The sequence below is a fragment of the Adiantum capillus-veneris genome, chromosome 16 (genome assembly GCF_014529385.1).
Source record: "Adiantum capillus-veneris isolate H3 chromosome 16, ASM1452938v2, whole genome shotgun sequence".
NCBI lineage: Eukaryota > Viridiplantae > Streptophyta > Polypodiopsida > Polypodiales > Pteridaceae > Adiantum > Adiantum capillus-veneris.
In genome coordinates this window covers 18,901,430-19,045,608 of record NC_140946.1, presented here as the reverse complement: position 1 = coordinate 19,045,608, position 144,179 = coordinate 18,901,430, and the positions used below count along the sequence as shown (strand labels likewise).

Here is a 144,179-nt window from a genome sequence, read left to right as displayed (position 1 = left end):
TGTTACCTATTCATGCAGTGGTCAACTCTAGTGCGCGTTTGAATACAATTAGTTGGAATCTATACCAAAAAATGTCAAAGTTGTTCTTACAACTATTGAAAAGAACATTTACAAGATTTAATAAGAATGGGTGTGTGCAAGATAGAGCATACCCACTTCCCACAGTCCGTACCCAAGTGTGACCTCTGGAATGCGGCTAACTTGTTGAGTTACCCTAGTGCCCAAAGCAGGAACTTGCGACGCGGGGCAAACTGCTAAAACTTGGCAAGTTACTGGTAAGAAACTCCACGTAACTCACCAAGTGATGTGGTGATCCCACAATGCGATTGGTTATTCCCATGTAGATATGCACACGGCATTGCCATGTAACTTTCCGAGTAACATGGCAATGCCAACATAGGCAGGCCACGTAACTCGGCGAGTTACATGGTTGACATCCTGGAAGAACTATTGACAACAATGTGGCATACACATTAGCTATCCATGTAACTCGTCAAGTTATGTGGCTGCCACGTAACTTGGCAAGTTGCATGGACACATCTCCGACCGTTTGCATGCCGTGCAACTCAGCAAGTTCAATGGAACTTGCTGAGACTTGCAGAGATTATTGAACATGGACCCACATGCGTGCATAAACCTTTGCGACCAGAATCTTACTGAGTGTCTAACTTAGGGAATGTCTGGATCAAATCTCTCTCACTCCTTGTCTCTATTGAGACTCTTTTTCCCTCTCTTTGTCTCTCTCCCCATACAATGTATATAAGAGTCTCTCCACCACATGATAAATATCATATCATTTTTTGTAAAATTATATACAAATCCATATCCAAAAATGCATCTATTTCCAACCTTTGGGGGCATTGCCTCCGAACTCCCCTGCCAAGGGGGGGCTAAATAGCTTGTCGCCCCCCCTTGGATCCCCCTGGCGACAGAAATAAAGAGAGGACTATATGAATTCCCATGTAGATAGTCATAAAGACAACCATATTATAGATATTCATATGCTAATCTATATATATATGAAAATGTAGATGCCCATATAGAGGCCAATATAGATTTCCATAGAGCCACTATAAAGACAATCATCTCCTAATCCATCATAGAAAGATAAAAATGAAGATGACCCTATTGATGACATTAGCAAGTCATATTGATGATCCACGTAAACAACCGATCTTTACAAAGTTAGCCATGTATATGTCCATGCAGACAATTGTATAGATGACCATAGAGACAACATTGTAGATGCACTTGTAAAGGACCATATAAACACACATATAGAAACTATATAGACAAGCATGTCCTAATCCATTATAAAAGGATAGCAATGTGGATGACTATATAAAGGTCTACATATATGGCCATAAAGCTAAAGGTCCACATATATAAAGGATACCAATGTAGATGACCATATAAAGGTCCACATATATGGCCATAAATCTAATCATATAGTTGAAAATATAGACAACCAAAGAGCCAACAATACAAGATGATCATATCCTAATCCATGATAGAAGAGCTAAAATGGGTTATATAAGCTATTTGTCCCATTTTAGTACAAATTATGGCCCTTGACTACCCAAATGGTTTTCACACCCACTCGTGCAAAGTCTCGAAGCCATCTGATATGGTTTGGGTGGTCCTGACCCATCCTATGTACTAAAATGGGTTATGAGACATATGTCCTATTTTAGTGCATAGCATGGGCCTTGACTGCCTATATCATATTACATGGTTTTGCAGCTTTGTAGGGGTGGGGGAAAACCATATCAACCATATCAATGCACATAGTATACGCTAAAATAGGTTGTATGGCTCGTATGGACCATTTTAGCACATAATATGGCCCACATGTGCAAAGTCTAGTGGCCATCTGATATGGTATGGGCGATCTCAACCCATAATATGCGCTAAAATGGGTTGTATGAGCCATATCTCCCATTTTAGCACATAATATGGTCCTTGACCACCCAAACCATATTGGATGGCTATTAAACTTTGCAAGAGTGGGTGAATGATTCTCAAAACCACTCATGCAAAGACTCATAGACATCTGATATGGTATTGGTTGTTTCGACCCATACTATGCGCTAAAATGGGTTGTATGAGCCATATGTCCCACTGGTTGTGCAACATTACAATGGTGAATTAATGGTACTCACCTCCACCCGTAAAAATTCATGTGGCCATTGGATATGGTATGGGCCGTCCTAAACCATAATATGTGCTAAAATGAGTCGTATGGCTCATCTGGCCCATTTAGCACATATTATGGGCTTTGATTTCCCATACCATATTGGATAGTTGTGAAACTTTTTAGGATGGGAGAATAGATCTCACTCCCACCCGTTCAAATTCTTGTGTCCATCCAATATGGTTTGGGTGGTCTCGAACTATATTGTGAGTTAGAATGGGCCGTATGGCTCATACGGCCCATTTTAGCACCTAGTATGGGCCTTGACCACCCAAACCATATGGGATGGCTGTGATACTTTGCACAGGTGAGGAAATAGTACTCACCTCCACCCATGAAAATTCTTGTGGCCATTCAATATGGTTTTGGATGTCTCGACCCATACTATGCGCTAGAACTTGTATATGCTTTCACATACCTGTCGGCCCTCGTCGACATACTCGAAGCGTCATTCCAAACATCGATCTGCGCTATCCCATGAATGTGTCCATACCCTCGGTTTTCCTCCATCCACATAGTCAGACACGTCACGGTGGCTCCATCAAGCACTCGTCGACCCTCATCCACGCGCTGCGCTCCTTGCCCCACCACAGGCCACCACCCCATCGTCACATCAGGTGTCGTTAGTAGATGCATCATTCATGTCATCATTCATCTCATCCTCTCATGGAAAACCTTCTCTTGGCCTTCCCCTAGCAAGGGGGTTTCCCTATTTGCCGGCCCATGGGGTTGAAACGCACCATGGGGTTTCTCGAGATCGTGGGGTTCATGAGCGTCGTGGAGCTTTTTGGGACCGCGAGGTTCATGCCTGACCGTGGGGTTCAGGTGCCTTGGACCATGAGGTTGCCGTGGTGCTTAAGGGGTTTGCCGGCCTGCGCCAAATTGTGTGCAACTAAAAGGGTAGTGATGCTCGGTTGAGACAGGAATGGAGCAAACCATGGAGCGACGGACGGGTGAGGTGAGGCGATGAGTTTCCCACATCCCTCTTGTGACGTTGAGATGCAATCCCCTATCTCAAGCGAGTGCCAAGGCTACCTTCCGCCGAGGAGCTTGGCTACTTTCGAGCTGTTTTTCGAGTCTCGTGGGACTCAACACGCTTAGGGTGGCCGACGAGGCTCGGTAGGCGATGAGTGACGATAGACTGTGTCCGGGGTCGATGTGCCGACTACAGTGAGCTCCCGCCCGGTCCGCGGTGTGATCAAGGAACGCGGCAGGTGTTTTCCTCATCGCAAGCTACGTGCGGCTTACATTGAATGATTTTTCAAATACATAGAATTTTATTATTAATTTACACTTTTGAAAAAAAAATACATAAAAATAAAAAAAATTAGACTGTCATGTAGATAATTGATTAGATTGAGGTATCTTGATTTTTAATTTATTTATATTATTTTTAAAAAATTTTAATGACATAGCTATTGAGGTGGCCATGCATAAATGACATGGTCATCCATGTGGCAAGCTGATGTGAATAATTGATGACATGAAATGCATAGGAAGATGAGGTGGTGGATCGGACCCCTCATCTACCATGTCATATAATCACGTGTCAATATGGTGACATGTAATGATTAGGTGGCAAAAAAGGAGGTGATGAGTTGGCAAGGTGGTGATGTGGCATGCTTGGTGGCTCATGAGGTGGCGAGTGATGTGGCAAGACATGTGGATGAACACGGTGTGTATGGGTTGTAGGTGACATGCATGAAGTGTGATGGGTTTCTGGCACCTATGAGCAACTTTGTGTCTGCTTTTTTATTTTCAAAGCTTGTGATGATTGATGGAGTCATGCTTTGCCAAACTTGATGAAAATTGTCATGGTGGTTTAGATGAGCCATGTAAACAATTTTGTGTTGAATTTTGATGAGTCAGACCCCTCTGGGTTCAGTTCTATCTTAAGGGAACCTAAGATAGAATTATTTGGTTTTGGGTCATTTTGGGCTTTTGTCAACTTGATTGGCTTCACAGAGTGGAGACTTGGTGTTTGGTGAAGTTTGGGCTCAATTGACAAGACAAAAGTCAGTTATATCCACTTTTAGTGTCTTTTGAGCAATAAAGTGAACATGGGCTAATGTATGCATGAGAGAAGTGTAACATGGTGATGTAGGCTATGTGCCAGGTAAGGAAATCATGCTCATGTGAAGAATTGTACAAGAAGTGCTTAAAATATGGAAGATAGCGCGCCTAAGATAAAAAATTCATTTTATTGTTATTTATGCCCCTAACTTGCCCTATCTAGCTTCTACTATGTTAGTTATGGTGGGTGATGGCCTTGTTTGTGTATCTTGCACTTGTTTATAGTCCTCTTTTGAGGTGATCTTGACTTGGAGTCACTACTCAGTAGTTGTGTGCCCACTGAAGGTTAGTAAGGGTCAAGTGTAAGGTGTAGGCGGCCCTTGAGTTTGAGGCCAAACGGATCAAAAATTTGCTTTGAGGTGCAAAATGTATCTTTGCAGTGGAGATATGGTTATTTTGCCCTATCATGATGGGTTTGACTCTAATGCACTCCCAGTTCTCCACAGTTCCCCTACATGATGGCATCTACACATGTGTCAAGTTTGGTCCAAAACTTGGCTCTTTATCTTCGGCATGCCAAAGATGCTAGGTCAACTTTTCTGGTAGTTTTTCCACTTTTGAGCTTACCAATGTGTTCTTCTACTAGTAATGAGCCTATGGTTCAATTTTGGTGTGATTTGGATTTCCGGTGTGGTCAGTGTATCGTCTTTGTTCCTGAAAGTTCCCAGATTGCCCTATGTTGTCCTCTCCCTACAGCCTTGTGGTCAACAAATTCATAATTAAAATGCTTCTTGGTATAGTCAGGATCTTACCCCTCATAGCTGCATCACGTAAGAAATGATAGACAGTGTGTAGAAGCACGTAGAAGGTCGTCACTAGCTAGAGCTCTCTCTCAAAGGATTAGAATGGAATGAGAGATAAAATAGCCTAAAGGACTATAAATACCTAGACTTTCCTGACACCCCCCATCCTATACCTACCCATTCAGCCTAGTAGGCTTCACAATGTACTCTTGGATCATTTTTTTTTGAAAACCGATGTCCAAGGACCTTTCTATTGCAATTTGTCCCAGATGATTAGTGAGTCGGAGTGGCCAACAAGCTTTTTGATCGAAATTGCCCCAAAAATTATATGGCCTTTCTAATGAGCTTTGAGATTTGGCGTTTGAAGTTGAAATTCAATTCTAACATTCTTGCTTATTTATTTAATTATTTTGGCTTCTAGTAGCTTTTATTTTAAAAAATTGAAGAAAATTAACCAAAACACTCTAAAAAATTCCATTCCATTCAAAAATACTAAATCACTTCTAATGTTATTATTTGGACATATTTTGGTGGATTGCTCCATTTTGATCATGTTTTTGGCATGAAACACCAATAAAAATTGCACTTATTTTTTCTTTTTTGACATGTATGTACAATATATACATGCCTAGGGGTTACCATATTACATTTCTCCATTATTCTAGTTCCTAAGGCATTTCATCTAATTTTTCAAAAAAATTGCACAGTAACACACAATTACTCCAAGACATTGCCCTTTTCTCTTTAAGATTAATACGCTTGCATCCACATTCAGAATGTCTCTCCCCCTCCTTGCTTAAGTCCTCCAGGATGACAAAGTAACGTCCGGGTTGTGCCTTGCATGGGCGATAAAATCGTGTCTATGCATGGCCATGATTGGTCCAATCCATGGGGTGTCCACTAGGAAATATGTAAGATAGCACATGCAAACAAAATAAGGGATTTATAATTAGGTACATTTGCATAAAGAAGTACTTACATAAAGGGTTTTTTTTATGAGAAAGTAAAAATTTTAATACATAAGGGTTTTGTTTTTTACAAAAATGCATACATAAGGGGTATATATAATACTTGAAAATATATAAGGAAGGGATTATTTAAATACCTCTTGTTCGCACATATTATATGTGATTTTACATAGTGGAATCCTCGATGCCCCAATCATGCTATTGAGGTCAATGCATGTAAACCTCATGTAAACACACTATGTTGTGCAAGAGGTCGATCTTGAGTAGTGCACTCAAGGGTTCTCGATAGCAAGGACTCTTGTGTTGGAACTCTCTTGAAGAGTAAATCTTGTAGCAATTGAGCTCGTTCTTTGATTGTGTGATATGCATTGTCTGCAGCATGATGACTAAAATCCGTGGTCAGCATTGTGGACGATGGTTTAATTTTTGGTACCCATTGTACCTAATTGTGTCTGGCTTTGTCTTGACAACAAATTTGCAACATTCTCTCGTCTTGATTTTTGGTTTATGCTTAGGTTTCCAAACCCACTTCATTACAGTCTCCATTGTTGAGGTGATAGGATTGTTTCACAGTAGGTTTGTTGTTGTATGCAGTAGCCTCTTAGGCACCCAAATTTATTGAGGTTGGTTGATGAGCGGAATTTTAGGTATCCAAATGTGTCTGGTTCCCTGCATGTTATGATTGTAAGACGATATACTTGCAGAAGCAACAGTCGTAATTGTATTCGATGACTCTTGCTTTGTCGACTGGAAATCACCGAGAGCTTCTTTCCATTCTTCCTTGTCTACTACACTGTGGTGTCAGTGAAATTTGAAATAATGAGGCATGGGGTATGGCGGCTCTTTCTTTACATTAAGAGAAATTGTTCACATAATCATGAACGTCTTTCTTCATGGTAGGCGAGTAAACTCCCATATAAGTCAAAAAAATTAAGGTTTGATCTTATGCAAAAAGCAGACCTACTACCAACAATTGATATAAGGTGGATTACTCAATCAATCATGGTATAATAGGTATTGGTATTTGGGAATCTACTTGTGCTATCTTCATTAAGGATACAAGATCTTTTGACCATCTTGGAACCATTTCCACAGAGAAAAGATATGCATTGGGTAAATCATTATCTGCCCCTTTGGGTGCTTCCCCTGTGGTGAGTCTTGATAGATGATCTGCTCTTTGATGCGTGATGGCCTTTTTGACTACCACTGTGAAGTCAAATTTGAGTAAGATGATGAACCATCTCCCAATCCTTTCCTTATGGCAAGGCTTGTTCACCAAGTAAAGCAAGGCTTGATGGTCTACAAACAAGACAATTTTGTTAGCTAACAAGTAGTGTCAAAATTTTGTAACTGAATACACCATACCAAGACCTTCTCTTTCACTGGTTGTGTAGTCTTTTTTGCTAGGTTTAGTTGTTGTCAACTGGCATAGGAGATAGGAAAATCCATGGTTCCCTCTCCTGGCTGAACTAAGATGCAACCAATAGAAAAACCCAAAGCATCCACACGCACATGGAACACTTTGTTCCAATCTAGAGCTTTCAGTATCGATGATGTGGTCAAAGCTTGCTTAAGCTTCTGGAATGATTTCTCACATTCATCTAGCCATTCAAAATGAGTGATAAGGCTGTAAATAGGTTTAGCTATGACTGCATACATATAGATAAATCTACGATAATAACTGCAATGTCCCATAAATGCATGCACTTCTTTAATGTTGTTTGTCTTTTCATTTCAACAATCATTGCCACCTTCTCCATGTCTGTGGCTATACCATTTGACACAATATGTCTAAAAATTTAACCATATAAATGAATTTTTTAGGATTTAAGGAAATCCTATATAGATGGCATTTCTCAAAGACACACAGAAATGTTTGAAATGACTCTCTCTTTTTATGGAGTGCACACAAAGATCATCCATGTGTACTTCTAGAAAATTTTGTAGATATTCCTTAAAAGCATTTCTCATTAGCCTTTGGAATGTTTTTGGTGCATTGGTCAAACCAAAAGGCATGACCCAATAAGCCAAAATTCCCCATTCGAAAGTTGTTTTATGTTGATCTTTGGGATCTATGGTCAAGTGGTTGTAACCTGAGAACCCATCCAAGAAAATTTAATATTCCTTGCCCTCCGCTACTCGTTCTAGCACATGGTCTGTGATAGGAAGAGGATAGTTATCTCATATAGTGGCGACGTTCACCTTCTTGAGAGTTACACCCACTTTGACTTTACCATTATTTTTAAGCACCATGACAATAGGTGATACCCAATCAGTGTGTTCTATTTCTTAAGTGAATTTAGCCTCTTTGAGTTTTTCAATCTCTTCCTTGATCTTTTTGGCGAATGTCTCATTGTAGGTGTATAGTCTTTGTCTGCTCGGCTTAGCATTATCTCTCATAGGGATAGTATGCTAGCAGATGGCAAGATCCAACCCATTGAGATCTTTGTAAGACCATGCAAATACATACATATACTCCTTTAATGTACAAATGAGAAACTCTTCTTCTTATTGCGACAGATCCGTAGCTATATATGCGGATCTTGACTCTTCTCTAGGCTCTATAAGGTCAATTCGCTTGGCGTTCTAAGGCCCTTCATAGGATTTCCCTAGTTCTTTTGGTTGTCGCAAGGGTTGCTCAACAATGATCCTTTGATCTTGCAAAGTGTATTTTTTATAATGAGATGAAACACTGATTGCTCCTGGTTTGTCACTATCCGACTCTATCTCCATGGTCCGGGCTTCTTTCAATGTCCATTTCAATTCCTTGTATTTTGCTTTGCGTTCAGTTTTTGTCACCAGAGGTTCTTTTCCTTTGGTCTTATCGGCTTTCCGTGACTTTTGCTTCGTTTTGTTTTGTTGCTCTGAATATTTTTTGTTTGAATATCTCCCCATTATCTTGTCTTTTATCCAGTCCGTTGCATCTACTTTCATCAAAAATTGAGTTTTGTTTTCTATTGCATTTTTTGGTGCTTTCCTTTTCAAATTATTGTCCCATTTCCTGCCATATCATTCTTGGCATATTCAATGTTGGTTTGGAAATTCAACAAACCTTTCTTCTCCTCCCTTGAGTAGAAGTTTTTCTCTTGTGCTCTTTTTCCAAGTTTGATTCCTCCGTTGTAATGGGTTTCTTCTTCCAACTCATATGTGGCATCATACAAGTGATCAAAGAATACATGTTGCTCCTTGATCATTTCAATAAATACCATCTAGATTTGGAGTATATCATAGCTCTCTTTGTCACAAAAGTTTGTAGGTGTAGATTCATTAATTCACACCTCCATAGTGGCCAAAATCTGGGTCCACTCAAAAGGTTCAAACAAATGTTCAACAAATGGTTAGGGTATGTAATCTGCATCACTCACTTCTTTGTCTAATTCGCAGTCTTCCCATTGTAAACGTCCAGATTCAGAAGCCCCGCATACCCAAATTGGGGTGTCTTTGTGTATCCACAATGGCACTTTAGTCTCTACTGAGGTTTCAGAGTCCATTTAATGTAGAGATAATCATTCCCCAATCTTAGTTAATTGTATTTGTCTCGTGATGCATCTTCCCAAGATGATTTCATAATTGAGTTTCTTTGCATAACTACAATGACAAAAGTGTGTTGGTAGTCAATTCCATAGGAGTTGACTATCACATTCTCTAGTAAGCCCATAGGTTTCTCAATGTGTTCATCTACCAGTTGTTGTTTCATCCTTGTTTGCCTAATTGCTTATTTTCCTCAAGCTTCCCAGACAGCTTTCATTGCTATGGCTATGATAGTCCCACTGTTCAAAACAGCCATAGTGGTTAAATCATTGTACTGTAATGGACGGAATTGTGTTTCCCTCATTCCCCTCACAGTAGTCTCCTACTTTGTTCATGGGCACAGAGTTGACAAGTTTAGTATGTGTCTCATTTTGTAATTTTTCTAGGTTCATTTGAGATACTCCCTTTAATCCCATCTTTTCCATGGTAGTTTGTAAATCGTGGTTGTAGCTTCAATAGCTCAACTAATGTGATTGTGCATTGAATTGGGATTGACATAATGGATTGCAGGTTCACCACATCCAAGGTTTGTTTTGGTCCATTTATTTTTTTTGTTTTGCAAACTACTTATTTCTCTTCATTCTCACCTATAGAGTCCACAATGTTCCAGCTTTTGTTAGGCCTAAGTGCTCTGATTGCCAATCTCCATACAAAGAATGTCCATCTAATTCCATGGGTGACCGGGCTATCTAGCCATAAGTCTTCAATTGGAGCAGATTTCAGAGTCAAACTCCCATCTTTTGCTTCCCTAACTCGTTCCCACAGGTAGCTTGGCCAATCCTCTTCTACTATGGGCACTCCATCCCATCCTTCCTCACTATCAAGAACTATCAATTTAGGTGATTGTGTATCACTGTTCTCTAAAGTTTCCAACGCTCCCCTATTGTGTTTTTTCTTTGATGGTCTTAGTCTCAAATTTTGATGGTTTCCCTATGATTTCCAACTGAGGTTTCTGTTTTTCCACCATGGATTGCATGATTTGCACCAAGTTTTTTTATGCTTCAAATTTAGATGCTTCCATATTTGGTGCTGGATAGTTTTTCCATTGGAGTGGGATGGAGCTAGAAATAAGTGCTAAAGGAAATAGCAAAGCTATCATGACACAAAAACTTACAATGCACGATTAGTACTTACTTTATGAGAGAGAGAGAGAGAGAGAGAGAGATGAATGATAGAGAGAAATAAAATGAAATGAAATATATTAATAACATTGCTACAACCAAAAAGTTTTAGATCTAGAAGTGGTGACAGACCAAGATATGGATGCCTGCATGTGCAGCAAGAGTAGGTATAAGGATCTACGGTAGCAACAAGTATCCAAAAGTGTATGTTTTTGGTGGTTTGTTAAGCCAAGAAGATCTATTTTGGGACTATTAGGTATTTCTACTCAAGGTGTTTAAAAGTGTAGAGATAACATTGCAAAAGATGGTCTTCAAAGTGCTCGCCAAGCATTGGTCCAGACAGCTCATCAATCGGAGCTATAATGGTCAAGACATAGTAGGTACAAGGGAGAGTTGATTTGCAAATGCTCGTTGGGGTGGCAATGACTTAGGAGAGTATGTGAGTTGATATCATTGAAGCACTCAATTTATGGTGCATGCTGGTGTCTTAGATCTGCAATCGAAGTCCACATGTTCAAGTTATAGCAAAAGAAAATTTGTTGAGGTCACTTCTATAGTGATTTGACCGCTTTGGAAAGTGTGCGATCAATATTTTTCTTGAGCATGCGAGAGTTCTTAAAGGTATTACGTAGTATAAGGAGCACTTTGGAAGTTACACCATGCCAATTGGAGCTTTGCCACAGTGAGTTATGCCTAGTCAAATTTGGTAGGAGGCAATTGCACTCTCTGACCAAATGGTCTTTGTCATTTTTTTGAGCGATGGTTTGAGGCTTTGAGAATGTTAAAATGCAAGGGAAAAGCTAGAGTTTATAGCTAGCAATGTGGACTCTTGGTGGGCTCTTATTACAGGAGGCTCATCAGGCAGAGGAGATGGAATTTATGGGGGTCCATGTATAGACCAAAAAAAGGGTTTTTAATTGAAGTGTTGGTGATTTTTTTCCAACCCTAAATGGGTACCTCACCGTGGAGCTGCCACATGGTGCCACAATGAACCCATATGCAATGTTGAAAGTCAACAAGGTGGAGTATATAGCCCAAATCGGGTGCTCATTCTAGGCATCGAAGGGAAGTGAGAGAGCTTGAGGGGGCATCGGCTATGGTGGCCTCTTGTGCTTCCTTTTGGGGGCACTGTGGGGCATTGTTGTGGCAGAGCAATAGTGGCCATCATCCATCCGATAGTGCTTTGTGGTGCTAGCTTGCAGGCCTGTAGGGATCGTTTCCCATGGGGGGCCAAATGGTGCCCTCTTTTTGTGGAGTTAAAAGGTCCATTTCACATGTGGCTAAAAGAATTCAATGGCTAGCACCAACCAAGTGGTGATGCACACGCAAGGGCTACTAAAAAATTCGGACACGTGTGGTTCTTAAGAAAAAAACTAAAAGAGAACAAAAACCCACTTTTTACATACATCTTAGAATCTATGTAGAAGGCTTTTTGGGATTGCGTGAAGAGTAGGAGGAGCTCAATTTTTTTTTTTGTAAAAGACTCTATACAAGCTTTTGGAACAAGATAAAGCCATTCCCATTATTGCTTGGTGTTGATCCCCCCCCCCCCCCCCCCCCCCCCCTCCTTTTTGGCTATTCTCTTATGCTTGTGGTGCCAATTGAGTGTATGTGTGTGTGTGTGTGTGTGTGTGTGTGTGCTCACCTCTCTGACTATTGGTGTGTGCAAAGAGAGAGTGAGAGAGAGGTGTGTTGCTTGTAGTGGAAACCAAAGCATCGGTGTGTGGGTTAAGCTAATTTTGTCGAGCATGTGTGTGTTGGGTTATGCATAGGCAAAAGTTTGTTAGTAGATAGTGTTTTTTTTTAAAGTATTTTTTAGAGGATAGGGGTGTTGTGAACTCAATTATGAATACCGTGATCTATATAAAGGCATCTATGTGTATTTTGGGCGTTTTCTCCATTGCCCCTCTCGTCTTCAAGTGCCCCCACAAAGGATCACACTGATTGCTCTCTGGTCAAAGTGAAAGATTTGTTTTTCTTGAGCAAAACGGTAGTGACAAGCTATTGATGGATCTATACTAGCGAGGAGAATCCAGATGAGCAAATTGCAAACTTCAATTGGTATATGCTATCACTACGTATGCCAAATGAAGATAGCAAGATGTAGACCATTCCATTGGTGATGCGTGCCAAGGCCATGCAAAATTGAAGGCTCTCAAACAGGATGCAAATGAAAAATTCACAAAATTGGGAACAACGATAAATTGGTCAACTCTGAATCTTCAAACTGGACAAGTTTATGACATGCTTGCACATCAAGGTGCAAGAAAAGGTGGATTTTGAAAGTCTATTGTTCTCTCACCACAAGGATGACTTCTATTTTTCTATGACAGAGGATATGATCGCTATAGGAGCTGTTTTAGTACAAAAAGTGGGCATATATAACAAGTCCATCTATTTTGATAGTTGAATGATAAGTTCTAGGGAGATGAATTATAATGAGCAGTGGGTGATGACTTTGGTGTTTGCATGCAAAAAGTTTAAAGTGTATTTACATATTCACAAATTTTATGTGATCACATATAATATTATGCTACATGAAGTGGTACTTCATTTAAAGCCAGGGAGGCATATCATGTAGTGGGTGTTGAGGTTGCAGGAGTTCAAATTCAACTTTAAAATTGACTACAGTAGAAGGTCTCATTTGAAAAACATTTTGGTCAACAAAGGTGCCGATTTACAAGGGTGGTTCAAAAATAAGTTGGTGAAGAGCTTGACATGGAAGGGGATTTTGTGATGTGGTTTAACAAAGCATATAAGAGAGTGGTGCAAAAGGTAGGAGGATGAGTGGTGATATAGGTTCCACAATGTCAAGTTATCTTTTCTAAAGCTTATTATATTTTCACACAAACAATGAGGCCGAGTATTTGGCTCTCAATTTGGGTTTCAGGTAGTGTATAGAGTTTGGTATTTACATGCTCATAGTCAAAGGCAATGCACTCTTGGTCATCAAGTAACTTCTGGGATAGTGGTAGCACGTCAATGTTCATCAAATATGCCCAAGATACAAAAAAGGAGAATTGTTTAAAAATCTTGTAGGTTCACTTTGGCGGATAAAGATATAATGGGTTTTGGTCGTGATGGGATGCTAAAAAGAGTGCTTTACGAAGAGAAAGCTAGTATGGTTTTGGAGCAATTTCATAAATAAAGAAAATCAAGGGAAAGATCGAGTACTTTTTCTATTTTTAGATCTAGCCTTGGTGGCCTTCTATAGTGTACAATGTTTATTATTTTTTCAAGACCTGCCGTGAGTGTCAAACCATGGGAGAGAAGAGGCTCATAGTAGAGTCACAAGGAGCTATGTTAGCTCAAAATGCATTTAAAAAGTGGGGTTTGGATGCCATTGGTCCACTTCCCAAGTCACCAAGTGGTAAGAAGTATATCTTGGTGGCCATTGATTATCTTACCAGGTGGGTCGAGGAAAAAGTAGTTAAAGACGTAAATGCTCACATAATAGCTCATTTATTTTAATTGCATTTGTTTCCATTTTGGAGTGCCTTACTGTAATGAAATGGCCTATGCACTTTGAGAATAGCGGAATTAGGAGAATTAAAAAGAGCATTTTTGTGAGACGACTTTGAGAACATAGAGGGTGAACTTAATTAGCGGTAGCAACATAACCATATTACCTAATTAAATTGGCATGAACAATACTTTTGCAAGAGAGAGAATTTAAAGAACTTGACAACAATTGAGGGCCGGATTTATGTGGAGCCGGTCCCCCCTCCAATAGCCTTTTGTATTATAGATTCTACGATCAAGAGAGACTTTGTACAATACAATTGTTGTGTTCCTTGTGACCTATGTGATGCAATGAAGATGGAAAGCTTCATGCATCACAAGCATAACATAGACTTTATAAAAAGCATTAAACATCCTCGATCTCAGTCCCAAGGCCTCAAACACCTTCAAAGATGGAGAGAGCTAGCTGGGAATGAGGATAGGGAAGAGGAAGAAGAAACATTCATAGGAGAAAGAAATAGTTCTTCACTTATCATCACTCTTCTTGCTAACATACATAATAGCATAGTAATGAAGATGGAGAAGATGACAAGCTTAAGCATTGAAGCATGGCTCTTGGTTGGATTTGCATTCCATAGCCAAGAGTGTTGGTGTAGGCTCTCAACTTCTCAACAAGATTGGAGAAGGAGATGGAGTTCTTGCACTTTCACCAACTGAGAATGTTTGAAAACTGAGTGTGTAAGAGAGTGTATACCCCCAAGCACACCCTTGCTTGCTTTGGTCGACCCCTCCTTGTAGCTCAAGCTTGAAGCTCCTTGGACCCCTCTAAGCCTAGCCAATCACATCTACAATGCATTTCAAGCAACATTGGTAGTCTTTGAACAAGTGTCCTCTTTACCCCTTTGAGAGAGAGAGAGAGAGAGAGAGAGAGAGAGAGAGCTTGAAAATATCTAGATTTTTGTTGAATTGAACTAGAAGCTCATTGGACCCCTCTTTAGCCCAACCAATAGGATTCAAGCACACCATGTGGCTAAGCTTAGGGAGAGTCTGACATGTGTCCATGTGCCCCTTGAGAAAGGGGGTGCCCTTTGGGTGAGAGGGAGGTTAAGTCAAAGATTCCCCTAACTTTGGGGCTTTCTGCTCTTTTGTAGGGTCTCTTTTTTACTCAAGCACCTTGCCCCCCATGCATGAGAAGCTTCTCGAGCACCTTACTCATCAAGCATGGCAAGCACCTCAAGCACCTAAGTCACCAAGCATGGCAAGCACCTCAAGCTTGGGTCGGGTTCCCACCTCAAGCTTGGGTCGGGTTCCCACCTAGCTTGCCTAAGGTCAAAGGACGTTTAATACTAACCTTTGGAGGTCTTTAATGAAGCTAACCCTAAGGTCTTTAAGCTCCATTAGATGCATTGCTCTTTGATAGACTATCTCCTTTTGGACCACTATTGAGATGTAACCATCTCTCCTCTTGGTCCCCTGCTGAGATAGCACTTATTACACATTGCTCTTTTGGTAGACCATCTTCTTTTGGACCCCTATTGAGATGCAACCATCTCTCCTTTTGGTCCCCTACTGAGATAGGTCTAGAAGCACGTCTCTATTCTAACTCTTGTTCTCGTTTATTCTCCAAATGATCGGTTTAATATGAGAATCATTTGGGTTATATTAGATTTTATGACATGTATAGTTCAATGTTTATGTTTTTGTGAGCACTATCATGGAAAATTTCCACATTACCAACTCTCAACACTAAGCACATAAAATGCTTGTGTCGAGGATGCGTTGACGATGCTCATTGTGTTGGACCAAGCGATTGAGAGCAAAACAATATAGCATTGAGAGCCATAAACAACAAGCTTCTTGTAGGTTGTGACCACCTAGAAATAGACGGCTGTGTAGTTGAGTTTACTAGTGATTTTATGTCTGTTCAAAAAAAGCCATTCGATTGATACCCAAATGGTGTCAAGTGACAATTGATTTTGCCTAGGATGCAATTGAAGATTTTACGTGTCAAGCTACTTAATGATTGACTCACCACTACTCCCAATTTCTAGGCTTATTATCCTTGACTTTGAGATACTCATTGAGGAGAAATTCATAATCTTTGGACGATTTGTGAAGGTGACTGTTGCAAAAAACAAAAAACCTACGAAATTAACAAGTGATTTGGTGATGTGGAAGGATGTCATTCTATATGATGGCAACCACCTGACGTCATATATGGGCGGCAACATTTATAGCCAATTAGTACCCTTGATAACTTTATGGGAGGTCTATTGACTCCACTATTCATGGCTTCATTATGTTTAAGTCTCAAAGTTTGCAAACATAAATGGGATATCCAGAAGAGGGTACAAAAAGTTCCTAAGTCATATGTCAAAGCCCATACACAACATTTCAATTTTGGAAAAGATACCATCGAAGGATGCCATTCTATATGACGGCAACAACCTCACATCATATATGGACAACCAATTTAGTACCCTCCATAACCTTATGGAAGCTCTATTGAATGCATTATCCATGGCTTCACTATGTTTAAATTTCAAAGCTTGCAAAAACAAATCGGATATCTAGAAGAGGGTACACAAAGTTGCTAGGTCATATGTCAAAGCCCATCCCAACATTTCAATTTTGAAAAAGAAATCATAGAAGGATGCCATTCTATATGATGGCAAGAACCTCGCATCATATATCGATGACAACATTCATAGCCAATTTAGTACCCTTAATAACATAACTTTATGAGAGCTCCATCAACTCCAATATCCTTGGCTTCTCTATTTTTAAATTTCAAAGTTTGCGCCCTTGTGAAAGTAAGAATGTGATATATATGCTCTCTTTGAAGGACCGAAGTTGAGAATACATACGCACGAAAACAAGAGAGAAGAGATCTAGCCAATAATTCAATGACTCTGGAGGTAGAAGTAATTCAAGATAACAAGAGCATGTACTAGTGCTCGTAATGCTTCAATGTGTCAAGTCTTAGTCAAGGAAAACCTCTAAAAATACCCTTCACAACGAATCCACAAACATTAAGCAAAAATATAAATAGCTTGGTGCAAACCCCATGTCCTAAAACAATGACATTTACCCAATATGGAAGCAAGTTAAAAATGACGCCCAAAAAGGAAGTATCATATCTAGCTTTTGAGCTTATCTATGTACTAAATTTTCTTCCCAATCGATTCTATGAATTGACCTCACTTCATCCTCTTTCATTTTCATATTTACGAGCCTCATTGTAGTTTCAGTAAAAAGTAGAACCAAAAGAAAATAATAATCCATGTCATAAATTCTAGATTTTTGTTTTGTATGATAATTGTAGGCATTATAAAGAGAGAACTAACCATCTACCATCTAGTTGTATTGCCAACCTAGAAAGGTCCACAAGCCCCTATTTGTATGTTCAAAAATGGTAAAATGCAAAAAGTGATATTTATGTAAACTCCAAAATACCAATTTTGGCACTTTTTGGCTTTCTAAAAGAAGCCTTAGAGAGGAGTTAGGTTAGGCATACTTTCAATGTTTTTAGTGATGATTGAAACTTACCTTAAAGGTTATTTCAATTTTAAAATAGTAAATGGATCTTTCTACTTCACCTTTCATTTCACATGACACATCTTTTCTTGCATTCTATTGTTTTAGAATGATAAACTGAAGCTTCATCTTGCATAATTCTAGTAAATTCTATAGATACACACACACATATATTGATGAGTTCTTTTTATTTCACATCCTCACATGGGTTGACTTTTCTTGCATTCTATAACTTAATTATAGTCAATATTTGGGAAAGTCCCTTTTATTAAAGGACTGTTGGCCGAGTTTCCTCCTTACAAAGAAGTACATTGAAAATACTAGCAAAAATTTAAAATTTGCATGATTGTAGAACTATTTTCTCATATATTTCACTGGTTTTTCTTCCCTTTACCATGGTCAACCTAATGATTTTATCACTTTCTTATTGTTTTAGAAAGCCACCATAACCCTTTCACTTGTTTTATAAAACAAGGTCCTAAAAGAGAATATATAGAAGTTGTGGAAAAATAGTGTATAACTACCTTCCAGGTGTGCAAAAACTGTGGGTTTGGAGGTCTGATGAAGCATCACCATGGAGTAGCCAAATTCTATGAGCTTTTTCCATGCTAAATCCCAGGTTTGGCACCTTTAATGTTATGAAACCCTACCCACGTTCCAACTTATCAACTCTAAACAATTAGCACCTCCAAACAAATCAAAATGACACAAAGTAAAACTAAGACTTCTCCTTCCAAATGAGGCAAGCAAATGAAAGAGACGATAAAGCATTGAGCTAGACTACTACACTCGCAATCGTGCCTGTACCCGAATATCGAAATTACATTCCAAGTGGCCTTCCCAAAGGAATATGAGCAGCCCAGAATCATTGAAAGAGTTGCATTCTGTGTACACATGTACCTCTCGGGATGCTCGGGTGAGCCAGTCACCAAGAGACAACACAGACCTGCTAGGAAATCCACGATGTGTAGGCCATATATATCCATCAAGGTGGCATGTGTGAGTCTGATATGAACCACCGAGGGGATGCATAGTGCTTCCGTGGCCTGGGTCCATGCTGGAGAACATTGGAGTACAAGACCACTATATGAGGAATGAGTGACAATGCTCCTCTTCGACTCGAGTGAATGTCCTATGCAAAGAATGCACAATCGTTGGACATATGTTTACGCGTGTGTCAACAAACGGAAGGAGTGGCATTCAAACGTGTCTGCAACAAGCCTTTCGCTTAATGCACAGATAGGAATGCAGCTAACTGTGGCAAATGCTGTCACATGGATGTAATTCAAAAACATGTACAATGGAAGGAAGCATGTTTAAAGTGCCCCATGATAGTCCAAATCTGTAAGCATGAACACCACACTAGCACTTGTCCCTCCATATAGCAAGTGTGACCAAGGAAACTACAAGATCCATGTGACAAAACCATGATTCAATTTGACATTGCAAATACGCACATATATAGTGTGCCCAATCAAATAAGCCTGCCGAGATACCCAGAAAGACTGTTTCAATGATTCTTTTTTTTTTTTCCCAAGAAAAAGATCCTTCTATTAGCTAATGAAAACTGCCCATAGGGCTACATCCACCTCTGCAAGAGAGGGCTACAACAAGCATGATGGGGAGACTCTCCCAATGAAAAAACAGCATATATACAATGGGGCTAGATCAAGAAATGGGAGGGAAGAGCCACACAGGTGGATAGTAGTGCCATCTGAGCACCCCCTGGACCATGGTGTAGAAAGGCCCAGGGCGCCAGAGTCGAAGGAAAGCCTCGCGGCGCTCCCGCATGAGGTCGGAGCTGCCCTGTAGTCCCTCAAGCTGTCCTCTGAGAGTATGGATCAGCTCTAGCCAAAAGTCACGAACAGTCTCTGCTGGTGGCACAGGGCGAGCCTCAAAGATGCGGAAACAACGGGCCTGCCAGATGAACCAAAGAGCTAGGCCGCTGATGAGCTCCCAGCACTCCTCTCTCTCACTGCACCACTCCTGTGGAGTAAGGTCTGTAGCAAGCTGGAGTGCAGGTCGCCCCCCCTGTATCACTATCATCCTGCTGGTGGAAGATAGCTCAAACTGTAGTGCCAGGCCCGTGAGGGTGGACCAAGCCGCTGCCCCCCAAGTGTACTGTCGAGCCGCGGAGAGGGTAGGCATCAGCCGAAGAACTCGTAGCCACACCTGCTGGGCCGAAGGACAGTCCCAAAGACAGTGTCGCTGACTCTCCACCAACTGGTCACAGGCTATACATGCGGCCGAGAGACCACTATGCACAAGCCAGCTCCCTACTGCTGTGGCTCTGTGTGCAACCAACCACTGGAACAAAGTGACGTGCCTCGGCTGTCTGGAGTCCCACAGCCTCTGCCAAAAAGCTGCCAAGAACTCAACTGTGAGACCCTCCTCCTGCCAATGACGTGCTGCAGCGGGGCGGGCCTCTCTCTGCGCTGCAAGTATATGACGTCCAAGCCGAACAGTGTACTGAAAGAAAGGGACTCCTGGGCGGTCTGCAGAAGAGAAGGGGTCCCTCCAGAGCCACTCACTAGGGTCCCACTTTACTCGTGCCAGTGGACAACACTCCCAAGCCCATAGCCTCCAGTGTCCTGTCTCGAGAGCTGCTAGGTCAAGGTCTATGACGCAAGTCCTCCCACAGATGCCCACAACTCGGATCCTCTGGGAACAGCACTCTACTACCTGCGGGGCCTCTACTGTAACTCGCTGTAATCGCCCCCCACCCTGAAGCTCAAAGAACAGGGCTGGGACAGTCTCTGAACAAGCCCTGACTGAGATGAGAACCTCCAGTCGTGTGAAGGCTCCCATCCATCGGGGTGCTACTGGCTCCAGAGCCGTGAGCCACTCAGCTGGAACTGACTCTGAGATGTCCTAATACATGCTCTGAACCCCTCTCATGCCCTGTAGCTGGACACCCTGCACCTCCTCTGACAAACCTGTGAACTCTAGCCAGTCACCTAGAGAGCGCGCTGGACCTGCTGCCATGGGAGCCCATGACACATGAGGCCTACTCCCAACCAGGTGGCCTCTCTGAGTGCTAACCATGGGGTTCCAGACGAGGGGCTGTCGTAGGCGCTCCTCCGTGCATGTCGGTTGTCTCTGCTCTAGGCCACGCCATAAGAGCTCCCAAGAGCAAAGCAAACTCACAGCGAATCGGTCCTCCAGTCTCCTGCTCAAACCAACTCGGTGCAACTCTGTAAAGATCCATCTGGTCGAAGGTTGCCAAGGGCCTCCTGACTGAGGCACCCTGGCACGAAGCCTCTGCAGCAAGAACACTTTCCAGGGCTCCTCGCCTGGAAGAAGTCCTCTGACGACGAACTTCCCAAGAAGGGCTCTGCTCTGCTGTGCTGGATCAATGATCCCAAGCCCTCCCTGAGAACAAGGAAGTGTGATGACCGACCAAGCCACCTTGGCTCGGGCAACCTGAGTGTCGCGACTTGACCAAAGGAAGTTCCTGATCAACCTCTCTACCTGGCTGATACAAGAACTCGAGAAGATCCAGCAAGAAGTGATGTACCACATAGTTGCCAACAACACCTGGTTGGCAACTACTACTCTACCAACCAGCGAAAGTCGTGCTGAGCTCCAGTGGAACAGCTTTCTCTTGATGGACTGGAGAAGAGGAGCAATCTGTTGCTCGGGGGACAAATCCAAACCAACCTGACAACCCAAGTATCGAACTGCAGTCCCTGGGGGAATCCACCTGAAACCCTCTCCTGGCATCCACTCTGGCACAGGAGCACTGCCAACCGAGAAAGCCACTGTATTTCTCCAGTTGATCAATGCGCCCGATGCACAGCAGAAGGTCTCAAGAGCCTGCTCACACCTGTGTAAATTAGCCTCAAGTACAAGGCTGAGTCGTCGGCAAACTCAGCGTCCAGAAGCTCATCTCCCCGTATTGGGAGTGCTAAGCCCCTCAAACCAACCTGCTGTGACACCAAAAATCTGCTCATCGCCTCCGCATAGAACAGAAAGAGAAAGGGGGCAAGAGGACAACCCTGTCTGACCGATCGTGTGAGCATGAAGCGCTCTCCTCTACCTCCTGCCAAAAGCACCTGATTGTGAGCCTGTCTGTACAAAGCCGACACCCCTCTGATCCAAGCATCTGAAAAGCCCATCCTGCGAAGCGTGCCCTCTAGAAATTCCCAGTCAACTCTGTCGTATGCCTTCTCAAAATCGAGAAGAAGAATCACAAGGTCCTCCCCACGGAGACGTGCCAGGACAGAAGCCTCTCAGAAAGTGAAGATGTTGTCAAGGATACTGCGTTCCTTGACAAAACCTGTCTAAGTCCCATGTATAAGGCTCTCCAAAAGTGGCTGAATCCTCAAACTCAGAGCCTTGGAAAGAATTTTGTAGGCTGAGTTAAGGATGGTGATGGGGCACCACTGTCGAATCTCATCCAAGGAGCCACCCTCCTTTGGAATGAGGTAAATCAGGCCCTCACTCATGCTATCCGACATCACTCTTGTGTGCAGATTGTACTGAAAGGCACTACAAAGATCTGGGCCAAGCAAGTCCCAGTACTCCAAGAAGAAACTGGGAGTCAGCCCATCCTTACCTGGACAACTACCACGAGAAAGGGCCCTAAGAGCCGTGTGCAGCTCCTCAAGCTGAAGAGGTATCTCCAGCCTCTGGCGCATCTCCTCAGTCACAAGACAAGGCATCTGCGTCCAAACCTGCTCCCTGCATGCATCCTGTCTCTCTGACTGGGGCTCAGCCATCAGTAGCTCACGGTAAAAGTCAGTAGTAACTGCACACATATCCTCAGGCTCACAAGCAACTGACCCACCGGGTCTCCTCAGCTGAGTGACCTTAGCATGCGAGTGCCGAGGTCCTACTGTCTCAAAAAAGGCACCTGTCACTCTGTCACCTACCTGAGTCCATTGAGATGCCTGTCGGTGAAAGGCAAACTCATGGCGCCTCTCCTCTGTGCAAACAAGCTCCTGTCGAGCCTGCTGTAACTGCTCCTCCAACCATGGACTGTCTGGATGCTGCTCCTGCATCCTCTGTAGTGAAGCAATGCCTCATCTGAGACGCTGCTCCTCGTCTCTCGCTGCAGCCCGTCGAGCCAAAGACTCCTGGAGAAAAAAGTGGCTAACCTGAGCTAGGCCTAAGGCCACTCTGTCTGCCGGTAGAGCCTCGCTGTCCATGCCCTCTGTCCAAAGAGCCTCTACCCTCTCTCTGAGTGCTGTGTCCAACAAGACCCGCTTTGGGATGCGAAGCATCGTGCTCCCACTCCTCTGCCTGTCTCCCACTGTGAGGATCACTGGTGCATGGTCCGAGAAGGATGTCCCTACCAGGATGCCCACTGATCCCCCCAAGTCACTGAAGTGGTCACTAGTGTAGAAGCGATCTATCCGCGATAGATTCACTCCTCCCACTCTGCGGTCTGATCTAGAGAAGGCAAGACTCTCTGGAGGTGTCACAAAAATACGGAAGCGTAAACTGACGTTTAATTGCACTTCAAATACTCAAGAGAATTAGAGGGAGCGAGAAACCTTGACACTTCATTGGGGACCAGAAGATGGGCTGGTCCCCCCCCATAAAGAGAATATCTTTATTACTAAGGGAGAGTCTTTACAAGCACAGGAACGGGGCATACGCCCGTCCTCTATTCTTTCTTCTGTTCTGTTCTGACTACTGACTGAGAAAGTGTTTCCACTTTCTTTCTGCTTAGGGGATTTCCCATCTTCTGCGAGACTGGTTGGAAGCTCTCGAAAAGAGAGTCTATCTTCCAAACCAGCTCATCGGAAGCTCTCACAGAGGAGAGTCCATCTTCCGTTATGTATTGCCTTCATGCTCATTCATTCATGCATCGAACACAAAAGAGAAAACAAGCAAAATGCACACGCACATGCTTGCTGTAATTTTCTGTACATAACCTGAAATTCTTACCTGTGCACACCCCTACGCCGAAACAGAGGTCTTCTTCGCGATGGAATCGCGCCAAACTTGGTGTAGACTTAGGATAAGAAAAGAGAAGAGAATTTCTATGGCTGATTTGCTGAAAACAGCCCTAATCGAGGTGATTAGGGGGGGCTGAAAACAGAGAATTACAGCAGCCGCACTCTGCTAAGAGAGCGTCTACGACAGCTTCTCGTGATGAAACTTCACCAGGAGGTGTCTATGACTGTGAGATCCCTTGTTCTTGACAATGGGAGCACAAGGCTACCACATATGTCGCAAGGGGCTGCTCTCAAGCTTCAATGGAGGGCTCCACCGCGTAGAGCACGCTCACATTAGGGAGGGTAGGTGCACTGCCAGCCCTGAAAATGGGGAAGGGGGGGCTCCTAAATAGCCATCAAGGAGAGGGGGCGCTAGGAAGAGAGAGAGGGTGAGAGTGAGAGTGAGAGAGAGTGAGTTTGCATTGGTAAGTGTGCCACTTGGCACACTTACTTTAAAAACTTAAAAACCATTCAACTTTTGACTTTAAAAACTTCTAGCTCATTAATTAAAAATGTGCAACTAACTAACAACTGCTACCAATGATTCTTTTATGAGAACACCAAAGGTCTGTCGGCGCAATGCCGCACCGGCACTGCACCGCCTTTACCTGTTCACACTTGTCCGGCCGCCCGCCCGGGCACGGACCGTTAAATTTAATTTAACGAAACTTACCCTAAGGCTTTATTAGCTTTATTAGCCTTAGGGTCACTGTTCTAAGGACCCCATCTCATTCATGTGCTTGTACTGACGCGCGTATTTTTCCTGAGCCTAAAATCTGAGGCTACTGCTTACCCCTTTCTGAAGACCCGATTTCCCAATCACTAGGGCTTCAGGGTAATTTCTGCTAAGGTCCCTCTGAGGTGTTCTATCCCGCATTTAGGCTCACCTGAGGCCTTGGAACTGCTAGGTCTATTCTGGTGTGCATACAACTAATTAGATAATTCTTTTCTCGTAAATAAATTAATTATTTACAAAGTCTGACTTAGTTACATCCCTCTTGGTTCTAAACAGTTGACCTCAACTGTAGAGCGTCAACATAACTGTGCAAGATGTCAGGGTAGTCCTTGAGATCGGACTCAGTCATCCACTTTGCATCTAAAGGAGTGTAATTCTTGAACTTGACTAAATACTTTCGATGTAGACTCCCCGACTTGAGTTGTCTCTCCGAGTGGTGTATTATCTGTTCAGGTTGAAGGATTTCCTCAGTCTCTTCGACTTTTGGAGGATCTTCTTGTACGGGCGCCACTGGAGGAGGTCCAACATATGGTCGGAGGAGACCGACATGAAAAGCATTGTGGATGCGCCAGTTAGAAGGCAAATCCAATCTGAAAGTCACATCATTGACTTTATCTGTAATTTTGAAAGGGCCGTAAAATCTATGGGAATGTTTGACAACTTTCCCTTTGCCGACCCGCTTTTTCAATCTAGCTTTCTCAAACCGAAGCAAGACATATTGTCCTTTTTCAAGATTGAGATTCCTTCTGTGCTTGTCTGCTTTTCTCTTCTGTTGCTCTTGAGTTCGAAGAATCGCTTGCTTTACTTGTTGATGGGCAATATCAATATTGCCCACAAATTCATCTGCGGCGAAGATGTTTTCTTTGGTCACCATAATAGGAAGTAAGAGTGGCTTCCCGTAAATAATTTTGAAGGGGGCTTTACCAGTTGAGGAATGTATGGTATTATTATACGCAAACTCAACTATTGGTAAGTACTATTCCCATTCGGATTGTCGTTCCGAAACATAGCACTTGAGGAGATCTAAAACAGTGGCATTAGCGATTTCGCTTTGACCATCTGTTTGAGGATGATAAGCTGATGAAAAATCAAGCTTAGTTTCCAAGTTTTCAAACAACACCTGCCTAAATAGACTAGTCATGCGGGGATCTCTATCGCTGACAATAGTCTTTGGCAATCCATGGTGTTTAAAAATCTGAGCTAGAAATATTCTAGCCATGTGATCAGCTTTGATCGTCTTTTTTACTGGAAGAAAATGTGCTTGCTTACTGAACCTGTCTACTATAGTCCAGATTGCATCATTTCCATTCTTGGATCTAGGAAGATCCGTAATAAAATCCATGGCAATACTTTCCCATGGCGTGTTAGACACAAGGAGCGGCTGAAGTTTGCCATAAACTTTATGTCTGTCATATTTCACTTTTTGACATACTAAACACTCACGTACATGTTTTTCAATGTCCGCACGGAGTGTTGGCCAAAAGAAATACCTTTCGAGGGCACTAGTGGTGGAAGCAATTCCCCGATGCCCGGCATAAGGAGAATTATGTGCTTCATCCATCACCTTTTGTCGTAAAGGCTGAGCTATGCATATTGCTTGTTGACGATAGAGTGTATTATCCCTGATAGAATAAGGTGGCTTTGAGTGACCAGCTTGAAGATCTGCCCAAATTGTAGCGAAGTCTGGATCTTGAGGATACATCTCGCTGAGAGATTCTAGTTCCTCATGATAAATTGTTGTTAGTGCATTGATCTTTGGACGCCTGGAGAGAGCATCTGCAACTGCATTCTTTGTTCCAGAAGTGTGTAAAATCTGAAAATGAAACATTGAAAGAAAGTTGGCCCATCTCATCTGCTTTTCTGATAACTTTCTCTGTGTGAGAAAGTAGCGAAGACTTTGATGATCTGTCTTGATAATAAAATCAGCTCCTAATAGATAGTGTTTCCAAATGGAAAGAGCATGAATTACTGCCATTAGCTCTTTTTCGTATATGGAGGCATGCAACTCTGCATCTTTAAGGCGCCGACTTTCATAGGCTATCGCGTGACCCTCTTGGTTCAGAACTGCTCCTACACAATCTCCAGATGCATCGCAGTATACCTCGAAAGGTTTGCGAAGATCAGGGACGGTGAGAACAGGTCCGTGACTGAGTAGATACTTAAGCTTTTCGAAAGCTTGTTTTTGTCAGGACCCCCAATGGAATGGAATCCGCTTCTTTGTCAGGTCATGGAGGGGACCTGCTATCGCGGCAAAAGCTCGAATGAAACGCCGATAATAAGAACAGAGGCCAAGGAAACTTCGTACATCATGTACTGTAGTTGGCGTAGGCCATTCTACAACTGCTTGAATCTTTTCAGGGTCCATTCTCACCTGGTTGTGAGATACTATATGGCCCAAATAGTGGATTTCTTTTAAAAAGAACTCACTTTTCTTAGCATTCACAAATAATTTGTGTTTGCGTAATTCTTCAAACACTAAGGCGAGATGCTTATAGTGTTCGTCTTCCGTCGCTGAGAAGATTAAGACGTCATCAAAGAAAACGCCTGTAAAACTTCTATATGAGTGGAAGATTCTATCCATCATTCTGTTGAATGTAGCTGGTGCATTAGTGAGTCCAAAAGGCATCACTAAGAATTCATACAACCCAAAGGTTGTTCTAAATGAAGTCTTATGCACATCCTGAGGAGCTATGCGGATTTGATGATAACCGCTCTTCAAGTCTATACGACTAAAGACACTTGCTCCTTGTAACTTGTCAAGAATGTCGTCAATCTTCTTGAATGGAGTGACTTTCAAGAGAACGTCCCAAAACCTATCCACATAGCGTGGAACAGTTTCGTTCTCTGACTGTGAAAGTCGATCCCATTCTTTCTTTACCTCTTCCTCATAGTCTGGAGGAAGGAACTGTGCGTAGAACTCCTTCTTGAAAGCGGTCCAATCTTGGGGTTTGCGCTCTTCCAAGATAAGGGTTAACCACCAATTGCTGGCGGTGCCTTTCAGGTACAAACTAACATGGCGAAGCTTGGATCTTTCTTTAAAATTCCCTTCAGCAAATGCAACTTCAAATTGACGGATGAAAGCCAAAGCTTTGTCATTATCACGCCGTCCATTGTAGGTGTCGAATTTCACATCTTTATCTCCCGACTTGAATGTTTTCTGCCTGTGGTGCTTCTTCTTATGGTGCTCCTTCTTTCGATGCTTAGACTCCTTGGGGACAGGAGTCCTTTCCCTTGAATGTACTTCTTGCTGCGACGGATCGTCGAGAAACATGTCTTCCGGAGAAACTATGTCTTCTAGATCCTTCATGAAAGAGAACTGAGGGGAATCAGGGGGATCCTGCTCTTGAACTTTTGGATTAAACCGCACATGACGTTCTGGAGATTTCTTCTGCCTCTCGTGCATGCGGGAAGTTCCAATCAAAGGATCTTTTCTTGGTTGTGGCGCCTTTGGGTTCTGCGGAATTTCTCCCGACCCCATCGGCATTTTCTCCTTCCCTTTTTCAAGAGTATGGAGAATCTTTTGGACTTCTGGATGGGAGAGAGCTTTCTGCAACTCTTCCACCTGCTGTTGAAGGAGAGAGAACTCTATCTCGCGTCCTTTCATTTCTGCAGTCTGCCAAGAGTCGTCAATCCCTTCAGGAAGAGAGAGAGGACCTTGCTCTGATACCACTGTCACAAAAATACGGAAGCGTAAACTGACGTTTAATTGCACTTCAAATACTCAAGAGAATTAGAGGGAGCGAGAAAACTTGACACTTCATTGGGGACCAGAAGATGGGCTGGTCCCCCCCCATAAAGAGAATATCTTTATTACTAAGGGAGAATCTTTACAAGCACAGGAACGGGGCATACGCCCGTCCTCTATTCTTTCTTCTGTTCTGTTCTGACTACTGACTGAGAAAGTTTTTCCACTTTCTTTCTGCTTAGGGGATTTCCCATCTTCTGCGAGACTGGTTGGAAGCTCTCGAAAAGAGAGTCTATCTTCCAAAACAGCTCATCGGAAGCTCTCACAGAGGAGAGTCCATCTTCCGTTATGTATTGCCTTCATGCTCATTCATTCATGCATCGAACACAAAAGAGAAAACAAGCAAAATGCACACGCACATGCTTGCTGTAATTTTCTGTACATAACCTGAAATTCTTACCTGTGCACACCCCTACGCCGAAACAGAGGTCTTCTTCGCGATGGAATCGCGCCAAACTTGGTGTAGACTTAGGATAAGGAAAGAGAAGAGAATTTCTATGGCTGATTTGCTGAAAACAACCCTAATCGAGGTGATTAGGGGGGGCTGAAAACAGAGAATTACAGCAGCCGCACTCTGCTAAGAGAGCGTCTACGACAGCTTCTCGCGATGAAACTTCACCAAAAGGTGTCTATGACTGTGAGATCCCTTGTTCTTGACAATGGGAGCACAAAGCTACCACATATGTCGCAAGGGGCTGCTCTCAAGCTTCAATGGAGGGCTCCACCGCGTAGAGCACGCTCACATTAGGGAGGGTAGGTGCACTGCCAGCCCTGAAAATGGGGAAGGGGGGGCTCCTAAATAGCCATCAGGGAGAGGGGGCGCTAGGAAGAGAGAGAGGGTGAGAGTGAGAGTGAGAGAGAGTGAGTTTGCATTGGTAAGTGTGCCACTTGGCACACTTACTTTAAAAACTTAAAAACCATTCAACTTTTGACTTTAAAAACTTCTAGCTCATTAATTAAAAATGTGCAACTAACTAACAACTGCTACCAATGATTCTTTTATGAGAACACCAAAGGTCTGTCGGCGCAATGCCGCACTGGCACTGCACCGCCTTTACCTGTTCACACTTGTCCGACCGCCCGCCCGGGCACGGACCGTTAAATTTAATTTAACGAAACTTACCCTAAGGCTTTATTAGCTTTATTAGCCTTAGGGTCACTGTTCTAAGGACCCCATCTCATTCATGTGCTTGTACTGACGTGCGTATTTTTCCTGAGCCTAAAATCTGAGGCTACTGCTTACCCCTTTCTGAAGACCCGATTTCCCAATCACTAGGGCTTCAGGGTAATTTTTGCTAAGGTCCCTCTGAGGTGTTCTAGCCCGCATTTAGGCTCACCTGAGGCCTTGGAACTGCTAGGTCTATTCTGGTGTGCACACAACTAATTAGATAATTCTTTTCTCGTAAATAAATTAATTATTTACAAAGTCTGACTTAGTTACAGGAGGCCTCACAAAGCCAGAATGCTGCCATGTATCCGAGACCCTCAAGGTCATACACAACCTCTCCCAAGCTGCTAACTCGACTCCATGCACAGTAGCATGGCTGCCTCCGATCCTGTCAGAAGGGTCCTCCAACATGTTGAAGTCCCCTCCTACACACCAATGGTCAATCTGTGGCAAAGACTCAACAATCTGTGACCAAAACTCTGCACGAGCACTCGCCACATTGGGCGCATAGATGTTCAGGAAGCCCACAAGGCCACCCTGAACCTGCAAAGTAATCCACTGAGCCCTGCCTAGCACAATAATCCCTCTGCCCACAATGGCCTGCTGCAATGAGTCCGCAATAGTCATACATACCCCACCCTGGATGCCTCCAGGTCCAAAAGCAGCTGACCAAAAGGAATCATAACGTCCACGCAAAATCTGACCACAGCGCCGGATGCGGCTCTCAGACAAATGGTGCTCCTGGAGCATAAGGAGATCAATCTCTCCTCCCACAAGGCAACGCTGAAGCTCCTGCCGCAATCGGCCCCGCTGTCGCTGAAACTGGGGCCCACCTAATCCCTGCACGTTCCATGAGACGATCCTCATGGGGAGCGAGAGAGAATAGATGCTGCAGCAGCAGCAAGACGGGCTATCTTCGAGGCAGGCTTGGATGGGGAGTAATCCGCATCCGAGCGTCCTCTAGATAGGCGAGCCTGTAGTGAGTGCCTGGCCCAAGCCTAAGCAGAGCGAGCCGAGAGTAAAGCAACCTCCTCTGTCCAGGAGTCCTCATGTATGTATACATAGCAAGGCAAACACTGTGTATCAGCAAAAAAGTACACCACAATGTGCCTACATCCTGCTGAGTCTGGGGGTGTCACCGCAAACTTGGCCAGTGGCCACAAAGTCTGCAGCAAATCTGTAACTCCAAGTTCTCCCATGTGGTGAGAGAACTCGAGAACCTTATATGCAACCATCCCACCACTGAGTCGAGGGACCACTCTGTCTCGGTCCTACCGCAAAGAGGAAAGGAGAAACCAATTGCTGAGTCCAAGGCCTCTGTCCCCCTAGCGGCGAGGAACAGAGCGTGGACCCTGAAGCAGGCTGCCTCGTGGTCTGCTGCGGAATCGCCGAGAAAGCGAGTGAATCCGTAATCGAAGAAGTCCCAGCGGCGTCAGAGGTCAATGCTCGTCAGACCACGAGGGATAGCTGCAAGGGAAGATGTCTGAATCTGCAAAGGGGGCCGCAAGAAGGGCTGACCCTCTCTCGCTAGGCGACTCATGGCAAAAGCGATGCCAAGAGATCTCCTAGCCGCCGGCGAGGGACCAGTCTCCTGAGTCGACTGTGGTACTGAAGCAGGAGGGGGGGGAGAAGGAGCTGGGGGGGGCGGAGGAGAAGAGAAGCAGGGCGGGACGACAGAGACAGGGGGGCGAGGTGGGGAGTGGGCGGGAGCAAAGGGCGGGGGAGGGGATGAGGAGGAAGAGGGGAAATCTGAAGGTGGAGGGGCTGGCGAGGGTGAAACGGAAGAGAAGGCTGGCGTAGGAGGCTCCTCCTGCTCAAGAGGACCAAAGCGGTTCCCCGTGGGAACCCACTGCTGCTGAGTAGGCACCTGAGGGCCACTCTGAGTGCCAGGCTATCGCTGTGGCCCCTGGCGTCGACGGCCACGGGCCTGCTGCCACCCCTCCTCCACTGGAGCCCCAGGCTCGGAGGGTGGCTCAAAATCTGTGCGCTGTGTCGCTGGCTGAGGCTGCGGCCCAGCCTTGGCAGGCTGGGGCTGAGGCTGAGGTCGTGGTCTCCTCCGTGGACAGGCCTTCGCTATGTGGCCCATCTGTTTGCAAATGAAGCATTGGTTCGGGAGACCCGAGTACTCCACACTCTGCCTAAACCAACCCCCACTCACCCGAGGCAAAAGGATGACCTTCGGGAGCGTGTGGGTATCTGACCAAAACTCGAACTGAAGGGATGCCGGCCGCCTTGGCAGCTACTGATGCTGCCGTACGAGGTGTCTCCAAAACAGTCTCGATGGCGGAGCCAATCCTGAAGAGCAGTGGAAGGTACTCCCTCGGTAAACCCGGAAAGCAGACTGAGATGGGGATGTCTGCCTCCTCTACGAGCACATCCGATGTCGGGTCAAAACCGTGTTGCCACTGTCGAAAGTGGGCGCGTGATGCTCGGATAGCCAGTGGACTCATAGCTATGACCTTGGAGGCCATCTCGGAAGTCTCGAACTCAATCTGGTAGTACCCCCGTCCGAGGATCTGGACATCCAAAATCTTGCCCACCTCTGCGAGAAGGCGGGCTTGGAGAAGGTCACGCAGCTCTCCTCTGCTGGGTCGGGTGCCGAGAATCTTGCAAATGACCGAGGTCGCCTGCAGACGCTCTACCTCATCGGCTAGGCTTGCTTGCTCTATCGGTGAGAGAGCAAGTCGAATGGTGGGCTCAGCGGTGTCGGGCGAGGGGGCTTCAGAGGAGTCCCTCTGAGGTGGAGCATGAGCCTCCATTAGTGTCTGCTGCTCTGAAGGAGAAGGGCGGACGAGAAGGCCAACGCTTGAGAGCTCGGCAAGGAGAAACCAACTGAGAATCCACTGCCAGGCAATTCAAACGAGGCCTGAGGAGGAGCGGTGGGGGGGGGGGGGGGGGGGGGAGCGTGGGGATAAGGGGCTGGAGCGGCGAGGCAGCGGGCAGCGAACAACAGGGGGGGCAGCGGGCGGGGCTGCGCGCAGGCTGGGTGTAAGCTCAGCAGCGCGCGTGGACAGACAGCGCGCAGGCAGGGGCAGTGCACAACAGGGGCAGCGCGAGGGCGAGGGCGAGGGCGGGGCGAGGGCACGGGGGAGCAGGAGCAGGCGGGGGGGGGGGGGGGGGGGGGGGGAGGGGAACGCGCAGGAGCAGCAGCGAGTATTCAGCACCCTGATCTTTCATTTTCGTTTCAATGATTCTTCAGTTGCATAGAGTAACATTATCTGTAGGATTCTGCCAAACACGTGCTGCTCAACTGCCAACAGGGAGACCCTCATTTGCCAATACACATGAAATACGAGATTTGTATACTAATCCTAAGTCAACATACGCAAGACGAAGATGTGAAAGAAGAGCATGGGAGAGCTTTTGCTGAAGCCAATGGTGTAAAAGACGAGCCTGGTGTGGGCTCGCCAAACCTCCCAACAACTTATGAAGTCAAAACCTCTCCTTCCAAAGGAGGCAAGAAAATGAGAGAGATGATACAAATAGAAGTGGACTAATACAGGCGCATTTGTGTGGGTGTGCCTAAACAGCTGAGTTACATTCCAAGTCACCTTCCCAAAGGAAAATGCTCATCCAAGAATGTACAGAAAAATAACCTTCTTTTAATGCATCACGAATTACACTAGAGTTTGTTTACTTAATAAGAAAAGCACAGAACATAAGAGTATAAATTAGTATTTTCTTTGTAATCGAGCTGCAAATGCCCCATCCATATGATGTCGATGCGGTAATGATGCAAAGAAACCATCTAGGGTGACAAATTGACTGGGTACATATCCTTCCACAGACTCCAGTGTGAACTCCTGGACATACCCACGAGAGTTACAAATAAGCTCTCTCTCTCTCTCTCTCTCTCTCTCTCTCTCTCTCTCTCTCTCTCTCTCTCTCTCTCTCTCTCTCTCTCTCTGTGTGTGTGTGTGTGTGTGTGTGTGTGTGTGTGTGTGTGTGCGCGCGCGCGCGCGCCCATGCGCAAAAAGAGGCTGTATTCTGTGTACGTAAGAGACCTCGGGAGATGCTGAATGGCCTATCACCCAGAGGAAGTATAAAAGAGGTGTGACAATGTGTGTAGTTTGTGAACGTAAGAGACCTCTGGAGATGCTCAATGGCCTATCACCCAGAGGAAGTAGAAACGAGGAGTGACAATGTGTAGGTTATGTAAGCATCAAGGTGGTCTGTATGATGAATGTAAAATGAACCACTGTGGGGGTGCATAATGCCATGTGATGTGACCGTGATCCTGACAAAAAAGAACTGACAACCGCACCCATGTAAGAAGAAAGACGCATCAACGCTGCTCCGCTGCCCTGGAGGAGCCGGCTCAAGAATCCCACAGACTACGAAGAGTATGCAGCAGCTCTGTCCAGATGGCTGTCAAAATGGTGGACGTAGCAGAGGACTATGAGCCTAGAATCTGGGCACATCGAGCCTTCCACATGGTCCAAAGCGTCATTCACTGGTTCATCTTCTTTTCAAGAGCTTTGTCAAAACTCTTTCTACGAGTACCGCTTCTGCACTCGGCTTTGCTTTCTATTTCATTACCGTCTTCAGAGGAGAATCAATGGCCTCTCACCATCTAGAGTGATTCTCATCAAGCAGGTAGTCCTTCAGATGGTTCACATATTTCGGATCTTTGGAGTACTTCATTTATCTTTTCACACACATGTCAACTTGCAATTGACGTGGGTGTCCATGTATCTGGGCCTCATCACAAAACCATCCTCCGTAAGCTGGAGAAGATGCTCTCTGTAGAAAGCCATCTTCGTGCCCAGCTCTTGTACTGGCTATATCCATGTCCTCTTGGTGTCTAGCTGAGTCAAGTCCTGGCGGATGAGCCTAGTGATTTGGGACTATGTAAGAGTCAGAGAGGGTGCATCCAGTGAGTACTGGAAGGGGGGCAATTTGTCTATGCTGAACCCATGCGCCTGAAACCATGATGTCATCTCCCCATACTAGCATGTTGTATCTCCCTGCATGGCTAACTGTCGAGAGGACTCAAGTGCAAGGCGGGCATATCCGTCTCTGAGAAGTTCCCACATGCGGTGTATGAAGGAGACAGATCTGGTGAGTGCAATAACCACTAGTGGGGGGGCAGCTAGCTCTACTCGGATAATGGCACGTGGTACTGAAGCCTTGGCTCTAATGAGCCGTGAAATCATAGAGACCAAAGGCTTCTCCATGTCTCCCCATCCATCAGTGCGACCCGTCCTTCCGTGATGATCCAATGAAGGTCCCCATATCTCAGCTCCATAGAGCAATGCAAAAGAGGCATACCCACACACTCAGCCGGGTCAAAGACGACATTCTGGGACCATGCCCCAGAATAGTTGGTAGATGAGGAGTGCAGAGACATGGGAGCCTTGCTCCAGAGAGATCTTCTTTTAGGAGTCATCACTTACAAACAATCTTGGGTTGCTTCCCGGCGCCTTGTGCGACGGAAGAAACGAGATTCCTTGGCCCAGATGGAGCGATACTTGTATCAGTTGTTCTTGAGTAGAGACTCAGGAGAGGCATGGCGATTCTTTCATGAGCACTCCCCTCCCCCAGTGATTACTTCTCCCGATGTGTGGGGCCAGTATGCGACATCGTTATATACAGTTCTTGGATAGGACTCCCTTCCAGATCCTACAGTCATGCCCACCTAGCAGCACCTTCTTTACCACTGAGATGGTAAAGAGAGCCATTGACAGGATGAGGACCAGCAGGGCATATGATCATGATGGTCTAGTAGCACAGCACTTTATACATGCTAGAGATATGCTGGTAGAGGTTCTTGCAGTGGTGTTCAATCGTGCCATGTGTGGGGGGTTACCTGAGACTTGGAGGTTGTCTACTATTGTGCCTATCTTCAAGGCAGGTGATCCTACAGAGCCTGGGAATTACCGCACTATTATGGTTGGGCACACATTGGCACGGTTGTATGCATCCATTCTTGAGAAACAGTTGAGTAATTGGGCAGAGGGTGAGGGTCTACGGGCAAAGGGCCAGGCCGGTTTTAGGAGGGGTTTCTCCACTCTTGATCATATTCTGACACTCAAAGCCATCATTGAGGAGGGCAAGTCACATGGTAGACGGATTTATTGTAGCTTTCTGGATTTCCGCAAAGGATTGACATGGTATCGAGAGCTCGATTGATGCGCAGACTGCAGGAGATGGGGGTGTCCATAGTGTTGATTTGGGGGATTATGGCTCTATACAGATCAGTGATGGGACATGTACGCACCCCAGAGGGGATATCTGATTTAGTTCACTCCACCATTGGGGTGAAACAGGGTTGCCCATTGTCACTTACTCTATTTGGTCTGTATGTTCATGAGGGGTCTGATTACATTGACAGAGAGGGTGATAGAGGTGCCCAGCTGGCAGGGACGTGGATCCCATTGTTGTTATATGCTGATGATATTGTGTTGATCTCTGACTCAACGAGGGTATGCAGCGACAGTTGGGATGCATTACACAATTTTGCAAAGGATAGTGGATTGTCTATAAACCTTGGTAAAACCAAGGTTATGGTGTTTAACACCACACCACAGTGGATCAGGAGATCAGCACCGAGCTTCACATATGGTCAGGAGATTGTAAGTATACAGATGCATACACTTACCTTGGGGTTGTCTTCACTGGGCCAAGGTTTTCTTTGAGGAGAGCAGCAGAGACTAGACTGACTAGAGCTTATGCGGCCTTGGGAGGCTTGGAGAGGATGTGTTCGCAGGTTCAGTTCCAAAAACCTCGGAATAAGTTATGGCTCTTTGATACTTTAGTAGCCTTAACTATGTTGTATGGGGTGCAGATATGGGGACCTTCTGTAGGCCAGGATGGTTGGAGACATATGGAGAGGCCCTTGGTATCTATGATCTCTCGACTGATCAGAGCCAAGGCCTCCGTACCCCACGCTATCATTCGAGCAGAGCTAGCTGCCCTCCTATGGAGATTGAGGCGCTTACCAGATCAGTCTCCTTTGTGCACAACTTGTGCGATACGACTAGACACACATATGCTAGACTGGCCCTTGAGTCTTCCAGACAGTTAGCTCGAGGTGGGACACTTCATGCTAGTATGCACAGATGACATCATGGTTTCAGACGCATGGCTTCACCATGGACAGGCTGCCCCCTTTCCATTGTTCTTTTCAAGCACCCTCAATGTCTCTTACACGGGTGGAGATTACTAGACTCATTCGTCAGAACCTGATCCAGCTGGATACCAAGAGGATATGGATAGAGCCGCCACAGGAGTTGGGCACGAAGATGGCTTTCTATAGAGAGCATCTTCTCCACCTCACAGGAGATGGTTTTGTGATTCGACCCAGCTACATGGACACACATATGTCTCATGGTTTGCGGTGTGCCATTGGTCAGATACGCACATCCTCACATCAGCTGGAGATTGAGACTGGTAGATTCAGAGGGATACCAGCACACAGCAGGATATGCCGCTTATGCCACCTAGAGCCAGAGCCAGAGCTACATTACATATGTCATTGCACATTGTACTATGAGATTCGGGGCCGTTTCCACTGCTTATTCACAGAGGGTTTCGGTCCTTTCTCTAAGGTCATTAATTATGAGGATCAGAGATGTCTTGGGCTATATCTACTTGAATTACACAGATATAGAGACACTTTACTGGGGAGAGCTAGAGAGAGACAGTCCCAAAGACAGATTACAAATTTCTTTTCACTAGATATGGGATAGCCACAGGAGCAACCATCACTACAGAGCTCGGCCCACACTCATTCGACCACTACCGGCACTCTCATCGACCGAGCACTGGAGCTACGGAGATCCAGAAGGCCACGATTGAGGAGAGGGGCTACACAGCATCGACGGAGACTACAGCAGAGGATTCGAGCCATACTCTCTCGACATCCAGAGTGCAGATGAGGATGGATTCTAGCAGTAGTAGTATTTTTGTTTTAGTCTTTTTGTCCCCAGACATGACTATTTTGTATCAGGTTGGTCTCATAAGTCATTTTGGCCTTTTGAAGACATTAATATAATCTCTCTCTCTCTCTCTCTCTCTCTCTCTCTCTCTCTCTCTCTCTCTCTCTCTCTCTCTCTCTCTCTCTCTCTCTCTCTCTCTCTCTCTCTCTCTCATGGCGCAACATGAAAGGAAAAAAGGAGGATATAATGGGAAATTTCAGCATGGACGGAATGTATGTATATGCACAAACACTCTATGCTCCAATCGATGCTCAAATAATCCAGAAGATACGGAGATCCAGAAGGCCACGATTGAGGAGAGGGGCTACACAGCATCGACGGAGACTACAGCAGAGGATTCGAGCCATACTCTCTCGACATCCAAAGTGCAGATGAGGATGGATTCTAGCAATAGTAGTATTTTTGTTTTAGTCTTTTTGTCCCCAGACATGATATCAGATTCACTATTTTGTATCAGGTTGGTCTCATAAGTCATTTTGGCCTTTTGAAGACATTAATATAATCTCTCTCTCTCTCTCTCTCTCTCTCTCTCTCTCTCTCTCTCTCTCTCTCTCTCTCTCTCTCTCTCTCTCATGGCGCAACATGAAAGGAAAAAAGGAGGATATAATGGGAAATTTCAGCATGGACGGAATGTATGTATATGCACAAACACTCTATGCTCCAATCGATGCTCAAATAATGATGAATGCTGAAATTCAGGTTGACACTAAGGAACCTATAACTTTTGCAGCGGCTTTGAGAGGTTTGGAAAAACTAGCCACTGGGAAAGCCTCTGACATTTTGCACTTCAACTCCGAAATGTTGAAATGGTCGGGCAATGAAGCTAAGAAATGGATACACTGCATGATGAATCAAGCTATCCACCAAGGCATGCCTGAAGATTGGCAAGAGAATTGGGTCAAAGCTTTGTTTAAAGGAGGAGACCGTAACCTACTCACGAATTACCGCACCATCATGGTGGGGTCTTGCATGGAAAAACTTTTTGGGAGTCTGATAGAAAAAGATATTAGCACATGGGCTGAAAATAGTGGAAAGAGGGCTATCGGTGAAGCAGGTTTTAGAGCAAAACATAGTACCATAGATCACTTGATTACAATCTGGATTATGATGGAAGAGGCGCGACTCAAAGGGGAAACTATGTACTGCTGTTTTGTGGACTTTAAGAAAGCGTTTGATACGGTACCTCGTCATGGGTTATGGTCCCGCATGGAGACCATGGGGGTTCCCATACATTTGAGGGTTGCGGTGGCACGCCTATACCATGCGGTTCGATGTAAACTGAAAATGCAAACAGGCTTCTCCAAAGAGTTCTCTAGCACAATAGGAGTCAAACAAGGGTGTCCTTTGTCCCCAACATTATTTGGGCTATGCATAGATGAGCATGAGGACTTTATCTGCCAAATGACGCAAGATAATGGAGATGCACCAAACATAGGTCTCATTACTTTGCTACTCCTCATTTATGTTGATGATGTAGTTCTTTTAGCGCATAGCATGTCTCTCTTGCAAAAACTTTTGGATGCGGTACGTACTTTCTGCAAAGCCACAGGACTCTCAGTGAATGTCACAAAAACAAAATGTATGGCGACTTGTACACACAAATCAAAGGATCTGCCCGCCCTTATGTATGATGGGCAAGAGATTCAAGCAGTGGACAGCTTTAAATACTTGGGCATCATTATACCCTAGAATCATAGATGGGGACAATGTGCAAAAACAAGAATTAAAGCAGGACAAGCAAGGTATTACGAGTTTGAAAACATGTGCAAACAAAGCGTCACTAGAAGGTGGGGAATAAAGTCCATGGCTTTCAATGCGTGTGTGGTCCAAACGCTATTGTATGGGGTAGAGGTATGGGGACCAAGTATTCCGGCCAGCACATGGAATGACATTGAGAAAATTCAGAAAAAGTTCTTATGTAGACATATGGGGATAAAAACCACAACACCATACTCAGTGATGCTATTGGAGACTAGACAAAGACCATTGGAAATGCTTGCTTTGCAAAGAATGCATAGATATCTCTTGAAGGTGAAGTCGATGCCTAATAACCATTTGCCTCACATAGCATGGGAGGTAGGATGTAAGCCGCAAAAGAACCACAAAAGCAAGTTTCTCACCTCTAGCCTTGTTCAGGACATCAGGAAATGGTTCTCTAAATGGAATGTGGGAGCACATGTGGACATGCATGTAGAGGAAGGTACCGAGCATGAGCACGAGCTAAATTTTGAACTACAATTACTTGAGGCCCTCCACAGCAAATGGAAGAATGCAATGCACATGTCCAAGTTTGAATACTATTGCAAGCACATAAACACGAGATACTGGGAAGAGTACAAAACCGCGGAAACCCAAATACATATCAGGACACCCATGTCCTACCGTGCGAGACGGGCCATCACCTTAATGCGGACAAGATCACACATGCTCAAAAGTGAAACGGGAGGATGGCTGAATATTGATGCAAACATGAGGAGATGCACTCAATGCAACTTGAATTCATTGGAAAATGAGGCACATGTAACCCTTGAATGTCCAGCATATGCACACATTCGGGTCGACTTTCCCCAACTTATTCAAGGATGTACTACATTTGAGGAGCTTCTCTCAAGAACACATCCCTCTCCAGTAGCACTAGGCATCTATCTTGCCAAAGTGCTAGAACATCACACCACACTCACAAACAAAATCACCACAGAATCATGACACGTCCCCTCCTTCACATGGGAAGGGGGGAGTCTCATATATGAGATTTTGGGTCCCATGGGTCATTTTGGCCCCCCAAGGACGTAAATACATCATCATCATCATCATTCTCTCTCTCTCTCTCTCTCTCTCTCTCTCTCTCTCTCTCTCTCTCTCTCTCCCCGCCCCCCCCCCCCCCCCCCCCTCTTCAAGTTCAATTATTTGCCAATTTTGTGCGAGTAACAGAGAGTATAATCTCGGAAATGACAAAAGCCATGCAATTTCCCCCTACATCACAAACCCCTCATGAATGCCCACTCTGATCAGCAAACAGCAAACTGCCCTCCACATTGGCCGAGCATATGAACTAACCTAGTAACAATGCCTTAAGCACTCAAGCTGTTAAGTACATCTTTGGCAAGTCTAATCATGACAGCCCAAGTGCCAACAAGCAATCCTGCATGCACAACAATCCAGATGAAATAGCATATCCGGCGGCTGATCTTGATACTCAAATGTATGACCAAAATTGGCACTAAAAGGCCGAAGAGGTGCACTTATCTCACCACAACTCTGACTGCTCACGTGGACAGTGAAGAGGGGCTGCTGTGTCCTCAAGGTCATCCTTCTCGCAAGGGATATAGTGTATTGAAGAAAGGAAAGAGGGCTCTCATCAGTTTCTAAAGAAGGCCACTACCACTAATCAGGATCGCAATCCAACTCAACTAGTGATCATCCCTCCCAAATTCATAGCCTCCGAAGTGGTGCTACTCTACTGCAAAAACAAGGTCAACACAAGCACCTCCCTAAAGAGCCCACCACTCGAACGGGCTGTCAATGAGCATCTAGGCGCTGATCAAGAGCCACCTCACTCTGAGAAGCCAATCTCATGTGATAGCCATGATAACCAATCTCTGCAATGCAAAACACCTGTGTCTCATGCTGCACAACAATCGGGTGTCCAAAGTGAGGGTAACAAACCACCCACCAATCCTGATGAGAGAGTTAAATAGTCTATCCCCCAATGTAGTCATGCCCACAAGCAGGAATAGCCACATCAATCCCTCTCATATGCGCAACAACCTCTCTGTGAATCCCATTGGTGGCGCCAATGACCACTGCACCAACCAAGGAAGCATCTGACCAACGATGTAAGGATGTTGCCGGACCGTCATCCCATCTAGCCCAATTAATGTGAGTCCTCTCACCTAGCTGTCTACCCTCTGAATCTATCACATATGCATTCCTAACAAGTAGCTGCCTCTCTACCTCCTCCACACAACAAGGTACGTACATGAGGCAAATCCATCCAACTCCTCAACAAGCAGAACATAAAGGGTGAGAAATGAGACATATCCAAAGGTACATCTGTAAAGATGAGTATGATGGTCAAGCGCCATCGCTATCCATAGACGCACAATGTGAAGAGACTCGTGTTATAAAAATTGCTTGCAAGGCTCACTCCAAGAAACAATCCGCTTACTATGAGCTTAGCAAGCAATGCCTTGCTCTGCATCTTTCAATTAATAATCCCCAAGCCTACCTCCTTCCTAGGCAAGATAATTATGTCCCTATAAACTCGCGATTGTGTGTCACTCCACAGAAAGTTATGCATTGGGCAATGCAAACGTGCCATGACTCCAAAGCCAATTTCGACATCAGTTTCTCATTGGGATTTCTTAGTTTTTTCATGCAAAAGCCCACCAAGTCATCTAGGGAGCAAGCTCCTCAGCTCTTGCATTATTCAAAGACTATAGTTGCCTTATCTTCCACAGAGGCGGAGTATCACGATGCTTGTAGTGCTACTGTGAGTCTGTGCGGTTACGCAGTTTGCTCTTGGACATTGATTTTTCACAACACACAACCACGATTTATTTAGACAATAAGAGTTGTATAGCAATTGTGAGAAACCCGGTGTTTCATGCCCAAACCAAGCATATAGATATATAGTATCACTTTGTTTGTGAGAAGACCTTGGAAGGTACTTAAAAATTGTTCTACGTAAGATAACCCTGTTGATATGTTCACCAAACCTCTACTATACATGATAATATCCCTTCAAGCCAGCTCCCTTGGATTGGTTCCCCCTCCAATAGTTGCGATGGGTGCTCGTCACAAAGTGATACGTGGAATGACTTAAAGGACGGACTCAAGACAGAGAGGGGTCAAACCCTAGCAAAAGAGGTTGAAGAAGTTTAACCAACTTACAAGTCTTCCCAAGGGGCCTATTTTTGAAGGCTAGTTACCACCAACTTATGGGAAAGGCCAGTTCCCACCAACTTCTGGGACCTTGTTTGATGGGGCCTTAGTGACACAAGGCATTAAAATAAAGAAAATTACACACACCCAAAAATTGCATGGAGGACGCATGATGTGGCAGTTGTATGGCCGCCCCCGTTTCGCATTGAGTGCTAACGTGGCAGCCGTACGGATTTCTGCGATTTGTGATGGGGTGTTTGGTGCTAGCTTTTGGGACAGGATGCTTTTGGACTTCACGCTTTTTATGCAAAGTGCTTTTGAAGGCGAGAGGCCTATAAACTAATTGCCAAGGCCTCATTCTCAGGCAGATTGGCTTGGGAGCACTGTTGAGAGAAGAGGACCCTCGGAAATTGTATTTTGTGAAGCATAATAATAAAGACATACCGAGAAGGGCCGTCAGTCTTTGGGGCCAATATCTCTGGCCACGAAACTTTGTCGTGCCGTATCGTCTCTCTCTCAATTTTTGCTTAGTTCTCCCAGTTTTCTCGCGTATGTTGCACTAGATCTTCGGCTTGGAGTGTCCAAGTCCATTGCAATGGTATCAGAGCTAAGACGATTCTTCTTCTACAAAGGATCGGATACCTTTACTTGCAACACACATGGATTCAATCGACAAATCCAATCAAGAGGAAACTGGCATTCGATCACTCATGTTCGAGAGAGAACAACGGGGATTCAAACGGACACGGACCACCCTCTAAACATTCTGAAGAAGAGTATGGTCCGTCTCCACCTACCAAATACGAATGGAGATGCAACGTTAACAGCAGGTCGACTCTTGTGCTCAACAGATGCTTTAGTACTCTAAGGATCCCCACTACGCAGAAATTTTTATCAAGCGCCAACTTGACGAGATGTATTATCGATGCCGTACCGCCATTCGTTCACCTCTAAAGTGAGCCTCGAAGAAGACAACAACATTGGCAGCACCAACTCAAGGGGTGTACTCAGAGGATGAATTTGATGAAACGGCACAGCGGCGAGTCAACAGACTCATGAGGATCAACAAACAGCCATGGAAGAAGAGTCGCGCAGCAGACTATCCTGGCTACTTGGGACGGAAATCTACTCTTGAGAATGCCCGAAAGACAAAGAAATGTGTGCGATTCAAGGGTGTTTCCAGTTCATCCTCGTCCTCTTTTGACAGTTTGGAGAGTTCTTCTCCCTCGGATTCTAGTGACAAGGATAGAACGAACACGAAGAGGGAAAAGACGCAGAGATGTAACAAAGGTAAGAGAAGGCAAAGAAGAGTAGCTCCCGCAAAAGATCTCCGAAGCACTTTGACAATTCATATGAGGACCTGTCATTTTCCGAGAGCTTGGATCCGAAGAGCCGATGTATGCAACGAAGAAGAAGTATCTATACAGAGCCAACCAGTACAACCATCTCGAGGATAAGGGCAAGAAGCCCAAGGATTTCTAGGAGGGTGGGCAAGCATTATAATTTGATACATTTTCCGACTTTATGATACCCACAAGGCCCTCACTTTTATCCAACATTTTGACATCACTTACTTTGGAGGACGGTACTCGGAGCATTCCAAGGTACAGAGAGTAGCGTCCTATCTCAAGGGGAACGTACAAACCTGGTGGTCTACCCTACTTCTACGAAGGGAAGCACCAACGAAGTGTCTACAGATCAAGCGATTTTTCACTTCTTCATGGCTCACACAAGAATACAAACGTGTTGTGATCACAGCTTGGAATCATTTGAGGATGACCAAGGAAGGCACATTGGATGTCTACTATCACAGATTTTGGGATACTTTTCTACCGGCCTCTTCTTTCAAGAAAGTCACCTTCAAGTAGCAAATTGAGCGATTTTGTTGTCAGCTACCTAGAGAGGTATAAAAAATATTGTGTGCAGCAGCAGAAGTTCGAGTCCATGCAACCACTAATGGGACATGCCAAACAAGGGTTTGCAATGCACAGGGGCACTCTTACGCACCCTACAGACAAGCATGTAGCAGTTCGGACTGAACAAGAATCGGACAGTGATAACAGAAGATAGGGAAAGCAACAGAAACCTTCAACCCTCGATTGTCAGTAGAGCAACGCACCGAACACTACAAAGAGGGTAAATGTTATAGATGCGAGAAACAAGGGCATGTGCTTTTGCCAGGTGCCCCAATAAAGCGACTAAAGATCAGTCAGAGGACAAGCCAGAGAGTTCCAAAGCAATAGAGAGGCGAACAAAGAAAGGAAAGACAAAAGCAAGACTGGTAGCAGATTTTGTGGGGACTGACCTTGAGTAAATCGACGAAAGTACAATGCTATGCAAAGCGTGGGGCAAAGTACGAGATCAAGAGGCCCTCATCTTTGACGGAGGATCCAAGGACAACTTTATCTCTACTGAATTGGCGGCTCGACTTGGAATTACGCCAAAGGAAATAGGACCACCGACTGAAGCAGTTCTAGCGGCACCAAGACGAGATGATGGCATTACACTTGTCATAGAAAAATTTTAGTTACATTGTCAAGGGTATTTAGGATACGAGGACTCTTACATTATGCCTTTGGAGGGGTGTGATGTACTTTTGAGAATCCCTAGATTCCAGAAGAACGACGTAGTGGTCGACTACACGGCGAAGAAAGCGATTTTGAAGAATGAAAAGGGTAGAAATATAGTACTTGATGTAAAATAAAAGGGCGAGTCCGTGCCACTTGTATCGGCTTCGGCCATTTTAAAATTAATGAAATCCATTCTCTTTGTTTGCTCGATCTACTAACACGAGAGAGATGACATGAAAACATCAAACGTCCGACTTTGAGAAGGAACAATAAGACTTTCTGCAAGCTCAAGCTCATTGTTTCTCTGACGGCTTACCGGGAGAGTTACCTCCTCAGCGTCCTGAAGATCACAGCATTGACTTGATTTCCAGTACTACGCCACCTAACCGGCCACCTAACCAAGTTAGTAGAGCCCAAAACGAGGAAATTATGAAGCAAGAGAAAGAGCTTCTAGAGAAGGGTCTCATTCAACCTAGTGCATCAACTACTCTTCGCCAATGTTGTTAATCTTTCAAAAAGATGGATCTTGGAGAATGTGCATTGACTACAGATCTCTCAACGAAATCACCTTAAAAAACAAGTTTCCAATACCAAGGATCGACGGACAAGCTACAAGGTTCTATATGTTTCAGTAGGATCGACTTAAAAAGTGGCCATCATCAGATCAAGATCGCTTTTGGAGATGTATACAAGACCACGTTCAGGACATCCTTTGGATTGTACCACTATGTCGTGATGCCTTTCAGTCTCACAAATGCTCCTGCAACGTTCAATGGGATGATGGATAGGATTTTTGAGAGTATAGGTCATTCGTGGGCAGCATTTTCAAAGACATCATCGTATTCTCCAAGACTGAGGCAGAGCACAGACACCATCTGTCAAAGGTTTTCCAGGCAATGCGGTAGAATCGATTGGTGGTTAATTAGAAAAAGAGCCAATTTTTCTTGCCAGAGATACACTTTTTGGGCCACATTGTCTCTATAAGTGTAAAAATGTTCCCGGCCAAGATTGACACGATTCGAGATTGGCTAGATTTCAAGAATGTACACGAAGCTCGAAGATCTCTGGGCTTGTGCTCTTATTATCGGCGGTTCATTTGAAAAGTTGCGGAGATTGCTTCTCCTTTGCATATTTTGACACAAAAAAAAAAAAGATTCCTCTCTCTTGGGGACCATCTAAAATTGCAGCCTTCAAGACAAGTTGACAACCGGTCCACTGTTGGTATTACCAGACTTGCAAAACCCATTTGAAGTTTACTATGATGCCTGTAGTCTCAGTGTAGGAGCGGTATTAATGCGGGAAGGCCATGTTATAGCTTATGAGAGCATAAAGCTTTCAAGAACAGAAGGGGTTGCACGGATTTATAAGAAGCTTTTGGGCAATTATCCATGCTCTTACTCGGTGGCGAAATTTCTTGCTCAAAACCGACTTTACAATGTTCACTGACCACCATAGTTTGCGATACTTTCTGTCTCAGAACCAGCTTTCGGACAAACAAATGAGGTGGGTAAATATTTTGTCGTAATTTCAATTTCAAATCATCCATGTTCAGAGACAAAAGAACTTGGTGACAGACGCTTTTGTCTCGCAAGCCACTGATTTCGGCTATTTGAAATACACCATCAGAACTTCGAGGATATGCTCGATCCGTACGCCACATATCCAAATTTTGCAGACATCTTTGATCGGTGACGGAGTGGGAAGACAATTACAGGCTATTCTTTCAAGGAAGGCTACTTGATGAGGAAGACTACATTGTGTGACACACAGACATTGAGGAAAAAGGTTTTGAGAGTGTGCCACTGTCCACCTTTTTCGGGCCATTGTGGCATAGACACCACCTTGAAAGGTGTGGAGTGATACTTCTACTAGCCGAGGCTCAAAAAGGATGTGGACGAGTTTGTTCGCAGTTGTTTAGTATGCCAAAAGGTCAAGTTTGACATGCATAAGGCACCGGGTCTTCTACAACCTTTACCTAACCTAGCCAACAGTCGGAAAGTATAGCAATGGACTTCATTTTTTATCTTCCCTAGACTTAGGGTGGGCATGATGGAATTTGGAAAGTCATCGAAAGATTCAGCAGACATGCTCACTTTATTCCGATATAAAAGACAGTTCAACCCCATCATTTGGCTAAACTGTTTGTCTCACACGTTTTTTGACTACATGGTATGCCCGAGTCTATAGTTTCAGATAGAGATCCCCGCTTTACAAGTTTGTTTTGGGGAGCAATCTAGGAGAAAATTGGTACATGGCTACAATTCTCGTCCTCGTTCCACCCAGAGACTGATGGGCAATCAGAGATAGCAAATTAAGTGGTTTTGGACTTGTCGAAGTCATATATCTCTAATCAGAAGATTCAATGGGAGAAGTATTTTCCATAGGCGGAGTTTGCCTACAACGACACCGTTCATACGTCTACGGGGAAGGCACCATTTGAGATTATCGAGGGTGTTAAGAAGGTTCCACCTATTCTAAGCACCAAAGATAAGATTTTGAAGCAGATCTGTACACTCAAGATTTGGACACTACTTTCGCAAAGGAGCGTGAAGCTCTCAAGAAGTCTCAAGCACAGCATAAGAAGGCAGCTGACAAGCATCGGCATGACTTACAGCTGAAGGAGGATGATTGGGTGCTTTTACGGTTTGAGAAGGCAAGCCTACGCAAAAGGAAGGTAAGGAGCGACCTTTTCCAAAGTGAGTATGCGATACTACGGCCCTTTCCTCATTCAAGAGAACATCAATGATGTATCCTTCGGATTAGAGTTCCCGGATGACCTTGATCTTGTTGTCGTGCCAGTACTTTCTCCTCTACTGGACAACTTCCTGTTCCAGCATTGCTCTCTGTGGGGTCAAGTTCAAGAACTACCCGGCTTTGGATGCAAAGTGGATGGAGGAGGAGGACCTAGCAAATACTCAGATTTGAGAGCTTTACCTTGACGCTTTTGATCTAGCACCGAATATTCCAACAGTTATCAATGAATCAGCACGTTGAATCTGGTGCGGTGCGGACTGCAAAAGAGGGGAGTTACTCCGCTCCTTTGTCACAAGTTACCTCAATGGAATAAAGTCACCGATTTCGGATAATCACGGGCTGACAATATTCTACTGAACGACTTTCTGTAAAGTACTTTGAAATGGGAATTCCTGAAATGAATCTGTCACATGTGTGCTCTCATGTGTGCATCTTTTTAGTGTATGTTTAAAAGACGAAATGATTGCAGCATTTCTATCTTGTTCACAGGAGGGGTGATGTGGATATGATAGTCCTGAGATTTAGTCAATCAAGACATCCATCAGGGATCAACGCGGTCCGGATGTGATTGCTAAATAAGTTAAAACGATCATGATTCTCATCTAAGATCTCGACGGCGATAGTGATGTGAATGTGATGTCAATTTTCAATGGTTGTCGTCTTCGTGCAAGTGCTGGATAAATGTGGTCTAGTGGGTCAGTACTTAGAGTCTGTTGAACTAGTTTTTGTCGTATGTCTATTTTGCAGGCGTAATCGAGGATGATTACAATTCTTTTAAAAGGGGGGTATGTCACAAAGTGATGACATGGTATGACCTAAAGGATGGACTCCAGACAGCGGTGAAAGCACTAGTGAAAGAGGCAGAAAAAGTTTTACCAACTTACAAGTCTTGCCGAGGGGCCTATTTTTAAATATACCTTTATAAGTTCAGAATAGTCTGAACTCACGAATTATAAGAGGGGATAAAACACTCATAAAACTACAAAAGCAAGGGACACAAGAAAACAAAACAAAACAACAACAACAACAACAAAAAAATCACTTCAATTGCTACTAAACAAAACTAGATAAAACAAGTCATTATTTACTAAACAAAACTAGATGTTTAAAAAACACCATTATTTACTTTTTAAAAATTTAGAAAAGGCATACGCAAAATAATTTGAAGCAGCTTACTTCACTAAAACTTGAAACAAGTACTCAACTTTAAACAAGACATCTCAAAGACTTAATCCTAGAAATCAGACTCCACACAACAACTTCTAGAGGAACAAAATCTTAAGTCCTAATGTAAGCTAAAAACCAGAAATGAATACTACTACAAACCTACGAAGAAGAGGCTGAAAATAACCAAAGAAGTACAAAGATCAAAACTTGACAATATGTGACCTCAACTTCGCTACTTGTCCAAACACGAAGAATAAGATTATCACCTTTATCATGCATAGCTTGGACAACAGCTATGACATCCCTAATTCCCACCAACTTTCGGGACCCTGTCCAATGGGGCCTTTGTAACACAAGGCATGAAAATAAAGCAAGAACACACACACCCAAAAATAGCATAGAGGACAGATGATGTGGCACTCGTATGGACGCCTGCCTTTCGCGATGACTGTTGTTGTGGCAACCGTACGGATTTCTACGTTTTGCATTGGGGGTGTTTGGCGCCAGCTTTTGGGACAGGATGCTTTTGGACTTGACGCTTTTCATGTAAAGTGCTTTCAAAGGCCAGGGGCCTACAAATTAATTTTCATGGCCTAATTCTCAAAGAAGGTGCGCCAGTCTTTGGGGCCAGTATCTTTGGGCGCAGAACTTTGTCGTGCCATGTCATCTCTCTCTCTCTCTCTCTCTCTCTCTCTCTCTCTCTCTCTCTCTCTCTCTCTCTCTCTCTCTCTCTCTCTCTCTCTCTCTCTCTCTCTCTCTCTCTCTCTCTCTCTCTCTCTCTCTCTCTCTCTCTCTCTCTCATAGACCTTAAGCCAGGCAACTCCATATAAAGGGACCCATTCCCCCAACTTTTGTATTTATATTCCAGTGATGTAGATCTATGGCCAAAGTTTTTGGGAGCTCTAGAGTTTTCTCACTCTCTCTCTCTCCTAGACCTTAAGATGTCCACATATAATGGCCCTTCTCTCATAGGTGTATCAAGAGATATCGATGAGCCAAGAGTGTAGAAGTGGGCTGGAAACCACATGGATTATGGAACATTTAAATGTGAAGCAAAGCCTGCTGAATGGTCAAACTCCTCTTCCCTATGAGGAGACTCGATATTCTGTTGCCTGCCTACTGTAAGAGATGCATGTGACTGGATCTTCAACTCTGACTTGCAAAGGCCTCTGCAGCCTTCCAATGCACAACCCCACGTCCCACCAACCAACCTCAATTCCAACCCGCGCGGGTGTGTTGATACAAAACTGAAATATGAGTGACGGGGGTCATGAGGAGTATGTTGTCAGGTGTTTTCTTGATGAGCCATTTTGAGATCACTGGTTCTTTCTATGCTTACCGCCGGGCATATGGACAATATAAATGTGGTGCATAAATGTTGATGGTAGTCGTGTTTCCAACCACTTCATGGAGATTTGGGCACACCAGAGCTTAGATTGGTCATTCTTCAAGGCCTTTCTGATTGCCATGTGTAAGTTGTTTATATCACCCTTGCTTGCTATTCAGTAGTGCTTGCAGTATTCACGCTACAGTTGACTGGCCATACGCCTCAGTTTTTGACAAGCTCGTGGAGTTTTACTTTCTTTTGGGGAAAGTGTATAGCGTGTTGCCAAGTCAGTTAACTCAGCACGTGACTGATTAAAAGGAAAGCACACTGCTAATGATCTCTTGCGACATGTAGAATCCAGAAATGGAGCAGTGAAAGAAAATCTGTGCATTTCATTTTCTGTTCAGAGGACTTTGTCTGCGTTAGAAAGTAAGGTAAGATTTGATGATCTGTATGGACTGTGAAATTGGCAAGCCAGCAGAGAATAATTTCATGAGCTCAAAGCATGGGTAACTGCCAAAATCTCCTTCCCATAAACTTGAGAGGCTCTTCTGCTGCTACCACAAGCATAACAATGGACTTCACAAGGCTTCTATAGATCATGCATCCTTGAAACAGGTTGTGTAGTGACCTTCTCCTTAACTTGCTCAAAAGATGTGATTTCTCTCCTTTAATTAAAATGAACACCTTTATTGGGCAACTCGTGCAGCAGAGCTGCAATCTTTGCAAACATCTGGAACAATACCCAAAAAGCTCCACGCATCATGAACACTAAAAGATGGCGGCTAATCTCAGAATGCTGCTTATTCTCATGAGCAGTTCACTCTTCTTTCCTTTTATAATCAATCTTTACTGCCTCAAGGCTACAAACACTTTATTCAAATGTTCCCTATGTTAGCTTATAATCTGGATAAGATAATGTCACCAAAGTATCCCAACAAATCTTCTATATCCTCTGAAAATATGTAGGCGTGAAAGCAGCTCCTAGTACATCTCCTGGCACTATTCGATTATACCCACTTTTCAGATCAATTCTGCTAAACCAAGTTGACCGTTGTAATTGGTCAGAAATATTACCTACTCCTGGGATCAAAAAATGATTCTTCATGGTAATCTTATTTAATGTCTTGAGAACTGAAAAATGCTCCATGATCCATAATTCTTTTCCACTGGAAGAATTGGAGAACAGAATGGTGCAGAATTGGGTTGGTAAGTTGTTAGCCAGGAAGTCATTGACCAAATTTGTGATCTCCTCATGTTGTCATGCACTCAACCTGTGTAAAGTTTTGTAAGGGGGATGAACGTCTGGAATGAGGCCAATAGCATGATCTTTGGGTCTATGAGGTGGAGGTATTCAGGACAAATTCTCAGAAAAACATTACAAGTACAACTTCAAAAAATTCAAGCATTTGTCATCCAATTGAGAAAATTGAGTTTTCTTCAATTTGTCCGACAAAAATTAAGGATGCTAATTAGGGCCTTTCATCAATTTGGAAATTGCCAAAGTAAATACAACTGGAAGAGACTCCCCTTTGAGAAGTTTATCCAACACAATACCTTTCCTCTATATTTCAAGTGCAACTGCCTAGCACGGGTATTAATCAATGCATGCTTCTCATTATGCGATGGCATTCGTAGTAAGACTTCACACCCATCCAAAGACATAAGGTGGAAGTCTTCTTGTCCAACATACCCTTGGACATCCAAACCGAGTTCACCTACCAATAGGGTGACTGTTACCCCATGCCCTAATGCTGTCTAAGCTACATCCATTCTTCATCCCATCTCCTTGGGCTTCACACCCAGCTGTGTTGCCACCACTCAGGAGGTAAACTTTGCCTTCGCCCAGTTATCAAAGAGAATCAGAGTCTGCTAATCTCTGTCTTTCCCATAAGCTCTGTGTAGGTCTAGCAATTCATCTTCTTATTGCACCCCAAGAATATCAGAGTCCAAGAGAAAGGCCACAACAATGTTTTTGCAATAGCTCATCTAGCGATTCACAGCGTCTTGCTCAAAAAGCCTCTACATTGAGTTTGGTACTAAAAGCATTTGCAATCGCAAAAGCATCTGCATAAGGATGATCTGTATCCTGGCACAGCAGCAGCGTCCATACTGCCTTGCACGTCAGACGTGATTTCAATTGCCACATCAGCCAGTCCATGCAGATTCCAAGTCAACAATCAATGACCACAGTAACTTGCCCCATGCACAGCATTTGACTCTTAATTGTCTACTTCAAAGCCTCAGAAACCAGTGGTCCTAAAACAATATTACTGATCATTATTGCAGCCTTCACCTTGTTTAAGCTTTAGTGTCTAAAGCCTCTGACTTCTCAAACGAAATACCTTTTGTTAGCTAACTGTATGGTTACCAATATCAGTTTCACAAACAGAGTTATGATTTTTTTGCCCAACTTACAGGATGATGCTTCAGAAAATGGAAAACAAGCTCTGCGTTCTCTTCTGCTTCGATAGAGCAGGTACTATAAACAAGTACACCTCCAGGCTTCACCAACCTGCTGGGTCAAAAAACAAGGTTCAGCATTGCTAAACAGAGTTTAATTAAAATAAGCGGCAAGCCAAAGACATTGCAGAAACCTGCGAGCTTGCAATCGTTTTTTTTTGTTTTTTTTTGGTTTGGCGGGGGGGGGGGGGGGGGGGGGGGGGGGGGATTAACTTTGTGACTGAAATCTTACATTAACTGTTGATCAAAAAACTCTTAATGATGCCTCAGGTCATCTCAATAGTGTCACTTGCTGAACTCAGCTCATGTGTTGCAACCTTACCTGGATCGCTCATGGAAGAGCACAAAGTCGTGTTTTCCATTCGCTGAGTGTAAAATCGCGCCATTACATGATTTCCTAGATAGGGGAAACACACCTCGCACTGTTTCCGCCATGAGGAAATGTTTCCCCGCATTGCAGTCTGGAGCTGCAATGGTTCAATATGGGCACAACTTGAACGACTGGAGAATGTGATGAGGGGAGAGACAAATCAAAGTCTAGAGAGAGAATTACCTGGGGGTGGAGGGATATCAGGAGTTTGCTAAAACAGGAAGATCTCAAGGGAGGGCACTTTGAGATGCTCAAGGATTCACTATCGACGGGACGACTCAGAGGTGTACCAGCCCAGGAGATCGAGATTGGACATAGGTGGATTACTCTACAACTATCTCAAGCTCTATTGATATGCTAAACCCTAAGCCTTGAGTTACTTCTCACCATGAGGATCCTCATATGTCATCTTAGAGGAGGGACTTCCTCATCAGAGACTTGCACGCACTTATAGAGGTGACATTGCAAGTTATATGATTATGAGGGATGGAGAAACTACACAGAGTGGAGGCCCAGGTTATGGGAGTTACCCATATATCCTGAAGTACTGAGGGCCAGATAAAGGACACTATGGAGACCATCTCTTGGAGCAGGGAGCACCCCCACCATCCCGTTGTATAGAACGGGATGGCATAGTGGCAAAGATCAGGTGGATTGACATGCTTCCCACACCAAGGGCACACCAGGACAGGAGGTACAGTAGTAGACTCTACTACTATTTCATGGGATCCCCACAACGTGGTGTATTAGCCTACCAAAAAGACAGATACAACCTCGTGGTGGACAAGCTGCATTTGAGTGCACATGCATTTACGTGCCAACTTACTGTGCTGCTGCACTGAGCAAAATACTCTGGAGCCTGACCATCTCGTCAAAGTCCTCTACAGTCTTTCTCCATCGCAAATCAGCTCTCTGAAGTCCAGAAAAACACACAATCTCTTTGCATCAGGTGCACATCCAATGACTTCTTCACCAATAAAGCATACAAATTCTATCATACAAATTTTCTTTTACAATCAAGTTTCAGAGCTCGCGATTAGTAAGTGAATCCAAAGTCAGGCATGAACCTACAATAAATTCCAAGAGGAAAACAGTAGAACCACTCGGCTAAACCTGTTAGTAGACTACTAAAGTCATCTCCATGGCAAATGCACTCAGAAATCATTGAATGCCTAAAGATGAATCAAATTAGCTAAAAAGACACGAAGTATGCACCTAGCCACAAAAAGAAAACAGTGAAGACTTTTATTGAAACAACCTCAATAGGAAAAATAGATCTTGTCCATTATAAAATTGGTACCTTGGACAGGACTCCTAGCCCACTGCAAGGTACATCAACTAGAACTTTGTCTGCTGAAAGATGCCTTTTATCCTGAAAATGAGGAAGACCAAAATTCGTAAATTCACTTAAGGAGCTGTACTCGGACTACAAACCTACATGCCATGACAAGATGACATTAAAGCACCTAAGACAGACAATAGATGAGCACTAATTGCCTCTCCAAGTCTTACTACGAAGCTGCAGAGATCAGAAAGTTCCGTGGTCACAACATGCTCAACGCCAAGATGCCTTGCCGCCTCTTGCAACAACTTCATTTTACCCTTATGTATATCGATCGCAATTACCTTACCTGCACATTCACACAGACAAGCAGAATAAACATCCGCTTCAGACTTGTACACAATCAGAGTCTTCAAAAGGATTTGGAAATGGTAGACCTGCCTTGATTCTTTAAACATGCAGCCATAAATAGAGCCTTCCCGCCTGGAGCTGCACAGCAGTCGACAATGATTTCGCCCGGTTGAGGATCAACAACTTTCACGACAAGCCCTAAAAATGCACGAACAGACAAGAAAAAAAGTTTGGTTAGAACGTTTCAAACAGCCTCTCTAAGGGTGTTACAACATACCCGTACCTCCACTCTCATCCTGGACTGAGCATAGACCTTTTTGCAACAGACCTCCTTGAATAACAGCCTATCATAACAAACACCTTGTCCATCTCAGAAATAAAATATCAGGCCAACAGCATCACTTTGTCAAGGATTTGTACCTTGAACAGAAAAAAAATATTAATCAGATATTACACACCAACAATCTTTAATCCTACTTATATTTGCATCAGCAGGACATTGTACTAATATGAGACGCTGATGCCTGGGAGGGATGTTTGTTTCATCAATTCTGCAAAAGTACAAATGGGCATGTCAGATGAAACCTTGCTCAGAGCAATACTATGATATAAGGTCCCTATGAAGATAGAAAAATCAAAGATGTCGCTCTATGATGCTCCGTAGCCTCCAATGTAGACCTCGTCTACGATGTGAAGATCCTCACATCCTTGAACAGCCAAGCTGGATGGCTCGATCAAGAAGAATGCCCACATTGTGCTTAATTTTCAGCTGTTATCCAATGAAGTCCCTCTGTAAAAAGTAGTGATATATCTCTGTATGGATCCTCTATGTGTAGGTCCTCTACTCTTAAGGGTTGTATCCAGTCACCTTCGAGAGTGTGCAAGGCAGCGAGCCCCTCTCAAGCTTCATAAGACACAAAGCTCTGCAACGGAGGCCCCTGGTGTTCAGCCCTCACCTGCGATGGCAGCTCTAGTACTGTTCATCCCTGCGATGGCAGCCCTAGTATCGTAGGAACTATGTGTCCAGTAGTAAGGCCGGAGCCATACATTATCTGATTTGCACGCATGTTCAAATTTTCTGAAATAGGACTCGGGTGTTTTGTGGACGTAAAATCTGCAGCTTGTAATTCCTCACGATCAGTACGAGAATTGTTAGGGTATGTCAAGCCGCATGTTGCATGAGGAGTGATGTACCAAGTGCTGACCTCCCCCTCCGTGAGTTAAGGAGGGCCTACAGGACTTTATGAGTTCCCCCCTTATCATTTGTTCTAGAGCAGGCGCACCTACTAGGACCGTTGAGGTCATGATCGGAGAATATGAATGAGGAATAAGCTAGGGTATGGAGTTCGTCATTCTACTACCTCGTGTGAGTCCTGGTTGGCTCCCGAAGGGTATTCTACTACCTCGGGTGAGTCCTGGTTCGCTCCGCCAAAGTGTGGAGTATTCGGGCCTCCCAAATCAGTGCTTCATTTGTCGACAGATGGGCCATCTCACGAAGGCGTGTTCACGGAGGAGGCCCTGACCTTCACCTCACACTCAGCCCCAGTCTCTTAAGGCTAGCCAACATCAGCAGACAGAGACCCAGGGTGCTCAGACAGATTCATCCTCCGAGCCTGGAGCCCGGACAGAGGAGGGCTGGCAGCAAGTCCGTGGTTGGCGTCGACAGGGGCCACCACGTCAGCCTGGCCCTCCGGGTGATCGCCATGCTCCAGGCCAGCAACAGTGGGTTCCCACAAAGAACCGTTTCCATCCTCTTCAGCAAGACGAGGCCCCAGCTCCACCCTCCACCTCAGCCTCACCACCGACAACCCCTCCTCCCCCTGAGTCGTCCACCTCCCCCCCCCCCCCCCCCCCCCCCCCCCCCCCTGCTTCCCCATCCCCTCCCGCTCCTACCCCATGGGGCAAGACCTTCCTCAACTGCTAGGAGATCTCTTGGCAATGCATTTTCCACGAGTCGCCTGGCGAGAGAGGGACTGTAAGAAATGCGGAATACAATAAGGATCTAGTAGCAAGGAGAGTAGAGAGAGATACGATGCAAAATAGATTAGTGGCAATCAAAAACTTTAGATTAGCACACTATTACAAAGTGATGGCGTCATCCACCCATGCACTCTCAAGGTAGAGCTTAGATGGCGATTTAGACAACTAGAGCAAGTACGAATACAAGGGACTAACAATCCTTCAACAAGGATGTGTTGTGTGCGTCAAGTGTGCACACCATTCTACCGAATTACTCATGAGAAGGCCTCCTTATATAGATGTAAGGAAGCCTCTAAACGCCCATGTGTAGCCGCCCTTAGATAGCCAAGTCCAAGTAGAACTTGGCCACGTGTCCATGTGTGTGGCCGCCTTTGTGTAACCAAGTCCAAGTAGGACTCTCCCATGCGCCCATGTGTAGCCGCTTTTGGGTAGACAAGTATTCCTAGAACTCGGCCACCGGACAGTCATTTTCTGATTGTCTTTTGTCCGCCGTCCGGCCAAGATATTCCGACGAAAGGAATATTCCGGTAAATTTGCTTCGTGCCATCCACGACTCAAATAGAGAGGCTGGAATCCACCAAATATATGTGCACCATTGGCTTCTCCTCATATGGGGGCCTTACAAACTGTGCAGCATATATTGTGGTGGCAAAACTGAGAGAGGTGGCATTGCAAGTATACCAACAGGGACAACCTTGACCTTATCAATCTCTCATGGTGGCACAACCACATCTCCACACTTTTAAAGACTTTCTGGGTTGGCAATGCTCTTATGCCTGATTGGTCGCCAGGTGAGGACTTTAGATGGATTCCTTAAGGAACTGCAGTCCACTACTTGGGCTGTCAGGTTGGCCTGGACTTGTCTCCTGAGCAACAGATTGCTCCCCTCCTCCTAACCATCAGGAGGAAGTTGCTACATTGGAGTTCGGCTCGGCTCTCTTTGGCAGGCAGAGTAGTATTGGTCAACCAGGTGTTGTTGGCTACTATGTGGTACATTACATCTTGCTGGATCTTTTTGAGCTCTTGCATCAGCCAGTTAGAGAGGCTGATCAAGAATTTTCTTTGTTCTGGATGCGACACCTACTTAGGCAGAGGCTGATCAAGAATTTTCTTTGGCACGCAGAGTTGTATTGGCCAACCAAGTGTTGTTGGCTACTATGTGGTACATTATATCTTGCTGGATCTTTTTGAGCTCCTGCATCAGCCAGTTAGAGAGGCTGATCAGGAATTTCCTTCGGTCTGGACGCGACACCTAGTTAGCATGGGCCAAGGTAGCCTGGCAGGTCATCACTCTACTGTGTTCTCAAGGGGGGTTGGGGATCATAGACTTAGCACAGCAGAGCATAGCCCTTCTTGAGAAGTTTGTTGTCAGAGGATTGCTTCCAAGAGAGGAGCCCTGGAAGAAGTTGTTGCTTCAACGGCTTAGAGCTTGAATGCCTCAGGCAGGAGGCCCTTGGAGCCCTTCCATCAGGTGGGTCTTTACAGAGATGCACAGAGTTGGTCTGAGCAGGAGACTAGAGGATCGATTTGTTGTGAGCCTGCTTCGGTCTTGGGAGCAGCTACAGTGTGGCCTAGAGCAGCACAAGCCCACTTGCACGGAGGAGCGCTTGAGACAGCCCCTTGTTTGGAACCCCATGGTTAGCACTCACAAAGGCCACTTGGTTGGTAGTAGACCTCATGTTTCTTGGGGTCCCATGGCAGAGGGTCCAGCACACACTCTAGGCGATTGGCTTCAGTTCTCAAGTTTGCCAGAGGAGGTACAGAGCATCCAGCTACAAGGAATGAGAGGGGTGCAGAGCATGTGCCAGGACATCACAAAGGCTCTACCAGCTGAGTAGCTCACTCCTCTAGAGAAAGCAATGATGGGGGCATTCACGCGACTAGAGGTCCTCATTGCAATTTGCGCTTGCTTAGAGTCCGTACCTTCCATGTTCTTTGAGATCCAAGCGGAGGGTCGACTACACAGAGTCTCAGTAGAGGCTTCACAAGTTGCAGAGTGTTGTTTTCAGAGGATTCGAGTAGTAGGCATCTGTGAGAGGACTTGTGTCATAGATCCTGACCCAGCACATCTTGAGATAGGCCACTGGCGGCTTTCGGCTTGGGAGAGCTACCCTCTGGCACGAGTGAAGTGTGATCTTGGAGAGTCCTTCTCTTCAGCCGACCACCCTAGGATCCCTTTCTTTCAGTACACTGTGCGACTGCGCGTCACATACTAGCAGCACGGAGAGAGGCTCGTCCTGCTGCAGCACATCAGTGGCACGAGGAGGGTCTCACAGCTGAGTTCTTGTCAAGATTTTGGGCGAGGTTGTGGGACTCTAGACAGCTACGGCGAGTCACTTTGTTCTAGTGGCTAGTTGCACATAGAGCTAAAGCAACGGGTAGCTGGCTAGTACATAGTGGCCTTTCGGCAGCATGTGCAACTTGTGACCATCCTTTGGAGAGTCAACGTCACTGTCTGTGGGACTGCCCCATGGCACAGTAGGTTTGGCTTCGCGTTCTTCGGCTCATGCCAGCTCTTTAAACAGGGTGACAGTACACTTCGGGTGCAGCTGCTTGGTCCACCCTCACAGGCCCTGCGCTACAGTTTGAGCTATCTTCCACCAGATGGATGATAGTGATCTAGGGGGTCGACCTACACTCCAGCCTGCTACAGAGCTTACTTCCCAAGAGTGGTGCAGTGAGAGAGAGGTGTGTTGGGAGCTCGTCTGTGGCCTGACTCTGGTTCATTTGGTCGGCCGGTTGCTTCCGCATCTTCGAGGCTCGCCCTGTCCCACCAACGGAGACTGTTCGTGGCTTTTGTCTGGAGTTGATCCATACTCTCAGGGGACAGTTCCAGAGACTTCAGGGCAGCTCCGATCGCATGCGGGAGTGCAGAGAGGCGTTCCTACAACTCTCACGTCTATGGCCTTTCTTCACCATGGTCCGCGGGTGAGCCCAGATGGCACTACCGACCACCTGTGTGGCTTTTCCCTCCTCCCATCTCTTGATTTAGCCCTCATTGTACATATGTTCTTTTTTCATTAGGAGAGTCTCTCCAATGGTAGATGTAGCCCTCTCTCGTAAAGGTGGTTGTAGCCCTTTGGGCAGTTTTATTAACTAATGGAAGGATCTTTTTCTCGGAAAAAAAAAAATGCGAAGCATGTGCTTCTTCCATGATTTTCTTCCTCAAAGTTACCGCCACACAAATTGCTTGGTGGTGGTAGAGGTAGCCATCCTGAATGGAACAGGGATATCATTCTCTCCGTTCTGTAACTTACTCTAGATAAAGGAGAAGTCTGGGTTGTTTGGATACAAATCTGGAAGTGATTCCAGTTCCTGGTGATAAGCATTCTTATTCCCAGCCATATGAAGGATTTGGAAGTGGAACATGCACAAAAAGTTAGCCCATCTCATCTGCTTCTCAGATAGTTTCTGTTGCATGAGAAAATATTGCCAACTCTGATGATAGGTTTTGATCACAAAATCCGCTCCTAGCAGATAATGCTTCCAAGTAAACAAGGGATGGATCACAACCATACATTCCTTCTCGTAGATTGATGCATGCAATTCTGCATCCTTAAGCCGTCTACTTTCATAAGCCACTGCATATAGAAGATAGAAACCAACATCCTTCTCCATGAGAAACTCAATATCCTCAATATTATCCCAAAAAATGTGGGGAAGAGCGGACAACCCTGCTTCACCTCTATAGTGATGTCCACCTCTATTGACCAACCTCCTCGATCCTCGACACATACTCATACTACAAGAGAAACTGTGAACCTGATTGTGAATAATCATCTGGTAAAAGAAAACCAAGAGAGAGGACCTCCTTATAAAGCACCCCTTGATCAAAACTCTAGGCTAGGTGCACTCTCCTAGGCCTCCCAAAAGAAACGTCCAAACTGGCCTACCTAGAGAAGACTGACGAAGGCCAATACCCTAAGATGCATGAAGACAGAGCAGGAATAAAGCTGATTTGCGACTTAGAAGGGGGCCCATATTGACCTGTGAAAGTATCAACATTATCAATCTCAGAGGTCAATGAGCTTAAGACTGAAGAGGACAGGTATTACCAGAATATATCAGCGTCAGGGTATAAGCTGGGACAGGCTGCAGATCACTTTGAAATTGTTGGACACTTAGAGGTTAGTACCAGCTAAGAGGCAAACATGCCGAGGTGCAATACTTGTTAAAAGAACAGCAACACCTAATTCTCTAAGAGTACCTCTTATAGCTCAGAGAGGTACAGACAAAAAATAACGGAACTTCTCAAGAGATGCATTCTCAAAGTATATCCATGGTCAAGGTGGATATAATAATCCTCATAAAAGACCCCAAACAAAGACAACCAGAACATACTATTTGGGAGAAGAAGTGAAGATAAGGTGTTTTGAACTAATATTGGTGAATATGGAGTTACCTGCATACCACTAGATACTCGAATAAAATCTTCCAAGACTGAAGATGGCTCACACATCACCTGTACGCATTGAAAGGCATCAGAAAAGCTTATGAAAATGAGAAGTTAAAAAACTTTCCCGTTTAAGAATAAGCTGAAATGCACATACATCAATATCCTTTAACTTTTCTAAGAGTGCTTCCCTCGAAAACCCTCTTCCAAAATTGGCCCTGTAAAACAACCAAATTAATTAAAGTTGAGCTGCAATGGAGCATAGTCAATTGGTATAGGCAATCTGAATCTGTAGTCATATTTTACCGAAGGCCATATGTGGGAGGTTTATTGTTCCATTCCATAAGTTTAATAGTTTCATCCTTGCCAAATCGAGACATCCAGCGCCTAATCATCCACTTTCGCACAATCATAAAAATGAATTAGTCTAATTCAGCCAAAGGGAAGTTATGGTAAGCATGCCAAAAGCATAAGCCTAAGAATATGCGGAGAGACAACATGTTGCCAACAATAATGCCAAACCAAGAATAAACAAGCAGGATAGAGTAGCTTAAAACAAAGTGTCTCATGATCAGACTCCAGAGACTGGCACTTACAATGCATTGCATGCTCAGATTGCTACTTCAGCCCTGCATACTCACTGTAGCTATTTGGCCCAGGTCTTTATTATGGGTTACTTTTTGGGGCCCCAATTTTTTCCTTCAAGTTTCCCGATTGGATCACCACACAAGTGACCCTGTTGTCTCAGTTTGTATACTCTCATTTGTCATTTATACAAGAGTTAGCCACCACATACTGTTAGCCTTTCTAGCAATCATTTCTCATTGTCTGTCATATGTGCTTCCTCCCTCCTTTGTAGTGTTAGAATTTAGAGCCGGCAGGAAAACTAAGGCTAGGTTCACAGTGCGGCAGTGGAAGAAAAGAAAATTTCTCACTTCCAGGCGGAACACCAGCAGTTTCATCTCTGCGACTCCCTACAGTTCACAGAAGCGGTAGCTGCACAAGCTCAACATGAGTGCAGGACAATGCTCCATTAGTTAGAGGAAAAAGGTGTCGGTGGAAGTCCTCACGGGCGGGAGGGGGGGGGGGGGGGTTGGTTGGCCTTTAGAAGAGGAATAGGAGGTGGTGGAAGAGAGAAAGGTTTTCTCTTCCTTGACATTGCTGCCATGTCATTACCTTCCACAGCCTTATGTGAACAAGGCAGGGAGATTTGAAATGAAATGAAATGTTATATTAACGTCTTCAAAAGGCCAAAATGACCTATGAGACCAATCTGTTACAAAATGGTGAATCTAATACCACGTTTGGGTACAAAAGAACCAGAACAAAGATACTACTACTAGAATCCATCCTCATCTGCACTCTGGATGTCCAGAGAGTATGGCTCGAATCCTCTGCTGTAGTCTCCGTCAATGCTGTGTAGCCACTCTCCTCAATCGTGGCCGTCTAGATCTCCGTAGCTCCAATGCTCGGTCGATGAGAGTGTCGGTAGTGGTCGAATGAGTGTGGGCCGAGCTCTGCAGTGATGGCTGCTCCCCTGGCTGTCCCATATCTAGTGAAAAGAAATCTGTAATCTATCTCTAGGATTGTCTCTCTCTATCTCTCCCCAGTAAAGTGTCCCTATATCTGTGTAACTCAAGTAGATATAGCCCAAGACATCTCTCATCCTCATGACTCATGACTCTAGAGAAAGGACCGAAACCCTCTCTGAATAAGCAATGGAAGCGGCCCCATATCTCATAGTACACTGTGCAATGGCATATGTAATGTAGCTCTGTCTCTGGCCCTAGCTGACATAAGCGGCATATCCTGTTATGTGCTGGTATCCCTCTGAATCTACCAGTCTCAATCTCCAGCTGATGTGAGAATGTGTGTATCTGACCAATGGCACACCGCAAACCATGAGACATAAGCGTGTCCACATAGCTAGGTCGAATCACAAACCCATATCCTGTGAGGTGGAGAAGATGCTCTCTACAGAAATCCATCCTCGTGCCCAACTCTTGAGGCAGCTCTATCCATAATCTCCACCCGTGTAAGAGACATCGGGGGTGCTTGAAGAGAGTATTGGAAAGGGGGAAGCTTGTCCATGGTGAAGCCATGCGTCTGAAACCATGATGTCATCTCTGCATACCAGCATTAAGTGTCCCCCTCAAGAGCTAACTGTCTGGAAGACTCAAGGGCCAGTCTAGCATATTTGTCTCTAGTAGTGCACTGAAGAGTCATCAACATTCTCTCTTATAATTCCCAAGGCTTTATCGTTCTTAACTTCCCATCATGCACTACCCTCTATAGTACTTGTGTGTGTTTCCGTGCCTTTTACAATGTTCCACAATCCTTTCTTCATCAATTGAAACCTAATTTTTGTTTGCCATGTGTGAAAATTAGTACCATCAAATTTTTCATTTTTTTCTAAAGGTGCCATGACAGGGTCTTACTCTTGTTAGAGCAGTGTCGATTGTCTTACAAAGTGGCAGTCAAAATTAAGCAAAGAGTGATGAAAATTTGACAAAATTGAATTTCTAACAAATAGATTTTCCATACATTTTGAATTTCAATTCAACATTTAGTGGATTGGCTTTTCAATGGTCCACCGCCGCTTGTTGGGTAATATGCGCTTCCTTGCCGTCCTTTTGAAACAGACACCTTGACAAACCGGGGGAGACGTCACTTCAGGTTGTTGAGCGTTCGCTTGAGGGTTTGCCGGCGAAGTGCCTGAAGCGGTAGACGAGTCAAAAGAGATGCTCTGAGCCCAATGGTGATTGCTTCCTTTTGAAGGCATGAAAGACTCTCGTTTATAGATGGCTACCTTATGCGGACAATGCATATGAGTCCTCACACAACCTTAATAATAAATGCTCACTGTGTGAGTCACTGAACAAAAAAATGAATGATTGTGTGACCATTGGCTTGCTTGGCCTTTAAAATTAAAACCTTAATAGTGCTTCAGAGATGAAAATCAACCACGTAGAAAGCCGTTGCAGCCGTCCAATATAAAAAACGCCATTGTGAGGCTAGCGTTGCTGGAAATTTGGGGATGGGATCGCCCAAGCTTCCTCACGAATCAGTACAATCGAATTCGATTGGGATGCAAGTCCACAATGTCTCACCTTGGGCCAGTGCTGCGGTTCAGAGATTGCCCATTGCCGCTTCCGAGCATCAAGTTGAGAGGGTCGACTGAGTATTAAAGCTTTGCTGCGAGGGTTGGCGAACAGAGTAGAGAGGCTTTTGCTTACTACAGAAGTCGAAGAATAGCTTCTAGGCAGAGAGTTCGACAAAGCTTGCAGAAGATAAATGCATTGCTGATTTACCGAGAAACATAAGGTAAGCAGGCTGCGCTTGGCTCTGATACCATTTTGGATTAGAGTAAGCTACACACACACACTATGTGATCGCCATGGAAGCTGCAACGCTCAATACTCACAGCAAGAAGCACTCACGAGTACTATATTATTGAAAGCAAGTGAGCCTTTAAATTGGCTTTATTACAAACTAGAAGTTTGCCACCAATCAAGAGAAATCTAGCCGACTTACAAAAGCGATTTGAAACAAGCAGGGGGAGGGTACAGCTGCGGGTAGCAGACTGGGCATCGAAGGGGGGAGGCAACGGGCAGTGAACAGGGAGGATAGCGAGGAGGGGAGGAAGGGAGCGTGCAGCCAGGCGAGCAGGGGGGTTGAGGGCGATGGCAAAAGCAAGAGGGGGGGTGTGGGGGAGCAGCCGCAGGGAGCACGTCAGTTCGCTTCACTGTGTCTTTTCTATTGTTGAATGGGGATTGTCAGTTCGCTTCACTGTGTCTTTTCTATTGTTGAATGGGGATTGTTGTCTTTTCTTTTCTCTCTCCTTTCACTCTTTGTTCTAGTTCATTTGTTTCAAGTTCTTTAAAGTATAATAGTGTTGCAAAGTGTTGCAAACTGTAGTTGTCTCAGTGTTTCCGTCCAATCCATTGTCGGAAGTGATTACATTCTTTGCCAAGGCCGCTCCTCTTCTATAGTAATTGGGTACTCGTCGTCAAAGTGAACGGCACGCCAATGGGGTCTCCTCTAGACCCCTTTTTTGGTAGATTCGGAAAAGTAGGTTTCTTGCCCAAGTAACCTGCAAAAGACTTGGACTTATGGCCCTTGCGAGTTAGTGAGGGTCCCAAGATTTTCGTATGTTTGCTCTCGTCGCTCTGTAATATCCTCTGTTGTGATGAGAGAATTAGAACCCTTCTTCTTGGCGGAGGATGTCAGTTTTGGCCTTGCTTTCACCAAACAAACGACTGAACTTGAAAACTTGAAACTTAAAAAGAGGGAATTCGAGGCGAGTCGCAAAGTGGCGAAGTTCCACTTTCGGATGCACTAACCCCTAAGTCATATACCCCACACGGTACTTTTCATATTGATAATCAAAGAGTACAACTACCCAGGAGTAACTCTGCAATCTACTTCCAAGCAATGATCTCCAAGAGTGGCTCTCCATGCCTCATATTAAAAGGCATGCAAGACCAAAACACTCTCCTAAGAACTTGGCATCCCCACAAGCTCTAACAATCGAAAGCTGTCACCCAAGAGTCAGAGCTCTTAATAACTGATGCCCAAAAGCTACCAACGGTGCCAAGTCGGTATGTCAATAAGCCATGCCACATCAGCCCACATTTTCCATCGACAGGATTCCTGCAATGTTTTATGCATGCCAAAGCTCAAACTCGGGTCCTTTGATTCAATTTGGCTCCTGCTTGGGCCTTGCTTCTCTCATTCGTCGAGACAGACATGCCACATCATCACTTTGTGACAAAAAATAGCACATTAGCTAATAAATGGGCAAAATGGACTAATATTCGGATGCAAAGCCATTATGGCCAACCAACTATGACATGCAACCTAGAATGTCACCATTCGGGATGACATATCTCCAACACCACCTCTTCCGGAGTCTTTCTGACTACTCAGTGGCACGTGATTACTGCACAGCCTTGTACGCTATCGTGTGGAATTTTCTACTGGTGTCCAACTCCACATCCAATCGAAGTCGAGGTCGAGGCAGAGGCTTCGAAAGAAGATCTACAAGATTTTCTTTAGTATGACAACAACTATAGTGCGAGAACACTCCAAGCTAATACAACCATCCTCAATGTTCTCCCGAACAAAGTGGTAATGCACATGCCTAGTCTGATGAACATGTGCAAAAGCATTAGCACTCTGAGAATATGAATGTGTAGGAGATGAAGATACGATAGCAAGATGATCGACTAAACGAGGGGGTTACCCTCATGAAGATCCTCCTCTAAAAATCCAAGTGATAAATGCTCCAAATTATATCAGCCTTAACAAAAGACATGTCAACCATCATAGCTTCAGAAGGTCAATCTACAGTGCACATGGTAAAGGAGTTTCCCGTTTGCTTCTGGACGGTGATTTCTTGTTTTTGAAGCAGTGGAACTAGGAAATTTATAGGCCCAGTGACTTGAAACAAAGCACCTCATATTCTTTGCCAACTTTATAACCAATACAAGTATCTACAATCCATGAAAGATCCGTTTCTCTTTCGAAAAGATAGATATATAATTTCAAAAGCTTCCAAACCCTAAAGGCTTGCTAGTGATCACAACCATCTTGACTCAGGAGCAGAGCTCCACAAGAACCAAGGCAATGTGGCCCAAAGTGTGTTCATACAACAAGAGGCTCGCTATAGGGTATCCTGAAGTACTGATAACAACACAAGCGGAAGAGACCTGCAATCAGAAAATTGAAAAGCTGCATTCATTCTGCAGGGCCCCGACTGGTGGTATAGCAAACTAAAAATAAACACAATTCTGCAGTCTCACGCCTTGCCTCAAGTGAAATGCTCAGCTTTCATAAAATATACAAAGTTCGTTGTTGCAAATAAACATGCAGAAAGATAGAAAATTTCTAATTGGAGGAGTCAAGTGCATACCACAGGATGAGAATGCAAATCAGCAAGAGCCCGAGCTTGAGAACGATCATCTCCTTTTACTTTTGGCGTCAACAAAGTACCATTATCCTGCCATCAAAAACATGCCCAATTTCAATTAAAATGAAGCACATTCATCTAAACAATTAGATGCTCTATCTGCAGTTTGATATATTAGATAGAACTCTGCGATCTAATATTGACTCTCCGTTGTTAACTAATTGCTGCAATCCCTTGGCGCCGGCATAATTGGCAAGTACGTCTTTTGCTAAGTTACCAACCTGGAAAGCTGAACTCGCTGCACACAGCACCACCACATGCCACCTACCCCCCCCCCCAAAAAAAGGGGGGCTACCATTTCCGTCCACAAATATACAACTATAGACACTCATGCATGTAACAGTGTTCGTACATCCATCTAAATATACCTCATTCTTCCCTTTTTGGGGTGTGTGTGTGAATCTCCATGAGAAAGAATTCACTTTTCTTTGCATTTATATGCAATTCATGCTTACACAGTTCCTGAAACACCATGCACAAGTGCTTTTTGATGTTCCTCTTCTGTTTTAGAGAAGATTAGTATGTCATCAAAGAGTACTCTAGTAAATGCCTGGTATGGATTGAAGATACGATCCATCATTCAATTGAATGTGGGCAGCAGCATTGGTTAAGCCGAAAGGCATGACCAAAAATTCATAAAGTCCAAAAGCAGTGGGGAAAGCAATCTTATCGGGCTATGCATATCTGATGATATCTGCTCTTTAAGTCTATGCAACTATAGATGCTTGCACCCTGTAACTTATCAAGAATGTGATCAATCCGAGAAATCGAAAACAATTCATGTTTTTTGTGATCTTGTTTAGAGATTAGTAATCTATGCGCATTAGAAACGTGCCATCTTTCTTCTGCACCCACTACGGCACCTCTTTCCACGTTTTCCTCCTACGGGTTGTTACCACCGGCACTGTTTTCTTGATGCCCATCAGCATCTGTTCCTTAAGGTTTCTTGAATACATCCAAAACCTTCTGAGAGCTTCTATAATCCTGCGAGTTGAACTCATACTTGCTAAAGCTCTTCTTTGGCCATTCTCCCTTCACTTGTCATCTATTCTACTACTCTGCTCGTTACAAGCCACTTGTTTGCATGTGCTCTCCCATTTGTATCCGATCACCTTCAAGACTCTACTCTTTGGGCTCTAATGCATCTCTAAATACAAAATAATGGCCCTCCCTCTGAAAGAATCCTTGAATGCTCTGACATCCAATCAGAAAGACCCATTGCAATTCCGTACCATGAGCTTTAGGTTGGTCCCATAGGTCTCCCACCATCATGCGGTGCATTTCTAAAGTACTACCACTTTGCCGCCTCTATAGCAAGCAAGTTTCCCTTTTTCTTTGGCAGTACAGAGAGAGAGAGAGAGAGAGAGAGAGAGAGAGAGAGAGAGAGAGAGAGAGAGGAAATGAAATGAAATGTTATATTAACGTCTTCAAAAGGGCAAAATGACCTATGAGACCAATCTATTACAAAATAGTGAATCCAAGACCATGTCTGGTACAAAAAGAACTAGAACAAAGATACTACTACTAGAATCCATCCTCATCTACACTCTGGATGTCGAGAGAGTATGGCTCGAATCCTCTGTTGTAGTCTCCATCGATGTTGTGTAGCCCCTTTGCTCAATCGTGGCCGTCTCGATCTCCGTGGCTCCAATGCTCGGTCGGTGAGAGTGCCGGTAGTGGTCGAATGAAGCCATGCGTCTGAAACCATGATGTCATGTGTGCGTACCAACATGAACTGTCCCCCTGAAGAGCTAACTGTCTGGAAGACTCAAGGGCCAGTCTAGCATATCTGTCTCTAGTAGCCCACAAGCTGTGCACAAAGGAGACTGCTTTGGTAAGCGCCTCAATCTCCATAGAAGGGGCAGCTAGCTCTACTCGAAATCATAGCATGGGGTACATACGTCTCTAACCATCCTGGCCTACAAAAGGTCCCCACATCTGCACTCCATGCAACATAGCTGAGGCTACTAAAGTATCAAAGAGCCATAACTTTGCCCGAGGTTCCTGAAACTGAACCTGCGAACACATCCTCTCCAAGCCTCACAAGACCGCAAAAGCTCTAGTCAGTCTAGTCTCTGTTGCTCTCCCCAAAGAAAACCTCGGCCCAGTGAAGACAACCCTATGTTAAGCCTATGCATCTGTATACTCTACAATCTCCTAACCATATGTGAAAGTCTGTGTTGATCTCCTAATCCACTATGGTGTGGTGTTAAACACCATAACCTTGGTTTTACCAAGGTTTACAGACAATCCACTATCCTCTGCAAAACTGTGTAATGCATCCGACTGTCACTGCATACACTCTCGTGAGTCAGAGATCAACACAATATCATCAGCATATAACAACAATGGGATCCACGTCACTGCCAGCTGCGCACCTCTATCACCCTCTCTATCAATGTAATCACACACCTCATCAACATACATATCAAATAGAGTAGGAGACAATGACCAACCCTGTTTCACACCAAAGGTGGAGTGGACTAAATCACGATATCCCCTGCAGGGTGCGTACATGTCCCATCACTGATTTGTATAGAGCCATAATCCCCCAAATCAACACTATGGGCACCCCCATCTCCTGCAGTCTGCACACCAATCGAGCTCTCGATACCATGTCAAATGCTTTGCGGAAATCCACAAAACTACAATAAATCCGTCTACCATGTGACCTGCCTCCTCAATGATGGCTCTGAGTGTCGGAATATGATCAAGAGTGGAGAAACCCCTCCTGAAACCAATCTGGCACTTTGCCGTACACCCTCACCCTCTGCCCAATTACTCAACTACTGCTCAAGAATGGATGCATACAACCGTGCCAATGTGTGCCCAACCATAATAGTGCGGTAATTTCCAGGCTCTGGAGGATCACCTACCTTGCAGATAGGCACAATAGTAGACAACCTCCAAGTCTCAGGTAACCCCCTCACACATGGCACGATTGAACAACACTGCAAGAACCTCTACCAACATATCTCTAGCATGTATAAAGTGCTCTGCTACTAGACCATCATGATCATATGCCCTGTTGGTCTTCATCATGTCAATGGCTCTCTTTACCATCTCAATGGTAAAGAAGGTGCTGGTAGGAGGCATGGCTCTGTAAGATCTGGAAAGGGGTCCTGTCCAGGAACCGTATATAACAATGTCGCATACTGGCCCAACACACCAGGAGAAGTAGTCACTCGGGGAGGGGAGTGATCATGAAAGAATCTTCATGCCCCTCCTGAGTCTCTACTCAAGAACAGCTGATACAAGTTTCGCTCCATCTGAGCCAAGTAAAATCGTTTCTTCCGTCGCACAAGGTGCCGGGAAGTAATTCGAGATTGTCTGTAAGTGATGACTCCTAAAAGAAGATCCCTCTAAAGTTGGGCGCTCATCTCTCTGCACTCCTCATCATACCAACTATTCTTGGGCATGCTCCTAGAATGTCGCCTCCAACCCGACTGAGTGTGTGGTTATCCCTCTAATGCAGCACCATGCAGTGTCTCATTAAGTAAAGTGGTGCACTCCTCCACTGAGAGGCCAGGACCAGTTGTGCATAGACGGCTATAGATCTCCTCTGTATAAACCGAGTCAGTCTCTGGTGTAAATGTATAACGGGTATGTGACCTTCCTCCTGATGTCTGAGTTGTACTATATTGAAATGAAACGGACAATGTCAAAAGAGCCAAACCACTATAAAATCCTGACTTCAAGGAATAAAGCTCGGTTGTTCCATAACATGGTCCACTGTATTGGCCCCGTGTCTGTGTGGCAAGCATGTGAAACCGGCTGCTCCGAGAAATCGTTGTAAGCCATTAAGTATGGCTAACCCATGTGTAGTCGTCATCTCCGTGAGATATCTCCCATACTCCTAGAGATATCTCCTATAAGAGGTCATGTTAATAAGAGTGGGTGTACAAGGAGCTTCCTTACCTTTCCCTTTCTCCGCGACCTCAATCCATTTTTCGGCCTCCTGTCACAAAGTTATGACGTGGCGGACAGCAGAAACCCTAATTTATGCCAGAAACCCTAAAATTCCTGCAAACCCTAATTTTTGCCAGAAACCCTAAATTCCGGAAATCGCGGAGGCGGATTATTATTATAAAAAAAAAATTTGGAAAATGATGAGCGACGCGAATTTTGCTTTTGCTTTTTTTTTAAAAAAAAAGAGAAAAGACTCTCTAAGAGAGAGAGAGAACTGATGCTTTTGATTTTAAAAGCTTTTGGGGCTCTGCTTTTGGGCGTCCCTTGTAACCTTTAAATTAGTGGTGAGGGCCTCACTTCTCAGAGCATCAGGACGCAGAGTCTGAGAGTGAAACCCTAACAGCTCTCTTGTACTTTGATGATTGATTAATACAAAAAGAAATACCGAAAGGGGCGCCAGTCTTTGGGGCCAATATCTCTAGGCATGGAACTCCGCCGGGCCAGTGCAAATCTATTGTGATCTGTAAATTGTTTTGAAGTGGTTATTTGGTGCTGTCGCGGTTGATTCTTGACTTGGAGTGTCCAAGTTTGTTACAGTGGTATCAGAGCACGGCCGATTTCTCTTCTACGGGAAATCCGATCCCCGAATTTTTTTCCGCGGCACCTATGGCTTCACGCAATGATCAGTCGACTCCCTCTGCATCTGGAGATGCGGGCTGGGATCACAACGAAGATTCAGACAGAGTATGGCCCGCCTCGGCCTACTCAAGCGGAGCAAAGAGAGATGGAGCGTCGTCAATTGATTGGTGATGCAACAAAGATGATGCTCAATTTTGCCAAGGACCCGAAGATGGCAAAATATATGAACCAGACCTCTTTGAAAGAGGTACAGATGGAGTGGCAGAGAACCAAAACACCACTCCCAAAACCCGCTCTCAAGAAACCTTCTGCCTCCAAGAAATATACGGAGAAGGAACTGGAGAACGTGGTTGATGCACGGATTGCTCAGCTTTTTGACACGCAAAAGAAAGCCGAAAAGCACGGCAAAAAGCAGAAGAAAGGCACTGACTTCCCGGGATATTTGGGTCGTCGGTTGACATTTGACAAGGCAAAGAAACGGAAGAAGCGTGTTCGATTTGAAGGAGTACCCAGTTCTTCTTCTTCTTCTTCTGACAGTTCTTCTAGCTCCTCGGATTAGAGCGAAGAAGACAGAAAAAAGCAAAAAGCGAAGCAAGACACAAAGCTTCGGAACGGGCAAGAAAAAGGCAAAGAAGGCTACATCTCGCCCAAAGACTGACAGTTCTACTGAGGACTCGTCTACAGACAGCTCAGATTCCGATGACGGAAAGTTTTATGCGAACAAGAAGAATTTTTACAAAGCCAACCAGTATGACTTTCTCGAAGATAAAAGCAAGAAAGTCCGAGAGTTTAAGGAAGGTGGCCACTCGATCAAGTTTGATACTTTTCAGGATACTCAGATGCTTCGAAGGTTTTGTCTTTTATACAACAGTTTGACATCGCTTTCGCGGGAGGACGCTAATCAGAGCACTCCAAGATTCGGAGAGCTGCCTCTTACTTTAAGGGGAATGCTCGTACTTGGTGGTCCACGCTTCTATTAAGCAAGACTGTGCGAGTTACATGGCTGAAATTCAAGAGGCTTTTTATTTCTTCTTGGTTGACTCAAGAGTTTGAGCGAGATATACAAGCTGCTTGGAACCATCTCCGCATGACCAAGAGCGATACAGTGAATTCTTATTGTGAAAGATTCTGGAGCTCTTTTCTACCCGCCTCTTCATTCAAGAAGATCTCGTTCAGAGAACAGATTGAGCGGTTTACCTTGGGTCTACCTACAGAGATCCGAGATCACTGCTTGGAACAGAAGTCGGCTTCTATTCAGGAATTAATGAGTCATGCGAAGCGGGGCTTTGCCATTCACTCTGGCAGTCTGACCTACCCCACAGATGAGGCCATGACACAACAAGCCGAACAGACTTCTGGGAATGAAAGTAGAATGAAAAAGAGCAACCCAGAGAAAAAAAAAGGATGCACGACCCAAGCTTACTTCTGAGGAGAGAGCTCGCTTCATCAGTGAGGGGAAGTGCTTTGGATGCGGGGAACATGGACATATTTCCGCGAAGTGCCCTGATACGGCACAGAAAGAACAGCATGATAAAAGCGACGACAGGTCTGAGAGTTCGAGAGCAGCTGAGGAATGTGGCAGAAAAGGCAGATAGAAAAGCAGAACTGGTACCACATGGCGTGGGACCTGCACCGAATCTAATGAATGAAAGTACAAACTTTGCCACTTTCGGGGCAAAGCGAAGGATCAGGAAGCTCTTTTGAAGGAGCCAATGCCAACTTCTTTTCACTTGGAATTGGCGGCTCGATTTGGAACTACGCCCGACAGACTGACGCCACAGGCGGAGGTAGTTCGACTGGCACCCGGGTGGGATGTTGCCATTACACCGAGCATTGGCAAACTTCGTTTGCAATGACAGGGGTGTTCAGGGCACGTGAGTGACGTTCTACTCGGGATCCCTTGGTACCACAAGAACTACGCCGTGGTTGACTACTGGGCCGAGAAAGCGACTTTGATAAATGAAGGGCTTAGAGAGATTGTACTTGATGAACTTCAGTTTTCTTACTCATTCTTTTGGGAGAACTGAACGATGGATATTTGACCTGAAGAAAAGAACGCCAAGATTTTTTTTCTCCACGCTCATGCCGATTGCTTTTGAGAGGGCCTGAAGATCATACCATTGATCTGATATCTGGAAGCACGCCACCGAATCGGCCACCTTATCGTGTGAGCCGAGTACAGAATGAAAAGATTATGAACTCAGTGAAAGACCTCTTGGAAAAGGGTCTTGTCCAGCCTAGTACTTCACCGTATTGCTCTCCAGTGTTGTTGGTTTTGAAGAAAGACGGATCTTGGAGAATGTGCATCGATTATAGCACTCTCAACGAAATCACCATCAAGAACAGATTTCCGATTGCTAGGATCGATGATATACTCGACAGGTTACAGGGATCCTCGTGCTTTAGCAGGATTGACTTGAAGAGTGGATATCATCAGAGCAGGATAGCACCAGGAGATGTCTACAAGACAGCTTTTCGGACGACTTTTGGGTTATTTTAGTTTTTGGTGATGCCTTTTGGCTTAACCAATGCTCCTGCGACATTTAACCGGATGATGGACAGGATTTTTCGAGAGTACAGGCTATTTGTTGGCACTTTCTTTGACGACATCATTGTTTTCTCCAAGAATGAGGCAGAACACAGAGATCATCTGCTTCAAGTCTTTCAGGCATTACGAGATCACACGTTAGTGATTAATGCAAAGAAAAGTGAATTTTTCCTACTAGAGATACACTTTTTGGGACACATTGTGTCAGCAGCAGGAGTGCGAATGGACCCGGCCAAGATAGAGACTATCCGTGATTGGCCCGATTTGAGGAATGTCCATGAAGTTAGAAGCTTCTTGGGACTGTGTTCGTACTACAGGCGGTTCATACGAAAGTTTGCAGAGGTTGCTTCCCCTTTGCATACCTTGACACAGAAAGGAGTACCTTTTTCGTGGGGACCCACAGAGGTGACTGCCTTTCGGACATTGAAAGAGAAATTGACTACGAGATCTATTTTGACTTTGCCGGAATTGCAGAAGTCATTTGAAGTATATTGTGATGCTTGTGGTCGTAGTCTGGGTGCGGTCTTGCTGCAAGAAGGCCATGTCATAGCTTACGAGAGCCGTTTGTTCTCTAGGCCGGAGATGACAGCACAGATCTATGGGAAAGAGCTTTTGGCGGTTATCCATGCTCTTACTCAGTGGCGGCATTACCTACTCGGAGCGGATTTTACTGTCTTTACAGACCATCAGAGTTTGCGCTACTTCTTGTCACAGAAGCAGCTTTCGGAAAAACAGATGCGGTGGGCGAACATCTTGTCACAGTTCCACTTCCAGATTGTCCATGTGCAGGGACAGAAGAATGTGGTGGCAGATGCTTTGTCTCGGAAACCGTTGGTTCTGGCTATTTCCGCCATACATCATAGGAGCTTCGAGGATATGGTCGATCAGTATGCCACAGATACAGATTTTGCAGATATTTTCACACGGATACGGGATGGGGAGATAGTAGCTGGATACTCCCTTCGGGAAGGCTACTTGATGAAAAAGACTATGTTGTGCGTTACACAACCGTTGAGGGAAAAGGTTATGACTGAATGCCATTGTCCACCTTTTACGGGTCACCGCGGCATTGCTACCACCATGAAAGGGGTAGAGAGATATTTCTTTTGACCGAGACTCAAGAAAGATGTGGAAGAGTTTGTGCGCAGTTGCTTGGTATGCCAGAAGGTCAAGTTTAACAGGCATAAAGCACAGGGATTGTTACAGCCTTTACCCATACCCACCCGCCCCTGGGAAAGTATAGCAATGGATTTCATTTTTGATCTCCCGAGAACACAGAGTGGTAGGGATGGTATCTGGACTGTTATTGACAGATTTAGCAAACAGGCTCATTTCATTCCAGTGAAGAAAACAATCAAGCCGGATCACTTAGCGAGACTGTTTGTGGCCCAGATTTTCAGATTACATGGCATGCCTGAGACAATTGTCTCCGACAGAGACCCCAGACATGTATGCGACGGTCTTCTCCGTTTAGGGGGTGTTGGAGAGCGTTTTGCCCACCGTCTTTGTGGAGCCATCTCCGTCGAGGTGGCAGGAGACTCACTTCTTTCTCGTTCTTTCGGTGGGGGCTCTACCCTTGAAACTTGGGTTATCCTTTGAGAGGGAGATGCGTCATCAAGTAGTAAATTTTTGAGCCCTTTGTATGGATCCTCCTCTTCTTCCCTTATCGGAGAGAGTCCTCTTTTGGAAGTCTCACAAGGAGGCTTCCTAGGTACCCTGTCTTCTTGGTGAGGAGTTTGGAGAATACCATGGGTGCGCAATTGCTGTGGCACTTCACCTTGGAGGGATGGATTGCCTAGGGCTTGTTGAAGCCTAGAAACAAGATAATTTACAAGCATAGGGGCATCATTAGTTGCTCTTTCATTAGCAAAATCAAAGATATCAACATTCATTTCAATCTCTTTTCCGTTGTCAGCCATACTAGCAAATTTTAGGTGTAAATTTTTACTTGTACCTTGGCACTTCAAGCCCTAGTTGCTACTCCCCTTTACCTTCAAAGATAAGCCCTCAAGCATCATACCCGTGGCTCGAATATTATTAATTGCAAGGAATAGAAGAGAGGGTTCAACAGAGCCAAGATAGCACCGGTTCGTGTCAAGCTTCTCATAGCTCTATAATGGTTAAGCCATAGGCAAGCCCCATAGGACTCCATTATTAAGACCATAGATCTCGACGGTATCCCCGTTAACTGCATAAAGCAGGCGTGGTTCAAGGATGAAAAACCCCTATTCTGCTCACTCTTTTACAATTAATAACACAACCATTTGTAGCAAGCTTGAGGACCTCTCTTCTTGAGCAAGAAAAGAGAAACCAATAGCTCTGATACCAATGTAACGTTTAATGCACTAGTAACTTGTGTGTAGCGGAAATTAATAACGTAGTGAGCATTTCATTAAGAACAAGTTACTAATGAGCATAGAAAGAGTACTTAATTTGAGAAAGCAACATAGCTAGTTAATTTGGCGTTGACAATACTTGAAAAGAGAGAGAAATAGAACAATTGACAACAGTTGAGGACCAGATTTACATGGAGCCGGTCCTCCCTCCATAAAGGCTTTGTATTATAGCTTCTCCTATCAAAGGAGACTTTTGTACAATACAATCTTTGTGTTCCTTGACAAAACTAGTTGGTACAATGAAGATGGAAGCTTCATGCACCAAATTATGCTTGAAAAACACACCTAGTGTCCCTAGCCTCAGTTCCAAGACCTCACACACCTTCAAAAATGGTGAGAGCTAGCAGGAAATAGGATAGATTGAGAGGAAGAAGATGTATCTTACGAGGAAGAAGTATTCTCCTCACATAATCACTCTAATAGCATAGCTTAGCTTAGTAATTAGCATGGTAGAGGAGATGAGCATGCCATTGAAGCTTGGTTTTTGGTTGGATTTGCATTCCATAGCCAAGAGTTAATGGTGTAGGCCTCTACTTCTCAATGCTTGGAGAAGGAGATGGAGTTCTTGCTCAACACATAACTTGTGTGTGTGTGTGTGTGTGTAGCAAAGTGTGTAAGACTAAAAATGCCAAGCTTTCTCTCTCTTGGTCGACCCCTCTTGCTTTTTGCTCATGCTAGCCTCTCATTGGCTCCTGCAAAGCTTAGCCAATCCACAATTGATAGCCTTGTGACATGTGTCCCCCTTCCTCTTTTGTGAGAGCTTTAGGTAATTAAATAATTAATCTAAACTCTCATTGGACCTTTTTGTCTTCTGGCCAATAGGAATCAGGCAAGCCATTGTGCTGCTGGATGCTCATTGGACCCCTTGGTAGACTGTCCAATAGTCTTCTAGGGAGCTTAATTTCTATTCATTCTTTTATCAAGAATTTCTAAATTGATTAAACTGAATTTACTCTAGCCTAATTCTCATTGGTCCACCTCTATGGCCATCCAATAGGATTTGAGGGGAGATTGAGAGCAACTGGGCTAGGAGCGTGACGTGTGTCCATTATTCCCTTTGTGTAAAGGGGGAGCTTTGAAGCGTGTGTGTGTGTTTCTCTCTCATCCCCTACAATAAGGGCTCGCCCCCTCCTTCCCAGGGATGTGGGAAGACTTTTTAGTCTTCCCATGACCATCCAATATTTCTCCTGCTTTGGCCTTTGGACAATGCAATTAAAATTAGGAACTTTAGCCTATGGAAGTCTTAATGGGGTTAAACCTAAGGTCTTTTAAGCCCCATTGAAGCACATTGCTCTTTTGCATACTGTCCCTCTTTGGATCCCTATTTTCCCTCCTTTGGATCCCTGACAGAGACCGATTTGGCAGCCTTACCAATATCTTAGCTTGTACTCCCTTGGTACTTCCCCATATTAAATGAGCAGTTTAACATGAGAAAATAATTTGGGAGTATTAGATATTAGTTTTTATGACAGAGGCCATACTGTAGAGACCGAGAGAGACTTCATGGTATGATCACCATTGTCTACTTTCTTCATTGTGCACCTTATTAGCCTTCACGTGATTGTACCGCTCCACATATGTTTTGAGCTGATGTATTATTTGATGAGGGTGTAGGTTAGGCATACATACCTACCCACACTAGATACCCTCTTATCTTAATGTTCCTGAGATACTGTACTAGAGTCACACATGGATGTAACCTTCTTGTCTCATAGGTCATTTTGGCCTTTTGAAAACGTTAGTATAGTTTCCTACGACGTTAAAATCCTCTTCTCGGGTGTGTGTGTGTGTGTGTGTGTGTGTGGGTGTGTTAATAAAAAGAGGAGAATGGTATAACCTTTCTATCACCCAAGTGTGGTAGATTGGTTATGCCATTTCCCTCTTCATAATAGGTCTTGAGTTCAACTCTCGTCAGAGAGATCTTTGAGGTCTCTTGGGATAGTTTCCTAGGACGTGAAAATCCTCTTCTTCTTGGGTGTGTGTGTGTGTGTGTGTGTTAATAAAAAGAGGAAAATTGTATAACCTTTTGTATCACCCAAGTGTGGTAGATTGGTTATGTCATTTCCCTCTTCAATAACAGGTATGTTGGGATAGTTTCCTACGACGTTAACATTCTCCTCCTCTTCTTCTTCTTCTTCCTCTTCTTTTCTCTCTCTCTCTCTCTCTCTCTCTCTCTCTCTCTCTCTCTCTCTCTCTCTCTCTCTCTCTCTCTCTCTCTCTCTCTCTCTCTCTCTCTCTCTCTCTCTCTCTGCCAGCCCCTCGCAGCTGGGTACAATTAGCACACAGGACTAGGTGGCATAGGGCAAGCAGAAGCATTTACTCCAAGGCAGCGCTCTCCACAGTATGTCAACAAACGACATCCGCAGGCAGGTGGGGGGCTATGCATGCGGGTAGTGTAGGTTATTTACGCTAGAAAAGCCACGTGAGCCTAAGGGTAACATTTGACGTGCAGTGGGTAGCAAACGGTCAAGGTCTCGTGCAACACGACGGGTTCTCCAGCAGTGCACAAATAGGAAACCACAGAGCACGACTCTCTCTCTCTCTCTCTCTCTCTCTCTCTCTCTCTCTCTCTCTCTCTCTCTCTCTCTCTCTCTCTCTCTCTCTCTCTGTGCTGCCAGTCCCCCCCCTTCGAGCCACCCGCTAGCCCCTCGCGCTTATATATCCCCCCCCCCGGTCATGGACTGGCTGAATCAGCCCCCCCCATTTGAGCTGCCTCCCCCTTCCACACCATGGTCTCCCTCCATTGGGCTGCCGATTGACATGGTCTCCCTCCATTGGGCTACCCATTGACATCTTTCACATGGCCTCCCCAGTGGCTAAAGCCCGCCTCCCTCTCAACATGAAGTTCTCGATCACCAACAAGCGGATATCAACACTCGAGGCTTAAGTGGAGGAGTGGAAGAAAGAGATTGATGCAACTTTTCTTTGAAAGATAGAGGAATGGAAAGAGGAGAAGAGGAACCTATGCGAAAGGATTTCTCGTGTCGAAGAGCAAGCGGCTTCACAAGAAGCCACAATCCGAACCCTCCCAAGGTGAACTTCTTGCAGCAAAATCTGGGCGGCTCGAAGAAGGCGAAATTCAGCCATCCATGATGGAAGAATTGAATACCATGAAAGAAGAAATACAGGTTATCAAGGAAGATGAGGAGAAGAAGTCATGGACCGCGGTCATCTTTGCAACACAAAAGAAAGTAGAGGAGGTGTAACAAACTTGGACACTCCAAGTCAAGAATCAACCGCGACAGCACCAAATAACCACTTCAAAACAATTTACAGATCACAATAGATTTGCACTGGCCCGGCGGAGTTCCGTGCCTAGAGATATTGGCCCCAAAGACTGGCGCCCCTTTCGGTATTTCTTTTTGTATTAATCAATCATCAAAGTACAAGAGAGCGGTTAGGGTTTCACTCTCAGACTCTGCGTCCAGATGCTCTGAGAAGTGAGGCCCTCACCACTAATTTAAAGGTTACAAGGGATGCCCAAAAGCAGAGCCCCAAAAGCTTTTAAAATCAAAAGCATCAGTTCTCTCTCTCTCTTAGAGAGTCTTTTCTCTTTTTTTTTATAAAAAAAAGCAAAAGCAAAATTCGCGTCGCCCATCATTTTTCAAAATTTTTTTATTTTATTTTTAATAATAATCCGTCTCCGCGATTTTCGGAATTTAGGGTTTCTGGCAAAAATTAGGGTTTGCAGGAATTTTAGGGTTTCTGGCAGAAATTATGGTTTCTGCTGTCCGCCACGTCATCACTTTGTGACATACCCCCCTCTTGAAAGCATTGTAATCGACCGCGATTACGCCTGCAAAACCGACAAAAGCCATAAACCGTCTTAGCAGACACTGACTGTTAGTACCTACGTACTAGGAACGCACATCTAGCACATGTACAAAATCGACAGTCACATCACACGACATCACAGGACATCATCAGACATCACAGGACATCACATGACATTCAACATTCATTCGGATCTTAGACCATGATTTATCGGCAATGTAGCTAGCAATCACATCTAGGTCCAATCAGGACCTCATCGATGTCCGATTGACTAACCCCTATTGCAACCATGTCTATTCGAGATCAATCAGACCAAAATGCTGCAGTCATTTCGGCTATCAGTTCCTGCACTCACAAGAAGTCAAGAACAAATCCTCCTCATACTCTTCCTCTTCTAAAGAAAGTGATGGTGCAGCTCTTGAACCACCTAAAAGAAGAGGCCATAGGAAATCCTATGCAACTTGGAAGAGGTCGTCCAAGCTCAAAAAGTTCAAAGAGGGAGGAAAGAACATCTCTTTCCTTACCTAGGATGGCACTTTTGGTGCTACGGACAAAGTCTTGGCCTTTATCAAACAATTCGATGCAGCGTTTGGAGATGAGGGCTTCACGTAGTCCTCTAAGCTACGTCATGTAGCCATGCATTTTCAAAAGTCCGCCAGGCAATGGTGGTATAGCCTACGAGCAAACAGTGAAGCTCCACGAACATGGAAAGCTTTAAGAGCTTCCATCATGAAGCAGTTTTCGGCTACCGATGCCAAAGACAAAGTACTCACCGAATGGCAAAGTTTGAAGCTCTCTCCCTACGAATCTATTCACAAATATGTAGACAAGTTTTGGGATTTACACCTCAAAGCCACTGTCTTCAAAAAGATGGATTTTGGACAGCAAAAACAACAATTTTGTGCGGGCTTAACCGAGGATATGGCGGAGTATGTTAACTCCCAAAGGCGACGCACCATATCTGCGGTCATACACCATACCATGGTGGCTTCAAGAATCAATTTCCAACAAGGGGCTAAGAGAAATCTTAAGCCCACGGAAAAAAAGGACCATAACGAGCCTAAGGGGAAAGACAACGTCCAAAAGTCTCCCAAAGACAACGTCAACAACAACAAAGCTAAGGAGATGGGAGTTTATAAAGGCAAAAATAAACTCTCTCCTGAAGAGCTAGAGCATTATCGAAAAGATAACCGTTGTTTCAAGTGCGAGTAGCAAGGGCATGCCTATCGTGCTTGTCGCCACAAGAATACACGTAAGGAGCCTTCTAGAGCTACCTTGGTCAAAATTCAAGAAGAGGATGCTCATCACAAAGGATCTCCTCTATGCCATGCTTGGGGAAAGATAAGAGAACATGATGCTTTCATTCTCTTTGACCCTGGTTCTACTCACAATTTCATATCCACAGAGTTGGCCACTAAGCTAGGCATCCAAGCCTATGAGATGGGAAATGTTCTACCTACTAATGGTGCTTTCAAGGGGCAAGAAGCCTCAATCTGTTAGGTGCAACGGAATGAATGTTGTATTTTCTCAAGATTAGTGATCTTTATTGCTCAAGGTTCCATTTAGTTCTTAGGGAAAGAGAGAGCTTTCCGTCTTATGGAGGGTGCTATGATCACGAACAAAGTGAGTGGATATTGTGCATGCAAGTGAATGAGACTGAGAGAAGGAGAGAGGAGATACGACACCCGAGAGGTTGGAAAACCCTCCTCCGAAGGCCCCACTCTCGTCGGCGAGAGTAGTCTACTTTGATTGCACAAAGGTGTACAATGCGAATGCAATGGATTGATGCAATGGGACTATGCCGATGACGACGACGACTCGATGGCTGAATCTGTGATCTTCTAATCGCTGAATTTCGGGACTGTTTCGGTGGCTGAAAATGACTGTTTTGGCTGCGTTTTTATGGCTGAAAATGGGGGGAACATCTGCAACCAACTCGGGGCTAATCTACTTGTGTGTCTAAGGCTGAAACTGCGAGTATCTGCTGCGGTAAGGGGCTGAAACCAAAAACGCTGGCTAGATCTGTCTTTGCCAAAAACGCTAATGGCTGAAATATCAAAACGCTAATGTTGATCTGCAGCAGTCCCTAGCGTTAGTGAAAACGCTGATTAGGGCTGATGTTTGGTTAGCAAAAACGCCAGATAAGGGAGCTTGATGGCGAGGATTTGCTGTGAGTGGAAACGCCAATGAAGGGGGATGTCTGGCGATGGAATCTGCTGGGAATCCCCGCGCGAAGAAGGAGGTCCAAAAACGTTGGGGGGGTACTGCTGAGAAGTTGCCTGTTGAGCGGGAAGCTCCTGCTGCCTCTTCTGCCAAAAAGTGCTAACTTGGGTTTGCTTATATATTAACTTAGTAAAATTGCCCTACCTACTTTTGTTGGAAAGTCACTTAAAAATAATAAGTGAAAATAACCAAAAATAGGAAAATAGGCTAAATGCACTGGAAAATTCCCCTAACTGATGCTAATGGATTCTGATGGGAATTCCAATGATCATGCTGTGTGCAACCGGAGGATATGCATCTATGCTAAGTGACTAGGCATGCACGGTCTACAAATAGACTCACAAAAGTGCCAAATCACTGCTAATCTAGACTGACTGGATTGAATGAACCTTGCTGTGGTGTAGCTTGTCCACGGACACATAGGGTTGGGATGTGTCACGTGACACAGTCACTCCCTTAATTGGGAAATTGAGGCTCCATGTCCAAAGCTCTATGGACAAGGAAGATTTCTTCATCTCTCCTCTCAAGCACGAGGATGTAATCCTAGGGGCACCATGGTTTGATCGCATGGCTGCCAATGTTAAATTCCCTGAAAGGAAAATTTACTTTAGGTTCAGGGAAAAAGATATGTACATAGATAATAAGGAGTTGCGTAGTACCATACCTATTGTACATAAGCAAGCTTTCAATAAGTCAATAAAGAGCTCTATTTCCGTGTACATGATTTTTGTTAAAGATTCTCAAAATGAACCTAATGTTTTAGCAGAAGAAGATATAACCAATCAAAAGCAATTAGAGTTATCCAAGTTCCTCAAGGGATTCCAAGATGTTTTTATTGACGACATCCGTTGTGATCTACCTCCCAAACGAGGGATGAAGACCATGCAATTGAGTTTCTTCCAGGAAGCTCACCGCCTAATAAATCTCCTTATAGAGTTTCTCAAGCTCAAAAAGAGGAGCTTATACGGCAAGTGCATGAGTTAGTTGAGAAAGGCATTGTTAGGCCTAGCTCATCTCCATTTTGATTACCAATGTTATTAGTGCAAAAGAAAGACGGCACATATCATGTGTGTGTCGACTATCGAGCACTAAATAGAATCACTATCAAGAATAAGTTTCCCGTTCCACGGGTAGACGAACTATTTGATAAGCTACAGGGGTCGACCTACTTCAGTAGCATTGACCTAAAAAGTGGCTACAATCAAATAACGATAGTTGATCAAGACATTGTAAACACCGCATTTCGGACTACGTTTGGTCTTTACGAGTACATTGTCATGCCTTTTGGCTTGACCAATGTAGCAACCACATTTAACCGCTTGATGGAGAAGCTATTCAAGCCTCATCAAACCTTTACTTGAGTGTTCTTTGATGATATAATCATCTACTCCAATTCATTAGACGAACATAAGCAACACCTCCAGGTCATATTTCAAGTTTTACGAGAGAATAAGCTTTATATAATCGAAAGAAAAGTGAAATTTTGTAAGATGCAGCGGAAGTGAATGTTGAACTTTGCTCAGGATGAGTGCTTCAAACTGTGCTCAAGGTTCCTTTTACTTTAAAAGGGAGAGCCTTCCGTTCCTTTAGTGAGAGGGTGCAATGGACACAAACAAAGTGGATGAACACTGTGAATGGAAGTGCATGAGACTGAGAGATAGAGAGAGAAGAGAATACGACACAAGAATGTTGTCAAACCCTCCTCCGAAGGCCACACTCTCTATGGCGAGAGCGGTCTACTTATGATTGCACAAATCTCTACAATGCTTGGACTTGTCGACGACGGTGAGGACGACGACGAGACGGGTTGAAATCTGAAAATGCTAAGGCTGAAATCTGCAAATCTTTATCTGCTGAATACTCACTCTATGTCAGTGACGATGTCGATGGGGACGATGCCACGACGACGCGCTGAAAACGCAGATGCTGAAATCTGCGTTTTCCAGGCTGAATCTGTAAACCTTGATGAATCTCACCGTGCGGCGAGGATCTGCTGCGGGAAGGTGAGATTTGCGAGGTTTGGGACTTCTACTACGGGTACTAACTACTAAAAACTGAAAACGCTGATGCTTGTGGGGATTCCGTCGCGAAGATCTGCAAAAACGCTCAAGTGCCTTGCAGATGCAAAAATGCTCACGTACAATATGACATGCCTATGAAAAGGGATCACATAAAGACGCTGACTAAAATACAGGAAACAATCACGAATAAAACACCGATCAATGCATGCTGACTAATCATTCGAACACATAGTACTTCCTGTGAGGGTTCTTTGGACCTAGGCTCAAGAGCCAAGATCGGTTCTTCGGGATCTATCGAATCTCCTTGTGGGGGTTCTTTGGACCTTGACTCTAGAGCCAAGATCGGTTCTTCGTGGTTGATCGAATCTGCAATGAGGTTAGCTTCACTAGAGAAAGTATCAACAAACATATCATCCTTGTGAACAATCACATCATCTTCGTGCAAATCATCGTGCTTGTGAGAAATCACATCTTGATCATCATGCTTGTGAGAAATCACTTCGTGATGATCATGCAAATCATCATGCTTGTCATTCAAATCATCATGCAAATCCTGTGTGTCATGCTTTGGAGAAGAAAAGATTGAGAGAGTCTCCTTTTCCCCAATCTCTTGCATCTGTGCTACCTGCACTTCAGAAAAGAGTCGCAACATCTCTTTCATGTGTCGGTCGTTCATTGCTTGTCTTGCTTTGTTCTCACGATCAAATTCTGCTTCTCTTTCTTCGCACTCACAATCAAAATTCGGTTTGTCTTACTTTGGCTTCCAAGTGTGCTTGCTGGCGCTCACACGCTATGGCGGCCATTCTTTCTTCGTACTTACGATCAATTTCTCCTTTTCTTGCGTCGCGTTCTAACTTCCTTGGTTCGCGTTCTAACTAGATGTCCATAAACATCTGCTCCAACTCCTCCATAAGAGTTAGTGCAATCCTTGGCGTAGATGGAGAAGGAGAAGGGGAAGGGTCGCAAAAACCTCCTGGTGGGGAAAATTCTTCTTCGCCTCTCTCATGCTCATCACCTCCAAGCGAAGTATCCATTCCACTTCGAGTGATGACCATCCACTGAAGTCTAGGTTCTTGTGGATTCTTGTGCTCTTGGGTTCTTAAGTTCACGAGGAACTTGGGTTCTTGGGGGCCTTGAGGTTCTTGCGGGTCTTGAGGTTCTTCTTTAGCTTGCAAGGATCTGCTGCGGGAAGGTGAGATCTGCGAGGTTTGGGACTTCTACTGCGGGTACTGACTGCTGAAAATTGAAAACGCTGATGCTTGTGGGGATTCCGTCACGAAGATCTACAAAAACGCTGAAGTGCCTTGCAGATGCAAAAACGCTACGGCTATTTTCTGTCTTCTGCTGCCGGTGGTCTTGCAATGCAAAACGCAAGGGTGATCTGCTGGGGTTCTGTCGCCAGGCTGATACAGAAGCAAAAACGCTGGCTGATTTGAGTTCTTGTCCAAAAAGCTAGTCAATCTGATGTGGAGCAAAAACGCTAGAGGTCCTTGGGGTCCTGCTGAGAAGTTGCCTGTGAGCAATGCTCCTGCTGCCTCTTCTGCCAGAAAGTGCTAACTCTGATTTGCTTATATATTATCTTAGCAAAATTGCTCTACCTAGTTTCCAACAAAAGTCACTTAATAAATAAGTGAAAAATGTCAAAAATAGGGAAAATAGGTTAATGCACTGGAAAATTCCCCTGATGGATTCTGATGGGAATGATGATGATCATGTTGTGTGCAACCAGAGCATATGCATCTAATCTAAGTGTCTGGACATACACGGTCTGCAAAAAGACTCACAAAAGTGCCAGATCACTTCCTATTCTAGACTGACTTGACTGAACTGAACCCTGGTCATACTGTAGCTTGTCCACGGACACATAGGGTTGGATGTGTCACGTGACATGCCCTCCTTTTCAAAGTGAGGTACTGGTACCGAACTATATGGCGTCGAGGGAGATCGCCAATAACATCCGGAATCCTGGAAAGGACCCTTCGCCAGCCCACTCTGATGTGTGGGTAGTGCGATACTTGAACTTCATAAAGGTATGCAACGCTTGCTTCTTTGGGCCGTGCCGAAGGGGACACAGTCTTCTGTGGCTCCTTCGATGCTTCAACTTTGTCTATAGTCATGCATCTATCTTCTTCAAGAATCTCCGAGGATTCCAACACAAAAACATGAACATACCCATTCCATGTAAAGTGACTGGAAAAATACTATTCCTTCGAACAAATTGTGCATGCGATGCAAATGAACAAAGTGACGGAGTGCCAAACCATTCATCAAATACACACAAACAATGAGATTGAAACTTGTCTTTCTGATCTAAATCAATCAACTGTGGCAAATCACATTAGAAATGCCGATGCTTGATGCTCAATCCTTCTTGTGCTCTTTCGGAAACTGTGTCATGCCAAGGAAGAGACATGGAATGTGACTTTCTTGAATGCATACTTTTCAGCTTTTCATGAGAAATCCGCATACATCCGTGCTCATTCATGAGTGAATCGTCCTCAATGTACAATATGACATGCCTATGAAAAGGGATCACATAAAGACGTTGACTAAAATACAGGAAACAATCACGAATAAAACACTCGATCAATGCGTGCTGACTAATCATTCGAACACATAGTACTTCCTGTGAGGGTTCTTTGGACCTAGGTTCAAGAGCCAAGATCGGTTCTGCGGGATCTATCGCATCTCCTTGTAGGGATTCTTTGGGCCTCGACTCGAGAGCCGAGATTGGCTCTTCGTGGTTGATCGAATCAGCAATGAGGTTAGCTTCACTAGAGAAAGTATCAACTAACATATAATCCTTGTGAACAATCACATCATCTTTATGCAAATCATCATGCTTGTGAAAAATCACATCTTGATCATCATACAAAACATCATGCTTGTGAGAAATCACTTCGTGATCATCATGCAAATCATCATGCTTGTCATTCAAATCATCATGCAAATCCTGTGTGTCATGCTTTGGAGAAGATGAGACTGAGAGAGTCTCCTTTTCCCGAATCTCTTGCATCTATGCTGCCTGCACTTGAGAAAAGAGTCGCAACATCTCTTTCATGTGTCGGTCGTTCATTGCTTGTCTTGCTTTGTTCTCGCGATCAAATTTTGCTTCTCTTTCTTCGCACTCACAATCAAATTCGACTCGTCTTACTTTGGCTTCCAAGCGTGCTTGCTCGCATTGACGGCTATGGCGGCCATTCTTTCTTCATACTTACGATCAATTTCTCCTTTCTTGCGTCGCGTTCTAACTTCCTTGGTTCGCGTTCTAACTTGTTGTCCATAAACATCTGCTCCAACTCCTCCATAGGAGTTAGTGTAATCCTTGGCATAGATGGTGAAGGGAAAGGGAAAGGGTCGGTAAAACCTCCTGGTGGGAAAAATTCTTCTTCGCCTCTCTCATGCTCATCACCTCCAAGCAAAGTATCCATTCCGCTTCGAGTGATGACCATCCACAGAGGTTGGGTTCTTGTGGATTCTTGTGGTCTTGGGTTCTTAAGTTCACGAGGAACTTGGGTTCTTGGGGGTCTTGGTTCTCGGGTTCTTGAGGTTCTTGCGGGTCTTGAGGTTCTTCTTTAGCTTGCAATATGTGTTAGAGAAGGATCTTCTCTTCACCCGAGTTCTGCTCTTTTCCGCGGCTGCACCCCTTGGCGGCCTTGCGCTCACACGAAGGTTGTTTTTTCCCACCTCACGTCGATTAGCCAGTCGCTAAGTGCACGGTCCGCTCTCAATGAGTAAAAAGAGGCACAAGGGGAGGCTAGACAAGCCCTTCTTTCTTGGGTTTCCTGTCACTCAAGGAAAGAACCATAGAATTTTTTGCTTGTTGCGATCGCACGTAACCCAAGTCTTCTTGGGCGTGTCGATTACTAATCGTGTTGTTAGGTGCAGCAGAAGTGAATGTTGAACTTTTCTCAAGATGAGTGCTCCGAACTGTGCTCAAGGTACCTTTTACTTTAGAAGGGAGAGCCTTCCGTTCCTTTAGTGAGAGAGTGCAATGGACACAAACAAAGTGGATGAACACTGTGAATGGAAGTGCATGAGATTGAGAGATAGAGAGAGAAGAGAATACGACACCACAATGTTGTCAAACCCTCCTCCGAATGCCCCACTCTCTATGGCGAGAGCGGTCTACTTATGATTGCACAAATCTCTACAATGCTTGGACTTGCCGACGATGTCGACGACGGTGAGGACGACGACGAGACGGGTTGAAATCTGAAAATGCTAAGGCTGAAATCTGCAAATCTTTATCTGTTGAATACTGATTCTATGTCGGTGACGATGTCGATGGCGACGATGCGACGACAACGCGCTGAAAATGCAAATGCTGAAATTTGCATTTTCCGGGCTGAATCTGTAAACCTTGATGAATCACCGTGCAGCGAGGATCTGCTACGGGAAGGTGAGATCTGCGAGGTTTGGGACTTCTACTGCGGGTACTAACTGCTGGAAACTGAAAACGATGATGCTTGTGGGGATTCCGTCGCGAAGATCTGCAAAAACGTTGAAGTGCCTCGCAAATGCACAAATGCTAGGGCTTGTTGGTCTTGCAATGCAAAACGCTAGGCTGATCTGTTGGGGTTCTGTCGCCAGGCTGATGCAGAAGCAAAAACGCTGGCTGATCTGAGTTCCTGTCCAAAAACGCTAGCCTATCTACTGTGGAGCAAAAACGTTAGAGGTCCTTGGGGTCCTGCTGAGAAGTTGCCTGTGAGCAATGCTCCTGCTGCCTCTTCTGCCAAAAAGTGCTAACTCTGGTTTGCTTATATATTATCTTAGCAAAATTGCCCTACCTAGTTTCCAACAAAAGTCACTTAATAAATAAGTGAAAAATGTCAAAAATAGGGAAAATAGGTTTAATGCACTCGAAAATTCCCCTGATGGATTCTGATGGGAATGCTCATGATCATGTTGTGTGCAACCAGAGGATATGCACCTAATCTAAGTGTCTGGACATGCACAATCTGCAAACAGACTCACAAAAGTGCCAGATCACTTCCTATTCTAGACTAACTTGACTGAACTGAACCCTGGTCATGCTGTAGCTTGTCCACGGACACACAGGGTTGGATGTGTCACGTGACAATTTTTCTTACAAGAGATTCAGTATTTAGGTCACATTATCTCTCAAGATGGCATCCAAATGGTCCATCAAAGTTAGAGGTAATAAAAGGATGGCCTAATCCAAGGAATCTGCAAGAGGCTTTATAGGTACGTGTGCATACTATAGACGCTTCATAAAAAAGTTCTCACAAATCGCAAGACCATTACATGACCTAACAAAGAAAAACGTTAGGTATATATGGTCCACCAAGGAGAACAATGATTTCGAAAAGCTTAAAGAGAAGTTATCTCTCAACCTGTGCTTACACTGTCGGATCTCTCAAAGCCATTTGAGGTCCAATGCGACGCTTGTGGTGATTGCCTTGAAGCTTTTTGCTCCAAGAAGGGCATGCCATAGCCTATGAAAGTCGAAGGCTCGACCCAGTTGAGCAAGCTCTAGGCATATATGAAAAGGGACTCTTAGCAGTTCTACATGCTCTAGATTCGTAGAAGCACTATTTATTGGGGACTGCTTTCATTCTGCGAACGGATCACCAAAGCCTTAAGTACTTCATGACACAGACCAAGCTCTCCGACAAACAAATGAGGTGGGCAAATTTCCTTTCGTAATTTCATTTTCATATTGCTCACATTGCTGACAAGCATAATCAAGTAGCTGATGCACTCTCAAGACGATCGAGAGTGAATGCGGTATCAATAGCAACTTACAATGATCTATCTTCTATGATAGATGAGTACGCTATCGATCCCGATTTTAGAGATGTGATTTGAGCCCGTGCACTAGGGAAGAAGGAAGAACCATTTACACTACAAGATGGTTATCTCAATAGACTATGCGTTACTAACTCACTACTTGAGAAAGTAATGTATGAATCTCATGCTACTCATTATGCGGGGCATAGAGGGATTTAGTCTACCCTAAAGGGATAGAAACGTATTTCTATTGGCCTGCCATGAAAGCAAACATACAAGAGTATGTTTCATAATGTGTGGTATGCCAAAAGACGAAGTTTGATAGAGGGAAGCAACCTGGATTGCTTCAACCGTTGCTAATCCCTAATTCACCATGGGAGAGCATATCCATGGATTTTATCTTTGGATTGCCCAAGTCTATCCATGGGAATATGGGAATATGGACAATAGTAGACAAGTTTAGCAAACTAGCACATTTCATACCTGTCAAAAAGACTATCAAGGCTCATCAAATGGCAACCCTCTTTATATCACAAATCTTCAAATACCATGGCTTGCCAATGTCTATAATGACGGATAGAGATCCTAGAATGACCAGTAATTTCTGGAAGGGTCTCTTTGAGAATTTACGTACAAGGCTAAACTTCTCTTCGGCCTATCATCCCCAAATGGATGGCCAACGTGACATAGCTAACCCAACCATTCCTGATCTACTAAAAACGTCTTCCCACATCCCTAGGAAGGAGGGGGCGAGCCCCGATTGTAGGGGATGAGAGAGAAACACACACACACACACTCCAAAGCTCCCCCTTTACACAAAGAGAATACTGGACACATGTCAGGCTCCCAGCCCAGTTGCTCCCAATCTCCCCTCAAATCCTATTGGATGGCCATAGAGGTGGACCAATGAGAATTAGGCTAGAGTAAATTTAGTCTAATCAATTTTAAAATGCTTGATGGATTAGGCTAGAGTAAATTAGGCTATCAATTATGGATTGGCTAAGCTTTGCAGGAGCCAATGAGAGGCCAGCATGAGCAAAAAGCAAGAGGGGTCAACCAAGAGAGAGAAAGCTTGGCATTTTTAGTCTCACACACTTTGCTACACACACACACAAGTTATGTGTTGAGCAAGAACTCCATCTCCTTCTCCAAGCATTGAGAAGTAGAGGCCTACACCAACAACTCTTGGCTATGGAATGCAAATCCAACCAAGAACCAAGCTTCAATGGCATGCTCATCTCCTCTACCATGCTAATTACTAAGCTAAGCTATGCTATTAGAGTGATTATGTGAGGAGAATACTTCTTTCTCGTAAGATACATCTTCTTCCTCTCAATCTATCCTCATTCCCTGCTAGCTCTCACCATTTTTGAGGGTGTGTGAGGTCTTGGGACTGAGGCTAGGGACACTAGGTGTGTTTTTCAAGCATAATTTGGTGCATGAATCTTCCATCTTCATTGTACCAACTAGTTTTGTCAAGGAACGCAAAGATTGTATTGTACAAAAGTCTCCTTTGATGGAAGAAGCTATAATACAAAGCCTTTATGGAAGGGGGACCGGCTCCATGTAAATCCGGTCCTCAACTGTTCTATTTCTCTCTCTTTTCAAGTATTGTCAATGCCAAATTAGCTAGGTGTAAATTGCTATGTTGCTTTCTCAAATTAAGTACTCTCTCTATATTCATTAGGGGCTTGTTCTTAATGAAACGCTCACTATGTTATCAATTTCCGCTACACATAAGTTACTAGTGCATTAAATGTTACAGCCTCAATGTTCTCGGTTAGCTCTCGAAAAAGGGCATGCTCGATGTCGCTTAATGATGCTCCATAGACTTCAATATAGACCTTGTCTACAGTGTGAAGATCCTCGCGCTTAGCGAGCGGCCAAGCTAGATGGCTTGATAAACTGGGATGCCCCAATGAGGCTGTGACTGGGTAATCTTTGGTGGGCTATCCTAAGTAGTCCCCCTGTGAAAAGTAGTGATCTGCCTCTGCTCTATGTGTAGGTCCTCTACTCCTAAGGATAGTCTCTCTAAGTCTACGGATCGCTAGCAAGAAGAGACCTAGGCACCTCTGCTCATAATAATCCATGATGCGGGATAAGGGAAAAGCCCTCTCTAAATAAGCAATGAAAACGCCCGCGCACTCATAGTATGTTGTGCATTGGCAAATATAGTGCTCCTCTCTCTCTGCTCTCTTTGGCAAACCTGACATAATCTCTCTTTTGGGGGTATACCTCTCTACTGGCCACTCTACTAGTGAGATGAGGTGCGTAGCTAACCAATAACACATCTAATGCCATGAGATAGGTGGTTGTCCATATACTTGAGGTGTGAGATAAACCCATCATTTGTCGTGAGGAGAAGATGGTCTTGATAAAAAGCCATATTCGTTCCCAAGTCTGCCACGTAGACAGCCAAGTCGTCCTAGTATCCAGCAAAATGAGATCATGTCTGATAATCCTGCTAATCTTTGAATGTGTGAGGGTGAGGGATAGTGCATCCAGGGAAAATACTAAAAAGGGTAGCATGTCCATACTGAGTCCATGTAGCTCAAACCAAGATGATATCTATGCAAACCAACATGAAGTATCGCCCCTCACTGGCCAGTTGTCGCAATGACAGAAGCGCTAGTTGTGCATATTTGTTGCATGGTATCTCCCATATGCTATAAATAAAAGAGACTGATCTAGCAAGAACCTCCACTACAATTGATGATGCACTCATCTCAGCTCTGATAATCTCATGTGGCAATGATGGTGCACTCATCTCAGCTCTGATAATCTCATGTGGCAATGAGGCTTCCGCCCAGATTACCCTGGAGATCATGGATACAACCATGGATCTCCACCATCATATGTGCGCCTGATCTGCTATGATGATCCAAGCTAAGTCCCCATATCTGCACTCTATAAAGCATGGAAGAAGTGACCAAAGTGTCAAAAAGCCACAGCTTAGTGCGTGGCTCCTCAAACTACACCTATGAGCATATCCTCGACAATCCTAGTGTTGCATATCCCCTTTTCAATCTCGCCTTTGCAATATCTCTCATGGAGAAAGTAGGTCCACTGAATACAACACCAAGATATGCATAAGAGTTTACATGCTCTACTATCTCCTGTTCATATGTCAAAATAGGTGATGATCTCGTGACCGACTGTGTTGTAGTATTGAATACCATCACCTTGGTTTTGCCAAGGTTGATGGAGAGCCCACTGTCATGTGCATGAGCATTTGACGCATCTAGATGTCTTTGCATACCCTTTGGAGAGTGAAGCGAATGGGGGGACGGACTAATACAACGCAATGTGGGTGTATCCTCAGAAAGAGCTAAATCACAGGAGATCCAGCATCTGCCGATGGCGGATCTCATCAATCTCTTCCATGGTCAATAGTCTGACCGAGCGTCGTGCATGTCGGAACAAAGTGATCCAAATCCTCTGATGCAGCCTTCATCCATGCTCTGTAGTCCTCCATAGTCGTGGGCGGCTAGATCTCCCCAGCTCGGTCGCTCGATCAATCAGCGTGCCTCTGGTGCGAGGAGAATGTGGGCTCTGCTTTGGTAGTAGCTCCTCCAGCGTCCAATGTCTGCTCTAAAAAAGTTTGTGATCCACCTCTGAGTCTCATTAGGCTCTCTCTGTGTCTGCGCAGCTCGAGCCATCCAAGTGACGTTGCATCCCCTACGGAGAGTCGGAGATCAGCACAATATCATCAGCATATAACAAGTGGAATCCATGTCCCTGCCAACTGTGCACCTCTATTACTATCTCTCTCAATATAGTCAGAATCCTCATCCACATACATACCAAATAGAGTAGAGCGGGCAGCCCTGCTTCACCCCAATAGTGGAGTGAACCAGTGTAGATAGACCCTCTGAGGTGCGTACATGCCCCACTATTGACTTGAGAGAGAGAGAGAGAGAGAGAGAGAGAGAGAGAGAGAGAGAGAGAGAGATGAAATGAAATGAAATGTAATATTAACGTCTTCATCAATGGCTTGAGATATAGTGCCACGCTCTTGTAAGAAAAATCACAACGATACGTTAGCAATGCCTCCGGCAGTGCCAATAAATCAGGGTAATATGTATGTATTTACACTAGAACAAGAAGAACCTTAAGAAAGTCAATTTTTGGCATCACTGAACTAGGACACCTTCTAACACTTGAGCAATCATAACGTTATGGAGCCGTCTCCTAACATAAGGGAACTTGATTTTAAAAAATTAAAGATGTAAAACTCATGCAAGACAGAATTTATGTCAAGTCTAAGTTTGTGTTATTTATAGGACAGTGTACATATCACCTTTACAAACATCACAGCACTGAAATAAATTCTCATAATTTCTAGCTGCCCGTCTATGCATGCAAACAAGAGTAAACATACTATACCTTATGCCGTGATATGCTTCTAAGAAGTCCATTGACCAGATTTCCTGCACCATGCCGCAGAGAGTATTTTCCAAGCTTCACTGTCTAGCGAGTAGCAGATGGAGTTATGAAGGACAACATAGCATTGACTAATATAGAAAAATAAGTCAATCTGAAGCATGGGCAGCAGTAATGAAATTTGAAATTAAATGCAACACTTAACAGTGTCACAAAAATATCTTTTAAGAACAACACCTCATTAATGGCAGCATGAGGTGCCGTCTCCATTTTCACGAGTTCATAGACTCCCAGGCGCAGGATCTGCCAAATACCACAAAATGTTACGTTGCAATCGTCATAAAGGTAAACAAGGAAAAAAGTAATGACGATGCCATTGTTTTAGAGTATTGAAACCTGGGGAGGGGGGGGGGGGGATCTGTAGCCACATGTCTTTTGTGTAACCATTATGGACAAGGAAACAAAATTGAACTGTCAAAATCTGTATCACTTTAAATCAACTTCACACTTGAAACAACTAAATTGTTTGACACGCACACAAAGAGATGATACTTTTGAGATTGTTTGATTAAAATAGCGTAGCAATCGACACAGAACAATACTTAAAAAATAATGCAGAAAGACAACACCATACTAGGATCCAGAAGACAAACACATGAATTGGAACACACTAGGAGACATCCGCCGCCCCCCCCCCCCCCCCCCCCCCGTCACAAGGCAGGCACCACGTGCCAATAGAAAAGAACAGACTGAACAACTTTAAGCACTTCAAATAACAACTGAACTGAGAGAGAGAGAGAGAGAGAGAGACGACACGCAACACGGAGTGGCAGAATTCCACCCCAGAGAGTATTGGCCCCAAACCTTGGCGCCCCTTTCGGTATTTCTTTATATTGCATCAACACAGTACAAGCCGGTACTCCAGACTTTGCACATTCTCCAGGAAGCATGCTAGAGAATGAGCCCTGGAGAGACTGAGCCCTGTCCTCATATTTAAAGGCCCTTGGCCTAAAAAGCAATTATAGTGAAAAGCCTTCAAACTCAAAAGCATCTGGTCCAAAAGCAAAGCCAAAAAGCTCCCAACGTAAATCACGGAAATCCGTATAGCCTGCCACGTCATCAACCAGTGCAAAACGCGGAAATCTTCCTGCTGCCCTTAGGGTTAGGGTTAGGGTTAGGGTTTTTGTAGTTTTAGGGTTTTTTGCAGCAGAATTAGGGTTTGCAGGTTTTAGGATTAAGGTTTTCAGAATTAGGGTTTGCAGGTTTTAGGGTTAGGGTTTCCAAAATTAGGGTTTCAGCAGTTAGGGTTTCTGGTAGAAATTAGGGTTAGGTTTTCTGCTCTCGGGCAACCACGTCATCACTTTGTGACACTTCTTCTGTTACTTATTCTTCTTAGGGTTTTAGGCCCCTCGGCCGGTAGCTCCGTTCTTCAATAGGTCAACACGTAAACAATTTGTTACATCTCCCCTTCTTGAAAGAGAGTAATCGTCCTCGATTACAGCATATTTGCAAAACAACTCAAGTTAGCTCAAAAATTTCCGAGGGACAATCAGTTTCCTCTTTTTATTAAGGAGTTAGCTTCTCCTTTCTGCTCTTTTGATCAAGGAGTTAGCTTCTCCTTTCGGCTGTTCTAATCAAGGAGTTAGCTTCTCCTTTCATCCAGATCGAAACTCTTGATATTCCAGCGTAGTAAAATTAGCCATCACATCCAAACCGTACTGATCTTCCACGGGTGTCTTGATGCACTAAAATTAGATACCCAGGCAATCTCATCCAATTAGGAATATTCAGTGGTTGGCACATCACAATGCAACACAAATGCTTACATATGCATGTTACAAGACATAGAAACATAAAGCCGCCGATGAACACTCCTCCCGCATAACCTAACAAGGTCCGGGCCGGGAGATATTAAACGACTCCCTCATCACTCCTCCCGCATAACCTAAAAAGGTCCGGGCCGGGAGATATAGAGGCCTTTTACAACCAAACGCCCCCCCTGACTGCAGCTTGCGTCGTTTGGAGGTGCTGAGAGTAACCACTGCTCAGACTTCTTAATACTCCTCCCGCATAAACATCCAGGTCACAAGACGGGCACCACGTGCCAATAGAAAAGAACAGAGTGAACAACTTTAAGCACTTCAAATAAACTGTGAGAGAGAGAGAGAGAGAGAGAGAGAGACGACACGCGACACGAAGTGGCAGAATTCCACCCCAGATAGTATTGGCCCCAAACCTTGGCGCCCCTTTCGGTATTTCTTCATATTGCATCAACACAATACAAGCCGGTACTCCAGACTTTGCACCTTCTCCAGGAAGCATGCCAGAGAATGAGCCCTAGCCTCATATTTAAAGGCCCTTGGCCTAAAAAGCAATTACAGTGAAAAGCCTTCAAACTCAAAAGCATCTGGTCCAAAAGCAAAGCCAAAAAGCTCCCAACGTAAATCACGGAAATCCGTACAACCTGCCACGTCATCAGCCAGCGCAAAACGCGGAAATCTTCCTGCTGCCCTTGAGGTTAGGGTTAGGGTTAGGGTTAGGGTTTCTGCAGTTTTAGGGTTTTTGGCAGCAGAATTAGGGTTTGCAGGTTTTAGGATTAGGGTTTTCAGAATTAGGGTTTGCAGGTTTTAGGGTTAGGGTTTCCAGAATTAGGGTTTCTGGCAGAAATTAGGGTTAGGGTTTCTGCTCTCGGGCAACCACGTCATCACTTTGTGACACTTCTTCTGTTACTTGTTCTTCTTAGGGTTTTAGGCCCCTCGGCCGGTAGCTCCGTTCTTCAGTAGGTCGACACGTCAGCAGTTTGTTACACCCCCCCTCCTTTAAGGAGATTTTCTATTAATACTGAGCTTTTACAAACACATGAATTGGAACACCTTGCACTAGAAACGGCTATGTTTGTTTCATTCTGGAGTCTTCTTGGCGGGAGAGGTCCCTATTGTTAACTGCTCGCTTATAGGATGCCCAAGCGAGTATGCCTTGGTTGGAAATTGCTTCTCAAACCAAACTTGTCAGAATGCTGAAAATTCAAGTGGACAGCCAGAATTGTGCTTGTCTAAGTGAAAAGCTTGAAACTCAAAAGCTCTGGCCCAAAAGCTCGCGCTGAAAATCAGCGAGCGTAAATCACGAAAATCCGTACAGGCTGTGCATGTTGCGAAAATCCGTACAACAACTCTCACATCATCAAGCTACTCGCAAGAGATTGAGTGCGTGTGTGTACGGTCCTTTATTTTAATGCCTTTAGGTCACCTAGGCCCCCATCGGACGGGGTCCCTTAAGATGGTGGGAACTCTTCTTTAAAAATAGGCCACTCGACCAAACTTTGCAAGTTGGTGAAACTTCTTCTGTTGCTTCTAGGGTTTATGCTTCTCGGCTGGGATCTGCAGGTTGGCTCCATTCTTCAGAGGCTTGACACGTCAGCAGTTTGTGACATATACCCGACACACCCACATAGACACGAGGGAAAGAGAAAATAGACATCGATCTTAGAATAGAGCGGATAATTAACATGGCCAAAAATCTTTTGAAAAGAAGGTGTACAATGATGGGGTTTCCATTTCCCCTCTTTAAGTCGGTTGGACCCTTCTAGCATGACCTCAAATTTCCCCTCTTGATTGCTCTACCGTCCAATTTCCATTTTTTATCACCTTTGACTCCTCAAGTGCTTGCACCCACCTCCTCATCTGTATGTGCGACCCTCTCTCTATAATAACATCCCCTACTCACCGCTTTGTAGCACTGCTAGGTAGCCCTCTTACCGCTCCTCATGGTCCCCTTCGTGCATTAAGTTTCCGGCTCTCCAACCTGCGGCTCTCCTCTCTGCGGCTCTCCTCTCTGCGGCTACATGCCTATCCTGCAAACCCAATTGGCGGCCTCCCACTTTGCACCGCTGCTTTATGGCCTTCGACTTCAACTTCAATTCTTTTGCCAACGTTCCACTCTCTCTTTTATACTTGGCACCTGCCACGCTTCGTATCTCCTTACCTCATCGCGCATCGGGCGCGCTCTCGTCTTCACCGCTCATGTCTTACAAGGCATAAGCCATAAAGATCACTTGCAAGAGAAGGATCCAAGATTTGTTTCGAGTTGCTATTTTTCTCAGATGTAGTGTCGTACAGAGGTTTATGTCTATAGCTACCAAGCCGCATACTCCAAGGACTTGGCAAGCTTTCAAGAAAATTTTTGCCCAAAGTTATATGGTTTCTGACATCCTCCTTTGGAGTGCAACTTCTAGCAGAGCGCGGTATCCTGAAATGCTTGCCATGGAAACCCTAGCAAATTATAACTTGAAATTTCTCGACATCTCTCAGTAGGTTTCTCTTTTCAAGCTAAACCTTGGAGGTCCCGTGTGATTGCCAGGTCTTGGAACTACCATAACCGCCACTAGAAAAAATTGCTTGTCGAGGCTTGTTTCGACTATTCAAGAGTTTGTGGATCATGTTGCGGTCGACTATGACCTTATGGAAGGAACCTAACCCTAATTTTTGGTGCAGGTTTCAAGATGGAAAGTCGGTTGACTTTTCGAGCTCAACTGATGTCGAGATTGCTTTTTAAGTTTAAAATCTGTTTGAGAACTTGTTTGGTGATCCTGTTTAAAATTTGTTTGAAATAGATGGTATCTGTTTTAAACCTGTCTCAGTGCCGATTTGAAATGTTTGACTCTGATTTTAATACTAGTTTCAATGATTGGTGATTTTACTCTCGGGTGGAGTAGTGACAACTGATGTTTGAGAATGCTCATGGCTCGGACCCTTGTGGTTCTTTGCGGGGGGAGTATTGAATGTTTGAAAATTGATGTTTTTACTCATGGCCCAGACCCTTGTGGTTATTTACGAGGGGAGTATTAAGAAGTTTGAGCAGTGGTTACTCTCAGCACCTCCAAACAACGCAAGCTGCTGTCTAAGGGGGCGTTTGGTTGTAAAAGGCCTCTATATCTCATGGTCGGGACCTTTTTAGGTTATTTGCGAGAGGAGTGATGAGGGAGTCGTTGAACAGCTCATGGACCAGACCTGGATGATTATTTGCGGGGAGAGTGTTCATCGCCGGCTTTATGTTTCTATGTCTTGTAACATGCATATGTGAGCATTTGTGTTGCATTGTGATGTGCCAACCACTGAATAATAGAATATTCCTGATTGGATGAGATTGCCTGGGTATGTAATTTTAGTGCATCAAGACACCCATGGAAGATCAGTGCGGTCTGGGTGTGATGGCTAATTTTAGGGAAAATTACCAAAATACCCCTCTACTTTGTGGAAATTCCCAAAATACCCCTCAAATTTCCAAAATTCCCAAAGTACCCCCATAATTTGTCATAAATTCCCAAAATGCCCTTCAAATTTTCCAAAATTCCCAAAATACCCCCAGTTGCGAGAGTAAATTTCTCCAAAAACACAAAAATTTGTAGCTTTTCATAAGAAGTGTGATTGTCTACCATATAGGATGCTAAAACTAAAATTTGAGTTGGTTATGTAGGCTTTGGAGATGAATCCCTTCATTATTTTTAGACATAATTGCCTTTTTTTTGCAAGGTAATTTGCAAACAATTACATGCTAAGCACTCGAAAATCAATCTCAATTGTCAAACAAGAATAAAGATTAGAAAATCTTGAAGATCCAACGAAAATAGATACACAGGTATTTTGGGAATTTTTGAAATTTGAGGGGTATATTGGGAATTTCCACAAATTAGAGGGGTATTTTGGTAATTTTCCCCTAATTTTACTACGCCGGAGTATCAAGAGTTCCGATTTGGACGAAAGGAGAAGCCTCCTTGATCAAAAGAGTCAAGAGGAGAAGCCAACTCTTTGATCAAAAGAGCCGAGAGGAGAAGCCAACTCCTTGACAAAAAGAGCAACCTGATTGTGCCTCAGATTGTTCCTCGGGAGTCGGAATACCCCTCGGAAATTTTTGAGCTATGAGTATTTTGCAGATATATTGTAATCGTGGACGATTACCCTCTTTCAAGAAGGGGGGATGTCACAAACTGCTGACATGTCAAACCACTAAAGAACGGAGCCACTGTGCAGATCCCGATTGAGGGGCCTAAACCCTAAGAAGTTGAAGTTCCCACCAACTTATGGGACCCCGTCCGATGGGCCCCAAGTGACATAAAGACATTAAAATAAAGCGAGGCCACACACCAAGGTCATAAGGTACGTAAGGTACGGTACGTATTCGGTACGACCTATACGTAGTACCGAATGGATAGAGTTGTTAGGTACGTAAAATTCGTTAGGTTTTTTTTTAAAAGCCAAAAACCTATAATACGGTCTGCTCTAGATAAAAAATTCATATATATCACTCCAAGGATGTTAGTTCACTATTCTACAAACCAAGGCAAAGCTTTCATAGGAGTTCCTGATCGTGCTTGCCCTCCTATATTCACCACCGCAATGATGTTCATGTGTGCTTTACAGATGCAAGTTATGTCGAAATGTCTACAAAATTAGGCATCGGGATAAGGCTAAAGAAGGGCAAACCAAAAATTGCCGCCGCCACAATAGGGTTTATTTCCACAAATTACCCACAACACTGCGGCGAGAAGGGCAGGGGGGAGGGGGGGGTACAATACGAATCCGTACGGTACGGTACGTACCGTACAAACGTACCGTACAGATCCGTACGTACGTACGGATCCTACCTTGCCACGCGCGCGCACGGAGAGACTAGTGACGTGGCAACTGTACGGAATTCCGGATTTTTCGCCAATTGTTGAAGTGGCAAAACTGTACAGATTTCCGAATTTCATGCTGACTGATGACGTGGCAGCCTGTACGGATTTCCGCGATTTACGCTGATGCGGTAGCTTTTGGGCCAGTTGCTTTTGAGTTTGAATACTTTTCATGTAAACTACTTTTAGGGCTAGGGCCTTTAAATATGAGGCTAGGGCTCATTCTCTGGCACTCTTCTCGGAGAAGGTGCAAAGCGCGGTATACCGGCTTGTACTGTGTTGATGCAATATAAAGAAATACCGAAAGAGGCGCCAAGGTTTGGGGCCAATACTCTCTGGGGTGGAATTCCACCACTCCGTGTCGCGTGTCGTCTCTCTCTTTCAATTCAATTGAAGTGCTAAAAATCTGTTCAATCTGTTCTTTTCTATTGGCAAGTGGTGCCCGTCTTGTGACACAATCTCTTGACATACACATCATGATATCGTTGCCCGCCCTGATCATCAATCTGCAGCAAGCCGCTTTGCTCTAGAATGACTCCAAATGTAAAGATTTGGCCTGCTAAATGCCTCATCTGGCATACACATTCCAACGGTGCCTGCTACCCCCTGCATCTAGTATCTGTCCCAACGCTCTACCATCTGCTTGCAAACTCCTATCTACTAGCATCTAACCTGTTTATGAACCGACCAACTTTGCCTGCACCATCGAGTCTGTTCCAGTTGTTTCTGCTTCTGTTGTTTCAATTGCAATAAAGAATCATCTTTCTGCGTACTTGATCTTTACAAACGAAGTACATGAAGTTGTATCTAATTTTCCTACCTTAGATACCTCCTGAAAGACCCGAGGATCAAAGCATAGATCTTGTGCTAGGTTGTAGTCCACCGAACAGGCCATTGTACAAGGTTAGAACAGCCGAGCAGAAAGAGACTATGAATGAGGTCAACGAGCTTTCAAAGAAGGGACTGATTTAGATCCCCTTTTTGTTCCCCTATACTCCTAGTGCAAAAGAAGGATGGTTCATGAGCATGTGCATTGACTACCGCGCTTTGAATAAGAATACCATCAAGTACAAGTTCCCCATACCGAGGATAGATGACATTCTTGATTGGCTTCAGGGAGCGTCATTGTTTAGCAGGATAGATTTAATGAGTGAGTACCATCAAATATGCATTAGGCCAAAAGATGTCCACAAGAGTGCTTTCAGGACAACATTTGGTCTCTATGAGTTCCTTGTCATGCCGTTTGGTCTCACAAATGCTCCTGCCGTGTTTAATAAAATGATGGACAGAATTTTTTAACCACATAGAACATTCGTGGGTATATTCTTTGATGACATGATTGTCACGAGATTTGTTGGTTTCTTTCCCTTGATTTTTATTTAATTTTTCGGACCCTCTTATTAAAATCACAAGTGCCTGGACATTGCATGGCGAGTGTGAAACGGCCGTTGGCCGAGAGTTTCACCCGCAATCATGAAGGGTAGGTCGCCACGAGATGGTCGGGCCAGTTGGCACTGAAATCCAAGCAAAAAAGGTTGGCTAGGCTCAGTTCAAAGTCATTTAGGCCCCTCGACAGGACTTTTAGTCGGTGGGTACTAGGAAATTAAACCAAAGGGAGTCAAATGGACACTTGGCAGTAGGGGAGCTCCACGCAGGCCAACACACACTCTCCAGAAGCCTCATCCAAGAGCAAGCACCCATTTTTACGTGGGGGCTGATTTTTTGGACTTCATAAGTGTGCTACACAGTGTGTGTGTGTGTGTGTGAGTAGTGGGTACAAGTGCTCACAACTTTAATGGAAAGTTGGCCTTCTCCCTTGACTAATGAAGCGCGATGATTTTCTCTCGCGCATCTCTCTCCCCCCTTTGCACATATGGTAATGCCCCACTAGTTGGGCTTCTCAAATGACCATGTACAATTCTAGGGGTTTTATGCGCCTTTGCCAAGCCAAGAGCCTTTTGTACACGAACCGGAGTAGCTAATTGCTAATCCCCTACAGGTACGCACAATTTCATCGCAAAGGATTGCGAAATCGGAGAGTTTTCTCAAGTGTCCCATTGCGTGCGGGAGCTTCGGAGACACACGTAGACGTGTTTTCTCCACTCAAAAATGATGCGAAACAGGGAATTACAGCCTGCTGTGTTTTTCTACACGTTTAGGGTTTTGCACCTAAACAACAAGGTAACGCCAAGGGAGCCTCGGGAAAGCCGTGAGTACTTGTACACGACAATTTAGCGAGGTTTCTCGCAAGGAATCTCGTCTAATTCAAAGGGCAAGTGACCCTACAGGTGCGGGAGCTCGAGGACTACCCACAGAAGTGATCGGCACGCGAACGGAGCGCAAAACAGAGAATTACAGCTTGCTATAAATTTTTGCAGGTTTAGGGTATTGGCCAGTTTTGATGCCTATAGGTCCCAGGAGCTTCGGGGAAGCTAGTGAATCATCGAGCAAGTGTCTTGGCGCAAATTGGAAGCCAAAAACAGAGATTTCAGCATGCTATAATTTCTCGCCAGATTTTGTAAAGTGTGTGGAAAGTCACTGATTACTTGGGATTTTGTCCGTGGAGATTTCTATTGTGGTTATGCTGCCGAAATCAGGTTAGAGTAGGGGAATTTCACCCCGATAAAAGTGGGACAACTTGTAAAAGTTTACAAGTTTTTCTCAAGTGCAATAAGAATAAAGAAATACCGAAAGGGGCGCCAATCTTTGGGGCCAACAGAGTGTCGCTGTCTACTTGGGAGCGCTCTAGCTACCAAGGCGTGGTTTAATTGAAGTGTTGAATTCCTGTCACATGTTTCTTTGTGGAGTTCCTTTGTGTCGTAAAGTTAAAAGTAATGATCATCTTTTTAAGTTTGAAGAGGAGCATAGGGATCATCTAACCGCAGTTTTCAACGAGCGCAGGGACACGATACTCATTAATGCAAAGAAAACTGAATTCCTTTTGGAAGACATTCACTTGCATGGGACATTGTTTCAAGGGAGGGGGGGTACATATGGATCCTACTAAAATAGAAGCAATAAAGTCAAGGCCAGATTTGAAGTCTATACATGACATTCGAAGCTTTTTAGGCTTATGTTCCTATTATAGGAGGTTTATCCAAAATTTTGCTGAGATTGCATCTCCACAAGGGAAGGGAACCTTCAAACACTTGAAAGAAAAGTTGATTTCAGATCCGGTAACCATTTTGCCAGATCTTTCAAAACCTTTTGTGGTTCAATGTGATGCATGTGGGAACAGCCTTGGTGCACGGGCTGATTTGATTGTCCAAACAGATCATCAAACCATGCGATACTCTCACATAACTGAAGTTATTAGAGAAACCCAGGCAATGGGGAAACATCTTGTCCATGTTCCATTTTCAAATTGTGCATGTCGAAGGGAAAAAGAACGCGGTGGCTGAGGCGTTGTCGCGAAAGCCCAATATTTTAGCAATGTCAATTCCGTGCCATTGTGAATTAGATGAAATGAAAACACAATATACTAAAGATTCAGATTTTGCAAGAATTCATCAACTTGTTGATGGGCAACATCCTCCACCAAATGTTGGGCATCGTGGAATTAATGCAGCAGTGAAAACGGTTGAGGTATTTTGATTGGCCAACTTTACGCCAAGATGTTGACACATTTATAAGATCATGCCTAGTATGCCAAGAAGTCAAATTTGACAGGCAAAAGCAACCAAGATTCTTGCAACCATTGTTGATTCCTGATCACACGAGGTATGGATATGTCCAATCAGGACAGATCACTCTCAAGTGTTTCTAAAGTAGGATCAAGTTGGAACATTGTTTTATGAGATGAATTGGTTTGCTCAACCATTCAAAAGGTCACTAATTGATCTAGTATCTGTAAAGTCTATGGTGGATAGACCAACGAGGCATTCATTGTAGTGAGAATTTCATAACAATTAGGAGCAAATAGATTAGAGAGCGTGTACTCAATGAAAATAGAATTGCTCAATTGATTAGGATGAAAGAGCAAATTACAAGCTAAGCATTATGGCCTTATATAGGCTCAAAGTGAAAGGTGGCATTTAATGCTAGAAAGTGAAATGCATCAAATGTCGGAATTGGGTCAAATAGCATGTGGCTATACCAAATAGCATGTGACTTTAAAGAAGCGTGTGTTTAGGGAAGTCTATGTAGTGGGATTCATGCATCTTCTCCACAAGTGACTTGTTCATGTATGTGGCATTGCAAGTTTTTTAAATCAGAGTCGAGGTGTCCACCTGATCACGAGCCAGTTCTTGTCTTCATTGCATCTTCCGCTGCCTACTTTGACATGAACCAGGATACCAAGACAATCATCCTTTGAGTTCTTGATAGAAACCAACTTCGAATAATTTTAGTTTTCCTTTGTACTTATGCTTTTTGAAACACTGTTTGAATATTGATTAGAATAGATTATATATGGTTTGAATATTGATTGGAATAGGTTAAATTTGGTTTTAGCTTGTCTTGGAGCTGATTAAATTTGTTTGATTCTAGTTTTAATGCTGGTTTCAATGTTGTTTGATAACCTCTAGACAATGGAGGCTGAGGTCTAGGGAGCGTGTAGTTGTACTTGAAACCTCTAAACGAAGCACGTGGTCGCGGTTGCGTTTAGTTGTAGATGGAAACCTCTGAACGATGCACTTTGCGGTTTGGGGAGTGTTTGGTCATACATGGAACCCTCTGAACAATGCAGACTTCCATTTGAGGAGCCTTTTGCTGTATCTGATTATCTTTATGTTATGTGTTTACACATGTGAATTTCGTGTCATCTGTAAAGCATTTTGTGAAGCATATGGATCCGGTGCATCAATAGTTTCAACTTGGATGAGATTGCCTAGGTATGTGATCTTATTACATCAAGACACCCCTGGAAAGGACCAACATGCTTTGGTGTGATGGCTAATTTTGCTATGCCGGTATATCAAGAGCTCCGATGGGGATGGGATGACTGGAAGAAAATGTGATTATAGAGTTGTGCATGCTATAGAATGTGCTATCTAGCAATGATAGGCATTGGCATGTATGGATAAAGACAATGTCTGCTAAAGAATCGGACTGAGTTTTGTAGGTCTAATCGCGGGCGATTACTCTTCTTTTGAGAGAGGGGTATGTCACAAGTTGGTGACAGGGCAGCCCATTTGGGGGCGGGGAGGGGGGGGGGGGGTTATAAAGTTACAAAGCAGCCAGACATTGTAGCAAAAGGGACAAAGAAGTCAAAACTTACGCAAATCCATGTTGACGTGATAGTTGTCTACAAATCACGGAAAAACATGTTGACGCGGAACTATACGGATTGACAGCGTAATTTGTGAAAGCAGGTGAGGTCGCTTAGCTTGTGGACCCAAGTGCTTTTGGAGCAAGAGATTTTCATAACCTTGCTTTTGAGGCCAAGGATCCTTAAATATAAACCTTAGGGGGTCACTTTGGCTTCTCATCATGTGTGAAAATGAAGGGAGAGCTCCCCAGCAGTTGTATCTTTTGTGAAGCAATATAAAAGAAATACCGAAAGGGACGTCACTATCTTGGAGCCCCTGATCTGGGAGTGGAGCTTTGCCACTTGTTGTCTACCGCACGGATCTTCTTTCTCTCTCTCTGTTTAGTTATTTTGAAGTGCTAACAGTCTGTTTCAGTCTATTCTTGTCAATTGGCATGTGGTGCCCTCCCATTACATTGTCGTGAGCGCATCAAGAGTTCCCGAGGGATGAGATGGCCACATAGCTAGAACTAAATGATTGAAATTTCAAACACTATGTTCAGTATGAACTCAGTGTCTGATTGATGGATTGGAATTCCCGAAAATGATTAGTCACACAGGATTGCGTTTGAGTGCAGTTGGAATGATTAACGAAACGATTGCAGCATTTCGGTCTCAAGAAATCTCTAGACATAATCGCAATATAGGATTAGTTAATATGCGATTACTAAATACGTTTCTAGGAATCATGGTCCTAATCTCAATGGATTCTATGTAATATGATCTGAATGTGATGTGTATGTGATGTGACCATCGTCTTTGTACAAGTGCTGGATTTGTGTCGTCTAGTGTGTCGGTACTTAGAGTCAATGTAGATTTGAGAAGATGATTTCAACTTTAACATTCCAATTTCTAGGTTTGGTATTGCAATCCTTCACATTATAGCATGAAACCTTTGTTGAAAGTTATGTACATCGTCTATTCAATTACACCACATACGTAGTCATCCAATAGCATCACCATTTGCATTCTCTTTCCGTCTACACAAAATTTTCATTGTTCTTTGTGTGATGGTAGATAAGCAAAGATGGTGTAGCAAACAAATAACGATAAGACCCATGCATAAACAGTTCTAAATAATGGTACCTATCCCTTGTGAAGACTAAAACTCACAAAATGGCTTTCTTTCCATTGTTTTCATATAGACTTAAGTACTGACTTGTAGAATGGACTCCAAAATCCATTGAGAGACTAGGACTTATGATGCATTATCACCAAACACATAAAGGTCACCACATAGTGGATACATACCTGACGAAGAAGAGGCTCCATTCGATCATATCCATCTACATCATAGTATGCCTTAATCAAAAAATCTAGATGTCGTTTCCAACGTGTAATCCCTGCGACAATCTCAGTAACCTGCAAATTGACACAGTCGTTCATTTAATGGAGAAATTATATATATACCTTCATAAGTTCAAAATAGTATGATCTCACGAATCATAAGAGGGGATAAAACACTCACAAAACTACAAAAGCAAGGGAGACAAGAAAACGAGGGGGGGGAAAAAACTAAATCACTTTATTTGCTACAAAACAAAACTAGATAAAACAAGCCATTATTCGCTTAAAGATGTTTTTAGAAAAGGCATATAAGTTGAAGCAGCTTACTTGGCTAAAACTTGAAACAAGTACTCAGCTTTACACTAAAAGGATAAGACATCTCAAAGACTTAATCCAAGAAATCATACTCCACACAATAACTTCTCAAGGAACAAATTCCTAAGTCCTAAAGTAGGCTGATATTGATCTCCAAGTACTAAATTTTCAAGTTCAAAAAAATGCATCAATACTTTGTGCTTGAGATAACTTCATTTGATGTATGTTGAATCAACAAATCAAGCGTGCACAAATAATTGATCGTGAGTGTGTGTGTGTGTGTGTGTGTGTTAATTTCCTATATAAGTGATCACAGAGGTCATTTCTCAAGCATAAGTCGGTACCCTCGGTACCAGCACCCAGTACCCGCAATACCATCGGCATCCATGGCGTTTTTGCATCAGCCATCATTAGCAAATTCGCATCACCATCAATTTTCAGTCCCTAGCGTTTACACAAGTTTCAAATTGCAGCCATAGTCCCCGCGTTTTCAAATTCAGCCCTCAAATCACCCAACGTTTTTCAGTTTTCAGCCCATCGGCGACAATAGATCAGCCCATGGCCTCGTCACAATTGCAGATCCCATTCAACATCCATACTGTTTTGCATCAATTTCACCAATTTTTTGCAATAGTTTCAGCCAGAGTTTTGCATCAGTTCAGCATCAGCATGCAGTACTCCATATTCAGCATTAAGCCATTGTATCAGCATTGTGTGAGTAAATAAAGCAAGTACTTGCTATGGCAACCGAGTACACCTTGAAGTGACCGTCAAGCTAGATGGTTCTAGTCTTGTGAGCAAATTGGTGGTCTAATTGATTATCTTCCTAGTAAAGCTAACCCAATTGTAGATACAATCAGTCCCGCAGGACAAATCTTGGCTCTCGAGTCGAGGTCCACGGTACCATTCACGAAGTATCTTTTGTTAGCATGGAAAGTCAGTAAGCATTTTCGAGTCTCTCGTTCGTGAGGGTCTCTTGTATTTTCATCACCGTCTTTGTGTGTTACCTTCTCATAGTAAAGCCATATTGCACGATGCACATGATTCACTCATGGATGAGCACAGAAGCATCAACCGCACTCTAGGAAAGATAGAAAGTTTGCATTCAAGCAATATGTCACAAACGGTGACGTGGCTGCCCAATATACACACACACTATCAAGAACAGATTTCCGACTCCTAGGATCGATGATATACTCGACAGATTAACGGGATCCTCGTGCTTTAGCAGGATTGATTTGAAGAGTGGATATCATCAGATCCAAATAGCGCCGGGAGACGTCTACAAGACAGCCTTTCGGACGACTTTTGGCTTATTTGAGTTTTTGGTGATGCCTTTTTGCCTAACCAATGCTCCTGCGACATGTAACGTGATGATGGACAGGATTTTTTGAGAGTACATGCTATTTGTTGGCACTTTCTTTGACGATATCATTGTTTTCTCCAAGAATGAGCCAGAACATAGAGATCATCTGCTTCAGGTCTTTCAGCCATTACGAGATCACAAGTTAGTGATTAATGCAAAGAAAAGTGAATTTTTCCTACCAGAGATACACTTTTTGGGACACTGTGTCAGCAGCAGGAGTGCAAATGGATCCACCCAAGATAGAGACTATCCGTGATTGGCCCGATTTGAAGAATGTCCATGAAGTAAGAAGCTTCTTGGGATTGTGTTCGTACTACAGGCCGTTCATTCGAAAATTTGCAGAGGTTGTTTCCCCTTTGCATGTTTTGACGCAGAAACGAGAACCTTTCTCGTGGGGACCCACAGAGGTGACTGCCTTTCAGACTTTGAAAGAGAAATTGACCACGGGACCAGTTTTGACTTTGTCGGACTTGCAGAAGTCATTTGAAGTATATTGTGATGCTTGCGGTCATAGTCTGGGTGCGGTCTTAATGCAAGAAGGCCATGTCATTGCTTACGAGAGCCGATTGTTCTCAAGGCCGGAATTGACATCACAGATTTATCATACAGAGTTTTTGGCGGTTATCCATGCTCTTACTCAGTGGCGGCATTACCTACTCGGAGCGGATTTTACTGTCTTTACAGACCATCAGAGTTTACGCTACTTCTTGTCACAGAAGCAGCTTTTGGAAAAGCAGATGCAGTGGGCGAACATCTTGTCACAGTTTCATTTCCAAATTGTCCATGTTCAGGGACTGAAGAATTTGGTGGCAGATGCTTTGTCTCGAAAGCCGTTGATTTTGGCTATTTCTGCGATACATCATAGGAGCTTCGAGGATATGGTAGACTAGTATGCCATAAATCCAGATTTTGCAGACGTTTTCACACGGATACGGGATGGGGAGACAGTAGCGGGATATTCCATTCGGGATGGGTACTTGATGAGGAAAACCATGTTGTACGTTACACAACCGTTGAGGGAAAAGGTTATGACTGAATGCCACTGTCTGCCTTTTACGGGTCACCGCGGCATTGCTACCACCATGAAAGGGGTAGAGAGATACTTCTTTTGGCCGAGACTCAAGAAGGATGTGGACGAGTTTGTGCGCAGTTGCTTGGTATGCCAGAAGGTCAAGTTTGACAGGCATAAAGCACAGGGATTGTTACAGCCTTTGCCCATACCCACCCGACCCTGGGAAAGTATTGCAATGGATTTCATTTTGGAGCTCCCGAGAACACAGAGTGGTCACGATGGTATCTGGACTGTTATTGACAGATTTAGCAAGCACGCTCATTTCATTCCAGTAAAGAAACAGTCAAGCCGGATCACTTAGCGAGACTGTTTGTGGCCCAGATTTTCAGACTACATGGCATGCCTGAGACGATTGACTCCGACAGGGACCCCAGATTTACGAGTTTGTTTTGGAAGGCAATTTGGGGCAACATTGGCACACGGTTGCAATTCTCGTCATCTTTCCACCCGCAGATTGACGGACAATCTGAGATTGCCAATTCAGTGGTTTTAGATTTGTTGAAGTCTTATATCTCGGATCAAAAGACTCATAGGGAAAAGCATCTACCTTTGGTGGAATTTGCCTACAACAACACGATACACTCTTCGACCGGGAAGGCGCCATTTGAGATTGTTGAAGGTGCTGTGAAGGTTCCACCCTTCCTAAGCACGAAAGATAAGATTTTTGAAGGCAATGAGTATATGCGCGACTTAGACACTGCTTTTGCCAAGGTCCGCGAGGCCTTGCAGAAATCGCAAGAACGACAGAAAAAGGCGGCGGATCACCATCGTCACGATTTGAAATTGAAGGAGGATGATTGGGTGCTCTTTTGTTTTGAGAAGGCTCGCTTGAGAAAGAAGAAGGGAAAGGAGGCTTTTTCCAAAGCTTAGTATGAGATACTATGGACCTTTCCAGATCTCCAAAAAGATCAATGATGTCTCCCTCAGACTGAAACTGACTGACACTTGGAGGATTCACAATGCATTTCATGTGAGTCTCTTGAAACCTTTCAAAGGTGATGTGCCTGAAGATGGGGAGCCTGATGAGCAACCCGAAGTGGAAGAAAACGAGGAGATCCTTGTTCCTGAACAGATTTTGGCACATAAGGACACAAAGAATAAGGGTAAAGTAAGAAGGCGGTTCTTGGTTAAATTCAAGAACTGTCCTGCATTGGATGCGAAGTGGATCGAGGAGGAGGACCTAGCAGATACTCCTCAGATTGTGAAACTTTACCTCGAAGCTTTTGGTTTAGCATAGTCTACTTCAGGGATACTGAGAGCTGACAGTATTCTGCTGTATGACTTTATAAAATGGAATTCCGAAATATAAAACTGATTTGTTCTTGACTTGTTTTTAAGTGCAGGAACTGATAGACGAAATGACTGCAGCATTTTGGTCTAAATGATCTCAAATAGACATGGTTGCAATAGGGGTTAGTCAATCAGGCATCTATGAGGTCCCAACTGGATCTAGATGCGATTGCTAATTGCATTGCCGATAAATCATGGTCTAAGATCCGAATGAATGTTGAATGTGATTTGTCATGTGATGTCCTGTGATGTGATTGTCGATTGGTACATGTGCTAGATGTGTACAATCAGTGGCTGCTAAGGCAATTTATGGCCTCTGTCTGTTTTGCAGGCGTAATCGAGGGCGATTACAATGCTTTCAAGAGGGGGGTATGTCACAAACGGTGACATGGCTGCCCAATATACACACACACTATCTGTTGATAATGTGGCTGCCCTCAAAACCCCTACAAAGAACTTGAAAGGCTGACGTGGCTGGCTGCTACAGCAGCCCCAAAAATGGAGGAGAAAAAAAGGACACGTGGCAGTTTCCGCGTTTTGCGGCGCAAATCACGGGCAGCCTGGGCGTGAGAAGCAGCTTTTGGGCTACGCAAAGCTAGAAATTTTTTTACGCTGAAGCTTTTGGGGGAAGTTGCTTTAATTCCGTAAGGGAGCTTGTGAGAGAAGATCTTTTAACTTGCTTTTATTTATGCAAGTTAGAGAGAGGAAAAACTTTACTGAATTGCTTTATTTTACTCAATAAGGCTTGAGAGAGAAAGCTTTTGGATCACTTGCTTTATTTCCAGCTTTTGGGGCTCTGCTTTTGGCATCCCATGTAACCTTTAAAAAAGTGGGCTGACCGCTCACAACTCAGAGCATCTGGACGCAGAGTCTCAGTGTGAACGCCTGCCCGAACTCTTGTACTTTGAACTCAGATTAATACAAAAAGAAATACCGAAAGGGGCGCCAGTCTTTGGGGCCAATATCTCTAGGCACGAAACTCCGTCAGGCCAGTGTCGAATAAATTGTGAATTGTGAATTGTTTTGAAGTGGTTATTTGGTGCTGTCGCGGTAGATTCTTGACTTGGAGTGTCCAAGTCTATTACAGAATACACATTGTTTTATCATTGTAGGTCAAGTAAATAGACTTTGCATGCTCATTGCTTGGCAAGACATAGTCATAGCAAAAGCATTAGCACGAGTGTCCATCAAGCATTGGTATTCCCTTTGTGGTTTGCCAAAGTCGATAGTTTTAGGTAGAAAACTCAAGTTTAGATCACATTTTTGCAATGTACTCATTGAAAGTTTGGCACGTCGTCACATTTTTGCATTCCACCCACAATCATTTAGGAAGCATAGTCTTTTTCAAGTCACCCGAAAAGTAAAAGATGTGTGTATGAAATTGTGATTGAAGTTGTTTTAGGGAGAATCCCCGAAGGAAATTCTTGAAGAGTATGAACCCAAGATCGTAGACCAAGTCGAAGACATGGAGTTGGCGCACATTATTCTGCATCGCTTTAGGTGCGGCCCAAAGAAGCAAGTACTGCGGTCCTTTTTGAAGTTCAAGTATCGCGGCACCCACACAGTAAAGTGGGCCGACGAAAATTTCTTTGCAGATTCCCCAGGGTTGTTGGCGGACTACACGAAAGCCATGCAGCTCGATACCAGTACCTCACTTGGAAAAGGGGGGCATATCACTTGCACATCTAACCCTATGTGCAAGTGGATAGGCTGTAACTCCTATTTCTGGGGTTTACAGCCTAGGAAGCGTTCGGGCACCCTTTTTGAGCCTGTACGCAGGACATGCATGTCCAAACACTTTAGATTAGTTGCATAGCCTCTGATTGCACATGAGCACAGCCAATGTCTGCTAGGTGTTGGCATTGGGGAGTGTTTTCATATAGTTGCATTAATACCAAGCCTAGGTACTTATCTGCATGTGAAGCACCTCTTATTAGTAGTTCATCAACTTATCAATAAGTGACATTTTAGCACCATTTTACAAGGTCGAGGGTTTCAATCCGGCACTCCTCGACCCAGCTTTAATTTTCTATATAACTGATCCCAGGGAACACTTCTCAAGCATAAGTCAATACCCTCAGTACCAGCACCCAATACCCACATTACCATCAGCATCAACCATGACCAGCAGACCATCAACGTTTTCAGCCATCAGTAGCAGATTCGCATCACCATCACTTTTCAGCCCCTAGCGTCTTCAAAGGTTGCAGATTTCAGCCATAGTCCCAACGTTTTCAAATTCAGCCCTCAGATCAGCCAGCGGTTTTCAGTTTTCAGCCCATCGCCAACATCAGCGACAATAAATCAGCCTACAGCCTCCTCGTAGTTGCAGATCCCATTCAGTATCGCTACCATTTTGCATTTTCAGCCCTTAGCTTGCAGATCCAAGCACCTACAGCAAGATCCCACCGACATCTCAACATCTAGGACCATTGTATTAGCATTTGTGCAATCTAAAGCAAATACCTCTCTAGCGATAGAGAGAGGGGCCCTTGGAGGGGGTTTGGGACCCCAGCTATGCTCGCTCTCTCTCTCTCTCTCTCTCTCTCTCTCTCTCTCTCTCTCTCTCTCTCTCTCTCTCTCTCTCTCTCTCTCTCTCTCTCTCTCTCTCTCTCTCTCTCTCTCTCTCTCTCTCTCTCTGTGTGAACCTTCATTCATAGTGTCATTCAATCCTCTCTCTAGTCTTCGCACGTCTCTCATGCATTGTAAGGAACTCTCTCATTCAGTAAAAGGAACCTCGAGTATGTACTATGCACTGAGCACTCATCCTGAGCATTCACCGTCACTCACTTCCGGCGCATCTGACATTGGTACCAGAGCTCCGAATGCCCTTCAGCTTCGCAAACTCAAGGAAAGAACCTAGAACCCAAGCAGAATCTAGAACCCAAATAATCCAAAAGAACCTCTCAGTTTTTTTTCCGAAAGAAGCTTCGCGCCCCTGCCCTAGACTTAGTAGCCACTCCACCCTTAGTCCATCGCACTTCAGGCACGCTCTCGTCTTCATCACTATGTCTTTGAACAAAAATCGACATTGGATACACAAAAATCCAAATCTTGAATACCAAGATTTGCTTGCCTCAAATGCGGATATTGAAGGAGTTGAAGAAAGGATCCCTAACCCTCTTCTACATTTGCATTTGCACTTAGCCTGCATCCACTTCCGTCGACATGAAACCATTGGAAATACCTCCAAGCACCCGTACCTTTCATCTTCACCTGCAATGTTTTCATGACAAGACCATTTGAGTAATAGTACTTGCTCGCAAGGCAGAGTCAGCATCAAAGGCTGATATTCTGCGACAATAGTAAGGCTACCTAGCAACTCCGCTAGTCGGTGTTTACATCATAGCAGTACCTACATCCATAGTATCCATAAGTTTGAAGAAGTTTTCATCAGCTTATGCATCCATAAGCATCAAAAGCATGCAGCATCGGAAGTATAGAAAGCATCCAAAGGAAGAAGTTCGGCACTTGTGTCTCACCTTTAACAAGGGGGATGTGGCACGCCCATTGCACTCCAGTCACATGGACAAGATACTGCTTCAATTTAGCGTCATTCTTAGTTAGCTTAGGATCTAGCTTGGCATTTTATGAGCCTCTAGAAGGACATGCATGATCATGCTGGTCATAGTTGCATACCCTCACTTGCACAGTTAAGTCACTTAAGCATATAGGCATATGAGTAGTGGCGTAAGTCAAGATACTGCTTCAGTTTAGCGTCATTCTAAGTTAGCTTAGGATCTAGCTTGGCATTTTGTGAGCCTCTAGAAGGACATGCATGATCACGCTGGTCATAGTTGAATACCCTCACTTGCACAGTTAAGTCACTTAAGCATATAGGCATATAAGCAGTCACGTAAGTCATTTATTAATAAGTGACTTTGACATGACATTCATTAAAAGTAGGTTAGACAAATGGCTAAAAGACCTATAAAAGAGTCACTTGGCCTTCAGTTTAAGCACTGCAAAATCCAATATCACAGAACAAGTACCGCAATATAAGTACCTAGCACAAGGACCACCAACGTTTTCAACTTCAGCATTAGATCTTCCATTGCCAGCACCTCGTCGCCATCATCGCCAGCACCTCGTCGCCATCAATACCCTCAACATTTCAGCACCAGCATTTTACAGCACCAACGTTTTTCAGATGTTCCCCTAGCATTTTGCATCAGTTTTAGCTAGCGTTTTGCATCAATTCAACATCACCATGCACTACTCCATTATCAACATTTAGCCATTGTATCAGCATTGTGCAAGTAATCTAAAGCAAGTACTTGCTCTAGAAACAGAGCAAGGGGGCCCTTGAGGGTGGTTCGGACCCGACATGCGGTGTCTTCTCTCTTTTCTCTGTCTCTTTCTCCTTCATTGTGTTCAATTTAGTTTCTCTTGTCAAGTGAAGTAAAGTAACCTTGTGTTTGTGCGAAGTACTAGATCTGAGCTAGATCCTTAAACCCTTCGGGTGCACCTGACATGTCGTGTCACGTGCGCATTGCACTGGAACCACGTGGACAAGCTACTTCTATAGTTTAGCATCAGTCTTACTTAGCTTAGGATCTAGCCTAGCACTTCGTGAGCCTCTACAAGAACATGAATGGTCAGGCAAGTCATTGTTGCATACCCTCACTTGCACAGTATAGTCGCTTAAGCATATAGGCATATGAACAGTCACTTAAGTTATTTATTAATAAGTGAGTTTGACATGACATTTATTGAAAGTAGGCAAGGCAAATGGCTAAACGACCTATAAAAGAGTCACTTGGCCTTCAGTTTAAGGACGGCAAAATCCAATACTGCAGAACAAGTACCCGCAACACAAGCACCCTCCATCATTCCCATCGCCAGCTCCTAGGGTGAGAGATATCTAGGTTCAAAGATGGAATGCATGGCAAATCCTCAACGTACAAGGCAATAGGGGACAGATGGCTAGAGCTGGAATGAACGGATAGGGTTGAAGTGCTCGTGTTCTGGAGCATACTAGTCTTTCCGGGTCATCAATTCGAGCACGAATGGGGAAGTTATGGCCAGTGGAAGGTTTCAAGCGGGCTAATTATGGGGCAATTTGGTTGCATCCATAGGCGTGCCATTTGGCGTTTTTTGGGCCTCGCCAGAGCTCGAAAAGGTAGTGGAACATCACATGAAGTCAACAAGAGTTGACGGCTTGTCAATCGAATTCCCAGACAATCAGATAGGGCAAGTTGAAGTTGGATGCAGATGCTAGAGAGAAGGAGCTAGTTAATGTTTCCTTTTTCTGGTGGCCTCGATAGGCGGGCACGGCGGGGGTCAAGACTCAAAATGCGGCAAGGACTGGCGGACTTGAAGTCGGACAAATGAAGCTCCAGGGGGATCTTACAGTTCGAGCATTGGAGCACTAAGCAGGAAATGGTGAAGCACTAAAGAGGTGGGGAAAAAGAGGGTTTCATGTGTGTTATACTTGGGATTTTGTAGGAGTTTAAGAGTGGCGTGAACCATGGCCTGCCACGTGGCGAAGGCATGAGCCCACATGTGATGGCTCGAGCTAGGGAAACGTGTATTTAACTTGGATCGTGGCCCATTGGGGATGTATCAAAGGAGTGGGGAGCTCCTTGCGTGGTAGGCCATGGCGGATTGAGCACCGGCGGCGTTGGGCTTTGCTTGTGGCGCCAGTGGGCGGCATTCGGCAGTTTTGCCCAATCGGTGGCGGCGTGGTGCACAATGGCCGACAAGTGGCAATTCTGGACAGTGCTGACATGGAATGGGTATTCCCACGCCTTTAGAGGCCGCTAAACTTTTGAAGGCAAGCTTGGGGAGCATTAGCGCTCTCCTCGGGCTCATGAGAGAGTGATATTGAGAGAGAGAGAGAGAGAGAGAGAGAGAGAGAGAGAGAGAGAGAGAGAATTGAGAAGTCGATTCAAAGGCCTCAAAGCTTGTATAGGTTACCAAATTCGAAGCCAAAGGGGTCCACCGAGGTTCCAGTTTCTAAAAAAGGGCGAGCCCCCCCTATAAAACCGGATCTTTTAACCTTTTAGGGGCTTTCACCTAAGTTTTGGGATTGTGAGAGGTCAAAAAAACCAAGTGTGAAGCCCTAAGGAGCTCGCAAGATCTGCGTTGTGATGGTTGTATGTGCACTTTGTTAAGCAATAACAAGCCGTTCCCCCCGTTTTCTGGTGCCGTTTCCCCTTCTCTCCTCTCTTTCTCATGCAATTTGTGCGAGTGTCGGTACCAGCGGAGGTATGTGCCCGCATACGCCTTTGAAGTGCAAAAGGAGTGAAATTGAGTGCTAGTGTGTGTTAGAAGTGATGAAATGAGCATTGGCAATGTGTTCGTGTCAAATGGCGATCTTGCTAAGCGTGTGTGCGTTGTGGGGTGTGCAGGCGGTGGCCTACTGTAATGTGCAACGGAAGTGAATAATGGTGTATGCTGACGATGAGTGATCAGTGTGTGCTCAAGGTTCCTTTTTACTGAAGGGAAAGGAGAGCCTTCCTTGACTTAATGAGAGATGGTTCAATAGACCAAAACAAAAGAGAATGGAAAACTGTGAAAGAAAGTGTTGTGAGAGAGGAAGAGAGAGAGAGAGAGAGAGAGAGAGAGAGAGAGAGAGAGACAAGATCGACACCAGATGGGGTCCCAAACCCCCCTCCAAAGGGGCCCCCTCTCTATTTGTCACAAGGCGGGCACCACGTGCCAATAGAAAAGAACAGACTAAATAGACTTTTAGCACTTCAATAACAACTGAACTGAGAGAGAGAGAGAGAGAGAGAGAGACGACGCGCGACACGGAGTGGCAGAATTCCACCCCAGAGAGTATTGGCCCCAAACCTTGGCGCCCCTTTCGGTATTTCTTTATATTGCATCATCAAAGTACAAGCCGGTACTCCAGACTTTGCACCTTCTCCAGGAAGCATGCTAGAGAATGAGCCCTAACCTCATATTTAAAGGCCCTTGGCCTGAAAAACAGTTACAATAAAAAGCCTTTAAAACTTAAAAGCTTCTAGTCCAAAAGCAAAGCCAAAGCGTAAATCACAGAAATCTGTACAGCCTGCCACGTCATCAATCAGCGCAATTTTCGAAAATCCCCCTATTGCCCTTAGGGTTAGGGTTAGGGTTTTTGCAGTTTAAGAGTTAGGGTTTCCAAAATTAGGTTTGCAGGTTTTAGGGTTAGGGTTTCCAGAATTAGGGTTTCAACAATTAGGGTTTCTTGCAGAAATTAGGGTTTAGGCTCCTCGGCCACATCTGTAAGTAGGCTCCATTCTTTAGGCTTTGACACGTCAGCAGTTTGTTACATCTCCCCTTCTTGAAAGAGAGTAATCGTCCGCGATTACAACATATCTGCAAAACAACTCAAGTTAGCTCAAAAATTTCCGAGGGACATTCCGAAGGACAATCAGTTTGCTCTTTTTATTAAGGATTTAGCTTCTCCTTTCTGCTCCTTTGATCAAGGAGTTAGCTTCTCCTTTCGGCTGTTTTGATCAAAAAGTTAGCTTCTCCTTTCTGCTCTTTTGATCAAGGAGTTAGCTTCTCCTTTCGTCCAGATCGGAACTCTTGATATTCCGGCGTAGTAAAATTAGCCATCACACCCAGACCGTACTGATCTTCCACAGGTGTCTTGATGCACTAAAAAATTACATACCCACGCAATCTCATCCAATCAGGAATATTCAGTGGTTGGCACATCACAATGCAACACAAATGCTCACATATGCATGTTACAAGACATAGAAACATAAAGTCGCCGATAACCCCCCCCCCCCCCCCCCCCCCCCCCCCCCCCCCCCCGCCGCAAATAACCATCCAGATCCGGGCCATGAGCTGTTCAACGACTCCCTCATCACTCCTCCCGCAAATAACCTAAAAAGGTCCGGGCCATGAGATATAGAGGCCTTTTACAACCAAGCGCCCCCCAGACCGCAACCTGCGTCGTTTGGAGGTGCTCAGAGTAGCCACTGCTCAGACTTCTTAATACTCCTCTCGCATAACTATCCAGGTCCGGGCCATGAGTAACAACAACAATACTCCCCCCGTAAATAACCACAAGGGTCTGGGCCATGAGTAAAAAAACAGAACTTTTCAATCATTCAATACTCCCCCCGCAAATAACCATAAGGGTCCGGGCCATGAGTAAAAACAACACTTTTCAATCATTCAATACTCCCCCCGCAAATAACCACAAGGGTCCGGGCCATGAGTAAAAACAACACTTTTCAATCATTCAATACTCCCCCCCGCAAATAACCACAAGGGTCCGGGCCATGAGTATGAACAAGCATTCTCAAACATCATTTCTCACTTCCCCACCCGGGAGTAAAATCACCAATCATTGAAACCAGTATCAAACCAGAGTCAAACAATCCAAATCGGCACCAAAACAGGTTCAAAACAGATACCATCCATTTCAAACAAATTCCAAACAGGATCACCAAACAAAATCAAACAGAACTCAAACTTAAAAAGCAATCTCGACATCAATCGAGCTCTAAAAGTCGACTTACTTTCTATCTTGAAACCTGCACCAAAAATTAGGGTTAGGTTCCTTCCATGAGGTCGTAGCCGAGCACAGCATGGTCCATCAGCTCTTGGACAGACAGTGTTTCTTTGGCAGTGATGGTAGTCCCAAGAGATAGCAATCACACCAAACCTCCAAGGTTATCAACTCGAGAAGAGATGTCGAGAAATTTCAAGATATAATCTGCTAGGGTTTCCATGGCAAACATTTCAAGTACCCCCCTTTGCCAGAAGTTTCACTCCGAAGGAAGATGTCAGAAACCATATAACTTCGGGCAAAAATTTTCTTGAAAGCTTGCAAAGTCCTTGGACGTGTGCTACTTGGTAGTTGTAAACATCAACATCTGCATGGCACTACCTCTGACAAAAACAGTGACTCGAAACAAATATCGGATCCTTCTTTGCAAGTGATCTTAATGGCTTATGCCCTGAAAGACATGAGCGGTGAAGACAGGAGTGCGCCCGATGCCCGATGAAGTAAGGGTGGGAGTGGCTAATAAGTCTGGGTTGGAGGACGAAGATACCTCAAATAAAATTCCAATAGTCGGTAGCTCTGTCTGGTCTTTTGTAGGACCGGTATGCTTTCAGAAAAGCACACGCCTGATGCTCTGATACCACTGTCACAAGGCGGGCACCACGTGCCAATAGCAAAGAACAGACCGAACAGACTTTTAGCACTTCAATAACAATTGAATTGAGAGAGAGAGAGAGAGAGACGACACGCGACACGGAGTGGCGGAATTCCACCCTAGAGAGTATTGGTCCCAAACCTTGGCGCCCCTTTCGGTATTTCTTTATATTGCATCATCAAAGTACAAGCCGGTACTCCAGACTCTGCACCTTCTCCGGGAAGCATGCTAGAGAATGAGCCCTAACCTCATATTTAAAGGCCCGTGGCCTGAAAAGCAGTTACAGTAAAAAGCCTTTAAAACTCAAAAGCTTCTGGCCCAAAAGCAAAGCCAAAGCGTAAATCACGGAAATCCATACAACCTGCCACATCATCAAACAACACAATTTTTGAAAATCTCCTTGCTGCCCTTAGGGTTAGGGTTAGGGTTTTTGCAGTTTTAGAGTTAGGGTTTCCAGAAACAGGGTTTGCAAGTTTTAGGGTTAGGGTTCTCAGAATTAGGGTTTCAACAGTTAGGGTTTTTGGCAGAAATTAGGGTTTAGGCCCCTCGGCCACATCTGTAAGTAGGCTCCATTCTTTAGGCTCTAGCAGTTTGTTACACTATTGCTAGAGACGTATTTGATTTAGATTGCGAGATGCTTGACGACGACGACGACGTGGCTAATGGGCTGAAATCTAAAAGCGCTATTGATGCTTGAGGCTGAAATCTGAATCGCTAAACTAGGGTTGAAATCTGTACTTGTTGTGAGGACGACGACCACGATGGCAACGGCGACAATGATGCTCAATCGAGGTGCTTGTGCAGCGAGGCTATGGCTGAATGCAAAAACGCTTGGGATCTGCTGATGATGGTAGCTGAATATGGCGAGGATCTGCTACAGGTTGGGTGGGTTCTGAGAGGCTAAGGCTGAGAAACGCCGAGGCTCGTGGCGTTTTTCCTTGGCTGAAAACGATGCTGCAGAAATGCTGGACAGCTGGGCTACTTTGAGAGGCACCTAGCTCTACTCCTTTGGCTAACTCTGGTGAACAAAGGCCTGTATTTATAGATGTTTCATGCTGGGTCGGGCAGCCCCCAATAATACCCCACAATTTGGGTAAATGAAGGGTGGTTTTTTATAATTAAATAGCCTGATAAGATGTGGTTCACGCGCGGTAGGAAATGAGTTCACATGCGGTGAAAATGCTTATGCTTGGTGCTAGGCACTGAAGCTAATGCTAATGGGTTGTGCAATCAGAGGGTATGCATTAGCTCTTAAGTGCCTGGACATGCACGTCTTGCATACAGGCTCACAAATGTTGTCATAACACTTCCTAGGCTGTCCTAAACCCTAGAAATAGGAGTTACAGCTTTTCCACATGCACATAGGATTAAATGTACACGTGACATGTCACATCCCTCCTTTTCAAGGTGAGTTACTAGTACCGAGTTGTATGGCTTCCATAAAGACTGTCAACAACTCGTGGGTCCACATTGCTACATGGGTCCCGATATACTTGAACTTTAAGAATGTCTGTAGTGCTTGCTTCTTTGGGCCGCGCCGAAAGCGGTGCGCTTCGGCTCCATGTCTTCAACTTCGTCTACGATCTCGGGTTCATCTTCTTCAAGAATCGCCTTTGAGGGATTTCCCTGAAACCACTTCAAACACAATATCATAGACACATCTGTTACTTGTCGAGTGACTGAAAAAAGACTATGCTTTCTAAATGACTGCGGATGGAATGCAGATGAAAAATGTGACGGAGTGCCAAACCTTTCAATAAGTACATGCCAAAAATGCGATCTAAACTTGACTTTTCAACCCAAAACTATACACTGAGGCAAACCACAACGGAAATGCCAATACTTGATGGACAATCCTTCTAGTGCTCTTGCTGTGATTGTGTCGTGCCAAGGAATGAACATGCAAAACTGACTGACAAAACATACAATCGTGAAACATTGTAAATTCCTTGAATGCAAACTCTTTATCTTTTCTAGAGTGATCTTCATGCATATGTGCTCATCCGTGAGTGAATCATGTGCATACAATATGGCTTTCCTATGAAAAAGTGACACATAAAGACGGTGACGAAAATACAAGAGACTATCACGAATGAGAGACTTGGAGAATGTATATTGACTAATCATGGGAACAAAAGATCACGGAATTACGCCAGGCCGTGTCAACTCTCTAATTTCAAGTGTGATCAAATCGTGAAGTATTTTAAATGATTCTCTCATGTGTCGTGCCCGATTTTCGACATGGGGTGTCCAAGTTTGTAACAGATGGTGTATGCTCAGGATGAGTAATCAATGTGTACTCAAGGTTCCTTTTTACTAAAGGGAAGGGAGATCCTTTTTACTGAAGGGAAGGGAGAGCCTTCCTTGATTTGATGAGAGATGGTTCAATAGACCAAAACAAAAGAGAATGGAAAATTGTGAGAGAAAGTAGTGATAGAGAGAGAGGGGGGGGGAAGATCGACACCTGATGGAGTCCCAAACCCCCCTCCAAGGGCCCCCCTCTCTATTGCTAGAGAGGTATTTGTTTTAGATTGCACAAGTCTGGTACAATGGTTCTAAATGCTGAAATGCTTGACGATGACAATGTCGACAACGACGACGAGGCTAATGGGCTGAAATCTGAAAGCACTATTGATGCTTGAGGCTTAAATCTGAATCGCTGGACTAGGGCTGAGATCTGTACTTGTGGTAATGACGATGACCACAATGGTGACGGCGATGACGATGCTCAGTCGAGGTGCTTGTGCGGCGAGGCTATGGCTGAATGCAAAAACGATGGGGATCTACTAATGATGGTGGCTGAATACGGTGAGGATCTGCTGCGGATTGGATGCCGGTTCTGCGAGGCTAAGGCTGAAAAACGCGGAGTTTGGTGGCGTTTTTCCTTGGCTGAAAATGCTGTTGCAAGGCTGCAGAAACGTTGGACTGCTGGGGTACTTTGAGAGGCACCTTGCTCTGCTCCTCTGGCTAACTCTAGTGCACACAGGCCTTTATTTATAGATGTTTTTATAGATGTTTCATGCTGGGTCGGGCATCCCCCAATAATACCCCACGATTTGGGTAAATGAACGGTCACTTCAATAATTAAATTGCTTGATAAGAGGTGGTTCACGTGCGGTAGGAAATGAGTTCACATGCGGTGAAAATGCTTATGCTTGGTGCTAGGTACTGATGCTAATGCTAATGGGTTGTGCAATCAAAGGGTATGCAGCTACAATAAGTGCCTGGACATGACGTCCTGCGTACAAGCTCACAAAGGTTGCCAGAACACTTCCTAGGCTGTCCTAAGCCCTAGAAATAGGAGTTACCGCTTGTCCATATGCACATAGGGTTAGATGCGCACATGACACCTGTTAGTGTGTGTTGTATCTTTTGAAGGTGTTTCTGAGAGGACAAGGGTGTTGTGAATGCCCTGAGCTATGGAGAGGATTTTTGTGTGTGCTGGGTGTGTTCTCCATTCCAAAATACTTTCCAGACAATGAACTTTGAAACACATGTTGTCCATAATCCTGTCCTCAAACAATGGATTGGTGCACTCATCCATAGAGTTTTAGATACGTCTCATTTGTTCCCTACCAAATGCATGTGCCTTCAACTCCGACCCATGCAATCAAACACTAATAACTTGAACTCCAACACAAGGGTCCAAATTAATTATACGGAGCACTACTTGCCCCTCTCTACCACTCACAAGCCTCTCTTTGGCTGAAGCTAGTTGTAAGGATTCTAGTTGCTAATCCTTCATTAATTACTTAAACTCATGATTAAGACTTAAGAAACTTGATTTGTACTCAGAAACAAGACTCAAAAGACTCTGTGTTGATTGATTGAATGCGTGATACAAGGGCTCCTTATATAGGAGATGAAGAGACACAAACGAAAAGACACATCTCCTGGTGCAGAGACACGACTTTTGACGTAAAGACACATCCTTTCGGCGAAGAGCTGCAACCATTGGACAAAGAGTCGCAACCATAGAGCGAAGGGGTGCGACCAGTCATCGAAGGAGTGTGGCTTTTGGCAAAGAGGCACGTCTCTTGAGCGAAGGGTTGTGACCATCCAAGCGCAGGGGTCCTCCTTGGCATGGCACTTCGCGTATCTGAAACTAGGAGTAGATGTCATACTGCAACATAGTCACAATCGTGACATTCCCTCCCTCTTTAAATAAAACCCAGGGTAGTTGTACAAACTCCGGGAGAAGGAAATGTATTGTTGTTGTGCTTCTGCATCCAAAGCTCCTTCTGTTAAGTCCCATGTCACTCTTATTGACCATGACTATTTTGCTAAACTAAAAACCGGTCATATCTACAACTTGATAAGTGCCTTTGTCAAAGGCTTTTGTAACTTTGAGCTTTGTCTAAGAAAAGATTAAATCTTTATTTGCTTCAAGTGAAACTATTGGTAAACTAACTTGCGTTTTCTGTTGAGTGATGATCACTAGTTGGAAATCTGTAAGGCATTCCATTGGTTTGTCTGGAACAGTAAAATCCTCCTGAAGGGATGTCGTAGACTGAAAGAGAGTAGTGTTTAGAGGTATATCCATCTGTAAAGGTTTACTTGTGGACCAAGTTGTGTCCAAAGATTCAATTGCAACGACTGAAGTTGTGTTGCAAGAGTCTGCATCTAATTTATCCTTTGCACCATTGAAGGTAAGGACTGGTATCTTCAAGTTTGAAAAATTATCATTCACCATAGCACCTGGTACCTGTTTAGAGACAAAGACTTTATTCTGCAAGGGTGGTGACGAGGTGAGTTTTTCTGCTTGGATCACAGCCACAGAAGGGGATTTGTGCTTGTCCGTTGTCATACAAGAATTAGAATCTTCTGAATCTTCAGCTTTCTCAGCGTGTATTGAGGCTACCAATTGAGAAGGGGGAGGTCAAGGGAGCGGTTGCCTCTAAGACCTCTGAAGAATCCTCTTTGACAAGAAAAGGATCAATAAATCTTCAACTTGACCACCATCAGATAAGAAAGACTTAAATGTAGGGCATGGCTCGCGAGGGGGAACTTGTCCAGCGTCGTGGCATTCATGACCGAGTACTCGACTAGAGTCGGATATATGTGCCACTAAGCCAGCCCATCTTGATATTGCAGATGATCCTTTGGAAGCTTCATGTTGCTGATGATTCCGATAAGAAGTTGGTTGCTTAGAACTGTAGCATTTCCAAGAAAATTCATGCTGAGACTTTTGTTGCTTACACGAAGGTACTTTGTGTCTAGTTGTCTTTGAGAAACCATGCTTTGGGTGAGAAAATTTGAGTTCAAGGCTTTGATTTGAGTCTTCCTGGTCGACCACTAAAGCGTCGGAAGAAGAGGGCAGAGAAGTAGCTTGTGTAGTTTGAGAAGCAATTGGGTAACTCCGAGAAGAGGTTTGCATATATATCTGATCCAAGCGAGTGTGAATCGATGCGAGGCTTATTGAAATTGCTGCCATCTGCTTTTTCAAAACTGCTATCGGATCTTGGGGCAAAATATTGTCGTCGCCATCTTGTGATTCGATCAAGCCGACTATTCAGCGAAAATTGATACTTCGGGAGCGGAAATTGCGTCTGGAACGGTTTCGGTTTTGGAGTATCGAAAATGACGATTATTTCAGTTGCCACGAGAGGGTACGCCGGCAAGACTGCTTGGGGAATCTCGTCTATGTACGAGATGTACAGGAAAGCGATCCACTGGTGTTCGTCGGCCATAGCAAGTGCGTGCACACTGCGCGGGAATGAAGGTGCAAGGGACCAGAACTGCCAGCGCTGGCTTTGTGTGAGATATCGATGGCCAGAAAGATGAAAGGCTGGAGTGTACTCATCGTTACCTGTTCTCTTTTTTTTTTTTCTTTTTAACTTTCACCAAGGGGGTGCCCACTGAGGTTAATAAGTTGGGCGGCCAAACCAACTTGTAGGTTGGCCACTTAATAAAAAAAAAATCGCTGGCTGAGTTTAGGCAGCGCTGTATATTGCCTTACGTAAGAATTGCCTTCGAAAGGGTGCTACGTAACATGAAAAGGCAGCCAGCGTTTCCAAAAGGGCACACGAGGTGACGATTCTGCAAGCAGGGGATGCCAGTGAAGAGGTGCTCACAAGCAAAGAGGCATGCCAGCGAAAAGTCACAAGGGGCAGCCCCCAGCAAAGCATGCGCCAAGGGTGCGAGCACGAAGGGGTACGCCATCGGGAAGGGGCGCGAACACGAAGGTTCAATTCAGCCCTTCGGGTTGTATGGGGAAGGGTGCCGCGAAGGGGCACATCGCCTTGGGAAAAGGTGCGAGCAGGGGAGAGTTGGGTGGCCTTCTGCCGGGTCAGTGTCCTTTCACATGAAAGGGTGCACAAAGTTCTCCGGATACGCCGTGCACACACATCTTTGTTCAGTCTTTACTTATAGAATTTTAAAAATAGAAAAAAATTCAAGTTACCTCATGCTCGTATGCACATGTGTACCACCTTTCTTTTGCTTCCATGCAACTCCGGGAAGGGGGTAGAGTGTGGCGGGCGAGGCTGAGAGGCTCACAACCTTCAGGTCTTGGGAAAAAAATATGCTCCGATACCATTGTAAGAATTCTAGTTGCTAATCCTTCATTAATTACTTAAACTCGTGATTTAGACTTAAGAAACTTGAACTGTACTCAGAAACAAGACTCAGAAGACTCTGTGTTGATTGATTGAATGTGTGATACAAGGGCTCCTTATGTCACAAACTAGTGACGTGAGGGTTGGGGCAGCAGAACCGATGCAGCAGGACAATCCCGAAAATCGCGCAATCTGCTGACGTGGCAATCTCTCGTATTTCACGCAGAATGGCCGACGTGGCATTGCCGTACGGACCCCCACAATTTGCGGCGCAAAAAGTGCTGGCAGGCTATACGGAAATCCCACGCTGATTTTTGGCAGCTTTTACTCTGCGCAAGTTTTTAGTAAAAGCTTTGGGAAAAATTTGCTTTATTTTGAAAAGGCTTGAGAGCTTTTGGATTATTGCTTTTGGGGCTCTGCTTTTGGCAACCCTTGTAAAACCTTTATATACGTGGGCAGGTCTCCCACTCTGCAGAGCATCTCGACGCAGAGTCTGAGAGTGAGAACCCTCCCACTCTCCTATACTTTGAAGAAAGATTAATACAAAAAGAAATATCGAAAGGGGCGCAAGTCTTTGGAGCCAATATCTCTAGGCACGGAACTCCGCCGGGCCGTGTCGAATCAATTGTGAACTGTGAACTGTTTTGAAGTGAATCTCTGCTGTGTCGCGGTAGAATCTTGTCCAAGTTTGTTACAGTGGTATCAGAGCGCAGCCGATTTCTCTTCTGCCGGAAAATCCGATCCTTTTTCTCGCAACACTTATGGATTCAAACAGAGATCAGTCGACTTCCTTTGCATATGGGGATGCAGGAAGAGATCACGAAGAAGATTCTCACGAGGAGTATGGCCCGCCTCGACCTACTCAAGCGGAGATTGAAGAGATGAAGCGTCGACAATTGGTTGACGATGCGACAAAGATGATGATCAACATTGCGAAGGATCCCAAATTTGCAAAATTTTTGACGCAGACATCCTTCGACGAAGTGCACTCTCAGTGGTGGAAGGCCACAGAACCACCCCTCAAACCGGCACTCAAGAAACCTCCTACTCCGAGGATGTTTACAGAGCAAGAATTAGAAAAGGTGGTTGATACACGGATTACCCAGCTTTTTGACACAACCAACAAAGCCAGAAAGCACGACAAAAAGCAGAAGAAAGGAACTGACTTCTCGGGTTATTTGGGTCGTCAATCTGCTTTTGCCTCGGCAAGAAAACAAAAGAAGCATGTCAGATTTGAAGGAGTATCCAGTTCTTCTTCTTCTTCTTCCTCTTCTGACAGTTCTTCTAGCTCTTCTGACTCGAGCGAAGAAGACAGGAAAGGGAAAAAGCGAAGCAAAAAGCAAAGCTTCGGAAAGGGCAAGAAAAAAGGCAAAGAAGCCTAAATTTCGCCCAGTTTCTGATAGTTTTACAGAGGACTCGTCTTCGGATAGTTGTGACTCCGATGATCACAGATTTTATGCAAAGAAGAAGAATTTCTATAAAGCCAACCACTATGACTTTCTAGAGGATAAAAGCAAGAAAGGTCGAGAATTTAAAGGTGGACAATCAATTAAATTTGACACTTTTTCTGAATTCCGAGATGCTTCGAGGGCTTTGGCCTTCATACAACAATTTGATATAGCTTTCTCTGGAGGACATTACTCAGAGCACTCCAAGATTTAGAGGGCTACCTCTTACTTCAAGGGAAATGCTCGAACATGGTGGTCCACTCTTCTATTGAACACGAAAGTGCCAGTTATATGGCTGAAATTTAAAAGGCTTTTTATTTCTTCTTGGTTGACTCCGGAGTACGAACGCGACATACGAACTGCTTGGAACCATCTTTGGATGAGCAAGAAAGATACCTTGGACGCATATTGAGAGAGATTTTGACGCTCTTTTCTACCCGCTTCTTCATTTAAGAAAATCTCGTTTAAAGAACAGATTGAGCGGTTTACCTTGGGACTTCCTACAAAGATCCAAGATCACTGCTTAGAGCAAAAGTCAGATTCTATTCAAGAACTGATGAGTCATGCGAAACGGGGCTTTGCAAGCAATTTGACTTACCCCACAGATGAGATCATGACGCTGAAAACCGAACAGACTTCTAAAACTGAAAGTAGAAAGAAAAAGAGCCCCCAAGGTCAGAAAGATAAGGATGCACGATCCCGGCTCACTCCTTGGGAGAGAGCCAACTACATTAAAGAGGGGAAGTGTTTTGGATGGGGGGAACAAGGACACATCTCCGTGAAGTGCCCTAAAAAGGCACAGAAAGAACAAGATGAAGACAGGCCAAAGAGTTCAAAAGCAGTTGAGGAACGTGGACAGAAAGGCGAGATGAAAGCAGGACTGGTTCCAGATTGCATGGGTACTGACCCAAGCACGATTGATGAGAGTACAGAACTTTGTCGAGCTTGGGGCAAAGTGAGATCACGAAGCCCTTATTTCTTTGATGGAGGAGCCAAGGCCAACTTCATTTCACCTGAATTGGCGGCGCGGCTCGAGATTACACCCGATCGGATGGGACCACTAGCAGAGGCAGTTCTAGCGGCACCCAGCAGGGACGTAGCCATTACACCTGTCATTGGCAAACTTCGGTTGCATTGTCAGGGGTATTTGAGGCACGAGGACTTCTACATAATGCCCTTGGAAGGTTGTGATGTCCTCCTGGGAATACCCTGGTACCATAAGAACAACGCCGTGGTCGACTATCGGGCGAGAAAAGCGACTTTGACTACAGAAAAGGGCCGAACCATTGTACTTGATGTAAAACTTAAGGGCGAGCCTGTCCCTATTGTATCGGCTTTGGCCGTTCAAAATTAACGAAATCCAATCTGTTTGTTTACTCGATCTTTTTGAAAGAGTTGAATGATGATCATAGGACAAATATGCCTGATCTAGAAAAAGAACGCCAAGATTTTCTCCACACTCATGCCGATTGCTTTTCTGAGGGTCTGTCAAGCGAGTTGCCACCAGCTCGTCCTGAGGATCATACCATTGATTTGATACCTGGAAGCACACCACCGAACCGGCCACCTTACCGTGTGAGCCGAGCCCAGAATGAAGAGATTATGAACCAAGTGAAAGGCCTCTTGGAAAAGGGTCTTATCCAACCCAGTACTTCACCTTACTGCTCTCCGGTGTTGTTGGTTTTAAAGAAAGACGGATCTTGGAGAATGTGCATTGACTATAGAGCTCTCAACAAAATCACCATCAAGAACAGATTTCCGATTCCTAGGATCGATGATATTCTAGACAACTACAGGGATCCTCTTGTTTCAGCAGGATCAATTTGAAGCGCGGGTATCATTAGATCCGAATCGCGTCGGAAGATGTCTACAAGACAGCTTTTCGAACGACCTTCGGTTTATTCCAGTTTTTGGTGGTGCCTTTTGGGCTTACCAATGCTCCAGCGACCTTTAATTGAACGATGGAAAGGATTTTCAAAGAGTAAAAATCTTTTGTGGGCACTTTCTTTGATGACATTATTGTCTTCTCCAAGGATGAGGCAGAACATAGAGAACATCTGGTACACGTCTTTCAAGCATTACGAGATCACAAGTTGGTGATTAATGCAAATAAAAGTGAATTTTTCCTACCGGAGATACACTTTTTGGGACACATTGTCTCGGCAGCAGGAGTGCAGATGGACCCGGCCAAGATAGAGACTATCCGTGATTGGCCCGATTTGAAGAATGTCCATGAAGTTGGAAGCTTTTTGGGCTTATGTTCTTACTACCGGCAGTTCATTAGAAAGTTTGCAGAGGTTGCTTCCTCATTGCATATCTTGACACAGAAAGGAGTCCTTTTCTCGTGGGGACCCACAGAGGTGCCTTTCGGACATTAAAAGAGAAATTGACTACAGGACCAGTTTTGACTTTGCCGGATTTGCAGAAATCATTCGAAGTATATTGTGATGCTTGTGGTCGTAGTCTAGGTGCGGTCTTAATGCAAGAAGGCCATGTCATTGCCTACGCGAATCGATTATTCTCAAGGCCAGAATTGACAGCACAGATATATGAGAGCTTTTGGCGGTTATCCATGCTCTTACTCAGTGGCGACATTACCTACTCGGAGCCAATTTTTACGGTCTTCACAGATCACCAAAGTTTACGCTACTTCTTGTCACAGAAGCAACTATCAGAAAAGCAGATGCGGTGGGCGAACATCTTGTCACAGTTTCACTTCCAGATTGTCCATGTTCAGGGACAGAAGGACTTGGTGGCACATGCTTTGTCTCGGAAGCTGTTGGTTCTGGCTATTTCCGCGATACATCGTAGGAGCTTCAAGGATATGGTCGTTCAATATGCCACAGATACAGATTTTGCAAATATTTTCACTCAGATACGGAATGGGGAGGTAGTAGCGGGATATTCCATTCGGGATGGCTACCTGATGAGCAAAACCATGTTGTGCATTACACAGCCATTAAGGGAAAAGGTTCTAACCGAATGCCACCCTGAAAGGTGTGGAGAGATACTTCTTTTGGCCAAGACTCACGGACGTGGACGATTTTGTACGCAATTGCTTGGTATGCCAGAAGGTCAAGTTTGCCAGGCATAAAGCACAGGGATTGTTACAGTCTTTACCCCTACCCACCCGCCCCTGGGAAAGTATTGCAATGGATTTCATTTTTGATCTCCCGAGAACACAGAGCGAGCACGATGGTATCCGAGCTGTTATTGACAAATTTAACAAGCAAGCTCATTTAATTCCAGTAAAGAAAACAGTCAAGCCGGATCACTTAGCGAGAATGTTTGTAGCCCAAATCTTCAGATTCATGGCATGCTTGAGACAATTGTCTCTGACAGAGATCCCCGATTCACGAGTTTGTTTTGGAAGGCACACAGTTGCAGTTCTCGTCATCTTTCCACCCGCAGACAGATGGGCAATCGGAAATTGCAAATTCAGTCATACTGGATTTATTGAAGTCTTACATCTCGGATCAAAAGACTCAAAGGGAAAAATATTTGCGCTTGGTGGAATTTGCCTACAATAACACGATACACTCTTCGACGGGGAAGGCGCCATTTGAGATTATTTAAGGTGCTACGAAGGTTCCACCCTTCCTAAGCACGAAAGATAAGATTTTTGAAGCCGACGAGTGCACACAGGACTTAGACACGGCTTTTGCCAAGGTCCGGGAGGCTTTGCAGAAATCTCAAGAAAGACACAAAAAGACAGCAGATCGACATCATTGCCATTTGAAATTAAAGGAGAACGATTGGGTGCTCTTACGTTTTGAGAAGGCACGCCTAAGAAAAAAAAAGGAAAGGAGCAGCTTTTTCCAAAGCTTAGCATGAGATACTATGGACCTTTCCAGATTTCCGAAAAGATAAATGATGTCTCCTTTAGACTGAAGCTGCCCGATACTTGGAGGATTCACAATGCTTTTCATGTGAGTCTCTTGAAGCCTTTTAAAGGCGATGTGCCCGATGATGGGAGGCCGGATGAGCAACCCGAAGTGGAGGAAAACGAGGAGATACTCGTTCCAAAACAGATTTTGGCACATAAAGATAGAAAGGTAAAAGGTAAAATGATTAGGCGGTTCATGGTTAAATTCAAGAACTATCCCGCATTGGATGCGAAGTGGATGGAGCAGGAGGACCTAGCAGATACTCCTCAGATTGCGAACCTTTACCTTGAAGCATTTGGTTTAGCATAGTCTATTCCAAATTGAACCCCAAACTCAGCTCGACGGAATCTGGTGCAGTGGGTATACACAAGAGGGGAGTCACTCCACTCCTATGTCAACAAATTGCCCCGATTTTGATACTAAAGTCACTGATGTCTCTTTTGAGTTTCACAGATTTTGAGTGGGGAAAAAAAGGGGGGGGGGGGGGGGGGGGGGGGGGGGGAGGTTGGTTGGGGTATTTTGGGTTGTGGGTTTGTTGTGTGTGGAAGGGTTGATTGCAACCAACAGTCCCTTTACCAATTAGTGTCCCAAAACTGGGGAGAGGTATTTCTTACCTCAATGTAACCATACATAAAAATGTAATACTCCAAACTGATGCTTTGCTACACCTAAAAAAATAAATAGATCAGTAAGGCTAGAATCAGTACTTCCAAACTCTCTCTTCCTAAGCTTCCCTTTTTTCTCAGGTTGTGAAAACTAGTGAAAAACTTGACCTTACTTCCAAACTCTCTCTTCCTAAGCTTCCCTTTTTTCTCAGGTTGTGAAAACTAGTGAAAAACTTGACCTTACGCATTCAAATAAGCTCACCAACTTGAAAAACCGAAAAAAACCTGTCGTTGGCCTCGAGGATCCAGAGCCGAAGTTTGAAAGCCAAGCGTGCGAGCAACATAATCCAGCTCTCTTTCCCACGTATGATCCCCATCTCCACTGAGGACATCAGCATAGGCACCTCCTTGCTCAATTCTTAGCAGGCGAACAACAGAAACTACACAGACAACAGACCTTTATAAACACCTCAACATAATCTACAGTTAAGATAAATGCATGACCTGACAGCAATGAGCACTGAGACTTGACGATGCTGAGTGTTTACAGTGAAAGAAATTTGTTTCAACTCAATGCAACTATAGCACCGTAGTAGTCCCTAAAGATAAGTGATGAAATATACTGCATACAATCGGCTGTAATTGGAGTAAATCAAGGTTCTCGAACTCCGATGAAAATGATTCCTGCAACTGCACCCAAGTGCAATACTGATGCTGATAGCAAACAACTAAGTGCAAAATATTATCCATCCGTTGTTCGAACATAACACTAAGCTCCTACATACGACAAAAAGCACTTGCTTGTGTATGGCGGTGTCAAAGCATTTTTCCAGTGCAACATTCAACCAATAACCAAAGAAAAGACCTTTACTCTGCATTGCAGCTGAGCTGATACGTAACGTGTTTGCTATCACTTCCCTTACTTGGCATTCCAATAAGCGCAGAGAGTGAAGCGTAAACAGAAGTGATAACCTTACATGCACGGTAGTTGGAGACCTCGCTCCGTAGCGGGAACTGGCGTTGAGGTTGAGCAGGAGAGCGAGAAGTAGAGTTTAAGAGGGCAAGAGGAGCGCAAGGGGAGCGGCATGATGGAGGCTTTCTTAGTTGGGTTGCTACCCTGGAACAAGCTCGTTGCTGCCCGCTGAGACTCGCACGCAAGTCCCAAGCAGGTATTGCCGTACCTCCGCTCATATCTTGCTTCCAGGCTTGTATAGCTGCTCCGCTAGTGTCATGCTGCATGATGATACTAGAGAAGAAGAGAAAATGTACGTTGTCAGGAGGTAACTTGTAGGATAGTACGATTGCATAATGGTGCTAAATCAAAGAACCATTTTCGCATGACATGAAGATCAATGTAGTCTCTACATATGCATTTCCAAGTTTTTCAAATATGCATGCTTAACAAAACCTCCCAAACTAGAGAGAAATATTATACATCCATATCTATTGGCGTGTAACCATTTTGTATCTTAATTCATGTTGGTCATAAAGACCTCTAACTAGTTGCTTTCAATCTTTTGGTACAAGTTACCACGAGCAAAAGATGATTTTTTTGTTGAGATAACGGTGAAAATCGTGTCTTTCTTAACAACTCTCTCTAACATAATATTGATAATGCTGATTGGTCAAGCTCCTCTCGCTACGACACCTACTTTAACCAAAAGAAACTCTATGTTGTTGCTCTTGAAAGCACTAACATTGCGCTCCTTGCTTGTTTTCATTTGAGGCGACCAAGGATACCGACAATATCTTTATAAACGTCACATTTTTCTTCTTAGTGACCCCTCTCTAACCACTCACCCAAAAGCTCTAGCAATCTTAGTTACCTCTTGTCTCCTCGAAATCTTGGTAATGGCATTGTTTGCAACATTAAGTCTACCAAGGTGAATTTCCGTTTCTTGGAGGATATTCCACATAAGAGTTGAAGAGTAAAGACCATTTGTTTGGTCTTTATGATAACTTAATTTGCAAGCATATTCATGAAGGATGTCAGTCCACTAGGCCTTATGTCCCTTCAAATCTTTGTGTTGTGTAAACCCTTTTATGCTTTTGTGATCAAAAACAATCTCAAATTGAGCACCATACGGATAGTGTCTCCATTGCTTGTAGGATAGTACGCTTGCATAATGGTGCTAAATCAAAGAACCATTTCGCATGACATGAAGATCAATGTAGTCTCTGCATATGCATTTCCAAGTTTTTCAAATTTGCATGCTTAACAAAACCTCCCAAACTAGAGAAAAATATTATACATCCATATCTATTGCCGTGTAACCATTTTGTATCTTAGTTCATGTTGGTCATAAACACCTCTAACTAGCTACTTTCAATCTTTTGGGACAAGTTACCACGAGCAAAAGATGATTTTTTTGTTGAGATAAAGGTGAAAATAGTGTCTTTCTTAACAACTCTCTCTAACATAATATTGATAATGCTCATTGGTCAAGCTCCTCTCGCTACAACACCTAGTTTAACCAAAAGAAACTCTATGTGTTGCTCTTGAAAGCACTAACATTGCGCTCCTTGCTTGTTTTCAATTGAGGCGACCAAGGATACCGACAATATCTTTATAAACATCACATTTTTCTTCTTAGTGACCCCTCTCTAACCACTCAACACCAAAAGCTCTAGCAATCTTAGTTACCTCTTGCCTCCTCGAAATCTTGGTAATGGCATTGTTTGCAACATTAAATCTACCAAGGTGAATTTCCGTTTCTTGGAGATTTTTCCACATAAGAGTTGAAGAGTAAAGACCATTTGTTTGGTCTTTATGATATCTTAATTTGCACGCATACTCGTGAAGGATGTCAGCCCACCGGGCCTTATGTCCTTCAAATCTTTGTGTTGTGTAAACCATTTTATGCTTTTGTGATAAAAAACAATCTCAAATTGAGCACCATACGGATAGTGTCTCCATTGCTTGAGGGCAAGAATAATGGTGTAAAGTTCACACTCATTAGTAGAGTACTTTTGCTAAGCAAAATCTAGTTTCTTACTTTCAAAAGCACTAAGCCACCCTTCTTACAAAAGCAATGCCCCTATAGCTTTGTTGCTAGCACTCTTCTCAAGCACAAATGGTTTAAGAGGATCAATAATAGCTAAAATGTGTGCTATAGATCGTGCTAAGTGTACCCAAGAAAATGGTAATCTATGAAGCTCTTTTGTCTGTACCTTTATTTTGTCCCATTAAGCACGTGCAGTACTAGCCTCCCTATTAAAAGCATCCAATTATGCAAATTGGGAAGTCTTGCACATTGGAGAGAGAAAAATTTCAAATGATAAGTACAAAATCATGATTATGCAATTTAAACAAGAAGCTCTCAGATTTAATGAAATCGCTCTTCTTCGTTGTGTCACGATAGACTATCGGCTAAGTAAGTATCGAAGCAGATTAAAGAGAGAGATGGAGTGTGGGGAGAGCTCTCCGATGAGCCTAATCATGCTAGAGAGCTCAAGCATGCTCTACGTGCGCATGCGCGCACACACACACACCTATCTAGAGGGATGGTGCCCTATAGAGCTGTGGTATTTGCTAATTTTAGAAGGTTCCTTGCATGCCAATCCAGAGTCCCTTGGCCAAGATTCCCTTTTTGAGTTATGTGTGAGTATCTATAGATCAAGTGGAGCATGTGGACTTATCATATGTTGGCTTTCTTATATAGTGTTCATACTACTTCAGAAACACTAAAATCAATGCTTGAGAGTCATTTTGATCCTGCTTGGATCCCATGACTATATGTTGGGTTTCTTAAATAATGTTTCACATCATAATGGATATTTGCTTTTGAAACCTTTATGCCCATTCCCCTATCATAGAGGCCATTTTATTTCCAACAAAATTTATCGCAAGCCCTAGACCAAATCTTAGTGGCTTTGGATGTTATAAGTTTCTATTAGTAATTTATCCTTAGTCTTGCCATTTACTTCGTATCCCTTTTTAGGTCAAATGTAGATATTTTCAAGGTCTTTGTGAATTGGCTTCATAAGAGGAGATCTTAATATATTTGAGTGGATTAAATTTAAGTTTACATGCTATATCATTAATCCTTTCCTAGATTTAGAATGGTCCATATTCACAATGAGCTCCCTATGTATAGAAGATGTTCAATTTTCTCACCTTGCCAATTCTTACTTGTTGTGTGTTGGATCGAGCCTCATAGATTTGAGTAGACCAATCATGATCATCAAATGTGAGAACATAAAGGTGCTTATGTGCAGTTTACTTTTGTTCATGTTGAGAGTAGCTTACGGCATCTTTAACCTTTTGAAATGTTCTATGTAAATCATGTAAAACTCATCAGTAACAAAGATCTTGGTATCTGTTCTCAACATAGGAGGAACCTTAAATCTTCCTTCAACGATGTCAAATAGAGATTTCTTAGTAGAAGTAGGCATTGTAGTAATGTACACATATTGTAATAGTGGTAGATACTCCTCCCATTGATTTCTTTGGTTAACTTCATTGTAGAAGTAGAAGTAGAAGTAGGCATTGTATTAATGTACACATATTGTAATAGTGGTAGATACTCCTCCCATTGATTTCTTTGGTTAACTTCATTGACAATTATTAAGTAGATCCAAAATAGTGGAATTAATGCTTTCACTTTGCCAATACATTACTAGGTGATAAGCAGAGGGAAAATTTAAATTTTCAAACAATCCTCTCCAAAAGAGACTTTTCATACGTAGGTCTCTTACAAAGATACTTGACTTTGACATGCAATCATACACGAGGATCTGATACAGAAAAATGTTACCCATATGAGAGGCTTGATAGTCTTCTTGATGGCTATCAAATATGCTTATTTAATAAAACCTACCTACTATTGTCCAGGTACCATTTTTTCCATGAAGAGACTTTGGTAGACCAACATTGAAATCATTGGCTATAGTATAACATGGTGCCTTAGGTATTGGTAGTGGCAACAATGAACTAGGTTGCTTGCCTCTATCATATTTCACTTTTTCTCACATCACGTGATGTGTAACATATTCATGAATGCCCTTTTTCATTAATGGGCATTAAATATGTCTATATGGCATGAGTGGTTGCAAGAATTTCATGATGTCTAGCATAAGGAGGAGTATGGGACTCTTGAATACTTTCTTGCTGAGAGATTTATTGACACATAGTCTATTGCCTTCCCATCGGTCAATAAAAACACAACATCAATATAATTTGGATCTATAGCATATTCACCTATCAAGTTGGTACGAGCATTGTGATCTGCTATAAATACAACATTAACCTTAGGTATATGAGAAAGTGTATATGTTAGTTGATTGTGCTTGCCAAGAATGTGAGCAATATGAAAATGAAATTGCCAGATAAATTTTTCTCATCTCATTTATTTTTTGGATAGCTTGGTTTGATTCATTGAGTGCTTGCTACTTTGATGGCTTGTTTAAATAATGGGGTACCCAAAAGGTAATGCTTCCATGAGCTAAGAGCATGCATCACAACAACAAGTTCTTTCTTGATGAAGCACCATCACCCATAGGCTATACCATGGCCCTCTTGTAATATGAAAACTCCAAAATCTCTCTCTCTCTCTCTCTCTCTCTCTCTCTCTCTCTTCAATCCTCTCCTTGCCCACTACCCTAACTCTCTTTGGCCCCCTCCCACCCTGTATTCCTCCACCCTCCTCCCTCCCCCCTTCTGTGTGTGTGTGTGTGTGTGACACACACACACACACACACACCCCAATGTATTTTGGCTTCAACGGAATCCAATGGGTCCCGCTTCGTAAAAAACACCACCCATTTCCCAAACTACAAGACCATGTTCTTCCAAAAAAAAAAAGTAATCACCCTTATATGCTTGAGACTATCCCCTTGTCAATGATACGCACTATTCCAATCATTTAGCTTAGCTCCCACCCCTCCATGTGAGATGGGACACTCAGGAAATGGAAAAGAGTCACATCAATTATGCACATCATGCTCACTGCAAGTTTGAGAGTATAAGTACCACACACACTACTAGAGTGCTCAACATTTGAACTTGCCTCTCTTACACTAGAGTTTCTCTCTTGATCTCATTTTGCTCATGCTATGCCACACCCTCTCTCTCTCTCTCTCTCTCTCTTATCCTTGAGATAGCAACCAAAGCTATGGACCAAACAGAGTTGCTAGAAATACCTAGCTAATTATTACTTTGAGATTGCAAAAAAATTTATCAAGCATAATGTCATGTGTGATTCGTTGAACAAAATGCCAAAGATGATTGCTATTGGTTTAGTTTAGAATGCATTAATGATAGAATATGAAAAGTTTATGAAAACGGATACATTGTGTCATGTGCTCATGTTTGTTTCATATCCACCCCCCTTTAATGCACAACGATGAGAGAGGATACATGAGAGAGAGAGAGAGAGAGAAAGAGAGAGATTACTTGAGAAAATTAGGGAGGGAGATTGAGATGGATAAATAGAGATTTTGCTATCTAAGATAAATACATACAAGATAGAGGGAGGGGAGGGCAGAGAGAGAGAGAGAGAGAGAGAGAGAGAGAGAGAGAGAGAGAGAGTCTGTTTGGGACGGAGAGGGGGGGGGAAGGACATAAACAAAGGAGGTGAGAAAGAAGAAAAAGAGAAAGAAAATGGAGGAAAGAGAAATCAAGTGTGTGTGTGTGTGTGTGTGTGTGTGTGTGTGTGTGTGTGTGTGAGAGAGAGAGAGAGAGAGAGAGAGAGAGAGAGAGGGTGTGTGTTTGGGGGGGGTGTGGAGGTTGGAGATACAAAAAAGAATGTAGACAGAGAAAGATAGAGAGAGAGAGAGAGAGAGAGAGAGAGAGAGAGAGACGCTACCTAAGAAAATGAAAGACAGAGACAAAGATGGATAGATAGAAATGGTGTTACCTATGATAGGTACATACGTAGATGGACGAGAGAGAGGAGAGGGAGGGAAAAGAAATCAAGAGAGTTTGTGTGAAAGATTGAGAGAGAGAGAGGTTGAGAGAGGAGGGAGGTCAGAAGTTGGGGGTGCAATGTGGAGGTGCAATAGGGGTTGCTATGGCTAAAAAAAAAGGGCCACTTGTTGCCGGGGGTAAAACGACAATGGGCGGCATTTGGTGGTAGTGAGCGGCAAGGGTGGAGTGCGGAAAAAAAGCTGGCTTCACCAAGATCGCTTATTATCCTCCTCCCTCTACATAATCACAATGAATCTCAAAATACTTGGAGAGATTATGTAGCACCAACACTAACTGAGGGATAAATCTTTGTTTAAGAGTCATAAATGCTTCGTGCTCTCTCTATCTCCATTGATGTTTAACCTTCTTCTTGGTTAAATCATGTCATGGCTCAACTACTATAGAAAATTTTTATAATTTGAGCACATATTAGTAAAACTTTGAAGCTCATGGAGGTTCTTTGGGGTAGGCCACTTGTCTATCAATTTAAACTTTTGTGGATCCATCCTTAGAAAAGGTATGTCCCAATATTGCCTCTCTTACGATAAGAATTCTTGATGGGCTTGGTCAACCTTTCATTAAAACATTAACTCATTGGCAACCACCTTGGTCGGACCCACAAAGTTATGACTATCTTAGTCGTGTAACATTATCTCTCTCTCTCTCTCTCTCTCTATATATATATATATATATATACACACTACATCGGTAAACTAACATGACATAAAAGTGTCCTCTTAGGGTAAGCATGAAAACACATTGATAAGTATTAAGGCTAATCATCTAGCCATCTAGGCCTCAAAAAGACAAGTTTTAGAGCGTAGTTGCAAAAATTATAAAAATGGCAAAAAACAATGGACGCTTTTTGGCATAGTTTAGGTTGAGAAATGATGTGCAAGAATAACATTAAAGGTGAAATTGATAAGCTCAAAAAATGTCAAGTTTCCTTTATCTTAAAGACAACTTTGTGGATATATAGCATTGGAGATTTCATTTTAATACTCCTCTACTACTTTAATCACTAAAGAGGACATAAAAATGTATTAGGATATATAAGTGTCCCTAGTGTCAAGACATTTCTAGGCAACTAATTTTTTTTGGATGACACAGTTTAGTGTTTCAACTGTTTTTATCTCTAATTTAGTATATTGTCTTGAATATATGATCATAATCTCTTGATTTTTGTAAAATTACACTATGATCAATTAAAATATAATCTTTGCGAATGAAACACTTTAATTTGCTAGCATGAAACACTATATGTACTTGACACAATTGGGTAACTCGACTAGATATGCTATATCACTAAGCTTTTCGATAAGCTTCCAAGATACACAATACCCTTGAGAACATTTGTGACATTTTCCTTTCACAAGAAGTAGACTTTGAAGGTGCTTGGAGAAACACGTGTTCTACCTCTACCTCTTTAAAAAAATGTAAAAGGTGTCTTTTGATTTGCATAACTTTTAGCCATGCAAACTACCTATTGAACTCTTTCTTGGCTATGATCAACATATCTTGCATCTTAACAATAAGGCAACTAGCTTGAAAACCTAATATCCTTTGAGTGAGAGGGGTCATACCATAATAATCTTAAATGGTGTAAATCCCATAGTTCGGTGTGGATGACTATTATAAGTAAATTCCATGAATGGAAGATAAATATTCCAATCTAATGTGTAAGCCATAAACATATCCTCTAGAACCTCGTTCACCCTTTTAGTTTGACCATCGATCTTTGGGCGATCGCCACTATTAATATGATACTCATGTTAATACACACACTTGGTGCCAAAAATGTCTTGTAAAATATTTATCTCTATCTGACATGATAGATTGTGGTAAACCAAGGTGATCCTAACAAAACATCTTCATGATTTCAAGAAGATATGTTGTAGTCCTCTCGATCAACATACCCTTGGGTGTGATCTAGGAGTTTTTCAATTAGAGGAGTTTTTCTACATGAAGGCGGTATCTATAGAGTTATGCATAAACCATACATATATAAAACAAGATCAAGTTGTCAAACAGTAGTAGATGCACATAATAAGTGCCAACTAAATGCAAGGAATGGAGTTCAAACTATGAAAGCTCCCACCTCAATCAAATATGGTCACAATCAATGTGTGAGAAACATTGGAGTCATAAACACATAAGATGATCATAGTGCATCAAAATTAGTCACAAATGATTTCACTAGACATAAATTACTTTAAAAGAGCACAATTAACTTCAAAATCATAGTGATAGCATTGGCTCACCCTCAAATATGCATGTAAAAGACCCCCCTTTAAGGAACCCTACAACCAAGTAAGTTGCTTTCTCTGTTGCCTGACTAGAGCAATGAACCCAGTCCTTGTTGTATGATAAAAAAAATCACAATGACCTTGACCATGCTTAGTCAAAAGCCACTTCCACTCCCTTGGATCCCAGCCCCAACTTAAAGAATCTTGACCCACTTGGTCATTCAATTTTTCAAATCACTATGTCACGTGAAATACTTACTAATTTTATAGATGAACACATTTGAAGCCTTTAAGGTGAGTCTTGAATGTTGCAAGACACTAAATGCTCACTTTCTTAGAGATTATTTGCAAGAAGGACTTGATGGTGGGAAAGTGGTTGTTGGTGGCAAAAGCTTCTATCCTATCATCTCTTCTCCAATTGTCATTGCAATTTTATACTTAACCCATTTAAAAGAATGAGAGACATAATCAAGCCCAACTCATTGAGCTGAAAGGGGACAATAAAAAAGATACAAGGCACATACTCACAAAGTAGTAGTTAGATAGAATAAAATCTTGGATCTACACACACGATCCATTTTGGCAAACAAACTAGTTTAAATCTTATGTGGTCCACATTTAGGAGCCGAAATGGACTAATGGAACTTTAAGTTTGTACTCCCATGCAAATTACTCGTAGGTTCCAATTTCATTGTTTGATGGTAGGCTTGGGTGATCTCCATTGTTAAATAAGAAAAGTATCAAAGTCGATGATGCGAAAGCATAGAGCAATGGGGAGAACACACGAGAGAGAGAAAGAGAGAGAGGGACTCTGTTGAACCAACCAACCTTGGCAATGAATAACTGATTGTGTAATACAATTGAGGCAAGGGGTTGCATATAAACCAACCTTAATAAATTGCTCTGCTCAGACTTTGACAAATAAGTAAAATAAACACCTAAAAGCCAAAATAATTAATGGGTTCACATTGGGTAGTTCACTTGAGATGCCAAAACTCTAACACCCTCATCAATTGCCTATTAGAAAATTTGAATTGTAGACCACACTACGTCCAAGAATCCCCATTTGTGAACTGTGAACACATCACATCCAAAATACTCCAAGATAATGAATTTTGGAACACATCCTATCCATGATCCAACCAACAACAATGGATTGGTGCATGTTAAGTATGGAGCCTGATTCACCCCTTGTAATTTTTATTTTCAAAACACACATTTGTAAGGCCCCCGTTGTGAGGAGAAGCCATCGTGCATGAGAAAAATCACTCGCGGGAAAACAAAAAATTCTTCGTCGATTTTTTTTTCTCAAAATATTATGGCCGAACTATTTATGGGCTTATATATGGCCACATAAAAGTACCCATGTTGACACTCCTTTGAATTTCCCTCGCCAAAGTCTTTACAAAAATGAATCTAAATGATTCTCTATGGGCTTATATGTGGCCATTAATCAGTTTTAATATTTTTTTTGATAAAAATTTTGGAGAGGAAAAAGGTGTCCTCACCTCGACATAAATATATGATAACTATGTTTCAAACCCTCAATAAAGATAGGCTAAATTGAGGGTTGCATAAAATAATCAATTATGATCCCATTTTGAAGAGGTTTTAGTTACAAGAGTATGGAGTAATGCTGGAGGATTAGCAAGTTAAAAGGTACTAAAAATTCTTCATTTTCTTCTTGATCTTCAGTAGCTAGTAACTGTATGAACATAAGCATTTGATTGATTTCCTCCACCTCGAGCATTTTCAAATTTATTGGCTTAATTTACGATTTGGAAAAATCTTTGACTTTCTTTTATTACCATTTGATATTTCAAACTCAATAGGATTACTCACATCAAGA

At 43.9% G+C, this 144,179-nt stretch overlaps 1 protein-coding gene across 1 annotated transcript; it reads right to left on the bottom strand.

Moving 5' to 3' along the window:
- Positions 1 to 32,805: 32,805 nt before the first annotated feature.
- On the bottom strand, positions 32,806 to 134,479 carry LOC147438659 (NOL1/NOP2/sun family protein / antitermination NusB domain-containing protein). The gene is made up of 16 exons (XM_086484682.1): positions 134,155 to 134,479; positions 133,463 to 133,617; positions 107,492 to 107,602; positions 94,560 to 94,625; positions 94,326 to 94,409; positions 66,619 to 66,705; positions 61,011 to 61,102; positions 60,862 to 60,922; positions 60,714 to 60,773; positions 54,615 to 54,675; positions 54,422 to 54,529; positions 54,211 to 54,329; positions 53,999 to 54,070; positions 53,525 to 53,610; positions 52,284 to 52,380; positions 32,806 to 33,026 (listed from the first exon to the last, which is right to left on the bottom strand). Exons 1-16 carry the CDS (start codon positions 134,414 to 134,416, stop codon positions 32,895 to 32,897), a joined length of 1,653 nt encoding a protein of 550 aa, XP_086340808.1. The 5' UTR covers positions 134,417 to 134,479; the 3' UTR covers positions 32,806 to 32,894.
- Between the last annotated feature and the right edge of the window lie 9,700 nt (positions 134,480 to 144,179).

What these genes read in the sequence shown, in the direction of transcription:
- LOC147438659 (XM_086484682.1), bottom strand. Translation starts at nt 134,416, where the DNA reads ATGCAGCATGACACTAGCGGAGCAGCTATACAAGCCTGGAAGCAAGAT. An exon ending in GGTCTCCAACTACCGTGCAT is followed by an intron (nt 133,618 to 134,154) that starts GTAAGGTTATCA and finishes TTGTCTGTGTAG; the next exon opens with TTTCTGTTGTTCGCCTGCTA. An exon ending in AAAAGTTAAAGGATATTGAT is followed by an intron (nt 60,774 to 60,861) that starts GTATGTGCATTT and finishes CAATGCGTACAG; the next exon opens with GTGATGTGTGAGCCATCTTC.